This window comes from Leptosomus discolor, chromosome 1 (genome assembly GCF_034619465.1).
Source record: "Leptosomus discolor isolate bLepDis1 chromosome 1, bLepDis1.hap2, whole genome shotgun sequence".
NCBI classification, from domain to species: domain Eukaryota; kingdom Metazoa; phylum Chordata; class Aves; order Leptosomiformes; family Leptosomidae; genus Leptosomus; species Leptosomus discolor.
In genome coordinates, this window is record NC_141391.1 from 117,504,956 (window position 1) to 117,639,272 (window position 134,317).

Below are 134,317 nucleotides of genomic sequence, written 5' to 3' on the forward strand. Positions count from 1 at the left end.
TTTTGTTGTTTCCATACAGGATTCTAGGACAGAATTTCATGGCTTTTCAGACGCTCTGATTTTTTTAAAAAATTTTTATTTTTATTTTCTATGTCATGATCCTAATTTCCTTCAGGATTTCTTCTTCCTCTCCTGGGAAATTTGTCTCTATTTCTGGCATCTGTCCTTCCTAACCCTTCCCACTTTTTTCCCCTTCCAAAGACAGGGGAAAAGAATCCATTTAATATTTTTCTGTAGTAACGTCTACCTCATCTGTCAATAAATTACCCTTTGCCATCTCTGCGAGACCCCTTTGTCTCCCTTCACTGACCTTATTCTGTACCTTGCCTGTTTTTTTTTAAGGGAGGATGCAATATCCCTGGGCTGTCATTCCATGAAGAACAGCTGTCATTCCTCCCATAGTGTATGCGTATATGTTTGAGGAGGGAGGGGAAAGGGAGGGGGGAATTAGGGGAAGACAGGGAGCTGCCATTGGAAAATACGATGGTCCTATTCACAGTGGTGAATATTTTTTCATTCATGATATTCAGCTGCAATTCTGTCTTTTTCTTTCAGTGGGTTTAGACATTAATTTGCTGATTAACAGAAATCTAACACTCATATATCTGAAATAGAACTACAAGAATATTTATTAAACACATCTTTAAAGTCATTATGTATGCATTTCATACATTTATAATTTCTAGACCGTCTGCAAGTGTGAATGCTATCTCACTGTCAGAGCTGCAGTCTGATACTACAGAGTAGGATTCAGGAAGCCCATCTGTGACTAAAAAAAAATAAGACTTTCCCACATATTTTCAGCATTACAAACTGAAATGCTCAGAGAGGGTTAAAGAGCATGCTATAGTCCTGCATGCAACTAGCTAGCTGTGCAGACCTGCATGAGGAAGAGGCAGACCCATGAATCCCCCGATTCCTGCACTGTCCCTACTCCTCCTTGCGCTGTTTGAAGCACTGCAGACTCCCAGGGAAGGCATCAAGGAGCATTCCCTGTGTATCTTGTGGTCCAAAGGCTGCTTTGTCCTGGTCATATGTAGCACAGCTGCAAGTTCCCTTCTTCCTGCTCCTTCCTCCCACACACAACCTAAACATAAATTGGTACAGTTTAGAAAAGCAAATTTTGGCTTTGATAAATTTTACCGATATATTTAAAGAAACAAAAGGACTAAAAGAAATCCACTGAAGATACCCTCACCTCTGTAATTACACTTCTTAGTGCATTTATTCTCACAATATGGGCGTGAAATAAGGAAACACAGTTATTATCCATGATGCAGGTGTGTATTAGAGACACACCAAAGTGTCCTGAAGGTACAAGACACAGCACATGCTGGACCCCTCATTCTCCAAGTATCTGAGTCAAAAACCTGGTGGAACACACCATGACTCTTGTTTGATCTGCTCTTGGGGTTTCCTTTGTTTGGAAACCAGTGACAGGTACCATGTGTGTGCCACAGGCCAAATCCAGGCAGGGACGAAATCAGGACATCTCTCTGGACCTGTGAGCTTGGAGGTGTTCCAGGGCCCCAGATCAGCCAACACTAGAGCGAGTGTTTGGCTCATGCTGTTGCAAATCTGCACTGGTAAGAAAAACTTACCTACACATAGTTAGATAAGTAGGGACGTCCTTTATTAATGATGTGCACTGGGGACATGGGATCCTTCCCAAAGATGTCTGCCTGCACGTTGCAATCAACAAATATTTATATATTAAATTCATACATATTCAGTCTATACAATGCATATTCATTATCATTATCTCGATGATTGGTTCTTCTTTTCTCGCTTCTGATGCAAATTAGTGTGCAGCCTCTGTCATTGTCTTCTATTGTTCCCTTTTGAGTAGGTGGTATAATTTGAGTAAATGTGTCAGAGGTCTCAACCACTCCTTGAATTGATCATGTATGGTCAAGGAACATGTCCTTGGCTCGTAGGCTCTTGGCTTGTATCTACTTTGGTCACGATTCAAAGATTATACACAATGAGTACCATAATAAATCCTATCTAGCAGACATTTTGGACAATAACACATTATCCTTGTTTCTACCACTAATAGATTATTGGTTAATAAATACCTTAGGTCTGGGACTTTACAGGGATATCCTAGCAGCATTGGCAATACAAATTTTATTTTACATTTGATCATTTATTCCATTTGAGACTTATCTTCCCAAAATAATAATTATTCTCTCCTACTAATATCCACTAATTAGAATTCTTGATATTCAAATCAAGATGGGAAGCGTAAGGGGACTTCCAAGCAGCATCACTGGTGCATAGCAGGTTTCGAGTTTCTCTAGTTTTCTAAACTGTAACCACCTGGTGAGGTTTCTATGGTTACGAGTCTCAAAACACACAGACACACAGACACACAGACATACGCTTTAACATCCTAAATCTGGTGATTTGTGCAACAATGCCAAATCAAAAAGGATGTCTAGGTGTGACGTATGTATCAAACTCATCACTTCCTGTCCTGTGCTAAGTAGTACACCAGCAGGACATCTATTGTCTTAAAAGCCCTACACTACTTATTTTACAACTGCTTTGTGACTGATGTCTGCTCTGGCCCTTTCTCATCTGATGGCTCTGACTCACAGTCTCTGTTGGATTTATCTGCCCTAACTGAAAAGGTAACCCATCTCCACAGCCAAAGGTAATAAATTCTTCAGCAACCATAGCAAAATACACTGATAGGATCTTGAATTTAATCACTCCTCTCTGCAGTCCTTAGTCCACAATATCAGAGTAAATTGGTATCAGCTGAAATCAGATATAAATTAGTGCATCAAGCTACGAGCATAAACAGCAGGGAACATACCATTCATTCAACCACCTCTTCTTTGAGTTAACTACCTCCAGCACCTTAGTAATGCCAGCAGCTGAAAACAGTAGTATCTCAAGCTTCACCAGGGTGAATCACTAGGGCTTGGGATGTAAGATCATGGTGTTGGAAACAGTCTTGTGCCTTCAAGGATTAAAGCTCTATCTCCATATGGAAAGAGGGTTTTCAAATGTGTCCTTCTACTGGTAACACCAACCCTGCTCCAGCACCAGTAGCAATGCTGGGAATCTACTGAAGAAGGGCTCCTGGCTACTGCCACCTTCAGGACTATCCCATGTTAATTATTCAGGTCTTTTGTAAAAAGGCACCAGCGGCAATTGGCAGAGTATCTGCACAAACACTACCTTGAGGCTGAGAAACTGCTAAATAGCCTTAGTAATAGAATATTAAAACCTTGATGATGAATGAGTGTGGGTGGAATAATTGTCTGCTCAGAAAGAGGCACCATTTTCTCATTCTATTCCTGCAGTTAAATCCTTATCTCCTGGATAAACAAAAACAAACCTCCCCGTTATTATTGTTCTTGTTCACCTTTTGACTCTTGATTAGATTTACCACAGATACATCCCTTTGGCAATGAAAGTGGAATCAACACATTTCTGATGCACTCCAGTGGAATTCTCACACCCTGCTCCACCTCAGACCATAAAGCTCCTGGATGCCTGTTAATTACACACACCCCCCCACACACCCCCACATCCTGTCCTTCTAGCTCATGTCTGAGATACACCTTTCTGAGTGATCACTCGCTCTGATCAACAGACTGTTCCGTACCACTCTGCATCTTTATCTTGCTCTTAATCCTCAGCACTCGGAGCCGCTATCAGCCTGATACCTTTCTGAAGAGAGAAACTCATAGTGATAGCTGCCTCACTCCGGCTGCTTCTTCTTTCTATATTTTTCAGTGTTTTCCCAGATGAGGCCCCAGGATTATTGCAAACCAGTCCCAGGAAGAAATGCTGCTCAATTAGGCGAAAAGAAACTCGAAGGAAAAAAGGAGCAGAGCCAGCAAATTGCTTGAGATAACAATCTCCCCCCACCCGTGTGTCTCTGTAACTAAGAGGATTAGCTGAACTTTCTGTGTCACACCAAAACTGACAATAAGCAACAGTGACTTCCCCCCGCTGGCACTTGTACCTTCACATGTTTCATTTTCTTGCCCACACTACTGCCTTGCCCCTTGCTGATTGTATGACAAACTTGGGGATGAACATGATGGCTCTTTCCTTTCCTTTAAGATTTACAACTCAAAGCCAAACAAAACCCAACTCTAGTTATTACACGCTCTGTTTCCTCCTAACAACTCGCTTTTAACAGTATAAGCTAACCAAGGAAAGATGGAAATACGGTCTACTTGATCTCACCTGATCTATCTGCTGTTTGTCAGAGACATAAACAGCAGCCTCAGGTCTGCTACCAGGGGAGATGGCGTAAAGATGTCCCTTGGGAGCAGGACTGACTCTGCAGAATATATAAAGCAGAAGTCCCATCAAAATTCAAAGTGACTGAGGCTCCATGTAGATATAGCACTGCCAGCAAGGAGCTGGATGGCTATTTCAGGTAAAGACTTATCATTGCGTGGTAGGGTGACTACCCCAGGGTACTTTTGCAGTGAAGGGAAATGAACTACAGTAAAAGACTCTGTTGCTAATTGTGGAATCAGCCCTAAGTTCCTCTGATAATGGTGTACACATGGTGAATAGAGTGTGGCTTGTGGCTGAAGATGATCAAACATCAAAGAATTCCAGTTCCTACAGTAAACCAATTCATTTTTGCTGAGCTGCGTAGAACATCACTTCAAACCAGGTGAGCAACTCCTTTCCACAAGCCTGCCACAGAACTTGTACAAGAAGAGGGAGTTCGTTCTAAAAGAGGAGACAAAGGAGGAGTATTCTCTCATCGAAACATGCTCCCTCCCCTTCTCCACCCAGACTTTCCACAGAAGACCACAGCAGAAGGTAGTGGAAATAAGAAAGGTGAATGTCTCTGATACCTGGAGGGGGTCATGCAGGCACACTGATCAAGAAGGCAGCTCTGCCACAGCAAGGAAGGAAGCAGAAAGCAAGAGGAGGCAGAAGAAGCAGTAATATTTTCACATTGATGTAAAGTAGATACCAACATTTAAATAAGGAATGTTGAGACAAAACAAATTGGGATGTGGGACTCAGGTGATTGCCACCAGGGTAGGGATTGAGGGAAAATGTCGGCAAAGTTTGCCAGAAACATTGGGGTCTGGTCATAAAATGCTCGGGATTTGCCTGTTTTTGTAAAGCATTTTACTGAACCAGGCATCTGTGCCGTGTACCCTCTCATTGTTACGCAACTCCCTGAACCTAAATTAAATCACTATGGCATTTCTGCCACGTTAAATGGGGCGAGCAGGTACTCTCAGGCCACATAAATTCAGCAAAGTAGTGGTTTGGGGGTCGCTGTACAGCTTTATTTGAGATCAAAGGGTATGGTGTTGTGGGGGAGAAATACCTCCAGACAGACTTAGACTTTTACTCCAAAAATCTGTTCAGACTGAGGCATTGTAAAAAACACCCAGCGTATTGCCATGGGGTATGACTGCCTTGTCACTCTACAGCAACCCCAGTCTCGCCTATATGGAGCAGCGGTTTCAGTTCAAAGGGATCTAGTCCATTCTCTTTCCCCATTTACATGAAATGGGACTAGAGTGGAGCGTGGCAGCCTTTTAACAGTGCCCTACAGCACTGCAAGAGTTCTGCCTAGAGAGTGAAGGACACCGTGTCCAATTGAAATTACAGAGGAATTTGGGGTAGGCAGAATGTAATTACACAATTGGAATTGAAACTGTGAAATTAAAAGGAAATATTCAAGGATAAAGGGGCAGAGAGAATCCCTAATCTCCAGCCAGGCTAGGCTGTGTGCCAGGAAAGTCCCTTTCTGAAGAGGGAATAAGCAAAGAGCCTGTCCTGGAAGAAAGTAGATAGAGAATAAAGACAATGTTTTCAAAAGCACCCTAACTCCAGCTGTGTGTTTGTTTCATAGGCTATGTCTATTCTACAGAAAATCTTGCGGTTGCTAAAAGGCATCAGATGGGTCCCTCTTGGCCCCCTCTTCTCTGAGGTCAAAAACAATTTCGTTCCTCATGTAAGCAGCACCAAAGCATTCCCAAGGTCTACAGCAGAAAGCGTGCTGTACAACTGGCCGAAAAAAGGACTTCAGCCCTCTTTTTCATATAGCTACAAAACAGAGTTTGTCCTTCTAGATGGGGTCTATCAGACTGCAGGCACTCTTGCTGTCGTGTCTGAGCTTTTCCCAAGTCTTAGTTAATAATCCTCATAACAAAAAACATTATGTATTTTAAAGCATTCCCTTGTAGTAAGGGGAGGCAGAGAAAACCACTGCAAACAGATCTGTGACAGTTTTGAGTGGCAACTTGAATCAGGCAATTGCAAATCCCACTCCCCAAGAGACCTGAATCAAGTTTGAGGACCCCATTGTTGTCCCTCTTGGAGTAGAGAGACAGGTAAAGATGGAGCCAGCCTTGTGGAACTCTGGGAGAGGAACGATGACAAGCTGAACAGGGTCTTTCAAATGGGGCACAATAGAGAGAATTGATGGCTCCTCTTCTTGGGCTGCCCAGCCACACATGCAACTGAAGACAAGTTATCTAATTTCTCTGCCTTAGTTTACCATTGCTAAAAAACCACAGTGATAATTTCCTGAATCTTCTAAGTTGGTGATTTGTAAGATGTAATTGATTAAAATTGAAGGCACTCAGATGCTGCATTGAAACGCATACCAAAAAACTGAGCTAGAAAAAGTGCAGCCAAAGCATCAGAGAGTGAGAAATAGACTGAAATACCCACCTGAAAAGATAAGTGTTCTCTTAGTGATTACTTCTCCCTTTCCTGAGAAGTTCTGAATTACTTTTTTTTTTAAAAAAATATGAAAATGAAAAACATATATCTTTTTGTCTGTGCTCCGTTTCTTATCTCCAGAAAAGCAGTTAGCTGCACCTGGGAGGGGCAGAGTATTATGAGATGGTACAACATTCCTGCTACAATTTCATTAGCTGGGAGATTCAGAGGATCGGCGACAGCTCTCAGAAATAAGAGATTGGGGTCATCCTTTCTCCAATCCAGAGACGAGAGGTACAGCAAGAGCTAGAAAGCAATCTGGTCAAAGGCAGCCAGAGGAGTGTGCAGGGGAAAATAACAGGCTACATATGCAATGGGCAGTCTCCATTCCTCTTCTGCTGTGCATGCTCAGCAGTCACAAGGCACTAGGAAGGAGCTCTGAGGAGGGGGCAGAGCGTTACACTGGAAAGAGGCGGTACTGGTAGGTCCCAAGGCTCGGGGGTGAGGGTGGACTGTCCGCCCCACACTCGGGAACAGCAGGAGGGTGGGGAGCAACACGGGAGAGAAAGGAAAAATGGCTTTGTGGTTAAAGTACTGAACTTTAAAGCACCGGCTCAGAGCGCCTAGGCCCAGGTCTGAGTCCCACTGATGTCTGCTGTGACACCGGGGGAACTATGCATGGTCTTTAGATTGCTTTTCTTCAATTCTCCTCCTCAATCAAGCAGCTACTAATCCTATTTTTTCCTTGTTCTTTGCCTGCCATCTCTCCGAATTGCAAGTTTTCTCAGACAAGGACTGTCTTTTGCTGTTCATACCGATGGCGCGTTCAAAAAATGAGACCGTAACCTCTATAACTATTACAGAGACTGTAAGAGAGGCTGTTGGTCTCTCTGCAAGCGTGTGTATTATAAAAATGGTAAGCAGACAGAGACATAAAGGTAAGTTTAATTAAAGGTGAGACAACCTGAGCAGTCTGAAAGTGAAAGGAATGGAAAGGTTTTAGGGAGATGTGTGGAAGCTAAGGAGCAGAGAACAACTGTTTTGAGGCAGAAGCCTCCGTTGCAGTTATCTGGAGGACCAAAGGGAAAGCTGAAGCAAACATGACTCTAGAAAGAGGGCCTCCTTGAGGAGAGAAATCTGATGTGAAAAAAACACGATCAAGAGAAGGGACATTGTGCGAGAAAAGGGGCATCTGGGATTCACATCTGAGCGGCACAGCAGAATTGGGACAGAGCAGATCAGTTTGCTCTTAATTTCTCTATACACTAGGGCTGTGTGGGGGAAAGGGTAATTTCCTTCCCAATGTGCTTTTTGCTTAAATACTGTGATTTGTGTTTCTTCTGCTCCCTGCCTTCCCACTTTGCATTTCTTTTGTCCCCTGCCTCCCCACCTTGAAAAAAAAAAAAGTCTCTGACACACTACTGAATTAATTCTAGCAGGAGACAGAAAATTCCGAAGGTAATCCAGCCATCATAGAAAATTTGGGGTTATAGGCACAAGCAGAGCAGGCCAGGGAGGAATAGGAATCAGGAGGTATCTGGATCAAAATCAAAACAACTGACACAGATATACTGCAGAGCTTTAAAAGATCCTGAAATACTATTTCTTCCCTTTACAGGTGTGTTTTGAATACTGTATTGTTTTTCACTGCCAGAAAATATTTTAAAAGCAAAATCCCTGCAAGAGGTGATTCCATGAGGCTGACAAGTCTGGTCAGAGAACAGAAACACGGAGTCCCACAAAGTGTTTGCTGCTTTGAGCTCTGTTTCAGCAGAGGACGTTAGTGGGTTCTTAACCACCAGCACGAGCCCAGCCTCGCTCGCTGACTGCAGCCGAACAGCTCCATTTCACACTTAAGTCTTTTTGTGAAATGAATCTAGAGTGCTCAGCTTCATGTAGGACTAAGCTTTGTATCATCTTTGTGTCAAATTATCTCAAATTTCAAGTATTTCCAGCAAGTTGCTCATTAGTAAGACACCAGTCGGGCAAGTAACATCAAATAGTAAGTTTGCAGAAATCACAAGCTGTTTGCAGACAACTCACAATTGAAATAGAGGTAAAATTTATCTGATAAATTATTCATCACTAATGATTTGGCCAGCTTTCCTGGATATATAGCCACAGGGATGTATGACACCTTGGGGAAGGCATCAGATAGAGATGCATCCAAAGTAAACTAGAGAAGAGGATGTGGACATAGGTCCAGAGCAATCTTTAAAGAGAGACGGAGAGCAGCTATGCGGCCGAACAGAATGAAGTTCTTTTTATAGCTGGTCAATTAAAGCAGGTTTGTAACTACCAGAAAAAAAAACCCTAGTAACTATATGTTTTCAGCCAGCCTTTCTTCAGCAGCTGTGGGTTCCAGCTAACTGTGCAGAAGCTGAGCAAGAGCAAAGGCTAAACCAGGTGTGTTAATGGGAGCAAATTCTCCCCAGCGAGAAGCTGCTACTATCAGGGAGGAGGTTACTAGGAAGTAGCATGCTGGACTGAGAGGAGTCTGCGGGGTGAGATGGGAAGACACAGGAGAGACTATTCAGCGTAGGCAGGATTAGAGCTGTGCAGAGTCTTAATCTAGGCAGCCCTTTCTCTACACCTTTATCTGTCATGGTGCAGCCACTGTGTGCTGCAGTGTTGGTGTAACCTGGCCATAAAACTGGATTAACTGGCCTGCAAGGATCATGGCTGAACGGAAGAGGAGCACGACAATATGCCTTTGTTGACATGTTCACTTTTGTGAGTGAAACACAGACCTTTGTGGGACAAAGTGCTTAATTACTGGTATGGAGCATCATCAAATAAATGTGCAAGAGCAGAACTAGTATTAGGGGAAGGTTTTTGCTCTTTCACAGTGCAGTCCTTTTCCGTTAATATTTTCTGCAGTATCAGGAGGTTGTTTTACAGTATGGGAAAAAAATCCCATTATCAGAGGAACTTATTTTTACATAAAAATGTCAAAAGCACCTTCCTGATTCAGCTCTTGGAGAGGAACCCTGCTGCCTCCCTCCTTCAGCCTTTCCTTCTTGTCTCTTCCCTACCAATTCAAAAATATCTAGTGACTGCCTCTGATAGGACTCCTAATTTCTTCAGCAACAGCATGCAAGAATGCATCCTTGCCAGTTTCTCTTATTCCACGAGGTTTTGAGCCCCAGACAATCCAGCTTGGACTCTGACTCATTAGAATCTTGGAAAACGTTAAGACCGAGTCCTTAGTGAATGCCACTCTATACCACTGTCCGCTTCTTCTTTTCATGGATGTACAACAAAGCTCAGGGATAATGTGTATTTATGCAATATTAAGGTGAAGAATGTAAGCAAGTTTTATTTTTACTCTGACAAATCTGAAAAGAATCAGCAAAGTTTTGACACTCTGCCAGTCCCAATTTGGAAGTTTTGGATCTAAAGGTGATTTGATTTGTTGGTCCCTCTTGTCTTTTATTGTTTACTACACTCCTTTTTAGTGACGGAGGCATGAAGCCCGACTCCCTTTCAGGTTAGTCAAATTTGATGAGGAAGTGGAAGAGAGTAAAAATACTTGAGAAAGACCCCCAAGTGCATTGTCCTGCCCAGAACGAGGAGCACGTTACAGTGGATTTCTTAACAGACAATTGCTTTCTTGCAATTGCTCTTTTCTGAAGGAAAACCAGACCACCACTCACGTGCCCTCCTCCAAGGGCAGCTGCAGGTTCTGTCATTTCATTTTCTCTGTATGCATTTCCCTCTCATTGGTAAGGGACTAGTTCTGCCCTGAGCTCGGGCAGTACCTGTTACGATGGGTACACTGGCACAGCCCCGGGTAGACACAGTTCTGCTCGAAACGCCCTTTCCGTGCAACGGCCGCATCTGCAGGTGTGGCCATCTAGTTGCCTCCGGTTTACTGCCCCGGTTAACTATTTGCGCTCCTACTCCCCCCGGGCCCGGCGGCTGAACGGTTAACGCCGGCTGTGCTCGGCAGGGCTGGCAGTGCCCCCTCGCCTGAGAGCGGCTCCTCCCCGCCGCTTGTGCCGGCCCCGCCGCCGCCTTCGCTCCGCCGAGATGCCCCCGGCGCCGAGGGGACTCCCCCCCCAAGCCCGCTCAGCCGGCGGCGGGCAGCCTGGCTCCGCGGGGGGAGGTGGGTGGGGGGTGGCCGGGGCGCCCCGTCCCCCCGCCATCCCCCACAGTCCCCCGGGGGGCGCAGCCCACCCCGCTCCCCCCGGGAGCCCCAGTGCGCAAGCGCCCGCACCCCCTCCCCCCAGCACAGCGGCGCGCGGGCCCGCAGCGAGGGGGCGGGGGGGCAACTAAAACGCTAGCGCGCGCGGAGCGACGGTTTACACGTTAACGAGCCCTCGGCCAGAGGTGAGGGGAGGGCCGCCGCGCGCCTGCGCAGTGCCGCGCGACAGCTGTCCGGGGAGGGGGCGAGCGAGCGAGCCCCCTCACTCGGCGCATGCGCGGCGGCGCACCTCACGCTCGACGGGAAAAGCGTCCGGGGAGGGCGGGGGAGGAGGGGAGAGACGAGGGACGCTTGCGCAGGCGCAGAGCGAGGCCGCGGCGCAGTCGGTTGGCGGCTGCGCAGTAGGGCAGCGGGGGGAGGGCGGCGCGCGGCGGGGGGAGGGGAGGAGGGAGGGGGGCCGGGAGCGAGGGAGGGTTTATCGGGCGGCCGATTTTGGTTAAAATATTCAAAATGGCGGACGGAGGAGCAGCGAGTCAAGATGAGAGTTCGGCGGCGGCGGTGGCGGCAGCGGCAGGTAATCATTACTGCATTTTACATATTCATATTCATACTCGCACACGCGGCCCCCCCGCCGCTCGCCCGCCCCGCTTAGCATAATTTATTAGTACTCAGGATTATTATAATTAACGGCACAGGAGGGAGCGGGGGGGGGGGGGGGGGGAAGACGGAAAGCAGCCTCCCCGTGCGGGGAGACACACACACGCACACACACACAGACACACACAGACACACACGCTCCCTCCCTCGCCCGCCCGCCTGCTCGCTCCCTCACACGGAGCCGCACTCGTACCCGCCTGCACGCCGGGGCACCGGCGCCGGGGCAGGCAGCGGGGCGATGGGGGGCGGCGGCGCGGGCGGCGGCGGCGCAACGGAGAGGCGGTGGGGTCGGGGTGGGGAGTCGGTGGCGCGGGGGGGGGGGGGGGGGGGGGGGAGCCGGGAGTGTGGGGAGACATCCCCGCACCCAAAAGCGGTCGGAGGTGGTTAGCCGCCACCTGGCCGGGCTTCCTCCCCCCCCCCGGGCCCGCACGCCCACAATAAAAGCTGCTTTACATATTCATGGAGGGGGGGAATTGCTGCTGGAGCGGTCCCGGTGGGGGCCGCGGGAGCGGGCACGGCCTGCCGGGCTGCGGGGGAGGCGGGCGGCCCCCCGAGTGGGGCAGGGTCCCCCCGCCGTCACGGTGGCGGCAGGACGGAGGGGGTCGGGGGTGCTGGCCCCTCCGTGGGGCCGGGTGAGGGAGAAAGACTTGGTTTCCTCATTACCCCCCCCCCCCCCCCCCGCCCTTCATCCCCCCCGGCCAGGGTTATTTCCCCAGAGCCCGGGGCCTGCAGGCATGGGGTGGATGGGTGCGGATGGCCTCGGGGAGGGGTAGGACGAGAGCGTGGTTTGGCTTTTTATTTAAAGCTTCCCCCCAATAAAGGCCAGGTTCAATGTGGGGTGACTTGAGGGGTGTGCGGGCAGAGTTTCTCCGTGCCCCTCTCCGATGGGAGAGGCCGCGTGTTTGCACCCCCGAAAGCTGGATTTGCCCCGGCAGCGTTTGCCCTTCTCCCCCTTTGCCCTCTTGTTTCTGCAGCCCCGAGGCCTTGGAGGAGCAGGGTGCTGCGGCCCCGGGGCAGGCCCCCTGGGTGCTGGGCACCGAACCCACGTCCCCTCGCCCTGGGTGCTGGGGCAGGGGCGGCTGGTGGTGCTGGCAGCCCCGGTGGGCTGGCACTGGGGGTGCGGGTCCCGTCCCTCTCCGTCGCGCGCGCGCTCTCTCTCTCTCTCCCTCTCTCCTTCTCATTTGAATAATGTCTAATTCGGGGAGGTTTATATTATTGAAATGGCCGCCTGGCTTTCCCCGCCTCTCATGTTTAGTAATTCAAACCTTTAATAACAGCCACTCAGAGCCCAACGCCGTGTTTATATTTTACATTCGCCCCATGTGCTTTTGTGGTTCAATATGATTCTTCTTTCTCGCTCTCTTGCTTTTTTTAAATTTTCTTGGCAACCCACAGGGCCCCGAGATCAAACCCAGGCTGTGTGAGGAGAGGAGGGGGGAGAGCTAGGCCCTGGCTTCTCTGGCAGGCGTCTAGGCCTCACTCTCTGCTGCTTGATTTATTTACTAATAACCAAAATGACCCCCCCCCCCCCTCCATCTCCACTCCACCCCTGCCAGCAAAAACAAAACCCTCCTGGGGCTTGAACAGCATCAGATCTGCTCATAGATTCTCAAACACTCATGTCTTTTAAAAAAGGAGCTTATTTTTAATTTATAGCAACTCAAGACTGTAAAACTGTTCCTTTCATATCTGCTTTTCAGAGGCTTGGGCATTTTTGGTCTCTTTGTCCTTGATTTTTTTCCTTAAAGGAGAGTTGCTTCTAATTTACGTTTCCTGGCACTGAGAAAGCTATAGAAGACACACTCAAAATCTGAACAGCTTTCCTTCTCCCTCTGAACACAAACAGAATTGAATACATTGAAGATAATCTTATGCACCTTCTTTTTGCTTAATGTGGATACAGTTTAACAGTGCAGTGTGTCAGGTGCTTTTTGTTGCTGCTTGTATCTTTGACTGTTCTGCGTTGTTTGTGTGGTTTTTTGTGTTTTTTTTTTTCTTTCATTTAGCCTTGCTTTCAAGACAGAAGATACTGCTAGGCAGTACAGCATCTAGAAAGGAAGATAAGTTTTCTGTGATTGTGTTATAAGAACACCAAGTGAAAATTGAAATTAATCATCTTGAATTATCTGGAGTCGATCAGTTTTAAACCAGATATTAGTCCACTTAGAAAACAAGTGGACTACTTTATTAGAAAGAGGCAGTAATTTAAAAAAGAAAATATTTATGCAAGGATGAGTTTCAGATAAAACTGTAGGTTTTCATTAGTGACCATTGTTTCACCCTGTGGAGAAAAAGGACCTAACAGCAGTGCCAGATTAGCATGTAAACATTGTTGAAACATGACTAGGAAGAGAGTTCACATACAAATGCAGACGGCCTATTTTGTAGTTTGGTTCTAAATTTAATTTGTCACAAAATACTACGCTGCAGCTAATGAAAGCATTCTGATTTAAAAAATAATGACTCAGACTGTTTATCCTTTTTCTTCACCCTTGGTGAAGATAGGCCTTGAATACTAGAAGAAAAAAATCTGTAGAAGCAGTAATGAGACTGTTCAGGTGACTGACTGTTTCACAGACCAACAGCACAAGGCTGGCTGGACAAAAAGCAGTAATATGATTTCATGCCTTAAATAGCATATGTTTTTGCACTCGCTTCACAAGATGTGGTCAAGCCGATGATGTCATTGGCCAGAGGACAAGGTGCAGTTAATTTGATTTATTGACCTGGGGTGAGGTGTAGCACTGAAACCTTCTCATAGGGAAACCATTTATCTGAGGACAATTTCCTTTATAGCAGCAATTTAACCACTGCTGAGACTGTAGATATTTTATCCAGCATGATAAAAATGTACATCTCATCTTGCAAACAAAATTTCTTTGTCACTGATGTTTTAGTAATTTTTATAGAATGCAATACTGGACAGTGGCCTTATGCAGTCTTGTGACTGAGCGAGGGTTTATAACTCTGAGTTAGGTATTTACATGCCAAAATACAGATGTATTTCTCTCAAACATATATTCACGTGCCTGTGTTGTAGCTTAAAATTTTAGTGGAACGTGATGTGGATAGAAATGAGTCTTCATCAGCAAAGCCCATAGGCAACATGTTAGTGGGAAGCCCTTTTTCCCAAACCCTGGCATCATCTTCACTTGTCGGAGGGTGCTGAGACTAGTGCGTGGGTATTGCTCTTCAGTCTTGAGTAAGGACTTTTTATATTAGTTTCACTGGTGGGTGTCAGATTTTAAGCTGCTTCTTGGACCTTCCTTGTCGGTGGTGGGTGGGAGAGTAAAAGAAACCTTTTTTTTTTTTTCTGCCCTGTGGATTGCCTGGCTGTGGTGAGAGTGAAGGCTTGTGCTACTGCTGCAGTGCTTCCTAATTATTACCAGGGGAATATGTTCTCCTATTTTGGCTGTCCTTTCAGCTTTTATTTTATTAGGGACAGAAGGAGGAAGGCTTGTCCTCCCTATGAAATAGTTCCACTGCGTGATTACCTCTGCTCAGTTATCAAGGTGGCTCTGCCTTTTTGTCTCTTCTATTATTTTTTTTTTCTTTTTCAAAACTGACCGAAACTTACCGGTCTAACAGCTGGTTGGAAAATAGGCTAAGCTGTCAGTAGCCATGCTGCTGCACGTGGTGCAGAATTGGGAAGGTGTGTCTCAGTAGGGTGATTTCACAATTAGAGGAGCTAAAGCTTACTCCTCACTTCCTAGAAGGAAGGGGGAAGAATCTGAGCTTCCCACTCTTGTCATTTTAAGAGGAGGAAAAAATCTCAGGTTTGCTGTCACTAACAATTTCTCAAAGATTAGCCTGCAGTAGTAATTCAAGTAGTAAGTGTTAATACTGACTTCCTGATGCTGAACGTGGATAGCTTCTGAATGCTTGTCTTAGCAAGTAATGGTGATGATGTCTGGAGTTGCCTCACTTGATGGAATCAGTGAGGTAGCCTTCAACTTGGTCTGTCCCTTAAACCTAGGAGACACTGACGTATTTTGTGTTAAAAGTCTCTTATGAGCTGTGAAAAAGTGTTATTCCTACTTCTGCTCAACCTTAATAATGTATTGCCCAGATAAATGAAATTTTGAATGCCATTGTCACTTAAATAATCTTTTTCAGATTTCAAGTGGTAAATTCCACATTTAGAGTAGCACATTTTTGCTCTTTATGTTCAGATGTTCAGGGATGCAAAGAGTTTTGGGGTAAATGTTCTGTCCATGCTGTCCAGAATGTTTGTGTTTGGTTGATGTGTCATCCAGCTTCTTTCTGTTAAATAGTGTTCATCTGCTCCATAGACATGTTGATTTTCTCTCCTGGTTCTCTGGCAAATTTGCAGCAGTTTTTTGTAGCATGCAGTAAGTTTTCATTTGCTTTCCTCAATGTTGGCTCCTCTGGAGTTCAAGCCTTCAAAACTAATTACAGATTTTTAATGTACAAATCTAGTCAGTTATCTTTCTTACTTTTTCTCCAGCATTATTTTTGATTCTCCTCAAACTGTTGTTGCCTGTAGGACAGTAATCTTGATACTGGTATTTTACACAGCTGACAATTAGGCAGCCTCTGCTACTTGCACTTACAGCTTTATTATTTTTATCTTGAGAGAATCAGTGACAGTCCTGGCAAATGACTGTCTTTTATGACGTACGTATTTTCAGTCTCTGTGACAAAGCTGTTGTCAAAAGAAGGTGTTGAAGAAAGTTGAGTTCAGTGTCCCAAATGTGATATGCTTGGTTTGAGTGCTTAAACTAGTATGTGAATGAAAAGACTGTCTCGTCTTGCTGGATACGCTTACAGCTTCGTCTGTTTACTACTGTAGAGATTTGCTTCTGTGTGAACAAATTTTCCCACCCCTTTCGCTAATGTACTGCATTGTAATACAGTTAAGCGTGGGATTTGTTGGACTGAGCGGGGGAGATAAATTTAAGGGAAGATCCCGGTCTTGGTTACTGCATATTAAGTAATTGCTTGTATTTCACTCAAAACAGTTTGACAATTGCTAATCTGAGAAAAAACCCATGTATGTAGATGTATTTTCCTTTCTATAGTTCTTCACATTATATTTCTTGAATTGTGTGAATAGGCCCTCATGCTGTTTCATGTGCACTTATTTTTCTCTGTAGAAAAGGAAATAATTATTTAAGATCTCAGTATTATTCCTTTCCCTAGTTTCTTATTTCACAGCCAGCTAGGAAATATCCACATTTGTTAACGTAACTGTGTTATAAATTAAGAGCTGTATAGTGCATTACAAAGTCTTTGCACAAGGAGGTTTTTTATAGACTGCTACTGGCTAATTGAATTATTTTAGGGTTAATAAACAACACAGTTGAGTGATGAAGTGTTGGTTTGGTATAGAGGATTTACTGGGTTCCAATCCTGAGTTGGTCACTAGTTTTGCTTGCTTTGCTGTTCTGGGCTAAATTTGTGGAATGGGAATTATAGGGCACATTTTTGCAGGGGAATAATTAGCTAATGTTTTGTAATATTTCTGAAGGTAAGAGTACTATGATTCTTCTGCTTTTACATGTAATCATCCAAGCTTGTGCCCACATTAAACTTTGCTTAGGATGTTTGTGCTGGTGCTCTTGGTGTACTCTCATCAGCAATGGAGGCCTCCTGTTGTAAAGGCACAGATTACTGTCAGTTCTAACTACAGTGTGATGTAGATCTGCTGTAGGGTATGCAGTTCAATGACAGTTTAAATCAGCCCGAGCCTGTCCTCATCTCCTTGTGTGTTCCCACCCCCTTCTATGCACTGGTGCAGATGCTTGCCTGGTTCCTTTGCTGAGCTAGTTCAGGGAATTAAATTGGCAGAAAACAAGCCTTGCCAAAAATAATGAATAGTTTTTTTGTTGGTTTAGCTCTCTGAACTGGCTTACAATGAGATTAGACAAATAGCAGTACCAATCAAGGAAGGGAACAAGAAGCACATGTGTTGATCCAAGTCCTCTCATAATTTTGTTCTCTCTGATGGCTTTCCTGTTGGCGTAAAGGGGGAGTCATACTCTGAGCCATGTGATCCTGCCACTTACTTGGCACCTGTCCTACAACTTACTGGTTTCCAGGATGCTCTAGCTTAACTTGCTAACCTGGTGGAAAACTAGCCCGTAATCATTTTAGATCTTGGGTTTGTGAGTTGAAATTGGTTCAACAAAGACCTCTGAGTGCAAGAGAAGAGGGTAGAACCGTGTGAGGGAAAGTGGAGAAGGGGGAAGGATGGAAAAGTAATGAAGCTTCCTTTTCTCAAAAGCAGCAGCAGGCATTCTTCTTAGCTTAGTTGTGTTGTATAGCTTTGCTTTTAGATTGACATAAGCCACTGTGAAACCATGGTTGATTGGGCTGGTGAACTCAAGTTGATCTAAAATGGTACTGGCCCAAGGGAAGCAATGGGTATGTATAGCCATGGGCACTATGCTGGACCTCCTGTTCTAGCAGCAGGCTGTACATGGATCACTGAAGCTGGTGATGAAACTGCATATAAGTAAGAGAGTGGCTTAGAAACCATAGATGCTGACATAGTTTGTGCTGTCGTAGGTGTGGTTTCACTAATGGTAGCCACGGCAGAAACTCTTAAATAAAAATTGTGGATGAGACCTTTTAAGTAGCTCCCATTTTAGTGCTGCTTGCAGCAAGATACCTCTCTAAAAAGGACTGTGGCTGGAAAGGACATTGGCAAAATTACTTGGGAAATTACAGATGCTCTTACTTCAGCTAAATTTTGGACTGATATCCCTGTAAAGCAATTTTAAAAAACCACACCACAATCGTGATATTGTGACAAGAAACCTTTTGCTCATAGTTCCCGTTATTTGCGCCCTCCCCTCCAGCAATCGGTTTTGGCTGCATAGAAATGAAGTAACGTATATACATGTTTGACACTGTATGACAGGGCATGAAGTTTTTGAAAAGGAAGATATGAACAGCTAAGTTACTAAAACAGTAAATATGGTTGAAGACTTATTTTTAAGCGTAGAAAAAAAATGTTGAATCAGGCTGGAGGTGCAGCTAGCTTGCTTTTTTCCCCTCCTTTTCTTTAAGGGCTAGTAGGAAGTCACCGTCCTTTTTGCGGTGAGCTCCTTTGCTATTTGTTCTCTTTGTCCTTTGGATGATCCAGTTTTATTTGAAAAATACCATGTGACTTAGTAATTTGTGCCTGACCATACCAGAGTGAAGTTGTAGCTTTATACTACTTGGATATAGCTGAGGGGGAGTAGTATGCAGTGAATACAGGTAGAAATGACTCAGATGTTTGATGAATCACAATTCTACATTATTAGTTAATGCAGTCTACTGAATGAGAAATGAGATTCAAGTTTCTTCCAGGAATCTTGTTGCAAAGATACCTTTCTAATTGTTCATAATTTTGTTTTTTAGCTGCTGATCTTTAGTAGGTTATTGCTTTTATTTGAATTTTCAAATATAGGTTTAAATAGATATTTCAACTTGCTTATTTCTAAGACTGCAAAGATATGGATATGCCAGCAAAAGCTACCTCCCCTCCCTACCAGCTCCTCTGGGAATGTTTCCTACCCCATCCTCCAATGCATGTACGCACACCTGCACCTGCATGCGTACATGCTTTAGAAAAAGGACTAGAAAGATTGGGCTGGGGACACTTTTAGATCTGATTGTAGCAGTAGAAGACATTACTGCTTCTGACTGTTGGAGTTTCCTGTTCCCCTGCACCTATTGGTGGGTCTTCCCATTCAGGTACTGTCTAATCCATTTCAGTTAAAATTAGCTGGGTTAGTAAAGACTGTGATCTAAGCTGCCTAAAGTGGCCCAGATAATTCTGATTGAAATCTGTGAGTGAGGGATTGTCTGAGTTGCTTTGTCATCATACCTGAGGATACAGTTCATGTTACACTTAATCCAATTTAAGGGTGGGCTGCTGCCAAAAAGAAGTGGCAACATAAGCAGGAAGAGTATTGGGCCATCACTTTCTGGACTATTGTCTGTTTTGACAGAGTCTGTATAAAACTGTCCCCTAGCTTCTGGCAGAAATGGGTTGGGGTTGTGTGGAGAAACCGGAGGTGGGAGGGCAAAGGGAGCAGTAACTTGCCACTTGTAATGTTTGTTTCTGAGTGAGGGTGTCTGTTCTCAGTGTTAGGAAGACATGGTCCTTTCCAGGTTTTATTGAACTTTCCAGTGTTACTTTTCTGTTTTTATTGAATTTATGCTGATCCGAACTACACAATGTAAATTGTTATAAGTATTTCCAGTATCTCAAGTGAAGCATGCGATTTACAAGTCATTTCCCGTAAATGGACTTTATCATAAGATTATCTTTACTTGCTGTTCCATTTCAGTCAGAATAGAGTTACTTCAGACAGCTTATGGCAACAACGCTAGCTAAACTTGGGAACTTAAGAGTATCTTTCAGAACAGTTGAGAACTTGCTCTTCTGCGTATTTATTTAGTCCAAGGTCTGGTAGCTTCTGACTTCAAATCAGTCACACTGTCTCACACAGCAAGTTGTTTGAATCACATCATTGCTAACCTTTATCCAACTCTTACGTTACTGCCAGCATAGCTTCTCTTTGGTTAGGATGGGTGTGCCAAAGTAAGGAAGAAGCTGTCAGCTGCCAGGCTGTGCTTCTGCCTGTCAAATTTTGTCAACCACTGCTCTGGAAAAACATGTTGAAGTAGCAGTAGTTGTAGGACAGACTTTTAGTCCAGGCTCTCAAATGAGGACACATCAGGTGGAAAAGTGTAAACTAGAAAGTCGGGTCGTTTTCCAAAGTTGATTTTACTCAGTTTTGCAAAGAAACAAATCTTCTAAAGTTGCAGAAATTTTTCATGTATCTGGTTTTAAACTGACCTTTGCTGCTTACCCTTTTTCATTTTCAGTGCGTGTAAGGTTGTACAAAGAAAGGCTAAGCAATCTTAAGTTGCATGTTGCTCTTCACCTCTGGCTCAGGCAAGTGCTGAGCTGCAAATTCTTGGCATTTGGGAATGTAATCAAAGGTGCTATCCCTGTGCTTACCCTGTTTTTACATTCTTTCCTAGGTGTCTGCTGTTTGAGGAGGGTCAGGTAGATCTTTGGTCAGAGCCAGTATGGTGATTTTGGTATTCTCTTTCAGACAAAGAGAAAACACCTTCCCACCTATTTCTCAGTCCATCTTGTTTTGTACGTGGTTCTTTTCCAATCCTGAAGTGCTGAGGACCACCATAAAAGAGTTCAGGAAAGATGATGTTCCTTGTCTGCTCTGCACATTTCCAGCTCTGGGAAACAACTGGGGAGTTGCTCCAAGGGCTTTCCTACTAATTTCTCATTCCCTACCAGGCAACTAGAGAACTGGAAGCTCCTTTTGCTCTCTTACTTTGTGAAGACAAGGGGAAGATTAGAGGGTGGGTGTTAAAAATCCAGTCTCTGTTACTACTTCATGGAAAAGATCCACAACTGAGTGGATTCTTAACTCCTTAAGACCCACTGAGGGTCTTGAGCATGTTTGAGAACTATCCTACAGACAGGGACTGCAGAAATCTGTATAATTTTTGAGTTCATTTTATTTCAAGACTATTGCTTTTCTCGTTACAGTGGGAAACAATGGCATTGTAAAGAATATCTCCTCTCAGTTCTGAGAGATAAAAGTGTTGTGTTTTATGGTACTGTGATTTAATTTGGTTTGGAACCTAGTTGCAACATGGTTACACCTTATATGGTTCAGTTCAGTGGTGCAGAAGGGACTTGTTCCAAATATACTAAGGACTGACTAAAGCCTAGTGCCCTAAAATCTTCTGAGAACACACTTCAGGCATGCCCGTGTTGGGAAAAACTATTTCATTAATATTGTTCTCAATGTAGTTAAGATTGAAAGTAGATCCAGGCACGTCGTGTGACACATTTAAATAATATCCATAATACACACAACTATTTCTAAACTGACAGCTGAATTGCTTATACACTTAAGTTTTCTGTAGTTGTAGATTACAAACTCTGCAACAGTGGAAAGGATTTGCTATGAGGAAGTCTGAATAAAGGCATAACGGGTTAGAATAGTTGTTTGGCATCTTAAATCCCCTAGCCTTTCTCAGCTTGGTTTGCTGGGGGAGAAAGCAGGGACAGGTAGTGTTTCTTTGTGTTGTGGTGTCTCTAGTCGGGTTTGCAAGTGTTGTGGGCACCTCTAAAGACCCTAGCAGAAAATTTTCCGCTGTTGCTTCCGTTATAATATTGATAAATGAATAATACAAGAAAAAATACCATGTACAAACATGCGCCAGCACTTCTATCTTCTCATTCTCCTATCTAGTGTTAACATAAACAAAAGTTAGACTTAACAGTCGAACAGAAGGACTGTTAGGGAAAACCTAATTCAACAAGTTCATTTAAAAGTTTTGTAAAAAGACCTCTAATGTCTTGAGACAATCCATAGTTTCCCATATGCACTCGGAGAAGACACATTAGTTGCTTAAGGGATCAGTTAACCTGTCAGTCTTTCAAAAAGCAAAATTAACTGCAGGCACAGAGGTCTTTTTTCATTACTTATTAAGTAGTGATTTCATGTTGTGTGGGTTAGAGCTAGAAATGCTGTGTTTACTAATGAGGAAGGGAATGTCATTGACATTTGTCCTGTATTTACATCACAAATAGGTCTACGAATTGTGTAATACAGACACTTCAAGAAATTTATACTCTGAATTGCAGAGAAGTTGAGAACTCTGCATTTCTGACATAACTTGCTTGAGGTTTTATCAGCTTGCTTCTTTCAGTTTTCTGAGTTTGTGGCAGCTATTAACTGTATTTGGTGTATTAGCATATATGCTTGCATACACAAGTTGTTATCACCAAAGGCAGCACCTGTTCCTAAGCTTTTTAAAAACATGGAAGATTGTTCATTTCTTTACTTTTCAGTGGCAGGGAGTAGATTGAGGTGCTCAACAATTTTCTTAGAATGTGTTGTCAACTACAGTCATTTCCCAACTACACTTCATACTGTGGAAGGTTAGTTAAACTGGGCATTTTCATGGCATCATCATTCTTGGTTGTGTGAAATGATATTAGGAGAACATTGAAGACAGAAACACGTGGGATACAGCTGTCTACTAATCATCTGTATCCAAAACTCCCAGTTTTATTGTTTGTTTCTATTCTCTACTTTGTATAGTACTCATTTGTTGAGACAGTCTTCACAAAGAGAACAGGGTCTGGGGAGGCAGGTTACTTCAGTACTTCTGTCCTTTGGTTTTGGTGTAATCAGTGTACTTGAGAGCAATAAAGTGTCCAACAAAGGCATGAAGCCAATATAGAAATGTGGTGCTGTTGTTTAATTGGTAACTAGGATGTAGTTTGTTTTCTTAAAAGCTGAAAAAAACCCATCAATGATGCTGAAACTGTTTACACACATTGACTAATTACACATGGTGGTGTGGAAATGTTCTCTGGTCTAGCAATAATTTATAGATTGCTTGTTAAGAACCATTCAGGTAGTAAATAAATGTAATTTATACTTTACTATGTAGTGTGGTCTGTTTGTTAAAACTTGTTTTGAAACAATTTACTTGGTGCTAATCAACTCTAAGGTTGAACTGTGAAACACTATCTGGTATTATGGACCTACAGCTCTGACTTTTTTTATTTAGCAAGTTAATACAAAGAAGTTAATTTTCAGGTGTGTTTTCCTTCGTGTGCCTTTGTAATAGTGATTTATTTCAACAAATATTTGAGATTGCAACATCAAATGAGGCGTTTGTGCATTTGATATTTAACGGTTAGTCACAAACCAAATTGTGACCCAATAAATTGTCAACTGCTTAGTTGGGTTTTTTTAAACATATAATTTCTGAAGCTTTTATATTTGTGAATTGTGAGGAGCTGGGAATAGCAGGTATTCCTCACGTAAAAGAGGACTGTTTAGATGAAAAGGGATGGCATTTTTATTTACAAGAAAGCTACTCTTGGGCTGTTCTCAGAGCCCTGCAGATTTGAAGCATTACATTTAGTGAGTGCATGCAAAATGCACGACTGGTGTTTGAAGGCCCTGCTGGGGCAGCCCTTAAACAAAAGGGGTTATGGGCTCTAAATGTGGAATATGTTCTTTATCAATTAGTTCTGCTGCTGTGTGACAGTTCCAGTTTAACTATCTGTCTGGCTTGTTGAAATAAGAACTGGAAAACGTTTTTTTCTCCTTTGGAGTTTTTGCCCTCTGTTTTGTGCATGAACAGAGGTTTGTTGTGTATGACTGCCGTCATATGCACAGGAGAGGAAAGCACAAAGAGAATTACTACTCTGTACTGGAAACATTGAGGAACGCTGGGGAAGAAAACCATCATTTTTTCAATTAGACTCTTTTTATCACATGTCTACTTTATCAGACCTCGTTATGTGTGCCTGAGTGTTTAAAAAAATCTCTCACCAGGTGGACAAAATAAGAGGTATTGAAAAGGCAATTTACTTACAGTAATATCTTATTTCCTGTGTTGTTGACTAGATTTGTGTTTGAATAAGAACATTTCTTTTGTGGCGGCACAGGTGCTCCTTGATTCTGCAGTGAAGGCAGTATTCTGTGCTTGGTACTAGCTAGTTGCCATGGCAACAATTATGATGTCATGAATTCAGTACAGTGACTTCACTGCAGTGTATTTTATCTTTATTCTCAGTTTTCTTCAGATCTTGCTAGCAAACCAAAAAGCATCTAAGCGTGATACGGTGACTTGTTTATTATGTGATAATGGTGACTAATATGATCCAGATCTCTCTCTCAAAGTAAACCTAATTACTGCTTACTTTTAAATTTACCCCTAAAGTCTGGGAAACGGAGACCTTGCATTTTTATTTATCTGGACCTGTTTCAGCTGCCCCAAAAAGTTTACTGATAGGAATGAAGAGGGAAATAAATAGTTGGTTTTTTTTTTTTAATCGCTTGGATGTGATTCTTTTCAGCTGAGAGAAATGTGTGTGCTTTTAAAACTGAAAATGTGAGAGTAGCAGTGTCCTGTTACGTCTTTTCTCCCAGAATAATTTTTTCAAATTCTGGCTTGCCTTTCGTAGTCCTGTTCTCTTCCAAAGCAGGTGAAATGTTTTCTTAATCTCTTTTCAAGGGTTTGTTGACCTGCAAATTGTACCAGGAAACTTCCTGCCCATCAGCCTTCGGAAATGGTCAGCTGTTTTCTGCTCTCTGAGCACTTCCATTCATCACCGGGTTGTGCACCTCCATTTCACAGGTAGCAGAGCTGACTGTTCAGTGCGTACTCTTACCCTGTCCTCCATTACCTTCTGTTAGTCAAAGAGAAATGTTTAGCATTTTTCCTGTATTTTTAAAGTGATATAACTTCCAAATTTAGCCCCAGTAAAAATGCCAATAAAAACATTGAGTTTAACTAGACTGCATTTCTTCTGTTGACATAACTGTGTGTCTGTTTAGAGCTGGCTTATTGGCTTAACTCAAAGGTTGCTTGAGACTTCTGGGCCATCTGACTACATTATCAGTGAATAGCGCAGAGTGTGTTAAAGTGGTATGCCAGGTATTTTTGTAAGTCTCTTTTTGGCCTCAGCAAGTAAAAGGTTCTTCACCTTTGGCTTACTCTGACAAAGATAGTTTCTATGTATAGGTGGGGTCTAAGTCTGTTGTTTTAAGTGTGCTGAAAGCCTTTCTAATAACAGGAGAAAACATAGGATGTGCTGATTTCTTCCTGTGACTTACTGCTGCAGTGATCATTTGCATTAAATTGTCTTGAGCGTATATCCATTTAGGTGAGGTTAGAGTTAAATGACCTCTTTGCATTTTTCTTCCTCTGAAGAAAGATGGAGACTTGAAAAGCACCCACTAGCAAGTGAGAGGATGTCATGGGCAGCGTGTAAGGAAGATGAAAAATGTAACAGGAAAAATCAAAGGTGCAGTTGTCTTTCTGCAGAAAAGAACAAATATCCCGTGTAGCCTGTCGTTTATGATAAACTTATAATGGAAGTTGAATTCTGGCATGCTGCAACTGGAGTTAAGAATATGTGATAGATGTTTTTGTTAATGAGCTACTAACAGGGAACAAACTGCAAAATATTTTTGCAGGTACTGTTCCCATTACCTAAGTGCAGACAGCTCCTGTGCTTGAAGATTTGCTGGTTTTTGTTGGTAACAGCTGTACTTAAAGTTAGTAGTTTTTTTCTTTAATCAGCGTAAATGTGCTCTTGATGGGGTACCTTGTGTTAAATTCTCTAAATGCTTTTTCAAAATTGTAAATGTTTATCTTACTATAATGCCCGTGCACGTGGAATGTTTTACTAATTTAAGAGTATGGTAAGATTTGATTGCGAAATACTTTGGTCTTTAGACTAGGTTTAATGTGATCCTTAGAGTAGCCTTTTGTAATTTAGGTGGGTTTTTTGTTTCTGTTCTTTTTGAAATATAAAGGTTTTTCTAAACTTATAGGTTTTTGATTGGACAGGGTGCTAGAGAACCTCATGTAGGCTCTCTTTCCCAGAAAATATTGGACCAGGTGATCTTTCAAAGTCTGTTCCAGCCTGGGCTAGTCCAGGATTCTAGGATTAAGCTGTTAGAAGGAGTAACAGCTTGCTTAATGACAAACTGACCTAACTGCACGAAAAATTGCTAAATCAAAACTCTTAACTTTTTAGTCACATGGAGATTAGATCATTCAGTTCCCAGCAGTGTTTGTATGAATGAGTGTTGCGTTTAGGAATAGTATTATGGCAGTTAATACCAGACTGAATATATATGGAATTTAAAGCTCTGGACTGCAGGTGTCTTGGCAATGCAAATTCTTCTGAAGTTAAAGGGGAGTGTAGAATTTTTTTAGAATGCTTAGGAAAAGTGATCACCACTACAAAACTTCAGTGTGTGAAAACAAAAGGAAACTTGGAATGGGAAAATAAAAAATAAGTTTTACTGTGCAAGTCCCTTATTCTCTTTTATGAGTGAATGGGCATATGGCCTGTTTGCAGTATACAGATCAGAAAGGAACCTGCTGTAGTTTCTTCAACCTTAGCATCATTCCATTCTCTTACATGTTGCAGGGGGGAAGCAACAACAAAAAACCCACTACCCCCCCAACCATTTTTTTTTTAGAATTATTAAATGAAACACCCTAAACTTTCAGTGCTCTTACTCCACTCCAAATTCTTCTATGAGAACCAGTTATGTTCTTGCCCACTGGGACTTGGAAGATAAACAAGCTAATTGGAATTGTCTCAATTAGCGCTGTTTCTTCTATTTAAAAACAAGGTAGACGTTAGTGCCTAGTTCACATTACAGGCTTCTACATGGTTTGTTTATACTGAGAGACTAGAACCTGTCTTTATAAGTTATTACCAGTACTGGTGGTGCATGAAAGAATGGCAATATTGGTGGAAGTATGGCGAAGTAATTAGATTACATTTCAGGATATAGTGGCAGATGTGGCTTGAGTTTGTGTCTGTTCAGGGGCTAGGACTAATGGTGGTGGTTTTGGTACTTTTTTCTTTGGCCACAGCTTGGAGGGCTTTTTTCTTCAGGTCAGCAGCTTCAACAGGATTTCACTGAAAAGTTAAAATGCTTGGATGGCTCACTTTGCAGCGCCTACTTCACAGACCAGAACCAAATTTGGTTCAGAATTGAAAATTAAGTTAACAGAAGAAGGTGGAGGCCTGAAGGGCTGCTTGGTACTGTGGAAAAGTTAGGAGGCTGGAAATGCCAGAAAGGTGTTTTGGGAACAGTACCTGGTGAAAAGCTGAGCTTCTAAACTTGGTCTGGCCCAGGGGTCCCTTCTGACCTATTAGCCTATCATCTGTCATCATTCTGAATATCAGGTGACCTAATCCAGCAGCCCTTTGCTGCTTCCAGCCTGCTGGGGAAGGCTATGAACAGCATCACAGACAGAGGGACGCCTTTTTAGATGTGTCCTGTCCTCTAACAAAAATGACTAACAAAGGATGTGTCCTCTCCTCTTGCAAAGACCTATATAGAAAATTCTATGTATCACTTTTCAAAACAGTAAGGGTTTGAAATTCAATGTTTTGAAAGCAATCAGGAGAATCTTCATCAGTACAGGGGGGCTGGCCTTAACAACCATATAGTAAAATTGTTGTAGATGGGCTTTGGAGAAAACATACTGCATGTGAAAACCTCCATGACAAATTTGTAAATGGAGATGGGTGACCTCCCCCACACACCTGGGTCCGCGATTGGGAATACTGTGGGACGCCGGGATGACATGGTTATCTTGGCCTCAGCAGGCTGCCTGGCTGCCTTTTGCTGCAGCTCAGATTCAGATTACCCAGCAGTCCTTGTGCTTTGCTATGATCAAACGATACAGCTCTCACGGAAAAATGTGCTACTCAAAGCTCTGTGTGGCTCCTGTAGCCAACTTGATCTATACAATGGGAAATAGGAAAGCCGCCTTTATCTGATTAAACAGCCGACTTTGGCATGAAATCTCCTTTTTAATATCAACTTGCTGGAAGTGCTATGACAATAAAAATGCCTTTTTTTTTTCCCCTCTTGTTGGGAAAGCAAAAAAATCAACACTTCCTAATTTCACGTATTACTGCCAGAGCGTTCTCTGACATTCTTTGAGTTCAATCATCAGACACTATACCCTGGTTGTACTTAAGCATGTAACTTTTCAGCTTGCTATTAACTGCCAGCATCCATGCTACATGAAGGTTTTTTCATGGTGACCTCAACTATTGTTTCTTCTTGCTTGCTATATTGGTGTTAAATGAATTGATGATAAAATAAATTGATGATAGAATGAATCATGTTTCAACAGTAATCATTAAATTACAGACATGGAATCATCAGTTTGGGAAATTACTGTGCCTGATTTAATAGTGAAACATTACCTTCCACACAGAATTCTAGAAATACAGTATATTTTCTTTAAAAAACTGAGGATTCTTTTTCAGCAGTTTCTGGATAAAAATCTTCCCTGTCCTTCTTTTGGCACTAAGTTGTGAGCAGAAACATACCATTACTGGCTGAAGTACTGTGTTACCATGCATATTATTTTGTCTCAAAGTGCAGTAGAAGGTACTGTACTTAAGGCATGAACTTGAAGAAACAAACTGTCCTAATATCCCACTTGAATAGAAAGAAAAGGTGAAGGTTTGTTATAGCCCTTTTGAAATTTTCAAGGCTTTTATGTAAGTGATGTTAGGATAAACACCTTTCTCAGTCCTGAATTTCTCTTGAAAAACAAATGTAAAATTTGGGAAATAACTTTCCCGTTAACACACACGAATGATATTTTAAAAGTAAAATGTATAGAGAAAAATTTGATGAAGTTGTCTGTATAAATAAAATAATAAATAAAAGCAGGTTAACTGTGTCTGTTCTTTGGGCTGAAAACCCCCCACCAAACCAATAACTTTATGAATGTATCCCTAACTAACTGAGACTTACCTACTGAGGGTCCCTGCTACAGTCAGTGTAGGTGATGACTCAGGTGGCCAAGCCTGACTTCTGTTCCGAATAGTAGGCACAAAGCAGTGTTCCTTGTATCCAAATTGCCGTGCATAATAAGCATGTCTTAATGAACTTTTGAAGATCAGTCTGTATTCTGTATTATTGTAAATGAAAACCACTGCTGATAGCTTTGCATAAGATGGCCCCATTTAATGATGTTAGGTGATCCGATTTTTTTAACGCATTGCATTTGCAGCAGAGTGTGCGCTGCCTCATAGTAAATGGAGAGGAGGAAAGGTTAATTTCAGTAACCTAACAACAGCTTCTATGATTAGACTTGTTGTTTCTGGTGTTGCTTTCTCTAGATAATTTTGGTTTTGGGGGGCTTGGGAAAGGAGATATTTTTATGCCCTTTGTTTTTTGGTAAGCAAGGAGAGAATCTTAAGCAAGATGCCAAACACACTCATGCTTACCTCTGTTGCAGTGCTGTGATGGAGAAAAGATTTGGGGGAAAGGGAGAGGAAGCACAAAGGCAGGGGAGTAAGCCATCAAAAAGTGTTTGGAGGAAGACATAGCAGGAAAAGAACAGCTCTGTAGGAAAGGAATACTCTGCGTATTCTTTATAAATAGTGCGTGATGTGGGTGAACTTCACATCTATGTCTATGGTGTAGTAGATATAGAGAGATACTTGCCTGTAATTGCAACGTGTTGTTGGACTAAATGCTTCTTGAGAGAAGTCACAAACTGTGAAGAAGAAATCTTAGGATCAGTGAATTTGCTCTTTTGTCAGTTACCTATTAATGCATGTAATTAATAAAGAGCAGTTGGAGTAAGTGCAGCATTCAGTCACGAAACCTCAAGATTTTAGGCAGAGGTTGGCATTTCATCTGGTTTCTCAAATTTGTGGTGTTTGCATTGGTTTCTGCTTCTCAGATAGCTTTGACTAGAAATAAAAGATGTTGATTACAATAAACACGCTTTCATATGTAGACAGCAACAATCATTATAGGATTGGGATGATAAACATAGAAGGTTGATATCTAGCCAGACTAGAGAAAAGTATCCTTGAAATGTTCTCTTTAAAACAGTTGTCCACAGCCCTTATGGCAGAGATAAACAGCATTTATTGGGCTCTGAGAGGATCAGAAGGGTCCATATGTGATTTTTAGGGATGATTTCAGTTCTGAGAGCGTGCAGAGCATTGTGCATGTGACACATCTTTGTCCAGATAAAGGAATTCCATTTACCATCATGTTTTACTAAACACACATACATTAGTTTTGTTCTTTGATCCAGAATGAAATTAAAATTTAGAGACTGTATGACTCAACTGGTTGAGCTCAGTTGGTGCGTTTTTATTTTGATTTGTGCAGCATCTACAACAGGGAAACGACATACAGATTTTGTAGGAAGAACATGAATGTCTGATATTTTCTGTTCCAGAACCTTTGCTTGGGAAGCTGTATTGGATTTACTTCCTTTTTATATTTAAAAAGATACCCTGAACACTTGGCTGTTTAAATACTAGTCTGATGTGCCACTGCAGAGGCATTTTCCTTTCATATTGCTTTCATTCAATAAGATGCGCATTTTTTCTGTATAAATGAACTCATATTCAGTAGTGCAATTGATGAATTCTCCTCTTTTCTTCCTGCTGTAACACTGGCAAGCAGTTCAGTTCATCCAGGTGTCAGTGCTTTTAGTTGTGTGACCAGAATTTTCTAATGAGGGGAAGAAACTGTAAGAACTGGTTTGAAATCACTTTTCAAGTTCCAAAAGGAAAAAAAGAAAGCAAAGCCATCTTAAAATTAACAGCTGGACTATTTTATTCTTTATCGCCTTTCAGAAGGGAAAGAATAGAGATGGGGTTTTTTTTTGGCTTGTATGAGTGAAACCTTACACAGCTTTCCTCTCATTTTTTCTCTCATGTTCACCCCTCATCTTTGTTATAGACATGTAATTCCTCTTTTGATGACTTTCCTCTGAGGCTTGTCCTCTGCAATGCAAACTTAGTTTGGTTGACACAATCTTTGTTCTGATTCTGTTCAGTTTTGCTTTTTTCCCCCATTGTCTCACCTTATTTTTTGTTAATTAATTTTAATGATATTTTTAGAGGGATTCTTTCTCTCTCTTTTTTTTTTCTTTTTTTTTTTCCCCGAAGCCCAAGTAAATTGAATGCAAAAATAAAGCCATGCCAAGTGGTTGCAGGGTGCTTAGGACAGAGTAGTGTCTGCGCAAGGGCACTCCAGCCCACCCTGTGAATGACAAGCTTGAGTGAGATATGTATTGCTAGGCTTCAATTGTTGTTTTCTTTTGGCAGCTGTGGGTGGGGTTGATCACACTGAAATAATAGTTTTGGTGGGGTTCTTTCTTTCTGTGAAAATGTTCCTACCAGGAATTTCAGTACTTTTTTTTTTTTTCCCATCTTTCTCCAAACCCCCAAGACAGAAATGAGAAACTCCTTAACCATCCAGGCTTGCAGGCTCGTAGTCACTTCACGTACAAAGTTTTTCATCTGACTTCTGACCTTGCTCATTGATCATAAGAGTCATTGACTCTTTTGCCTGTGATCTTGAAGAGAGTGGAACAGTGCTAGATCAGAATACCTGGATAAATTCTTTGTTTGAAATACGTTGCTTTCTCTAAAAAGTACCAGGAGAGCTTGTTTCTGGCTACGGGATACTTGTATCCCCTTTCAAGTGACTTGACTTTGTTGGCTTTAATGGGATCCACTTGGACAACAGTGGGATATAGCACTTCTGCTAGGCAACTCTGACTTTTTTAATGTAGTGAGTCATTGTATGGTTAAGGCAGATGATGGCCTTTGTGTATGTAGTTTCTTTTCCTAAAACCAGTGTTTTTGATGAGTTAGAATCAATGCTGCTGCTCAAATTATAACAGAGTAAAAAGTGTTTTGAAATGGGAATTGGGACAGGAAGCTGCATAATACCTTGTCTCACTTCTAGATACACAAAAGTTCTCCAAATGCAGGTTGGTCAGATAGGATAGATCGTTACAGAGACTCAGGCACAGAAGAAATCTGTGCTAGCCAGACTGTTTGTAGCATTTATGCTTCCAGTAAGCAGAAACAAATGTTTGGCATACAAAGCCTTATGACACTCTCACTTGAAAAGGTAGTCCAAGTTTACAGTAATAAAAACCTATTTTGTATGTATAGTGTTCTAGCAAGGATGTTTTTTGCCCTTAGAAAGTCTCTGTAGGAGTAGAGAGTCTGGAAATGTGTTAAAAGTTGGGATTGTAAACTGACGGCACAGTGTAAAGCTGCATTTGAGTGGCAGAGCTTAGGTTTGTAGTAGAAACATTTTCATAGGCCTTTGCTGCAAAATGGGACATTCTGGTATTTAAAAGAGTAATTTTGAAACACCCTTCCCTGGGTTTTCGGATGGTGGTAGTTAGTTCACCTTTCAATTGAGTAGCAATTCAAAGGTACTCACTACCTTCCTGAAGTCTTGAATGTGAAGCTAACACTGCGAAAATGCACTCTGCTTGTTAGAGTCGTCTTATCAGTATGACATGCTTTAATTCAAGGTAGAACTGAATGGACAAATATTGAGAAATTATATGGTACTTCTGGCTTGCTTTCTGAGAACCCAGCTCTTGGTGCCTGCTGTTCTGTCTCAAGGCTACCATAATCAATAATCCTCGGTGCAAAGGAGAAGAAATGAGTACTTTTTCTGAAATCTTCTTCCATTTGATGGAGTGTCAGCTGTTCTGTGGAAAGACTGCTTGCCCTTATACAACAAGTATCTTAGTTGCTGTTAAACAGCACGTTAAGTGAGGGGAAATTATATTGCAAGGTAAAGAATTGTCCTTTTATGAAGTAGCTGTAGTTCCAGTTACTTTTTAATTTCAGAATGGGGAACTTGTCATTATAAAATTTAGACAGCTTTGGCTTCCTTCAGCACTATGAAAAGAACAAGTCTAATCCAGCAACAATATTAAGTACACAGTTGCTCCTCATCTGAAAGGAGAATGTATTTTTAGCTGTAGTGTCTCAAATTAATTTAATGATATTGTGACAGTAACAGAGGGTTCTATTATAATTCATAGTTAAAAACTTATTTTTGCATGTAGATCTTGAAACAGCATGTCTGTTCATCAGGATTCTGGTAAATCTGGAAAATCTATATGAATAAAAAAATAAAAGCTGATACGGGGACGAATGGGGATAGTTAAAGGTTCCGTTGTGTCACTGTACAACAGTACTAGCCATGAAAAGAGGCTGGATGTTGTCTTTTCCAAATCAGAACTTTGGTGTGCTTGTGGAAATTTGCTGAAAGCTGAAAAATTCAGTCTTTCAGAGGGACATAATAAACCAAAGCTCTTTCTGCTTGCCAAATCAGAGGCTCCCAGGTCTCTGAGCTTTGATCTTGGAGCCAGTAACGAAGAGGCACTACCTCTTGCAGGAGCATTGCAGCTCTTGGCATCTAGCCATCATCACCAAATTTTAATTTTATTGTTGTTTGGGGATTCTTTTGTCTCAACTGAAATTCCTTGAGGGGCTTTGTTTCATAAGTATTAGCAGATTTCCCCCTTTTCCCTCGAACAAAATTCTGCCCTGAGGTGCTCCTGTTTCTTCCCTACCTTAAGGTTGCACACATTTTCTTTGCACATATTCAGCTAAAGGTATTTCATGTGCATAATGTACTTGCTATTTAAGGTTTTGGATATTGTGAGATAGGAAATAAGAAAACCAGTTCAACGGGATAAATACCACACTCTTAACTGAGTGAAGAAATAAGATACAGAATATGTATTAAAAGAAATGGTTTGCATTATTGTTTTGGCATCAAACTTGTGTCTTGGCAGAGCAAGGGAAACTCTGGGATACTGGGTTCTATAGCAAAGCAAAATATAAAATGAAATAAAATCCTTAAAGTGAGGGTTGATTACACAGTAAGATATCCATATGCTGCTTGTAAGTATGTTAATGTGAGTAAATTCAGAGAACTGACTTAGGACTTCAGAGATTTTACTGGTTTATACTGCCTCCAAATGGTATTTTAAGCAAGTTTCCTAGTTCCTCAGTTTCTCCAGTTATAGGGTTTTGATTTGCTTTCACTTTCAAGGTTTTAAAAAAAAAAAAAAAGACAAAACCCAAATACAAAAACCACCCCCAAAACAAAACCCCGAATAATCAAAAACTTCCCTGCCTTGAGTGCTTGAGGTTTTAATGTTTGGCATCTATTTTGTGATCGTTAGATAAAATATACTGAATAAATGTACTGTACTAGATAAATTATTTTTTCCCTTCTTCCCCTAATATTTCAACTAAGTATTGCCTGAGTAAGTGATCCCTAGTGCTGTCCCACTGATAAAAGGTACTTGGGACTGGATATGGCTCAGTACACAAAGGTATGTTGTTTTACTTTTCCTGCCCAAGAAATAGCAAATGTCCTGAATTTAATTTTAGATTCAGACTTTTTTTTCCCCTCTGAATCCCCAGTCTGCTTGATATTATTCAATATTCAATTTGTAGTTTTCACAGAGCGTTATTCAAGCTACAATAACCCTTTGCAGCATTTGGCTTTTATTGCACTGTCTGTTCAGGCTTTGGTCTTCTGATTGCTGTCAGATATCTGCATTGTGCTATTCAGTGAGCTTTTGGATAGTTCTCTTAGATGTTTTGGAGCTCACTAGCAGTTAAAGATCACAGATGTAGTAATCCAGCACTGATGACAGGAATCTTTTTGTTTTGAATTCTCAAAAATAAGAATTAGTAAGAATAGACAAGCATGGCTACCAAGAAAGCTTTGACTCTGTTATGCCAGATTCCTGAGAAAGAAATGCTATACAGATAGAAAAGCTATTGTAGCAGCCTGCTTTTCTGACTGAATTAATAGTGAATGCTCTTAAAATCATCCTTCATTATTAGCCCAAATCGGTTACAAATACATGGGGACAGCTAAGTGAGGAGTCACCAACAGTGCCTTGCAAAAGGTAAGCAATTGTCAGAAGGACTTAAGGAATGCTCTTCCTAGGTGGTATTTGTAAACTGCCTGTTATGAGCTGCTGCTTTTGTGAAGCAGTAATTGTGTGTCTGTGATATCTTAATTGTTTGCTGTTAAAATGAAGGTGATATCAAATGTTTGCTGTTGCCATTTCAGTATAGTAAAATAAGATTGAATAAATTGAGAGGAAATGGATCAGTCTTTGTTTAAACATCCATTTGTGCACCATGCACAAAGCCTTGCCATGAGGGAAGTTGTTCCTTCTACTGTAGTTTCCTTTATGAGTCTCCCGGCTTCTCTAAAATAAGCATGAAGGGTGTTTTTAGTTGCCATGGAAGTTGTCATGCCAAGACTCTTCTGGTAGAGTATTTTTAAAGGAGGTATTAAGGAGATAATGTTCTTCTGGTACAAAAAATAGAATGTGTTGTTATCAAGACGTGTTAAAACAATACATATTTTTTTATAGCTCCATTTAACTGAAACTTTTGGATTATACTGAAGCCATAGGTCTCAAGGCTACTGTTTTCATATGCTTCATTTGACTGTTTAGGATAAGGACGTGCTTCCTTATTTTTCTGCCTTACCAGATTTGGGAAGCTTATGTAAACTCCTCAGCAGAGTTTAAGACTACTCGACAAGTTGTACTCTATATGGACCAAACCTTACCTTATTTGGAGTACAGAAGTGCTATCTAGTCCTATATTTGTGCAAAAGGTAGTGTATCTCTGTCATTCAAACAATAGCTTCTCTTTTTCCAACAGCCGCAGCTGCTGTGAGAGAAGGATGGGGAGGCCAAAAAAAAAAGGGAGGGCTTACAGCTCACAAAGCTGGAGGTGAGTGGCACTGTTGGCTTAGGGAGAACTGATATAGCAACTGCCCTGTGAACTTCTGCTTTCTTAGTGTCAGTAGCAAGTCTATCTCTGGAAAAGAATATGCATATCTGAAAAGCTGAGCTGCCTGGGCAGCGTTTCCTTCTTTAAGAGACATCCATACCTTATGGAAAAAGTTGCAAAGGTGAGAATAGCGATTGACCGACCACCTGTTTGACCGCACTGGTTTTATATTGACTTTTGAACTGACAGATTTTGGGAGAAAAAATAACTAAACTGGCTCAATGTCGCTGCAGAATCTCATGATCGTTCAGGAGTTGCTAATTAACAAAGTTCCAGAAAATGGAAGCAGGTAGAGCAAGTGTAAGTATGCTTCTGCTCAACTGCAAAAAAGGGCATATGCCCCAAATCTGCTTCCTTGGAACATACTGTTTTATAGATGTATAGTGAGGGTGAGTGGAAAAGACGTGCATATATGCCATCTATCAGGTAAACTCAGTTTGACACAGGCATGTGTATAAATATCTAGGGGTATTAAAGGTAAGCAGTGATAGAATTTGTCATGTTACAGGGTCTTGTACAAGCCAAGTTGGGGGTTTTGTATTTTGGAATGTAATGAAAAGGTCCTTTTTTCTTTTTTTTTTTTTTTTTCCTTCCTCCTGATTGTCTCTATTTGAGAACGGATTTTATCTGTACTATGATTCCTGTAAGCACCCTGGCTCCTAAATCCTGCAGAAGTGTTACCTCTCGTGCAGTTTCACGTTACAGTTTATCTGATATCTGGCCCCTGCTGAAGAAGATCCTCTTGCCTTTGGCTGTTAGTTTTTATACCTTTTCTTCCCATGTGTTTTGTTTTGTGATTGAGGAATTAAAATATAGCTGGTTTAATTTACTGATTGAGTGGAAATCTATCCCTCTTTTCAGGATTGGTTTTCCTCTGCATCAGCTTGGGGAACCAATTCCCCTGATGCCACATAGTAAGTATCTAACAGAGGGAAGCAGTGGGAGCATTTGCTCTTTGGGGAAATATTGTACCTTCACATCACCTTTGTGCGGCTAACTTACAGCCTCGCTTCTCTGTTTTGGTGAACTGTGGCACCAGCACGATGCCCTTAGTTCTGTGGTGATTTTTTTTTTTTCCCAAACTGACCCAAGTGTGGGTTATTGCCGAACAGGGCAGATCTCATGTTTCCATGCCCATCCAGTATTCCTTTTATTTGCACTGCCACCCACCCACCACCAAACTCCTGCTAGATTGTTTCTTGCTGCCACTTGCTAGGGAAGTGCAGTGGTAAGGTCAAGTGTACAGATGGTGGGAGAGAATGGAAAGTCAAGAACTTTGCGTCAGAACCCGTGTTTACTTCAGTTTAGGATGGTGCTGTTTCTGGTCTACTTGAGGTTCTCTCTAAAGAAGCAGTCCGATATTAGTAAAGCGTCTTTGGAATGAAGAAATGTTTCGCCTGATTGCTTCCAGTTCTGGTTTGATTTTGTAGTTTTACTTTTTCTACAGACGCCAGTAGGAAGCCTAGAGTTCATATTAGTTCATCTTTTTGGTGCTGTGGTTTGATTGGGAAAGAATATCGGAACAGTAAACAGGATGAGAATGTGGAGGGTTTTTTTTATGGTTTGGTTTTTGGGGTTTTTTTGTGGTTTTTTTTTGTTTGTTTGTTTGTTTTTGGGTTTTTTTTTTGTTGGTTTTTTAATTCTTACCATGGGTCTAGTATAGCCCTGAAATCTGAAATATCTTAAAACAACTTTTAAAAAATGTAGCAATTACCTGGTTTTGGTAGCGTGGCAACATTTCTGGAGGCATTCTCTGAAGTATTCCCAGTGGACATGCACAATTAAGGGAAGAAAGTAGTTTAAAATAGAATATGTAACATACATAGTCACTTCAAGAACAGAAAGCCTCTAAGTAGACAGGTGATTGCTGTGCACATCACAGGAGAAGGAAGACTGTATGAAAGCTAGTTATACAATATACATACTCCCTGTCTGAAAGCTAAGTGAGCCTATGCCTGGAAGCTGCACTAACAAAATAAACAGATGAGATTTCTTTTTAAGTTTAAAATATTACAACTGCTGCATCCAGTCAGTGTCATGATGAATGACTTCTCTTTTGTGATCTGTATGCTGGATTAATGCAGTATATTTTATTTATTTATAAACTGTTTCTCGATGGCTGGTTCAAGTGTGGTATATGACTATACTCTGTTGTCCCAAATATGAAGTGATAGCTGCACTTTAGAAATGTGTTTTCTTCAGCAGCTGTACTCGACACCTTGTTCTCCAGCGTACATGTGATAAAATGATTCAGTATGAGTCTGTTGAAGGAGGGGTTTGACTCTTCTGTCAGTCAATACTGTCATGACAGGTATTAGTTGTCTAGTATTTGGTGTTTTCCATCCATATACTTGAAATGCTCTGCTGCATGAAGCTGGTGTTTCATCTTTCTTTTGGCTGAGAATTATCAGAATCTGGTTGTTGGGACTGTTAGGCTTAAGCCAGAAGAAAGGTTTTCTACAAACTGAGTCTCTTGTTGCAGGAAAGAGTTAATTTTTAGCTTTGTTTTATATGTAGTGGTGTGTCTTTGTTTCCAGTTCCCTGATTACTTTCTCATGTTTTTGTTGATTTCAACCAATTTGATAGAAAGGCAGATGTATTTAGCAACTTTTCTGCAAGTTCCATGAAACTGAGTCAGGGGATCAGACAGATCCAAGGAATGCTCTGAGAAGACAGTAAGATGGTCTCATGTTACAGGCATTGAAGAGTTAACATAAATAAATTATCCTCAAAACCCTCCAAAACATAAGAGGAGCTTTGCTCAAACGTAATATATGACAACTTAGCAGACAAGCCAGTGATCACGGAATGGCATGTTTATAATGGTCAAAACTCTGGATTTTGGCAGAGTAACAGAAATTTTAACATGTTTGTGTATGTTTGGTTTTGGTGTTGAAATATATGAGAATTCTCAGAGCCAGAATTCTCTGTGGTCGTTAAAATATTTGCTTTGCCAGCTGTAGGAGCTTAAATGCTGTCCAGCATCACCAGATACTTGTGACCATGGCTCTCCTCAGAGATGTGTGAGATTTTGAGTGGCAAAGGTAAACTTCCTCTTGCAAAGAAACAAGTGTGGGACCAAGCAGGTTCCAGGAGAAGGCAGCAGAGTCCTTGGGTAAGAGTAGAGGAGTTGAATCCAAAGCTATGTTAGTAATGGTCTCAAATATTTTACATTTCTAGAATTAGTACATCGGAAGTATTTCCAGTGGTGCCTGCTTTATATGGCTGTAGTACTGTCACTATTCAAAGTGTTTTATAAATTTAACTAATACTCAAAGGCACTCCTGGTGCATAAAACAGATCGAATTTTTATCTTCAATTACTTAAATTACTCTGTAAGCTCCCATATTTTTTGTTTCTTCTCTGAATCTATAGTCTGAAATACATTTGGTCTAGCTTGTAAAGCTGATGTAATAGGTACAGGTTCTGTAAATTTCTGTAGTGGAATTCCCCCAAATTTAAAAAAAAAACACCCAAACCCAGAATTGCTTCAGAAAACACAGGTCTAATTGTAGAAAACAAGCTTGTGATAAAGAAACATTTTACCAATTTTATTTCATGGTGTTTCCCAGGTTACCTTACAGGTAGCATAATAGGTTATAAATATGCTGCCGACGTGAGACAGAAACCTCTTTATAAGGCATAATGACAGCTAAGCTCTGCTGTGTCAGTGGCTGCGCTGGCAACTGCTGGAGGCTAATTTGCTTGTCAGTTTATAAGCGTGCGTTTTTGTATCATTTGCATAGTCTAATTGTGCCTTTGGACTTTTAAATAAAAATAACCTTGTTCAGTCTCATTAAAATATATATCCTTAAAAGTGGATGTACTTCATAGTCCTGTTTGAAAAAGGAAGAAAAGTTAAGTTACAGAGTGAACTTAAAAATTTTAATTGGGGTACCTTTTTTGTTCAGATGAAGAGAAGATCTGTCCTCAAATGAGAATAGTCAAGTAATGAAAAGAGTGCTATCAAGTAGGAGAGTTACGTTGTGGATTTACTGCTACTTTCCGCACTCCAGGAATAGTGTGCAATAGGCAGGTGCGTCTGTGGTCAGAGCATGTAAATCGGGAAGGAGACGGGTTAATTGTCGGTGAGGGACAACTTCATCCTTATGCATTAACGATATGTTATTGAATTAACTTAAAGCAATTATTAATAATTTATTGTGATATCGGCACATAAATCTCTGTATTTTGCAGTCTCATGTTTTATTACAAATGCTGTTGGCAAACATTTCCAGTGTATACGTCACGGGCAGAAATCCACCGAGGGATGTGTGGCTGATGTGTGAGTGGTTGGTGCTCAGGACTGAGGGGAGGGGGCGTTCTGCCGGGCGGGAAGAGGTGCTTGAGAAAAGGGCAGACTGCGGTTACGCGTTACTGCACGCCAATACTGCCTACGGCACGGACAGCGGCGGGCCGAGGGGCGAACCTGTTCGGGGGCTCACGGCGCTGCCCGTGGCGAGCTGCGGGAGCGGGCCCGAGCGGGTGGGCACGGCCCGTGGGAGCCCGCCTCGGACGCACCCGGAGATTTTGTCCTTCGGTAACGAAGTCCGAGCCATTTCGTCCTTTGGAGAAGTAACATGTGATGACTCGTGCTGTAAGGAACGCCGAGGAATTTTTCGGAGGACAGGGCCGCGGGCCGGTCCGCCGAGAGCGGCCCCCGCCCGGGCCGGAGCGGGGCGGCGGCGACCAACGGTGTGCGGGCCCGCCCCCAGGGGGCGCCAGCGCCGCGCCGCCCGGGTGTTCCGCGGGAAGGCGGGACCGGTGCTCTCGGGCCGGGGGCGTTCTCGGGCCGGGGGCGCTCACAAAAGGCAGCGGGGCGGGGCGGGAACGCCGGTCTGTTCATACTCCCCAGCTCGGGCGGGTTTAGTTCTGTTAAATTTGTGTGCTGTTCCGTTCTTCCAGCTGTCCTGGTGGGAGCGTTGGAACAACTTACCCCCGTGATGAAATTATATGGAATGTTTTCGGCCCTTTTTTTGAATCTAAAACCTTCAGCAATGCATACAGCACAACTGAATTTTCAAAGGAAAACTCTTTGAAGTCCTTCTTTCTTTTTTCTTTCTTTGTGTCTCTGTCTCCCCCTTTCTCCATCTCTCCCCCCTCCTCCTCTCTGTCTGTCAAGTTCAAGAGCAGCTCAGATGCCATGAATTAAGTGAAGCACAAAAGGGGAAAAGGAGACCCTTTTGAAGAACAAAGGCCTCCCATTAGGCTGCCGTGTTCTTTCTCTGACCAAAATTGCTCCCTACATGGTTTTTATTGCTGTCCACATGCTTGGCACATAAGGTAAATACAGTAGGACCCTCGTTACCTCACACTCTCTCTTCCTCTTCCCTCTTCAATAAATGTTTTGTCTCTTTGATGTCCCTAGTAATTCTTACGCTGATTGTTCCCACCCTCATAAAAGCCCCAGGGGTAGTCATGGTGGTGGATAGCATTAGATACTGTGTAAATGCTTCCAGAAAAGAAGACAAACTGCAGCCAAAGAATTTATTTCAGGTGAAGAGAATGGGAAGGAAACACACATGTTTTCTTCTCTACATGTTGCCTCTGTGCCCCAGCTACACTTATGTATCTCAAGGAAGTTCATAATTTCTTCCTGTTTGTTTCAAAAACAAAAAAGGAAATAGGGCTAAATAAGACTTACGAGGAAATGTACACTGTAAGACTTTAAAGCTATAGAAATTGTCTCTTAAGCCTTCTTGATGATTTATTTTTCTTTCTGTTTTGGACAGCTATCTGTTCCAGAGTTCTGGTGAAAACTACCAGCTAAGGTTCAGACCTAGATAGGTTTAAAATGTGTAGTGTGTGCCTTTTTAAAAGAAATAAGTCAGGTGGTTCTTGCTGAAGAGAAGTTTAAAAATAGCACTGAAATGTATGCATGCATATAAAAAACCAAAACCAGTGTAAAACACTGTCTTAATCCTAAAATTGCATCTAAACTTTTTAGTATTTAAATGACAAAAGTTGCTGATAGTTCAACGGACATCTTTTGGGGATTTTTATTGCAGTCTTGAAAGATTAAAATAATTGATGTGGGATAGCATAATTAATGCCTGACTTGCCTGGAGACTGTAAAGCATACAAGTATTTCTTGAAATTTGAAATTTATGTTCTCCAAACTTCTTTTTTCCAAATAAATTCTTTTCAGGGATATCTGTTGGCTTTGGTATTTGTACTTGCTTTCATTTCCTAGTTCTGCATTTTCACTGACATGAAGTGTGTGGGTTTTTTTAGCTTGTGTAACATAGTTAAATATGTAACAATTAACAGAAAATGCCCCACTATTTTTATTTTTGGCACTGCTTCTTAATGCTCCCTACCACCTCACCTCCTGGAGTGTTTGCTGTTATGAGCGTATACTGTTATGAACATAGTAATTCCAGAGAAAATGTCAACAAGGCTATGTAAAGAAATAACAATGACTCTTACCAGTCTATTTTGTAGATTACAAGGCAAGGAAAATCTGCCTTGAAATCTGACTTTTCATGACAAGTTTGATTTCCCCCCCCCCCCATTGATCATGTTGCATAAGAAATTTTACAATAAATGTTATTGATTGTAATCAGTCAAATTTTTCTTCACTCTATGTGAGCAAGGTTTTACACATCCCCTTTCCCTGCAAAGGAATTCTTCGCCATCCACTTGTAATTAGCCTATTTAGCTTCCTGCTGTGTGGGGAGGGAGGTGATGCTGGCATTTAATGAACTTTCAGTATATAATTGGCTTATTTTGATCCATATTTTATGCAAGAATGGATTGTCTAAAATGGAATCTGGAACATCAGGTGTTCTGGTGGAATACTGTGTAGGTAGCAGTAGTACATCTACTTGTGGTAGATGTGGATGCTGTGATTAATGGCAGTGGTTATGGCTGCCCGAGTATGGAAGATGAACCTTTGTTCTGTCTTCCCCTCCCCCTTACCATGCACCATTTGTCATGTAGCCTCTCCTGTTGTCATTTAACCTATGTCCTCTTACTCCATCATGAAGCTGTACCCGTAGTCATCTTCCCCAGCCTCACAAATCTGAGCCGAACCCTGTCTGCCTGTGGGGATGGTGCTGTTCACCTGTCAGTGATCTTTGGCTGACACTGGGAGCAGATCTTCCCCCTGGTCCTGAGCAGGAAATGCAGGTCTCAGCTGTGCCAGGATGGTCTCAGCAGCTGCTGGAATTAGAACAGTGGGTGAGGAGGTGCAGCTGCCATATCCACTGTTTAGCTAGAGCAACTGTCAATTAGTGCTAACTACCAATCACTACATAGAGATGCTTTTGTTGGGAGTTGTGCTGTGTACTGGGTGTAATGCACATACCACCACTGAGAAGTCTTCAAACCACTGGACTAAAAGGTTCTATGTTGGGTAGAGTAGGAGGAAGAGTTTCTGAGGTAGGTGGGGCTGTATCATGCAGTTTAATAATACAATTTTAATACTATTTGGAATGTCTATAAACATGAAAAGGAACTTTATATAAATACATTTTACCAATGTGATAAACAGTGAGTGGCAGCTTCTGAGCATTCCTTCCAACATGAATAGGAGAATAATTTTCTCAGGAACAGCTTGTAGATAACTTGTGGGGGTTTTGTGTGTTTTTTGTTTGTTTGGGTTTTTTTGGTTTGTTTTTTTTTTTTTTTGAAATTCCATCAGATTATATTCTTCCTCATCTTTTTTTTCATTAAGAACGTGTAATGTACACCCAGAAGAGACCACTGTGAATTTTCAATCATATGTCTGCACAAAACAGACTTAGGGCCTGAATTTTGAGTTTTATTTGGTAATTTTTGTATAAAGACCAGTGACATAGTAGAAGTAAAGACTTGGCGGTGGCTTCCATTGAAGACTTTCTGAAGTAATGGAAGAATGTGTTAGGAAGAGGCTTAGTTTTAATTACTCAAAACTGTCTTCCATACATAGGAACTGCAAATTTTCAACAATAGTACCTAGTGCCTTGAGGTGGAGCTCCACAGTGGAAAACTCTACTTGTATTGCTACTCTTGAAATAAGCTGAATGTTTTTAAGAAGTGATGATGTCTTCCGAATGATTTTGCACCACCATGTTCACAGAATCACAGAATGTTAGGAATTGGAAGGGACCTTGAAAGATCATCTAGTCCAACCCCAGTGCCAGAGCAGGACCACCTAGAGTAGGTCACACAGGGAACATGTCCAGGCAGGTTTTGAATGTCTCCAGAGAAGGAGACTCCACAACCTCTTTGGGCAGCCTGTTCCTGTGCTCTGCCACCCTCACAGTGAAAAAGTTTTCCTTATGTTGATGTGGAACCTCCTGTGCTCTGGCTTGCACCTGTTGCCCCTTGTCCTATTGTTGGCCATCACCAAGAAGAGCTCAGCTCCATCCTCCTGACACTCGCCCTTTACATATTTACAAACATTAATGAGGTCACTCCTCAGTCTCCTCTTCTCCAAGCTAAAGAGACCCAGCTCCCTCAGCCTGTTGTCATAAGGGAGATGTTCCACCCCCTTAACCAAGGAAAATCAAGGAAGACTCTTCCCATTAACAAGGATGCAGTAATCCTGTTAAGAGTGTAGTTGAATAAGCGACCACTAGAACTTTGCATAGTATTCAAAGGTACAGACGTCACTTACTTACAACATTGACACTTGCAAAACCAGATTTCAGTTGAGGTCCATGCCGTAGCTGCAAAAAAGCTCTGAATGTGACATGCACAGATACAAATCTTTAAACCAGCTGAAATACACCTAGATTGGGTCTTGTGAAGGGTTGTAGGCATGGGACTGTTGGAACTGCAGGTTTCTGGATAAATTTGCCTCTGAGCTGGCATAGCTGAAACGTATCGTAGAATCATTAGGTTGGAATAGACCTCTAAGATCATCAAGTCCAACCTACAAGAAAAGAAGACGACGATTCAGTGAGAGCATCAAGATGATGTTGCCCTCCTCATGACAACACAGTTCCTCAAGTTGAGGAATGTAGAGATAGAGGAGGGAAAGGGTCAAGCGTTCAAATGGCAGCCACTGTTCCTGAGCCATTGGTGAGGTCACAGGGTGTGTCAGCCGGTGGCTATGCTATCACCAAATGCCTCTCTAGCCTCCATGCCAGTTTTCTGGCCTAGACTCCTGTGACTTCCTGGAAGAGACTTTTAGAAGAGGGTTTTGGCTTTCAGATTTTTTTAACTTGAGCACAGCTCTTGTGAAGATTGTCACTTCACCACTGCATTTTCAAGATCTCAGCATTCTTGTATGTCTGATGTCATGAATGCTCCTTAGTATGAGTGCCAAGCCACCATATGTGACTGAGCCCTACAGATGGAATATTTGCTACTTTGATTAAAAGGGTTTTCTGTATCTAAAACTTTTGCCTGTAGTGTGAAAATGGAATTTATTTCTTTTACACTGATGTTGCCAGAAGTTTCTCAGGTTTGTCTGTATTTTGAACTCTTAGTCATTCAGGAAAGAGTTGCTTATCAGAGCTCTGAAATGCTGGGTTGCTTGTTCTAGTTATTGAGGTTCTCACGAGGGTCAGTCCAGGATAAGCAGTCCATTACATCGTCTGCTCATTCCCAAAGGGCTAATATTTCTTATTAGATTCCTAGTAGAGCTTTGAAGCTGTATAACTACTCTTATCCTCATCACACAAAATGTAAAATTTATTAAGTTAAAACAAATAGAATTTTCTGCCTTTTTTTTGTTCTTTGCTTTGCAGACAACAATAAGCAAGACTTCATGCACTTTGAACTGTAGCTAGCATTCAGAGTTCTCTGCCACTAGAATGGGCTCTTTTTCACTAGGTTGCTTTAGGTTGTGATGTGGAGACTATTCTTTTTATGTTTCCTGTATTTAGCATTTCTTGCATAAAACAGAAACTTTTGCAAAAAGATTTGTTGCATGTTGGATTTTGAATGCTAAGTAAAACTTTCAAAGTTTATTATCATTCTGTTGTGTGTGAAATCAATCCCTTATCAGGCTTGTTAAGAGGAGGTTTTGTGTACTGACGTGATGTTTTCCTTTCTCAGGGCAAAGCAAAATGTTAAATTAGTTACAAATTGGTGTAGCAAAATCCGTTCAACCACATTCAGTAAAGAGTCCTCTTTGGTGAGTGAATTTTTCAGGCTATAGTGGTTTAGGAAAGGACTATGTGTCTGTTTTGCCCTGACAGTGGGGTCTGTTCAAACTGGGCATTAGAAAAGAGAAGAGAGGACTTAACATACAAACAAGTTACTTTATGTTAACCACTTACTCTGAAGGGCGTACAGTAACTGTCCATAAGGACAGTCATCACCTTTTTGACTGTAATCTGCATTTATTAAGGACAAAGCTACTATGAATTGTTTTGTGCAGCTGCAAGCGCACAGCTATTTAACGCAGGTTATTGACACACTATAACTTGTAGTGCTGGAGACTTGGCTCTTTTTTTTTGTATACCATCCCCTGGATTAGAACGAAAGAGTCATTGTGTTTTCTATGTGTTTATTTCCATCAGGATTAAAGACAGGTTCATCACCTTGACTAGGCATAGGAGTGCTGGCTTCTGCCCCCAGCTCTGTTGTGGGGGTTTGGCTGGTGTTTTTTTGTTGGTGGGGTTTTTTGTTGTTGTTGTTTGTTTGTTGTTTGTTTGTTTGTTTGTTTGTTTGTTTGTTTTCCCCCCCCTGTGTGACCTTGGTCGAGCTATGTTTCATTATAGCATCCCTTCCTTCTTTTCCTTTGCCACACATTTTTATTGTTAGAGAGGCAGTGGCAACCAGTTCTGGAGCTTTTGGACATAATTATTAAAATTAGTCTTGTTTTATTCTTGTCAGTTTGAGTTCTTTTGTCTCTAGTCGCTTGACTATCTGATTTCAATAGTACTTGGCCATGTTTTTCAGGTCTGAGTGGTCTCTAAAAATGACAGCAATGCGCAATCAACCATCCCAGTTCAGATTAGTGGCATTAAATCCAGGGACCTGTTCTAAACGTTGCCTACTTTGTTTTAAAGGGAAATATATAGTTTTTCTTAAAAAAAAAAAAACACCCCACCCCAACCTAATCCACAAAAAAACCCCAACCAATCCTTAGACAACAACAGAAACAAAAACCCGTGCTATACCAAAAAACCTCCACCAACTCTAGTTCTTCATATTTGATGTTTGTTTTCCTTAGTAATTCTTGCTGACACAGTTGAGGTTATTCTTACTTATGATAACCTGCTTGGTTTCACCACCCTTCCAGTGTTTGTGTGCTGCACATCTGAATGCAGAAATTTTTAAAGACTTGTCTTGCACTCAGAACTGTTTCTAGCTGACCTTCTCCGTTCTGGGACTGGAATCAAGCCACATGTCTCTGGTTTAGATTGTTGTCACTGCAGCTGCAGCATCTGAGAGCCTCGTGATCTTTCCTCATGATATCCTGTGAGGTAGGAAGGATTTTTACAGGTAATAAACTGAGGCACTAAGGGTAAGTCTATAAAGATATTTAGATATGGTACTTCTCCCTTGTAGTGCAGGTACCATCAGGGTCAAATTGGTGCCTAATTGTCTCTTGTGGATTTTCTCATAACTTGCCTGCTTTCCCTATGAAAGTGTGGAAGTCTGAAACCAGGCTTCCTATGCCCAAAGTTAATATAGTGAACACTGTAGATTATTTTTTCTTTTCTTCTTTCTTGATAGATCAGGATTTCCATTTTCTAGGAATATTAACCCTTCCATTAGAATTTCTTGCTAGAAGCAACAATAGTAGCAAAGAAAGCCGTGAAGCCTGTATTCTGATTAGATCTCTTCCTTTTTCTGCTTACCACGACGCAATAATCTTTCCAGATAGGATGGGACTACTGCCATATTCTGAACTCCTTTAAGTTGGATCCTTCCTTCTGTATCCCTGCCTATACTTCATTTCCAGACCAGGAATCTATTGCATGGATTTTGGGATGTGTGTGTAGTGTTAGCACTCAGGAAGATCTGTTCTCAGGAGACTGTTTTAGATGTGGAGCACTGCTTAAAATGTAGCCCTAAGCTGTTACCTAGAGAGATGTAAGGTGTCTACACTTATCTGTTCCCCATGGTTTACATTTAGGTAACATTTCCCTCCCAAACTTTTTCTGAATTACATAGTTGTATGAACATATATTTAATGTTGTGCTGAAGTAACTATTGGTATTGGTGAGGTCTAGAGAGTTGTATAGATGACTTTTGCACTTTGGAGCTGCTGCGTGGAATTCACTGTTGGGATTCAGCACTGTGATCTCGAATTCTGTTTCTGGGCATAGTACCCACATTGGAAGAGAGCAGTCCTGCAGTATACAATTTTACATTAAAGCCTCATGGATATTTTCCATGTCCATACTTGGAGAGCTTAATTAACAGAACTAGTTGTTGTTCCAGATAGATCTGCATTTTCTGATGTGCGTTAACACACGGTCTAAGAAAGTAGAAAGGAAATGAAGCTGTCATGTTTGTGGCTGCTTATCAGCTGTTAAATCTGAATGCTCAGCACTCCATGGGAGTTATGGGCATAGCCCAAACAGTTCTTCAATCCCCAGAAGGCATAATTTTCTCAACTGAGAGAACACAGGTTTCCTCAACAGAATCACTGCTGACAATCCCCTTAAAAAAAATTACAGTTAGTGAGCAAAACCCCGTCTTCTGGCTTACCAGCATACACTGAACACTGGCGTGATCCTAGGCAACTGAAAAGTAGCATTCACGGTTGTAGTTGCCGTTAGAAACATGTATGCTTTCTTGCAGCCCTTCTGAGAGGCCAGTCTGGTTTTTCTTTCCCTTTTCTCGTGGCCAGAGTATGGCTTGCTTTGTCTTCCTTCGGAAAATTGCTGCCGCTGTTGGCTGCACGGGTTTGTTCTGTGAACACAGGCTGGGAGTCTTGGGAGGAGAGAGAGACTTGCAGTTCTAATCTCGCCTTGCCTTGCCTCTGGTCAGGCAGACGATTGTTTTTCTGGTTTTGTTCCTCCGGGTGGCATCTGTCTTCAGGAAAGATTTCCTTACAGCAAAGCGTAGACTGCTGAACTGTGGCTGTCTCAGTATTGCTGTTTCTGATGACTACACTGAATTAATTATGTGAGCAGCTATGATGTGGGGGCTTGAAATGTTTGTGGCTGTTCAAAATGGAAGGGTTGCTCTTAAATGGATTTCTTTCTCTTCCTCTGCAGCCTTTTTTGTTTGTCTTTACTTTGTTCTCTTTTACCTTTTCCTGAATAATAAGATTTAATATTTCAAATGTAGAAAAATTTGTTTTGTGCCACTTGGAATGCCTTTCATATTTGTTAATGTCTTTTGTGATCTTATTGTCAATAATAGAAGTGGTTCACATGCCTACGCAGCATCTCACTCCCATCTTTTAAGCTTTACCTCACCTTGACTTTCTGGGTGTATATTCTTGTTTAATAAACCGTTTCTTTGTTGTTCAACATGTTATATTTTAACTCTGTATAAATGACTCAGTATTACTTGAAGGTTTCTCTTATACTCCTGTTTTAAAGGACTGGAAAATAGTGTTCTTTAAAAGATTGGGTTAAAATTACTTGATGTACAAAATTAAAAATATGTGAACGTTGTGGCTGTACACAGACAGATGTTGCAAGATCAGCATGAACCTGACAGAGCCTAGAAGGGATTCTGCTCTTGCTAGGTAAAGACTTGAACAAATACATGGCACTTGCAGTGTTCCCCCAAAGGCCAAAATAAATGAATTCTCTCAAATCAGAATGTGATTTCTGTGGAGAAGTTTGCCCCACTGAGAACACCTTCTCAGCATCTCCAGGGTCTTTGGTTCAAAGCCAGCTGGAGTTTGCACAGGGCAAAGGTAGAGAAATAATTAATCTAGTGAAGACTGCAGAGCTCGGTTATCTTGTTTCATGGAGAAAATGTGCATGTGGTTGTATTCTGAGCTAGCTGAGTTATCTTACTGTTTTCTGTTGAAATATTCTGGTGTTAATAAAGTGAGAGCTTTAAATGTTCACTCCTTTTTTCTTTTATTTTTAAGAAATTAAGGTTTTCTGGGCTGGGATAGTGATTTACACCATTCATACCTGTAAAACTGAGGTTCTCCATAATATAAAAATCAACTTACGTAGTGGCAAACAATTTTCCAAATACAAAATGAATGTGTTAATGGTTGGACTTGATGATCTTAAAGGTCTTTTCCAACCTAAACGATTCTATGATTCTATTTCTCTGCCTGCAGTAAGCTTCTGAGATGCCTCTACTGCTCAACAGTTTTACTAGTCAGTGGCAGTGTAAAGTTAATAGGACTTGCAGGTACTCAGAACCTATTTAGATATTAAACAAGGAACTAGCGTCACTTCTATGCTCCCTTTTTGTTCATAGGGAAACCGCTAAAAACACAAGTTAAAAGTATGCTGTATACAAACGGGCAAAATGCTATTAAAATAACAAACATTTCTTAACGTTTACTGGTGTGTAAAATACACAGCGTAATGCATTGTAGTCTGCCTTCACAGGTAACAACTGTATTTTTTCAGGTGAAAATTGAACAAAACTGAACTGTTGTGCAGCAGATACTTAAAGTATTACTGGGACAGCTTTGCCTACTGCACTCCTGCTAAATTTATGTAAACTGTACCAAAATCTAGATTTTGTGGAAATATGTGTGCTTAGGTTTCCAATATTCTTTCTTCTGATGTGTGTAGAAGTTCCAAGTGCCGGTGCTGCTTTAAAACAAAAATGAATTTTGTTTGCATTTTAGTGTGTGCTATTTAAAAAAGGAAGGGGACTGTCTTATTCTATTTCAGAGAATTTTTTGAGGAGGAACCTGTAAAAATGCTGCTTGTGTGCATTTCCTCCTCTTCATGGGCAGGGTGGGGAAGTAGGGAGGAATGGAAGTTGAAAATGGCTATTTACGTATAACTAATAAAATGACTCTTCAGGTCAGCAGGGCTGCAGAGTCAGCTGTTGTGTCCAGTGGATTTTGATTAAATTGGAGCGCAATATTTTCTTTTCCCCTTTGTGTGAATCTGGTTCTTTGAGGCATGCCCTCCTAGAACATGTACTGTTTCAGCTCTTATTTCAAGCATTTCCACTCTTTGTACCTGCTTTGAGCCCTAGGAATTTTTTCCTTATACCTTGACCTTGGTCTACTATTCATTTGTGAAGCTAATAAGGTAGATTTAAGAGAATGGCCTGTCCCTCAAGTTGAGGGTGAGAAGCTATGAAGTAAAAATACAGTGATTGGGAGAACAGAAAGAGATAGTTAAGAGGAGGGTAAATATGCCTTTACATAGTTTGTGGGTGGCAGGGAAAAAGACGATGTACTGACAAAAGGTCATATTTTCTTTCTTTGGGAGTATATTTTTACAATCTCTAGTTTAGATGTTATACTAAAAGCCTATGAGCTTTATTAAACTTCATAGGTTGGCAGGATTTTTTGGGCAGAGGGATGTTTAAGCCTGGTTTCCAAACAGTGTTGAGATTATTTGATTATGATGATTGTTAATCCCATCCATAATTTCTTTCCATCTGCTCTCCAGTTAGTCACATTTGTCAGGGGCATGGAAGTCTCAAGTAGAGTAGGTGCTTATGCATTCCTCAGTAGATGGTCAAGTAGAAGAAAGTCTGCTATCACTCTCATGAAAGGAAAGAATTCAGTAGAATATCATCGATTATTGGAACACTAATGTAGAGAAGAGACCTTTATAAACACACTTATTGGAGAAGTTCAATAAATCAGAAACATCCTTAATCTATCGTGTGTGTATATATAATATATGTATAAAATACACCCTTAAGGTAGGCAAGTCTTTTGTATGGTTAGCTGTACTGTTACTTTTAACCTCTGTTAATTCTTTAATCCTGTTCCTGGGAGACTGAACAAATGATCATACTGGTAAACTGAGGGAATAGAGCAGGGGTGGAAAGAAGTGCAGGGGTACAGAATTTGATTCAGAACACGTTTGCCAAAATAAATGCTTGCCAAAAAGATGGCTTCTCTGCCACATGGATTCTTGTTCTAAGTTGAGGCAGGTTTTAGCTTTTCTGGAAATTAGTACATGCAGAACAGCTTTCTTGTACGTGGAGCCTCTGATATATCAAAAGGGGCAAACTCTTGCTTTAATCATCCTCTAGTCAAAAAAACCCAAAATAAAACAACTGCAAGACACAAATACTTTGGAAAAGAAACTTTGCAAGTTTCACTGCCCAATGAATTACACTGCCACTGCATGTGGTTTGATAACGTTTCTATCTTGTGTTGTTTCAAGGGGAAAAAAGTTTTGGACGACTTTTTACTAAATGTGAAAATAGTATTTATCCACCATATTTTCTTGGAAGCTTTGATTCTGAGAAAGTAGACAGTATGTAAATAGATTGAGAGCTAAAGGAAAACTCTGAAGTTGAGCAGTGCTGCACCAGCTTTTTTGCTGTCAACTTCCTCACAATTAAAGTATTTTACATATCAAATTCTAGTTCAGCCCAAAATAAATGTGTTTATAGTATGGTGGGCTCTATCTTGTTCTTCACTACCGTGGTTGGTAGTAGAACCATCTTAGGAAAAATGAAAAGTTTATGGATGTCTCTTCATTATCCGTTGCTGGTAAGAGAGTTGATAGAACTCAGCCTTGTGTTATTTTGCAGTCAGAGCAAAATCTCAGTCAGATAGCAAAATATCAACTAATTTTTAACATGCTTACGTATCACCTTTTAATCAATAAAGTCTAACTAGTATTTCTAAGAGATAAGTATTGCTTCAGCTGTTTTGAGTCAGTATTGACAAAACATGTCTTGATACTGTGGCAGTGTCTTTTTGTGGCTTTCTCTTGACGTTGTTTGACACATTGAATTTTGCACATTGTCTTGTATTTGAAGGAAGCTGAAAACATAAGAGTGCAAGTGTGTTTTGCAGTGCAAGTCTTCTGGATGGTCACAGTTCAATGCTTTATTTAAGAGGAAAGTTAATGTTATAGTGTACAATCACTAATGTAGTGGAGAAGGTAGCAATTGGCTACCAATAGCTGTGACGGTGACTCAAGTGACTCCTATATATATATGTATATCTGATCACAGCATTATTTTTTAGGCACTTTAACAGTGTAACTATACACATTCTGAAAAAGAAGTATATATACTTAAGTTATGGTTCCAAGCATAGCTAAGCCAACGTAACAGCTCTCTGAAGCTGAAATGGGACTACCCTTATTCCTTACCTTCAGCCTTTACTCCTCTTCCCTTGTAAAGTCTTCTGCCATTCTGGCAAGTTATGTACCCTGCTGGAAGGGGCTCATTAATGACAAAGCCAGCACAACATAGCCAGTAGTGCTGGGAGATCCCAAGTGGGGGAGCGTAGCCTCTTGTTAACAGTGGTAAGCCATCACATTGCTGCACCCTGTCTCTTCACCCTCATGCTGAAGTTCTAATACGAACCTTAAGTTTCATGCCACTGGAAGGACAGACCATTTCCCCTTTCTCACGCACTCCTTCATGATTTGGCCTCTGTCCTTGTGTCTGTTTTTCAGTCTTTTGACTTCTACATGTAGCTGATTGAACTTGAAAGAAAAATATTTTTCTGTTAGCTTTTTATCAAGTTAATTGTCTTCTGGATTGCCAAGTCAAATTGTCTCTCCCTGTGGTTAAGCAAGCACCAGGGCCAGTGTGAGGGAAGAGGTAGAGCCATCTTCTTTTGACGGGGGGAAGGAAAGAAAATGAGGCCTTTCCATTTCAGTGGTGAACACTCATTAGGTTGGATTGGTTATAAAATCTAAATGTATCGTGAGGCTGTGGTTTAAACAATTTAAACCAAACTAGATTGATTCTGTTCAGTCCCACCCTCACTGGCATTTGCCCCATTGTGCTTGTCTTGACTCTGTAGTCATCTAAGTTGGGGAGCTCAGCTGCCAACATTGTTTTTCAGGAGGGTTAATTTTCTGCCACCCAGTTCTCTGAGCTTGTTGGTCTCGCCAACTGTGGGGTCGGTTGAGTGTTGATATGACCCCATGGGAGGTATGGCCAGGGAGAAAGGGGGTTGGCCTGCAAGTTTATCAACTTTGGTTGTTTTCACTATCACATTAATAAAATGTTTCAACTACGTTCCTATAAATTATGTAGATGAGATAATTGAACATACATAATGCTAACAAGGGGGAGGTGTTACAAGAGTTAGACAATGTTTCTTCAGTCCTGAGGAAGATTGAGTTACAGTGAGAAAAATCAGGAGTTTGTGAAAAATATGAATCAACAAAGGAGATAAAGGAGGTTCTAATGGGTAGAAGATACTTGACTGGGGCTTCTGAGAGTCAATGTGAGATGTCGTTCTTGGTATGTTCCTGGCAATCACGTTCCCATGGTGATAGGAAAGCACTCAGTTATCTGCCTCTTGTGCTGGACGTGTATTGGACAGATGGAAATCAAAATACAGATCCTATACTTCTTGCATAATTAACATTTGCATCTCACTGCTGTGAGATGTAACTGAGGCCAAAAGATTAACAGGATCAGGAAAGAAAAGGGATTATTCATTTACAGTACATTATGTTAGGTTAAATGAAAGCTTTGTAAAGCCTTTGTAAAGAATTGAAAAACCATTATATAACAGGGAACAAATAAAGTGCTAACCAAAGGGGATTAGGAAGAAACTTCTCTGGTAAGTAGGCTATTCCATGGGTGTCCACTGTGAGGTTTCTTGTACCTAGTATTAATCATAGTCAGGCAAGATTTAGATTAGATAATTCATCTCTTTGCAACAATTCTTACGACCACTTAAACAAATGCTATCTGTTGATTTGAATAGAAATGTGTAGCTGGAAAGACTGCTTAGGGAAGCAAAGTTTAAATTTAGTTATGCACGAGATCTCTTCCCAGAAGAAACAGCCTTTGGAGAAAGGATAGGGTCTACCATAATCAGTGTAACCAGAAACCTGACAGGAATGGCAAGGACTGCTATTTGTAGTGGGGTTATATGGTGAAAATTGTAAGTGAGGAGGAGCATTTGCAAAGTCAAATCTGTGCTGGGGAGGTCAGTGGTATTAATATTACCTATTAAAATTTTAACAGCTAAAATAGAGGGTGCGTGATTTAAAACCAAACATATCTCTGATTTCAAGTGTGATAATATAATAAAAATCTATTAGTGAAAATTGGTATTAAAAACAAATAAGTTGAGCTCAGCAGCAATAAAAAGGGCCCTTAATATGATATGTGTGTTTCTGTAATTAGGGAGGACAAAAACTTAAGCAATTAATTATTAATTTGACTGTTAATTTAGTCGTCAAACTGATGATTCATTACACAGGTAGGATAGATTAGCTGTAAACTGAAGTGATGCTGTGAGATTTCTAGCTTGCAGAGTGAAGTAAAATTTGAAAGAGGAATTGCGAGGAACGCTGTTTGGAGGGGTTTCCCGATCTTATAGTCTACCTGTTGACTATTGCGGCCAAATAATCGCTGAGGGAACAGATCTCGGTGAAATGCACAAATACTGATGGCTGATATTTTAAAAATAATATAAAAATGAAAGAAAACAAAGAATAAACTCAGTAATGAGGACTCATTTAAATTGTACCTCAGCTACCTTGTATCTACTTTCCATCAACAAAAGCTGCTTGATAGACAAGTAACTGCCCATATTCTGCTATTTAAAAGGATGCTGTAGGGTTTTTTTTTTTTTTAAAAAAAAAAAAAGTTTATTGAAAAAACAAACGTAGTAAATACTTTACATGGCTTCTCCCCTCCTGATGAGGCAAAGAGGCATCCAAGTGGGGGTCTGGTCTTCAGTATCTTTCTGCTGGCTTGGGGGACTGGGAGTTCCAGCCACAGCTTCATCAGTTTGCTTGCTGTACTCTCTTCCTGAAATAATGGTCTGTATTTTCTCTCCAAAATGGTTATGTTCTGGTTAGCAAATAACGAGGACAGCTAGTAGCATGGTTTGGAAAGCATTGTCTGATGCAGTCGTGTGGAATTACAAGTATCCACCTTTCTCAAGCTATTGGAATACAAGTGCACAAGGAATTCTTTGGAACAATACCTTAATCTATTTTTCCTGGTGATATTTAGCAAGCTGGTAAAGTTCAAGCAATGCCAATAAATGCTTCCATTGCAAAATTTACATATAACACTTGTTACGTGATTATGATTGAAAGATGAAGGATGAATATTTCTGCAGATAGGATTTCATGAGGCAAAGTGAACCACCATAACAGCTTGCTGTCGAAAGAAGCAGCACCTCTCCCCCTGCTCCCCAGCCACCCCCTGCTTCTCTATTAGCAACTTCCTATGCTAATTAAACACCTCTGTGGCCTGATAAAGCAGTGTCAAAAAACCCACACCAACTCCCAAAAAGAGAAAGCAATGAGATTTTCCCTCTTTGGTGGGAGCCAGTTGTTAGGCTGACTGACCAGCTCGTGGAGCTGTAGTCCACAGGCCGTTTTTGAAACTGCAAGTGTGAGAGCCTACATTCTGACACTGATCGCTATCACGTTTGCACACTCCTTAACCTGTTTTAAGGGATTCTCACACCCCACCAAGCTTACTGAGTTGAGCTGGCATGACTGAAAACTGCCTTGTTTGCTCATCAGGAAAGGGTCATACTTGTTCTTCACTGTGTAACATGAGGGTCACAAGTGAGAATGCAGTCTTTGAACTTGGTTGGATACTTACCTGCTTTTGAGTGGCCTTAAGTTTTTCCTAAAAATGGAGAGAAAATGCCATTCTCAAAATAAACGGGAATGGGGAGGAAGAGGAATGCTTGAGATTGTATGAGCTGGATTTCTAAAATCTGCAGGATGAGGCAGCTTGCATTTAGTAATTTACAATGACTGGAAAAGAATCTCTCTAATTTGTTGTTGTCAGTAAACCTTAAGCAGCCGAAGAAGCTGCAGAGATGGGTTGGAAAAATGAGCGAGTCAATAATGTGAAAAAAATGGGGCAGGTTTATTTCAAAAGCTAGAGGCCAGTTGCACTTGAGTGACTGATAATTTTATTTGCTGATAGACAATTTTTGGTCAATAAAAATAATATAATGTCAATTTATACAATTTTCAGGGGTAGGAGAGAAAGTCTTTTCAGATGAATTTGCTATAAGCTTTTTCAGTTCTTGTTAAGATTAAAGCTTTGTTTTGTAATTGTATTGATAAAATGCTTACTTTTATAATGTATCTGATTTAGAATGGCTTACTTCATTGATTACCAAATTCAAGTGATAGAAAATCAATAGCAACACATACTAAAAGGATTAAGGACAGGATAACTGAAAACTCTCAATATAGTTGTTAATGGAAAGTTGACATCTACTAGCTGTGTCTTTTTCTTCAGCAAGTACTCTTCTGTATCTGTCAGTGATCAGGAAGAAATATGGAAACTTCGTTGGTAAAGTTTTCAGAGGGTGCAAAGATTGGTGGAGTTGCAACTGTCAGATAGTTATTACAGTATTACAAAGGGATCTAAGATTCACTATTTTTTTTCTGGCATAATGAACCATGTATTTTAATTTAGCCAAATACAGTGTCTTCTAAACATCTAGCAAAAGAGATGTAGATTCCACTTTTGGAAGAGGGGCCTGTGCTCTGAAACACATGGACTCCAAAAATGAATTGAGTTGTGATGAATTACAATGGCTTTTGGAGTGAGACTGTACCTATAAAAATAATTACAGTACTGGAATTATAAATACAGTTGAGACTAACCTTATGGTGCTAGTAGGAAATCTGTAACATCAGTAGAGTTGCTAACAAAGCCAAAGATGTTTCTGAGAAGAGTCATGATGGATTCAGAGTGTGAAAAGGCTGTCAAACTGAATTTAAAATTTGGAATCTTTGGTTAAACCAAGTTAGACTGAGTGAACAGTGTCTCACTCACAGTACATAAGGGAACTTCTGTTTAAGGAAGCCTCTTCAAGCAGCCAAAGGTGCGTAACAAGATCTAGTTGCTGGAAACTGATCCTAGGAAGCCGATTCAGTCTTAAAATATGCCTTATACTTATAAAAAAGGGACTTCAAGTTAACAACTAAAGCTAAGAAAATTATATAGCTCCATCTCTTGGACTGCGTTAATCAGAATACAGTGATTTTAATCTAATACATCACCTGAAAGTTGAGGCCTGAGTTACACATGAGAGCTTAATGGCCTCCTTTTATTACAAAAATACTATGCTTGTCTCCAAGTCTCTTCAGAAGTCAAAAACTTCACTCTTCCTTGGTACCTTCTCTCTCTCCATCCCCCATTTAAGTTGTTTATGAGCAAGTACCATGTGCAGGGTTAGTGCTGATGTGGCCAAATGACATTCCAATCACACATGAGCAATTTCATTGCAAGTTTTGTCCTCAACATGCATCAACTGTCATGAACAGAGACCGCAGCAGAGGTAAAAGCTGTAGAGGAGAGAATCAATATGTGCTTAAATCTTCTGTATTTTTGAGATGTACAAAACCTGCCTCTTGGTTGATATAAAAGATACATATGAGTGAGTGTATGTGTGTGTGTGCGTGCACGCGCACGCGTGCATATGTGCATTTGGAACATCTCCTCCTTAACACCTATGTTAAATATTTATTTGTTATACCAGTATTAGCTGGTACTACACTTAAAATTCTTTCAAAATGACATATTTGCTTCCAATCTAAAATCTCTTCATTTTTCAGCTTCTCAGTTTCCTGACTGCCACCTGTGTGTCCATTTAATTTCTTCTTGTAAATTCTGTAAACCTATTGCAATACAGACCAGGAGCCTTTGGTTTTTCATTCTTTGGCTTTTATTAACAGACAGTGGACTGTTAATATGATGTGGTTCTTAAAGTGTGAATTATGCCAGGCCTATACAGGAATAGTAATTTTTTTTTCTTTTAATGAATTGTGATTTTATTTATTTTTTTCTTTTTTCAGTTGAGTGGGCTTACCATCGTAATTTTTAACACTAAATGTCATGTTTCACTTGCTCAGTGGTTGTACCCTGTTAAAGCTTTCTGTGTTTCCCTGGTCATTTTAATGCCACCACCAGCTCAGCTGTTTCTTTGAAGTGCTGCTGATTAGTCTGAAAAGAAATTTGGAAGGGAATGCAGAAAGGGTAGACAAGAAAACGAAAACTAAAGCTACTTAAGCAAATGAGCAGCTTTCAAGTTAGTGGTGGATTAAGGCTAGTTCCCACAGGTGGGGTAATGGATAAAGCTCACCAGGTGTACAATGTCTTATATGTGTTGATGGATGAATAAAATTTATAGGTAACTTCCAATACGCACATTAAACTGCTCCTGTTTGTTTGTTTCCCCTTTCATACATAAATGTATATTCTCATGAGACAGCTAGGATAATGGTGGCCTCTGGCATAGTTAGAAGCTGAATGTTTCTGGGTAAGCTTGCCTTGCCCTCCTTGAAAAACAGGGATTGCTTGCAGCAAGATGGTTAAGCCAGGTACAGGGACAGGCATTTTGTAAAGTCAGCACAAACAGAATTGGCTGATACTAAGCCTATTTCTTATCAACCGGTTGCTCATTTGGAAACAGATAAGTGTCGTATTGTTATTTGTATGTTAGCCAGATTTCATAAGGAGAGAGAGGTATGTGTTGTTTCTGACTTTTCTGCTCTCCCTCATAAAGAGTTGGCCAATTGTAACCAAACTGAACAAATGATATTTTAATGATACTAAGCTGCTGTAGTTTTCCGGAAACTGGTGAGTAAGTTAAGAGAGAAGATCCTGACTTTTTGTGCAGTAGTATAGGCACTCTTAATGCTCCAGATATGAGATCTTTCATGTTATGATTTTTCATGGGAATATCTACTGTGTTTTCATGCTCAACAAGTAGTCAAAAAGCAAATCAAATGCTAGGAACTTACCAGGAAAAGAACAGAGTGCAAAGCACTGTAAGAAAAAAATAGCATTGTGCCACAATCCATTACTGCTTCTTTCTCCTGGGTACTGTACTGTGCAACTCTTCTTCCCCTACATGAAAAAGATGTAGAAAAGCAGCATTAGGAATCATTGTGCAGAAGCCATTCACACTCTTCATGAGCAACTGTGTAGGCTAGAGATTATCATCCTAGAAAAGATAGAACTAAGGGGGGTATGGCAGAAGTCAGAGAAGTGCCATGGAGGGGTGAATAGAGGCTTACAGTTCACGGTCTTTTTTTGTGTAAGCAGCAGGGAAAATTGAAGTAGGGCTACAGAGGAACATAGATTCAAAACAAAATAAAAAAGAATGTTCTTCAATGTATACTTAGCTGTGTGACTCCTTGCTGCAGACCGGCACCTGAAAGATTACAGGGGTTCAATGGGATGTTGATGTGGATTCATGGGAGAGAAAGATCTGTTGAGGGTTACTTAGTGTTTATCAACATCCCCTGCCCCAAAAAGTCTTTGAGTTGTAATTGGGGGGTGGCGTGGGGGTGTGGTGGTGGTGTTGCTGGGGGTGGTGGGGGCAGCAGTGTCTTAGGTACCTTCTGTGTTCTTGCACTCTTGCCTAAGCATCAACTTTTGGTTCCTGCTTCTTGGCTACCCATAGGATATTGGCTGGGATACCCAGGCCCTTTTCCCTAAGCCTGTAGGGCTGTTCTTACTTGAAACCACAGTCTGAGCAGAGGAGAGATGCCCTGTTTGTGGCCATGCTAAGGGAAAAGCAGAGAAAGTGTAGTCGTTATCTGTGTTGCTTATCTGGTCAGCTGACCAACAAGCACATACCTATGGCCAGTCAGTACACTCACGGTTCCAAATTAGCCCCGGTACCTTCTTACTGTTGTTTAGCCAGCAGATATGGAAGGGGACACAGTGAGAAGGCTGGGGTGAAGGGGTGAGGCGTAAAGGAGAAGAGTTTCAGGCTTGGATGTGGGCGAAAGCAGTGAGCTCTATGTGCAGGATGTAGAAGGGAGTAGAATAAATAGAAGGTGGGGTACATGCTTGTAGGTAAGAAACAAAGGATAGGATTTGTACATGATGAACAATTGTTTGTCAGTTACAGGGTAACTTTAGATTTTTAGAATGAGACTTAGAAAGCCGGTACAGAAAGAGTACAATTAAAATTGGAAATACTACAAAGCACTTATCAGAGAGGTCCTGTCATGTGCAAGTCTTACAACTTGACCAGAGGAATTTGTATTTGGGTTTTTGGCTTTCAGCTGTGTGTTCTTGATTGCAATTTATAGAATGACAGGTATTTTCTAAATGATGTAGTGTTTCTTAAACTTCAGTAGCTTGCAGCAGAAGAGAGAAGCCATTTCCTTCGCAGGCATCACCTCCTGTAAATAACAGATACTCGCTGTACATGCTGAGCAGTTGGTGAACTAGGAGCGTATCCAGAGTTTTATTTTCCTGTATTAATCAAGGAGAAATGGATGTGCTTTTTAGTAGATGTTTCCTTTACAAGATGCCGTAATTGGTGTTTTCACTCGCTGAGTGTTTAAACTCTGTAGCCAGTATGAAGCAGATACAACCTCTTTCTCAGGGCCAGCTGTGCAAGTTGCTATGGGAACTCGGTGGGGACTATCTGCAGATTACTGCTCTGGGGACCACACCTGGCTTATTTGCATTCAATTTAAGTTGGGGGAAATTCAAAAGAAGAAAAGAGGAGTGTAGACTAGCCGGTAGGCAGGCAAAAACAGGCTTGTCATTTTGAGACTATCACATTGGATGGAAAAGCTGCTTGTATTCATGGTTCTTGCAGACTCATGCAGGGTTCTGAATTTTGTAGCCTTTTTCATGCATTTTGCCAGTGTTGTGAGACTTGTTGGAAATGTAATGTCACAGAGGATTTTTTTGGTATTATTGCCTCTAACTTCTTTAAATCCCAGAGAATTTGTTAACTTTCTCTGCATTTTTAATGAGGAAGCTCTCTGTGATGGTGAGGGATTGTGAAGGCAGTATGGAATACAGGTCATTCTTTTAAAATGGTGTGTTAGTTCAACTCAGTGCAATATTAAAATGTCAGTGCAGTATTGACTGTTGCTGGAGAGCTTAGCTTGATTTTTTTTTTTTGTGAATACTGAATTGCTGCTCTTTTAGTGGCAACTGTGACTTCCTAAGAAGGCTGTGGAACAGTTTTCTTTCAAGTCAGCAGCAGTGGTCAGCTGGCAGCTCTCAGGCTGTTTGTAGCTGGATTTTTGGGGATGATGGTGTCCTGACACTTAAGTGCTTTACTTCTTTCTTGCTTGTTCATTCTCACTGCAACAACTTGCCTTTTGACCAACACTGGACAAAATTGGTGAAACCAGCACTGTATGTCAGCTTGCTCTTTATGCTGTTTCTTCCACTGGATTGACAAACTGCCTTGGTACCTTTCTGCAGGAATGTCTTACAGGAACATGTAAACTGTTTTCAGAATAGTAGGCTTAGAACCTTTGAGAAATCTGAGGTCACCACCTCAGTACTTTAAAAAATTATATATATATATACACACACACATATATTATATATAATATATATAATATGGTGTATATGTTTTTATATAAAACATATAAATTATTTGTAAATATAGATGTTTATGTATAAAACATACATGCTTACATATATATATAAATAAAAATATTTCTGAGGGTTAATGAGTGGTTGTCTACCTGTAAACATTTTCAGTTCTGATCTCTTGTAATGTCACCAGAGCCTTGGTCTTCCCTCCCTTGAAGATTAACATTTTGAGCCTACTGTGATGCTGTAGGCCAACATATGGGCTTTTTATACAGATGTGTCAGACATTTGTGATGTGTACTTTTTTGTCTATTTGGTATAGTTTGGTCTGCTATGATATTATAGGGTTATTAGTAGTTATTTTTAAATTCTTCTGTGAACAATTCCTTCATTTTGGGGTTTAGCACTCTGAGCCAGATCTGTGCTAAACTACTTATTGGCATAATTGTAGCTATTACTCTGCTGCTGCTTCTGTTAGTTTCTTGTCCTCATTTTCTCTGCTTTCAAAACCTTGTAGTTCTAATGCCTTCTTCAACACATCTGATGAAAATAAGTGATTATGTAGTTAAGCCTGACAGTGTAGGAATCACATTTCCATTTTTGAGCTTGGAAATGGTGTGTGTGAGGAGACCAGAAATCAAAAAGAGTATTCTCAAGAGTGGCATTGGAGGGGTATGTGCATATGTAAGTATACTAATTGATACAAGTTGTCAATGTTAGGGCTGAGAGTCACTGTCCCAAAGAGGAAATAGAGTTGTTGTGAGATTTTAATTTCTTCTATTTGTCACGTAAGTTGTGTGATGGAGTTCATAAAATGAGTATGTAACATACGAGTGGATTTAAGCTGTAGACATTAAAGGTTTTAAGGTAACACTGCTGCTGAAACAGTCTTGCCCAGTTTGTTCCTGCCTCCTTGCTGCTGTTGTGCTTCAACAGGGTAAACATTTCTCCCCTTGGATTAAAAAATAGATTTGGGTTAGTATTTTCTCCTTGTGGTTGGAGTAGTTGTAACACAGATCAATTCTCTTGCGTAGTTCTGTGTGTGGCAGCACAGGAGAGGAGGCAGCATAGCAGTGGGCATGAGCTGGGCTGCAGTCACTGGCACTCCTGCTGGCTTTTTGCTGACTCAGCATTTGTGGCCCATGGCCATGGTACTGACAGGTGTTCACCTAGCATCCTCAGTTAAGTGTGCTGGTTTTAATGTTTGGTTTATCTGTGAAACGCATTGAGATATGCGGATATGAAACTTGTGTTTTATTGAGGAATTGGCAACTAAGAATTAAAGTATTCTGGGTATCACTTTTTGGTTTTATTTTGTTGTTAGGCCTTTTGACCTAATTTTTTCAGTTGTCGTCTTTTACCCTGTAATTTGTGACTAGGTCATGAATTTCTTTTGAGAGGATTCTGTATCTGTCAACCTAATACTTCCAATCAAAATAAGTTACAGAAAGTGGGACAGTGCAGAGGAGTTTACCTCTGCTTCCGGTTGTTGGAGAAATAAACAAGACGTTCCTGTCTTCAGTGGTGTGTGTCCATGGGCCTGCAAATAAACGTGTCTTCCCAGCAAATCCTCTGCAAACCGCAGTCCACTGCCATGGGTGGTAGCCATACTGCATGCACTATAGCACTGCTGCTATAGTTCTTGTGGTTGTTCCATGGAGAAGCTAATCAATGCCTTTCCTGCTTTAGCACAGCGTAGCTGCTAAAATGGGCAAAACTGCTTGTGAACATTTCCTGGAAAAGCTCATGTGGGTAATACTTTATATCTGTAGTTACACTGTGGTTTTCACTTTCTACTGTTCCTAAATTATCGTGAATTAAAGACGCAGGTGCCCAGGAACTTTGTATTTTTATTTTTTTCTGACTGATAGCAAAGAGTCTTGTGTTGCCTCTGACCATCCAAAGTGATAGGTACTGATGGATGGAATCAGTGTCTGCAATGTGAATAACTGTTTCTTTCTTCAGATCTTGCATCTGGCAATTTTTTGTTCAATTTGTAACATACAAAGCAGCTTGTCTGGAATTTGGCCTTTTCCTCTTTGAGATCAAATAATTTAAGCTTCAGAAAGAAGCATTCTCATGACATGTCTTGTGGTTCCTACAGGTGTTAATAGCGTCTGGATCAGTGTGCTGAGGGCATTAAAGCAATATCTTCCTTCAGATTTGAGATAGTTATTAAGGGAGAGAGAGAAAAAGCAGTTTCTGCAAAGGATGGTGATATCAGCAGTGCAACCTCGATTCATGTAGTGAACCATAGAGGTTTTGCATGTGCTTTTTTCTGTTAATTTGTTTGTCAAACACTCTTAATACTAACTACAGCTAAATACTATTTCTACCTTTGATCCTGATGTATCCAGTTGGCTCCAGCAGAAATCATAATAAACTTAAACCTGTGACTTTGATTTATGCATTTTGAGAGTGACCTGTAGTGTATTTAATGACAAGTGGCGTGGAGGCTGGGATTTGAATTTAACTGAATTGTATGGTTAAGTTATATACTGAATTAATCTATTCTTTGTAGAGCCCCTATTCATCAGGCTAGACTAGTAATTACTACTTTGGCAAAGCGGAGACAGAGAAACAGCGTGTTTGCATAAGGCATTATGTTTTATTTACAGATGAGTTTAAAACTAATGTTTTTAAGCTCTGAGGTCCTGTCCCTGTTGTGTGAGTGGACATGGGAGGACAAATCTAATGCTTTTGGAATGCACATACGGTGATGTTTTGAAAATGTAATAGGCCATACAACTGCTAAAACAAATACTGCCATCAGTATTTGAGCTGGGCATAAGTAGCCTCATACGTTGTCATAAGCTCAATTGTGTATGATTTACATATTGGAGAAGATTTATTTTACTCAAATGCTTGGTATTTTTAATGTGTATTGCAATAGCAATTGGAAACTAGCAGTATTTATGCTATCTTTGTTGCTTGGTGTTTTGGTAGTATGAACTGCATTTACATTTTCATTCAAATGTGTGCACAATTTCAATAGCCATTGCATGTGAGGAATATGTTCCCATAAATGTCATCCCAGCACATGACTAGTAGGACATAACCATGTTAGGGCTGGGGGATACATGAGCATGGGCTGGTATTCCCTGCCAGGGAGAAGTTTGGGGTCATCCCACACCTCATGGTGGCTGGCATCTGGTGGTGCTCCAGGTTCTCCAACTGCCCCAAGCAGCAGTGTGCCATAAAACCTTGCAAGCTTTCAAGGTGGTGGGGTTTTTTTGTTTGTTTCAGTACTGCTGTTACATAGACTTGTGCCCTTAGATTGCTGCTTTTTTCCTTATTCTGATGAAGTTTTACTGATTGTGTTCTTCAGCACTCCCTTTTGTTTTGTTCGTGTAATTTCACGTCAGTCTTCATTTCAGTCTTTCTCTACTTTGTGTCCTGCAGTACTTTTTTGAAAAACAGTGCAAGACATGCAAATCTTGTAAAACTAATAAAATACAAGATATTTACTAATAAACGATACACGTCTGCTCCAAGTGTTCAATACTTGTCAATGTGAAGTATTTCAGATTCAACAAACCAGAATTTTAAGGGAAGACGAGACCCGCATATATGTTGATTAAAAACTCAAATAGGTGTCTCCCTTAAAATACTTACATTTAAAAAAATGTTCAAGTGTGTTTTTTTAAAAAATCCTGCTTAACTTTGGATATTACATTTCACTTGCAGTTTTACTAGAGCAGTGAATATGTAATGGTATAGAACCATACCTCAAGTGTGGAGGAATCGAAACATGATTTGTTAATTTTCTATGCTAACTTCTAGTTAAATCGAAAGGAGGTGAGTACCCTCCTGCAAATACTTAAAAAGTGCCACTGTGCAACAGCTCTATGGGAGGTGCAACACACTAGTTAAATAACACAAATTTCTTTTCAAATGTGTGACACTTTGAGTTGGGTTTTTGTTTTGTTTTGTTTTGTTTTTAAATTAAGTTCCTGGAGTCAGTACTTATGATGTAGTGTTTGATGCATGTAAATAAATAAATAAAATAAATGTCTCAAGCCGTTATGAGATAGTGATGAAAACCTAATATAGGTGAAACGTGAGTGCTTAAATCAGGAGATGTAAAAACCTAACGTTTGCTCCTCTTCAAAATATTCCATGATTTCTAAGTAAATGTTATGACTGTTCCATGGAGCAGAGTTGTAGTTTTGAACAACAAGGGCTGACTGCACTGAATTAGTATCCTTTGCTTTTGAAAAGAAAATACTCAACAGAATGAAGGAAAAACTTATATGTAAATATAATATGGATCCTTTCTTATGTGCCACGGCTTGTAGGCAGTAAGGGGAAGGCAAAACTGTTCAGATGATGCACCAGAATGATAGAATTAGCATTGAATTTCAAGTAAGGCTCAGTTTGTTTGTGAAAGCTATAATGCTGTAATTTTTGAATAAGGTTATTTATTTTCTTTTCTCTCCTCCCCCGCCCCCTGCTGCTTCCACACCCCCCCCTTTTTTTTTCCCCTTATATGGTGGTGGCACTGTGCTATGAGTTTGTCATGACCACAGTTTTCTTACTGTAAAAAAGTGACTTAAACCACGATAGGTGCTACCTTCTGTGAAGAAAAATAAGTGAGACTTAAAAAAACAAACCCACAAACAAACCCCTTTATGTTAATATGTCAAGTGCTTATGAGTATCTGCTGTCCTGTGCTGATAAGATGAATTAGCATTCCTGCTTAGCTGTCTGCATACTTGATTTTCTTCAAAAAAGGTACACAAAAGGATTTTGAAAGACATTTTGTGTGGTGGAAGGTTTGAAAGGATAGTTATGATATGAGTTTGTGAGAGAGAAGTAAAATTAGATGTAGACTAAAATTCCAATTCATGGCAATTGCATAATGACAGGTAATTCTAAACCAGGCCAATTTTATTTGATTTTTCCAGACAACTGCTGTTTGGCTTTCAGAGCAAACTTAGCAATTTTCAGATAAAATCAGTTTTGTTAGCCAAAGTCAAAGGTGGTGGCTAAAATTAGAGCTTAGTTTGCAGCCCTAACTATGAACAGGCTGCTGTCTGTCTGTTCTTAATTATTCTAAGAGGATTGTGCCAACTTTAATAAGTTTATTTTGTTGAAGTATGTGATTTTTATAAATTTTTCTTATAACACATTTGTGTTCTGTTTGAGATTTTTATTAAATTCTATTTAGCTTGTGGAATGGAGACTTCAAAATGTCTTGAGTTAAAACATAGTAGCTCTGTGTAATGTCAGTTTATGGCTAGCTGCATCTATGGTCTCGGTTGGCGTGGCATACAGAAAGCCGCCTTACTCTGAGTGTTGCCAGTATTCATTGACGTTGTGCTTAGTCATGTGCTATTTTCAAAGCTTTAGTGACTAGTTGTCTTCAGTGATTCTTCAAGATAAAATACACTAGACTCAGATATACTAATGAATGCAGTATGCTAATAGGTTACAGCTGATACCTTATTTCTTTTCCTTGTATCATTCCAAGTACACTGTACAAAAGGGAAATAATGGATTTTTGGCTTATTGGGTAATCTTGCCATGTTGTATCAGAAAGCATGCCTGCAAAATTTACAAAGGTCACGCTTATTACGGAGTTGGTTAGTGGCAGAAATTTCCTAGCTGTCATTAAGGGTATGTAGTAAATGACATTTTACTTATATATGGAAGCATAGCTATATAAAAATGAAGATTCTTTTCCCCCATAAAGGTGTTAAATAAGATAATATTGATAATAACTTTGCCAATTATCCCTTTAATTCTGCCTCATTTGTATTAAAAAAAAAACCCAACAAACCCACACTACTGCAACTGTTTATCTCGTGGGCTTCCAAAAGAAGAAAAAGAGGCTGATCAACCATCTGAAGATAAGAGTTTAAACGTCCTTTCCCCCTAGTTTGTAACAACTTTCACTGTCTGTAACACTTATTTACAATAGATGACAATGGGGAATAATTTTGTGGAGTTTACAGTCAGTCAATTGGCATAATAAGTGGAAGAAAAACAGGAGGAGAAATAGAAGATGCAAAAGGAGGTCTAACTGAGAGTTTGATAACCTGCAGGGGAAAGTGAGGTTCCCTTTCCAAAAAGTAAGGTATTAAAGTATCAAGTGTAATCGTTAGAACTGAATAAATAAAGTGACATATTGTTTGGGACAAACAGCAAAACAAAAGCATTCATTTGAAATGAGAACTTATGGTAGATGTGTGAAGAGAATGGGGTAGAAAGAGCCTTCCAAAGCCTTATCTACAGACTCTGAAGTGTTTGGCTGAAGAACATCTGCCTTTGTCATACCTGGCTCCATGTTAGTGACTTAGTTCCTTTGGTTTTAAGGAAAAGTGTGAATAGAATTATGTGGGGAAAAAATTGCCAGTGTAAGAACTGTAGAATTGGGTGAAGAAGAGGAGAGAAGTAATTGTTGGGATGTCTGTAGTTGTGTGGGATGTGGAGAGTGTTATGCACTGATGATCCCAAGTTGCGCCACCTTCTCTTCTTAGAGGTGCCTTTGGAGGAAAAGCAAAACTTGTGTGCAAAGCCCAGAGTGGTATTTTGCTTAAATGTGAGTACCAGAATTATGACTTTAGTTCAGGGTGTTAAGTAACTTTTAACGTAAGAATCCAGAAAGAAAACCGGCATGATGTGATGTGGCAGAACCTAAACAGAAAGTTAAACTAGCATAATCCACCACTTGTTTTGAAGCAGCATGGTATGCACTGGTTCTCCCCAAACCTTTTCCTAGTTATGTCTTCAGGCCTCATTTGGAAGCCCACGAGATAAATAGTTGCAGTAGTGTGGCCTAAATGAAACAGTAGGGTTTTTTTTGGCCAAAACCAAATAACTTCCATAAAAAGGAAGATAATAAAATTGTCAGAGAATGAAGTGGTCACTGGAAGAACAGTTCTGTGTTTTGGTTTGTTTGGGTTTTTTTCCCAAGTGTTAGTTTGAAAAGTCAGTGTATAGGGTTTTATTTCAATTAGCAGGTTAATGGAAGTTATAGTTCAAACAAATGTTTGTGTGTGGGTTGGTGATTGTAAGACAGATTAGTTGGCCTGGTTGGGAATAGGAAGAAAATTTCTGCCTGGTACTCATTAGCTGTCAATGCAATGTGGATAGTGGACAGTGGATAGCACTGTGGTACCACCAGCACACTTGCTAACACTGCTTCAGGCATGTCCTTCCCTGGCCTTTATTTGCTGTTTGCTTGTCCTGTTTGATACAAGTCATCCATCACTACACATGTGCCTGCTTTTAACGGTCACTTCCTGGGGTCGTGTGCTTTTGATGCTGCACCTGTGTTGCACCTGTGTTCAACCAGCTCAACAGAGACTCTTATTTGAGAAGGATCCCAAAGGTAACACCGCTGTCCTCTTGCTGTGCTACTGGCTGCCTCAGCTCAGCCACTACTTAAACTGGCACTTACTTTGTGGAGTGTTTGGCTTGTTATACCATTTGTGTCTAGACTCTTCTAATGAAGCAAACAGATTATCTCCCAGTGCGCTCCAAAAGCATGTATAGAAGTTTTCTGAAGGTCTGCAAACTGTGGAGGTACGCCTCAGAGTTCTCAATGGGACATGTGAAGGAGTAGAAAACAGAGTTGGAAACAAGGTATTAGGAAAACCTATTCAGTACATGCAGTTGTTTCCCTGCAGTTGAGAGTACCTTCCCTTTTTTGAGTGTAGATCACTCACGTATAAATATATAGCAGGGAACATCTTGTGTTAAGTAGAGATATGAACCTGAACAGAAGAAGAGGTCAAGCGTGGAAATAAATTTCAGTCAGTACTGGATGATTGAAAAGTCCCTTTTCTCTCTCTCCCTCTTGTTTGGAGAGGCAGTGCTTGAACTCACTTCGGAAATGAGGAGAAGAAAAGTACAGCTAGCTTTTTTTTAAAAAAAGAAAAAAAAAAAGAAAGAAAACTCCAACTTACTCTTTAAATTCGCATTAACATCTGGAAGTTGGTGGCTCAACCCTGTAGTCACCTGCATCATCACATTATCTTTTCCTGATCAGAATATCGAATATTAAATGTTGTGATGACCACATTACACTTGAATTTTTATATAAATGTTCTTGACGTTTATTATTTTAGTGGTAAACAAACTATTTGAAATGGTTTAATCTAACGTCATATACTTTGTCAGTACACTTAGTTCTGTGGGCCACTTTCGGAGAAGAAGATTGGTTCTTGGACAGACCAAAGCCTGTTCCCAGTTTTCTGGTCCTTCAGGTTACTTTATGGTGACAGCAGCAAGTGTTATTGCTGAGTGGTTCAAAGGTGCAACCCAGGTGTAAAGTGCCCCTTTCAAAACCCATAGCTCTGTAGTAAGCTTTGTTTAGCTATACTGTGAACATTTGTGGAAGGGATTAGTAATAGATTTTTTTTTTCATGGAAGTCATTGGAAAACAAAAGACTAAATCTATTTTGATTTCACTTGGGATAGATTAGTGGGTGTCAAATGTTACACAATACTTGACATATCCACTGCTGTTAGGTTGGCCGTGGCAAAGGGATTACCTGATAATGAATCACCAAGCTGTTTAGCCATTTAAAGGGAATTGTGCTGCTTCCTTGCCCTGGTGGTACTCTTCCCTGCCCAGGACCTTCTTGTGACAGTTCATGTTCAGATGTGGAACACTCCACGCAGATGTGCAAGCACTGGTTTGACAGCTTTGTGTTCAGCTTCTACCTTGCTAATTGTTTTCGTGGGATTATTTGGATTGTGTAGAAGGCTTTTTCCAAATCCCCTTTATTACTGAAGTTATTGTTGCCAGCAGGAATAAGATTAAAGGTGCTTAAGCCTGTAGAGTTGTTTCTAATTTGTACGTGTCATTTCAGTGGCATTTGAACAGAACTGTCTCTTCCCCTCCCTGCTCCCCTGTGGTACTGTGCTTGAGTTAGGGCTGAGAAGCCAAAGTATTGGAAGAAAATTCATTTTGTTCCCTAATTATTATGCTGGCACTCGGGAGATAATTTTTCCCTTCATGCACTGCCAATTAATATGCAAATGAGCTGATAAATATTTATACCATGATTTAAATTATGCAGGGAGTGCTTTCAGTGTACTCTGCAAATGAATTGTTCATGGACTTCAAAGTGCTGGCTGCTGTGCTAACGAGAGGAGATTTGCATAAGGCCCTAATCAGGCGCATACTGATTAAGCTTCATTATGGAAACTGCCAGCTGCAATCTTTGTTTCTATTTTATTACAAAAAGGGGAACTTTTCACGCTTCAGTCGCCTTGACAATGTCAGACACAGCTAGTAGGAGAGACTAAAACTCCACAGAGCAACTGAAGTTTCCCTGTTCAGTTGAAGATTGCTATGGTGTAACTGAAGTTGTATTTCTTCCCCCACCTCCCCACTCCCTTTCGTGTTCGGTCGAGAGCAGTAGTGTAGATTTGATAGAAATTGCCATTCTCCCTTTCCTTGGACTGTCTGAACCTGTAGAGGATACCACAGCAATGCTGGACTGCAGCGACTACGTTCTAGGTGGGTACCAGCTCAGCTCTTTCTTATGAGCGTTTAATATGGAAATAGAGGCTGTGAGGTTGACTATGCATAGAGGCTTAATCACATATGCAGAGGCTAGAGAAAGTATTTGTAAGGTTGAAACTCACTGGTTAATCGGCAGCAAGTAGCTGCCTGGTAGATAGATAGATCTGTACCAGGGAAATACATGGTTTGTTTTTTGTTTTTTCTTCTTCTCTCCCTTGCTCCAGGAGAATTTCCTCTGCACTGGAGAGATTTACTCCTAGGCTTGGATGATATGAATGCAGACCTTTTGCTTTTAGGGTTTCAATCTGAGAAGCATCTGAGTTCTAACAAACACTGGACTTGGCTTGCATATCTGTGTGTTATGAATTTTAAAGCATTAAAATGAATGAGAGAAAGTACCAGTCTCACAGAATTTAGTAGCTCTATTGAGCCGTTCCCCAACAGAATGTGTATTATGTCTCTGTATTTTTAATGTAATAGCAAGGTTCTTCATGCGTAATAGAAAATAAGGTGGAGTGCACAGTGGTTGCCATTGATACCGTTGCAAGCTGTGCCTAAGGTTACCGGGATAATGTATTTCCTGCACTGAGATTCCATCAGGACAGCAGAAACAGACATGCCATAATTTCTTCTTCATGTCTTTTAAAGTTATTTATAATAACGGGTCATCCCAATTTTAGAATAGGTTTTATTTATTTTCAAGGATCTTCCTCCAAAGCTTAATGTATAGATTTTTTTTTCTTATTCTTCTTTTGATTCCATTATGCAAGTTCATATAAGAACTTATATGTCAAAGTAAGAATCTATTTTTCGATGGTAAATTTTAAAGCAGACGTCTGAATACGAAGTGTTTTTTTGAAAATTAACTTCTAAAGAATTCTTGGTATGTTTTCACTCACATTGAACTTTATTTTTTTCATATGCAGCAATGAATCATTTTTGCTCGTGCTGATGGAATATTAGGCAGTTTCACTTTAATGGGTGAAAGGAAATAGTTAATGATATATTCCATGTTAAGAGCTTCTGTATTCTACTAGATAGGTGCAGTCCCTAACACTCCGGCTTGGTCCAGCGTCGGCTGCTTCTTTCTTCTGAATACCTTTTGAAATGTTACTGGAGGGGGTGAGAGAGCCTGGCACAGCACTGCCTTGTGACACCCTCAGCCCTGCTAGCCGAGTAGCAGTACTGAATGTATTCACTCCTGAGAGTCTGATTTCAATCATGCACCTGCTGCTTTCGATCCTTCCTTCTGTGGAGTTTGTTTTTAGATAATGTTGGCAGAAGTTGTAGCCCAGGGCCTTTATTTAAAACCTAAATAAGATCTAAAGCAAAAAGAAAAGGTGAGGGCATTATGGTTTGGGTTTTTTAGCCCACTTCATTTGTTTATTCTTTTAACTTTAAAGTAGATAGAGTATGTAAACCAAATAATCTTTTAATTTGACCTCTAATGAATCCGTAGGTTTAGTATCCTCTGGATATGTGTCTGTGTTGCTGGTAGCAGTTTTGTGCTTCAGATGTATGTCGTACAATTTGCAATGGAAATAGCAGCATTGTTCTTGATGCTTTATATGCAGAAGGCCTGCAGACTGAGCAAGAAATAATGAAATAATGGATGCTATCCTTCATTTGAACCTGAGCAGTGCCAGAAAGATGTTTCTTCATCCAGCTTGCTGCTTTTTCGCAATAGCAGTGTTTGAGGTCTTTGTTAGGGATGAATCTTTACAATAAAATATTCATTAGTCAAATACCAAAAGCATGTCTAAAACTTCTCTGTGTGTCTAGTACTAGGAAACACTGAAAGCCTTTTTTAGAAGGATTTATTTTGCAGCATAGCTTGACAGAAAAACATGTCTTGGTTGCTTTGTGAAAAGAGGTCTATACAGTTACAACTTTGTCCTGAGCAAACTTACTGGTTGTGCAGGAAGGTTTGTTGTATGAGCCTTCTCATATGGAGGGAACAGTCACTATGTTGCTTGGAGTTCTGTGCACAAGACAGTCGTGTCCCCGCTCTGGGTTTAGTTTGTTTGTTCTACCATTAGTATCCTGCACAGTGGCTCTAATACTTCAGTTTCTGCGACAAACTAGCACAGGAGGCCCTGTGTTGTTTTTCTTGCAAGAGCTCTCTGAAGTGGTTCAGTGAATGGTTTCCATGCTATTGAGACCATATTCTCAGCCTGTGCTCTTCAGTACTGTGATCAGTGCTGTCATGAGTTAAGGCTATCCTTGTACGCTGGGCTTAAAAACTACATCCTGTGTTCAATAGTCCCATGAGTTAGCCTAGTTTCCACAACCAAGTGTATTTGACTTCTAAGCCCTCTTGGCTCATTTTCCTGTTGGATGAGAACTGTTTGTGTCCAAAGCGAAGTCTCCCATTTATTGTTCTCTGAACCTAAATTTCAGTAGCCAGCTGTGTCAAGGAATGAACTAATGCTGTTTATCAAATGAACGTTGCCTATAATCACTTTAAATAAGTGTGCTGTTGCCACAACAATAAACTTAATTTAAGGCACATATGACTTTGAGACAGAAACATACCTTGTATTTCTTTTACACACAGATCTATCAGCAGAGAGGGGCCCGTCAACAACAAACATTTCTGTGCAGTCATTGGTACCCATGTTTTGTTTCTAGAGTGTGGATCATACCATCCAAATGTGGAAAATGACAAAATAAGGAGCCAGGAAGCAATAGGTTCTGGATCTGCAACCTTAGCAGAGCTCTGACAAGACTATGCATTCATAGCTTGAATCTGCTAAGCAGAGGTAGTGAAAAATGGGGCAAAACTTGCAGCCTTTTGCAGAGGTGTGGGCCAGCAGCACTCAGCTGGAAAGTTTCTCCTCACTCCCCCTTTCAAAAAGCAGTTTAACACGTCTGCCTTTATAATAAAAGTAACATTGATAGTTCAGTTCTCTTACATGCGGCTGACATTTGAAAGATTTAAGCATAGGCATAGGAACTTTCTGAGAAGAGTTGAGGCTATGGAGAGGTTGAGTTAACTTGGGGGAAGATTCCGGTTTGTTACAGTCTTCTGGGTTTTCCAGACCCTACTGCGTTCAACTGTGGCCGTTGTTTATGTGGAGAGTTACATCGTATTTCCTGACTGCTTGTTGGAGTCTTTATGAGGTTAATGTCTCTTATCTTTTCTCTCACACATGCTGCATTTCTGACTAGTTCCCTCCTCTTCCCACCCTGCGCTCCCAGCCAGGCTTCACTTTGATTTTCATTCGGGCCCTGTCCACGGTCCTCCTGCCTTGTGCTTGTGTTCCTCTGCTGGTGTCCTCCTTGATTCCGATAGCCTGAGGGTGGCACTGGTCTCTGGGCAGTAGCAGGTGATAGTACATGGCAATAGTCTGTCTTCTCATTTCCAACTCTTATAGACTGCCAAGCAGTGAAGCATCTGGGCATTCTCAGAAATATCTGGGGGAAAGATGCAGCAGTTAATACTGTTACTGAATTCTTCTTCAGCCCGTTGGTATTTTGGAAATCACTGCTTTGATGAAAGTACATGACAGAGGTAACCTTTTAAGCACCTAGCAAGAGAATATTCCGGAGTAAAGGGTTTATTTTGAGCTCATTGAACTTGCATTTAACCGATTATGGGAATAGAAGAATGTGCTTAAGGATTTGCTTATGCTTCGTTTTATGAACTGGTCTGTCTTGAGATTCTTTTTGTAATTTTGGTTTGTGACTATGTGGAACACTAAGGTCAGTAGCAAGGAATGAGGAGGTAATAAGCTGGAGAGCTGATGCTGTACAGAGAACATCTGTATAGATTCCTATATAAGGAAACTATTCTCTGTCTGCCATCTGGAGAGGCCCTCTGTGTTGCACTATATTCAGGTGACAAGCTTTGAAACCAAGAGCAGACTTTTCAATAGATTGATCTAGAGGGATAAGGAAGAGGAATTATTTTCTATTTGTATGGTTTTACATGAATATATAAGAAATACAAAGTAACCTAGTATCAGTGACATTCCCGTAAAATAAAAAAGCAGTATTAGAAAAATGGCATCAGTTTAATTATAATTTTTTTGGGGGGGGGGGGTGGAACAACACAAGAATAGTGTAGGCCATGGTGGTCATACTTAATGTTTTTGAATCTTGATGTAGTCGTCGTTCCCCCCTGCTTTTTGCTTCTATGACTTTCATTGTACTGAAAATTAAGTTCCTACCTATCTTTGCCCTCCAGCATGCTGTCTTTTATTCCCTTAACACCATGTTTCCACACATGGGAATAATGGCATACAAAATTTTGAAACAATGTTTATCTGGAAGATACAGTATTGTGTTCTGCTTCTGATCGTTCTTTTTGTGTTACAATCTGAATTAGGGCAAAGCACCTATCAAATTTCTGACATTCTGTATTTCCCCTGGACAAGAAGGTATGAATAATTTGTTTGGGTTTTTTTCTGTGTTAGTTTATCTTTATTTCTATTTTAATGCAGACTCAAGAATGAACAATCCGTCAGAAACCAGTAAACCATCAATGGAGAGTGGGGATGGGAACACAGGTAAGAAATGATGAATTGGTGCACAGATATTTTCTAGTGGAATCAAGCGGATATTAAAAGCAAAATTTCTTTACCAGTTTACAGGAATTAAACAAACAAACCAGCAAAACAAAACAACCCCCGACACCTACTGTTTTTTAGACTTGGGTACACTTTTGTCATGGCATTAACCCTACTGTATGAACGGCATTATTCACACCTACTGTATCAGAGCACTACCCACACTTTGTATATAAGATTCCCCTTCCCCACTTCCTCTATCTGAAATGTTTCTGATATTATGGACGAACTGGTGGCACTAGCTCTCCATAAACAGTCTCATTTTTTCCTGGCAGAACATACCTTCTGCACCTCTAACTTTGTCATTTATTTTTGGGTTGAAATTTTCCCTGGCAGATGTGGGCAACTGTCTGATCTTGTTTCCATTTTAGATTTCATTCAAACTCTCACAACAGTTCTCAAGAACAAGGCAAAGGAAGAAAGCATAATTTCTCAACATAAAAAAAAAAAGTTTGCTGACTTTTCTGTAATTTCTTCATGTGTTAGAACAGAACCTTGAAATTTGGCTGGGGAGGAATAGCCTTTGTGTGAGGGCCATCCTTAAGATGTGGTCAAGTTCTAAGCCATTGAAGAAGCTTATTAAGCCACTATAACTCAATCATGCTATCTCATCCATTAATTCCTTTTTGGAGGTAATTTAATGCTAATTTTGGAAACAAGAGAAATGACAGTTCTGAATTGAAAGTAAATAGTTTAACCTAACTCAGAATCTTCTCTGAGCTCACAATAGCGTTTGGAAAGAGAAAATCTTAATGAGAAAGAGCTTGTTGCTTTGAGAGAAGTCTAGGTAGCTTGTGTGAGGAAAATTAGTTTTCCTCCTCTTGGTTCAATAGTAAGAGTTTCATTTTAAACTCTGGAGTTGTGATAAAATGAACAATTTATTTCATTTTATGCTGCTGTCTCCTCATTCTTTGTGCAAGACTTTGAGTCACCTAACAGTGACTGAATGTTCCCAGTACTGATCCAAGAGGCTGGATGTTTTCTGCTAATGCGTGGGGTCAGTCAAAAGGAATTCTGGTCATCCATTGATGTGTGTTTTGTTATGGGCATCTCAGTTTTTGTAATGTCCATTGTATTTGTAATAGGAGAGGTATCAATTCTTTTTATGTACAGAAATAATTTATTATGTATTTAATACTGGTTTAGGATGATATAAAACATTATTTCAAAAAACATATGGGCTGTAAATATTTCATAATCATAGATAGCATTAAGAGAACAATGGTTTTAAATATCCCTATAGAATCCTTGTAGCTGGAGGGTGTGTGTAAACTTCTGAGAAAATTCAGACTTCCTGCTCTGTATGACCACAGTTCCCTGTGTATGCTTTCTCTAAAGAGTGCATTCATAATGCGCTTCCTAAGTGCAGCTTTAACTAGCAGTTCCACCTAAGCTGAACTTTTAAGAGAGGAGGAGTTGGTTTATTCAAAGGTAGTCCATTATCACAGAAGTATTGCATCTGCTTCAGCAGAACCCTGGTTCTGCTCTCCTAGGCAAGTACTTCATCAGTGTGAAGGTGGTGATCATGGTATAAAGAAATTGATGCTGTGTGCAGGTGCTTTCATCACAAAAGGGGATACAATGTCTGTATTTTTTTTATACTCTAATACTAAGGTTAGTTATTACAAAAGTTTGACTCTTACTGGTGTTTGGACTTTTTGCAAACATTGCTTCTGTAATTCAAATGTTTGAAGTCATTTCTTTCAGTTTTGTTTCCTGACTTCTTAAATTATGCAAGCTAAATCTAGAGTTGTTGAGGACGCTTTGTTGTGCAATCATGGTTTTGTTTTTAAATATAGTGCTCATAAACCACTGGAGGTGGTGATTAATGGCATTTGTGACCTTCTTTGGGGGCTCAGGCATCAGTCGTATTAGTCAACTGGCAGATGTTAAACCCCGAAAGGAAGACTCACAGAATGTAATTTTAGTCTTCTGATTGGGGTGCTTAGATTATGGTTCTGGGCTCCGTGCATACTTAGTGAAAAGCAGTCGGCTTTCAGCTTGGATGCTAAGGAACGGGAAGTGCTGTTGGTTGTCTGGGGAGCATAGGCTCTGAAGCAAAACACATGAAGATGATTTTTCTAAACAGATTTCTTATTTTTGTAACTTTCTGTAACTGTTTTCCAGTGACATTTGTAAATCTCTTGAGTCTGCGGTATAAGCAGTACTAGTCTACCTTTTAAAACCTCAGTGGATGTTTGTTTGTGTCATTCCTGTTTTAAACTGTAGTAAGCTGATGCAACTTGAAAATTTGAAGAGAAATTACTGTCGGGCATGGAATTTACATTTGGCAGAGCTGGTGCTCTCAGGAAAAAAAATACGGTTGCCACTGGTAAAAGTGACTTAACATAAGTAGTTCTCTGAACTAACAGCTAAGTTTCATGGAAGCTAACAAATTAGGGGTTTGTATTTGTAACTGACTATTTAGGGAACATAGTAAAGTCCCCTGAATACATTGGTCACAATAAAGTGCCTGAAACAGCTTTTTAACTTTAAAATTTTTGTGTGCTGACTGGACCTCCCCTGTTAAGCACCTGAAAAAGCAACCCCCATTTCAGAAAAACTAAAAACAACAACGAAAGTCTTTATAAGTGCAAGAGCTGTTGGATGGCTGTTTTCACAAGAACATGAATTGATCAACTGGTTGTCAGTATTGCAGAATTACACAAATCTTTTCCAATCTTCAATTGTGGGTGGACAGTCTACTTAGTAACTACTGGAAAGAAGAGAGAGCAGTAAGAAGAGTGTCTTATAGTAAATGGGATAGCTCTTTTGGTTTCCTTTTTATAGGTTGCAGCATAAAATTTTCCAAAACAACTCAGCCTTTTTTGTTTGTTTGTGTAATGCATATTCTTTTTTAAAAGCTGTGTGCATGCAGTACTATGAAAGGTTATAATGTCCGTGGAAGCTGTAGTATTACGACATGCATTGACACAGCAGCAAAATAATAATTTTTATAAGTGTGGTACTTGGAAGGATTCTAACGATTCTTGTTTGCGTTGCTTCATTTCCAGAGACTGATTTTCCAGTTTCCGTAAGATGAAAGTCTCTAGGAGAGTGGGGAGTTTTTCCAGTTTCCGTAAGGGCAAAGTCTAAAGCAGAGTGGGAGAGGGACCATGAAATAGTCTTTAACTGCTAAAATTTTGGGCAAATATAAATTACTTCTTATTAGTAATGTGGTCAAGGAATCAACAATTTCTGAGTATTGGGGATATCTGTCTCTCTTAATGCACACACGCAGAGGGAGAGAGATGAGAAAATGTACTGCTGGTGCTGGAAGATGTCTGCTGGAGCACAGTGCAGATACCCACTCAAGTTAGTTTTGAAATCTTCCTTCTCCTTGTTTGCCTTCCCTTCCCAAGGCCTTTCTCGCACCTTGCTCCACATCTCCCTAGACCTGTAGTTCCTCACTCCTCCTCTGTTCTTATGCAGATTGTAAGCTGCAGTCTGATTATGATCTTGGATTTTGAGAGTATGTTCTTCTCCTGACTGCAGGTGCAGTGTTACCTTTTCTGCTCCATTTTATTATGCCTCTACCCTCTGCAGGTACAATCCCAAGACAACATAAGCTAATCCATGTTCAGGGTGTCCTGGTACTTAGTGTTCTGTTCCTTTCCCTGGAGTGGCACTGAGTGAGATGGTTCAAAGATTTGATTTGACTGAAAATTGAACTTAGTACCACATGGCTGAATTTATGCCAGAATCTAAATGTGCTAAAGTTGCATTGGACTTGGGCTATAAGGGTGAAATTTCATCCTACAGCTTGATTCTGTCTTAACAACTTGCTGGGGCTGGGGGAGGCTCATTTCCCTACTGCCACGTCTCTGACCTCCCCTTCTTTGCATTATCTGCTGCTTGCTGGGCCCCGAGGTAAATTAATTCATCTCACATAACCAGCAGAAAACTAACTTGGCCGAAAGAAAAAGGGAACAGTTCACATGAGTAGTTTTCTACTCAGAAAGGTGAATTGGCTTACTGCTGTGTTCATGAACTACCAGAAGGGGTAGGACAGGGAGAAGTTGGAACCAAGAAGAAAGGGGAGATGGAGAGTTCCCACTCCTGGTTTTTTGGTGTTGGTGAGCTGTTAGATCATCTCTAGCAGTTATGGGAGCTGGGATGGAGGTGGAAAAGACATAAATACTTGGGATTGTTAAAATTGCAATCTGTGATTGCATCTGTCATGTCTATTAATCACCATGGGGTTTTGCATTCAACTCTAACCTTGAGCAAAAGCGGTGTTCTGGTTATTTCGTGTCCTTACAATGTGCGGACCCTCTGCTTGTGACAGCTCCATATTCCAGTCTCATCAGATTTCTTGGATTCCACAGGAGTGGTGTCACATCATTATGAGCATCTTAAGAGCAGGGCCTTTCATATGGTAGACTCAAAAGTTCATTTTCCCTGCTGTTCTTCAAAAGACATGGGCATCCTGTGATACATGCAAGCAATCTGGGTAGCATTCCTTCCAAAACTAAAGCTGCATCCAAAGGGGAAGGGACACTGTACTTCCAAATACAAAAGAAAGCTTAAGATGCAAGTAGAATGGAGAGTGAACAGGTGTGGTTTGGGTTTTTTTGCTCCCAGTTTGGTTTTGGGAGGCGTGGGGTGAGGCAGTTGGAGTCCTTCAAGGCTGAACTTAAAGAAAATGTTGTTTTCTCTCAGTATCTGTTTAAACTGGTTTTTTGGGACCCATTGAGATTTTAAGCTTGGTCTTGGAACTTGCTTTGTTCAAAACTATTAACCCTAGAGGGCTTGTTTCAAATTTCCATGTTAAGAGTCAGCAGAAGCGCTAACTGGAGCATTTCTTCTGCACACATGTACAGCAGTGCTCTTTTAATATGGTGTTGTGATTTGAGGCTCTTTTTGCTAGAACAGTTTCATCTATTTAAGGTGAGGCTTCCAGCTAGTCCTCTCAGAAATGGATAATTTTAATTTTTTTGACCCCTGCGAGTTACCAGTTGGGATGAGGAATATAGTAGGTTTTCTTGTCTGTGTTTTTTTTCTTACTTGGTGGTCCCTGAGTACAGGTTGAAAACTGATTCAAAGCATCTGCTTAAATGAGGAGGTGGTAGATTGTTTCCTCTGAATTACAGTAGCTGTTTGTCAGGAATTATTTTTATGTATTTACCCAATCATCTTCCCACTCCCTTTGGCTTTTTGCATTGAGAGAATTCTCCAGTTTACTGGAAAGAATGAAAATAGATGAGATTCTTCTAGCTCTTTTCAGCAGACCTTCTTATCTACCTTTCTTTGGAGAAATGCAATCAAGTTGCATTCATTCAAGATCAAATCAGAATAGTGATAGTCCTTCCATTTGCTTTGGATTGGAATTTTAGACTCATTAAGCAAAACAATTTTACGTAATTTAAAATTTGAATATTTTTAATATGTCTGCGGATCTTTGGTTGCATATATGTATCTTAAGTCTGTGGCCCAAAGCATAGAATTAAAAACTTGAAGTGTAGGCCAACTCTTCCCCCACAGCACCTCCACCAAAGATGCATCAAAGGGCCACCTTAAGTATATGTTACATGGGTGCTAGAAAGCTTGACTATCTACATTGTATCTGTATTTAATTGAACAGGGACTCCATCTTTGGAAATTTTATCCGTGTAAGCTGTTTGTAGGTCAAAATAGCAATGTAAAATATTGGATAGTGTGTTTTACTAATAAAATTTTACACCTGCTTGCTTTTGCAGATGTTTCTAAGGAATAGCCAACCCCTGTTGTTGTTTAACAACTGTGACTTTCTTTTATTCAGTAGATAGCCGAGATTTTTCTGGTGAAAAATGTAGATGATGGAAGGAGTTTTGAAGTAGGAGTTAATTGAATATCTGGTTACCATGAAGAGTAAACATGCAAGTTTAAAGCTGATTTTACTTCATTTCAGTCACCCAATTTTAAAAATTGCATCATGTGTTCTAGAAATTCCACGCAGCCTGATACACTCAGAGTCTCCTCGTCTTCTGAGCTGTTTAGGAAGAAGACAACAAAAATGTACGAAAATAATCAGGTTTTAGTTATATGAGGTGAGAACAAAAGCAAGTGCAGGCAGTTATTATATAAGAGCTTTGCACAAATATTAATGGAAATGTGGAGGTATCTTTTGTCAAAGGAGTAAAACTGTGGCCTGTAACTGCTGTGGCATCTGCAGTGCTTCTGTTTGCATCAAGTATTATTTTACCTGTCGTTAATGAAAGGTGACTTTATATGAACCTTGTTCTTGCCACTTTCTGAACTTGAAGATAGTCTTCAGCTGATGGATAGAGAGTGCACGGAGAATGGAAACACAGTTTAACCTTAGCAGCATATACCCGTTTGTTTCTCAAACCATGGTACAGAATGCTGGGCTAACAGTATACACAGAATAGGTAAGATGATAGACGCTAAAGAAAATAGGATGTTGATTTTGTTCAGCTGACAAATGCTGTATTACACAAGTCTGGAAGTGACACTGCTTCCCCTCCCTCCCTTCAGTAAAAACTTAAATTCTTGTTATTCTCAGAGTTATTTTTCTACTACATAGTATTGAGAGGATGGCAGGAGACTTAGGTGTACTGATTCTTATTCCATCTCATAAAAGTAATAACTAATAGTTCTTAATATCTGTCTTTCTCTAGGCACGCAAACAAATGGCCTGGACTTTCAAAAGCAGCCTGTGCCTGTCGGAGGAGCAATCTCTACAGCCCAGGCCCAGGCCTTCTTTGGGCACCTTCATCAGGTAAGAGAAGACCCATTTCAAAGCAGGGGAGACTCAGGCAGGTACGAACAGAGCTGCTCTTGTACGTTCTATGTTGTCTTTTTCTGTGAATGATGGGTAGTCATGTAATGGAACATAAGGGTAGACCACATGCTTAAACAGCCTGGATGGGAAAAAGTTCTTGTTGTGGCACTCACTTCCTTGCAGTAGGCTGCAGAATACATCAAGATAGGGTGAGACCTATTTGGGGGAATTAAAGTCCCTTTTTAGAGATTTAAGAGTGCCTAAAGGTATTTTTTTAAACCTCAATGGAGAAACTAAATTGAAAGGCAAGGTAAAATCTAATCTTTTTGTTAAAGGTTTGTATTGGCCCAACAGCTGCCAAGGTTCTGAAACTGTCACTACCTAGTTAAGAAACAAGTGGTGTTGAATGGTAGTCAGCACTATGCTTCAGTCTTTCAAGCTCTTACACATTAACTAGAAATACAAAGTGATTATACTTACTAAGCTTATATGGTTTGTGAGGTGTTTTTTTTTAAAAAGTTATTTCAAGGACCTGTTTTTCAGATGTTCAGGCTTCTACTGCTGTCCCTCTGTTCTGCCACTGCTGTGTTTAGGGAATCAAAGCTGAACTTCAGATGTAGGCTGAAGCAGAATGGGGCATCCCTAGGTGAAGAGAAGTATAAGGGGCATTTTTTGTGGTTTTTTATCTGTTCGCACTTGGTGTACGAAAACAAATGTCCTAATTTCTTTGCTTCCTCAGCACAGAGTTTAAACTTTAAAATACTGTACCTAATTGGCTGACCTTGAATGTTTGAGGTCTGCGGTTGCACGATTATGGTGGTATAATTGACATGTTGAAGCTTTTGTGCCCTCTTTTAAGAGCTCTGAACTGCCGTTTTATTGTATGGAACATTCTACATGTCTTGTCACATAATTACAACTTTCCTAGTAGATTGCGTTATATAGGACCTAGGGAGTGTCAGTGTTTGAATTTGCTGAACCAATAGGCTGTTGTAGGTTGCCTTTATGCAGAGAGAAGCTGACTGGTTTTCATGGGTTGTCAGTATGTGTTTAACATGGAGGCAGATACAGCTGTTCTACAGAATTTTGTGTGTTTATTTTAGTCTTCGTTTTGTTATCTAGATTGATCCAGGACAGTAATTGTATTTAGTACAGCACTTTATCTTGCTTTGGAAATGTATTTATTTAAACAGTTGTCAGGATCTGTATAGCTTCATGTTTGATAAAGTGTGATTCACTTCTTGAAACTGTAGCTCAAAAGGAAAATCTCAGGTATTCTGTTATGCACCTGCAGGTGTGTAGGAATCTATTGTCAAACTGTCCTCTTCTAGTGTGACTGCTGTTAGTGGGATGTTATTCAGCCTTAATACATGGTGCTTTCCTCCAGACTAATACAAAATTTTTGACTGTAGGCAACATTCAGGAACAGTTTAATTTCTAATTAGAAATGGTTTGTTGTGTGGTGGAGGTGGTGTCCAGATTGTATTCAAAGAGTTTTTCCGGAACATGCTGGCTGTACCTGAGTGAGATACATTGGTAGTCTTTTATGTGGGTCTTTTAAATTAGTATGTAATTTTTAAAGTATTATTTCAGAGTATATTTTTTGGATGGTAGGCTGTTATCATTTAGATTATTCTCTGCTGTTAATTCACGTTAAAAGCTCAGATTACATCAGCTCTGTCAAACTGTATTTTGCTTGTGATGAGGAAGAGCTTTTCTGAGAGTGTTTGCTTAGATGTAGAACGTGCTTAGTAAGTCTAGTACCTTCTAGAGTGGTAGGAAATATTTCCAAGGTGACTCTTAAGGGTTGTCTGTTCGAATATTCAGTTTTTAATTTCATGTGCTGCAATTTAAATTAAAACTTTCCTTCCTGTGCTTGCAGATATGTGGGCTCTCTTTTACGATGTATATTATATGGGGACAACTTTATACAGAGGCAAGAGTGCTACCTTTTGCTTTGCTTTATCGTATCCTTATGTGTTGCCTGGTTTTCAAATGAGCAGTGGTTTTCAAACATGGCCAGAGATAGAATTCACTGCAGGCTGTAACTCTGACCTTTGAAAGTGTTGGTAATTAATTACATAGCATTCCTTCTTCGTAGTAGGAGTGGTGGTAGAAACAAGGTGAGACTGATTAAAACTGTCTTCAATAAATGAAAATTCAGCATTTGTTGTACAGAGAAGATCCTTATTAGAGAGAAAATAACAGTCTTTAAAAATCTCACTTTCTGAAGCATCAGTTTTTCTTCATTGCTAACCCACAAGAACTTCTTTGGACTTGTTAATCACAAACATTGAATTCAAGTTTTGAGCATACCTGAATCAATACAGCTGTTGTAAAGTATCTCAGGTCCTCTCTATAGAGATCTTTTCGGTGGCTGAGGACTGCAAATACTTGAATGGGTTGATTTGAGGAAGAGTGTTTATACTGTGAGTTTTGTGCTATGCAGGTGATTGCTCCTGTGTTGTATAAGGAAGTGGGTGAATGCAGTGTACATATTTGGGGTTAAGACCCATTCTGAAATATTAAAGGATGATGATGAATAGAGCTTAACGGCCTCCCTTGAAGCCTGGATTTTTTCTAACAGGAATAGGAACAGTGAGCCTGTATACCCAAAAATACTCTGCTTCAACTCAATTTCATGATAATATGTAGATCCCTAGGCAGGAATATGTTCAGTGAGAGATAGACAAATAACACTGTGGAAGAGTCTTGCAGATTTTTTTCAGCCTGAAGCACAACCCCTGTTTTACTGTTTCAGGTGTTAGTGGGACATGCATTGTTCTTGGGGGAGTTTTTGTTGGGGTGCAGGTGGGGAGGTGGTTCTTTTTACGTTGTTGAAGTTTTCTGTGGGTTCTGTATTATTTCATTTCAATTTTTGCACTGTGTTGTAGGTCCAGCTCGCTGGAACAAGTTTACAGGCTGCTGCTCAGTCCTTAAATGTACAGGTAAAGACAGTTTCCTTCTGCTGCTTGTCCTTCTCTCATTCCAAACAGTGTTATGGTCCCATTAGAGATGGTTTTTAACCTATGATGTGTTACTCTGCTTTGCCATTCTGACTGGTCTTGCAAGTGATAGCTATGAAGGAATAACAGTTTTACAGCTGTAAATAAGGTTCAGAACTGTAAGCATTCAGAAACTGGAGTTGTTTAAAACATGCAGTGATTGTAACTTTATACTGAATTTCAGTCAGGTGTTGTATCGTGAAAACTATAAAACCCTAGGAATATTTCATGCTCTTCCATTTACTCACTTATTTTAAACATAGCAAGTATCACTTTGCAATTTGTCCTTACTTCTGGTAGCTGAGTATAGGAGCATAATGTAATGTGAACTATGTAATGCGGCTAGTGTAGATTGCTTCTGTAAGGTAACACATAATGATTTCAAAATAAGTCAGTAATTGTTGTTTAATAATGTGCATGAGACAACAAAGCTTTCAAACTTTTTTATGATGCTGAACACTTCAGTATATCAGTTAACGTGCCACTTCCCTCTCAGTACTATATTAAGGGGCAAGGGATGCAGTTTTATTGAAAACGGGTTTCACTATTGCTTGTTATTAAAGAATGTAGGTAGTGCATTACATGAAATGCAATAGAATGTGGACCCACTTATACATAATAACAATTTGGAAAGAAGAGAAGGTATGGTGACCTTCCTTTCTAAGAAGAAGGAGGCAGAAAATTGTCTTGGTTGCCATGGTAAACTTCCATCCCTGAGAGAGATGTTGGCAAACAGGCTGTATCTCCAGTGCAGAATGTTTACAGTCCTGCACTGTAATTATCGCTCAATGACTGGCAGAATTAATCAGAGCCTTTATGTTAATTAGCCTGCTCTGCAGTCCCCAAAACAGGTGGTGGAAAATATGCAAATCTATGCAGAATTTTAATGTTCTGCATAACTAGTTTTAATTATCATAAAACTCTCACCCCCTATTCATGCACTTGCATTTCCTCCCTCATGTCTTCACTATTTCTTCTGTTTAAAACAAAAACAACAACAATCCCGAATCTTTAAAATAAAGCAGCATTCAATCAAATAAATGCTAAACTTGATTATTTAAAAGCAGCGTATATATTATGTATTTTGCTGTAGGTAGATAAACCTGTAAGGATTTCTCAAACCAGTTCCATATAAGCCAACAGTGTGATGACTTAAGAGGTGCAGGATGCAGATATAGAAAATGGAAACACAATCTGCTTTCCCTTGTTCCATTGTTCAGGATTTTAGGCAATGAATAAGTTTAACAACGTTTTCTTTCTTTATGGCGAAAGATAGTGTCAGCTTCAGTTGCGTTGTGTAAAATGAAATGAGACCTGAAAACAATGTCAAAGAGTTACCAGAGACCTGACAGTCTTTTTGTTTTGTTTAAACTGCATTACCTACAGACATGTTTGAGCAATCATAGCTGAGATGGTGGGCACATACAGCCATTGCTTAAACACACTCTTAAAGTAAACCCAAGGGCTTTTTGTATGCAGATGAAATATTTTTATTGTGCAGTGTTGAGATAGCAGTGTTATACATTAACATCTGTTTTACACTATAAAGAGTTGGTGTTTTTTTTTCTGACTAGTCTAAATCTAATGAAGAATCTGGGGACTCTCAGCAGCCAAGCCAGCCTTCCCAGCAGCCTTCAGTGCAGGCGGCCATACCCCAGACCCAGCTCATGCTGGCCGGAGGACAGATCACTGGGGTAAGATTTACCCAAGTATACTGCAGTAAGCCTCCTGTCCAGCAAATGATGGCAGTATCTATGTCAGTCCCCGTAGAACTGTCAGTGAAGGTTATTGTCATTTCCTCTAATATAGGAAGAAACTTGAGTGAAAATGGGGACAGAAAATATCTTCCTATAAAAAAAGCAGACTTTAATCTTTGGGTTTTGTTGCAAAATATTTGCTTCAAAAAAAAATTCATTCTCTCTGTTCTCGGTATTCATCTTGACACTGCAATGAAATTAAAACCTGGTGTGTGTACAAATAAGAAAGTCACCGATGTTGTAAGAAGGAATTTTTATTTTTTTGCAAGACTAAAATGAGGCATGGGAGCATGAGACTAAAGATAGTCTTATCAGATAGCTGGGTGAAGAACAAAAATATGGGAACTGCTGACACTAATTCTTCCTCTTCTCAAACACATTTCTGTTTTAGTAACTATATTAAAGCTTGCCTTAAGTCTTATTCAGGCCTTCTGTTTTAATCTACCAATTTTGAGTTTTTTAATTGCAAGGCTTTGGGAGCAGTTACGGAATAACTGTTGGTTTAGGATTACTGGTGTTTCTGAATTGCTGTAAATGCTTTCAGTCATTTTAAAAAAAGAGCAAGCTTTGTGAATGGGCTGGTTTGGTTCAAGAGTTTGCTTTCACGTAATGAGCTTTGCAGTTTTAAGAGTTTACATGTTAATAAGGAATTTAGGGCAGTTGCTCCAACAACACATTTATGATTTGAAGTGTTAGGTGAGATCATCTCTGCACTTGGATGAAACTCTGTCTTAATTTCATGTTCAATTGTTAAATCTTCTTGTATGCTAGCGTGTAAACATACGTCCTATTTAGTCTTTGGTTGATTACATTTGAAAGTTTTAAAAGTGAGACTGTTTTTAATATGTTATTAAAACGCAGCATATTTTATTATTTTGCTCATTCTCAAAAAATACTGGTTTGTTTTAATTTGTCTGCAGTAGTGAAACATTCACAACTCCAGGCCTATGCAGATATGGATAGTCGTAAATATGGCCATCAAGATTCATTTACATGTAAAGGAGAGACTGCTGCCACCTGTTTCACAGAGATAATGTGTATTTGGAAAAGGGAAGGGATGTAAACTTGCCAACTCTATTCTATTTTAAAAAAAAAGCAGATGGGGAGACTTGGAGAGAAACAAATGGAGCTCATGTTCTTTACTTATATCTTAGGGCATAATGGAAATGATGGAATATGGCAGGGATTCATGCTAATGTGAAGCAGCTGGGGTGTTATCAGTTTGTTCAGTAGCCATAGCCAGCATTCCTGCTTCTCATTCATCTGGCTAATCACTTGCTGTTCTGCTGGATCCTTTCAAATCCTGGCAATACTGATTCTTTTCTTTTGCTTGCTACTTAATTACCTTTTTCATGAACGTCCTGGTAGAGCTGTGAAGAAAACTTAGGAGTAAAGTTAGGTTCTGTAGGTTCCAGTCAGTGCAAATGTTTGCGTTCGTGCGGTTTGGTTTACGTCAGGTCTGTGGTAGGTTGGTTCCTACACTCTGTTGAGTAGCCAGCTGCCCTTACTTAAGGCCAGAGTTATTGGCTAGTTAATGGCTGAACTGTAGTAATAGTTCTAGGAATGTCTGGTTAATATGACTAGTAATGAGCTAGCTAATGACTTTGTAGCTGAAGTGGCTCTTTCCATTATTAATGGCTGTGTTTTCTAATTATTTATAGCTCACGTTGACGCCAGCCCAGCAACAGTTATTGCTACAACAGGCGCAGGCACAGTTGCTGGCGGCTGCAGTGCAGCATTCAGCCAGTCAGCAGCACAGCGCTGCTGGTGCCACCATCTCGGCCTCTGCTGCAACACCGATGACGCAGATCCCTCTATCTCAGCCAATACAGATTGCACAGGTGAGCCTTGAGGCTTGAGAGGGTGGAAAGTAACGAGGTTTGACTAATTACATTAAAATAATATTTCTATTCCTTATTCAGTGAGTTTCTAGAGTCTGTTAGTCTTTCCTCATGCATCCTTAGCTGATGAGGTTGAAGTTGATAGTTTTAGCAAAGAATGTGTACCAGCTGCTCATCAGGCTTCTGAGTTTGTTCCAAAATCTGACCAGATGCTCTATTTTCTGAATTTTCCTCCTTGTAGTTAGCTTGAAAAAGGAGAAGAAAGGGGGTATAGGAAGATGCCTGTAGAAATGACACTTGCCGAGAGCTGTATGGATGAGAAGGGATACCTGTGTGTCACAAAGGATGCTTGTTAGATCCAAACAGCAAAATGATAGAGCCGAAGAAAGGCAGTTTGACTTGACACATTTGTGTGCTGTTTTGGCTTGGTGCTTAATGCTCAGAGTTCAGTGACAAAGAATGGACACTTCTGTGTGTCCAGAGAAAAACTTGTCAGTGTGAATCTAGTGTCGGAATCTGTCCAGTTTTATTGTCTGCTGCTAAAGACCCATTAATCCTTAATTCTGAAGAACTGCTGGCCAAGGAAGTTCTGCTTACTAGGGGCAGCAAAGATCTTCCTAGGTCTTCCAGGACTGGCTTAATTCGGTGTGGAGAATGTAGCGCTACTGACTCTACGCTTAGCATATGTAGTGTGGAAACTCCTTAGACTTCTGGACAAGGAGAACTGAATATACAAAGTAGGCATCGTGAGTACTACTAGTAGGTGCTTGCATTGTAGATGCTGAGATCCATCTTTCCATAGATCAAAGGTTTTAGTGCATTTCAGTTTGATTAGTCTAGCTGTGCAAAGCATGTTGGGTATGTAATCTCCAAAGTTGCTGCTTCTTACAGTGAGCAGGTTCTTGAAGATTGTCTGACACTTTCTTTTCAGACTATTTTCACTGGCATTGAACTGAGATGAAGTGCCTAAAAAGTAAAGATGAGGGCTGATAAAGAAATGTCGCAATTATCTGTGAAGTCTGTTGGTGAAATGTGCTGTTCCTTTGTTGTGCTAGTCCACTAGCTGAGCAACAGCCTGGTTGTGCTATCATTTTTTTATTAGCTGAAGTGGCAAACTTTTGTGGTGTTGGCCTAGAAGTTCTGACCTCAGTGGCTGTCCTTGCAGGGGCCAGAGTGATGCCATCCACATTTAAATGGCTGGTACTGATGTTGCCCACAAATACCTCACCCTGAGCCTCTTGGTGCAGTGTGATGATGGTCATGTGATGAGTCACGTGACCAGATATTAATAGTTCTTTTAGCAAAGGATCCCATTTCATTGTCATGATCTAGAGATGACTCAATGATGTAGCATTCAAGGAAACTCGTAACTCCCAGGACCATCTCTTAATTTTAAGTCTTTGTCTGTAGCAAATAATACAGATGGATTTCAAGAAAAGAATGGGAAATGCCCTTGTCAAGAAGGCTGATGGTTAGCTTCTAACTTCTTTCCATGTATCTGTCACAGAGTTCCCAGTTGATATTGTGCAAGTCTCTTAACTGAAATGTAAGTGATCTATAGGTGTGTGCCTCTAGTCTTCCAGGTGTGCAGCGAGGTCTGCTTTACTGAAGTGCAGAGCATTAAAAATTCATATTAATAAAATCTCTACCTTGAACTTGCTGGCTTCACGTTTGTCAAATATGCCACCAAAATAGTGGATACTTCTGAAGGCATTGTTGTGCATGAGTGAGATGTTGCTAATACCGCTCTTCCACTTCAGTGGGAAGCTATGAAAATGTGTGAAGGATTTACAATTGTTACTTTAGCACTGGGTTTTTCTCCGGAACTTATAAAATCTTGAGAGAAGTGTTTGAGGAGAATTGAAAAGATCAGGCATGTGCCGTCAAATAGGAGCTTCTGAAGTGAGCATTGTCTGGTTTGTGCGCGTGAATGGGCAAAAGGCTCTATGAGAAATAGCATATGATCGTGTAGTTGCCACCATATAATGTGTATTCGTAGCACAAGGGGAACAAATTACAGTCTCACTTGTTTTCTGGCATTCCTAATTACTTAAAAGTTTGACTTTACAATTTGGATATCCTTTTAGGATAGGTTTATTGATACATAAATGTAGCTTGGTTGAATCTTATTAGCTGCTGCTTATGATGAAAGTGCATGGCATAATTTGTGCAGGTGTTGGATATAACTGAGATGCTTTATGGAAAACTTCTACTGTCTGGGTTTGTAGATGGATAACATGCCTTTTGAGCCATCTTGACAGCAATTTATGAACAGTGCTCAGCTTTGTTTGCATTGCTATTGTAAACATATAGCTGATTACACAAATAGTTGAATGTTTGTTTTAATTGATGATTTTTGAATAATTGATTAACTGGCAGGTCTCTGCAGCAGGGGGATTACCATATTTATTTTAATTAACTAATGGCACAAGCATGACTTCTTTAATGTGCACTGCAGTTAATGTAAGGTATCTGCTGCAGCAGTCTGGTCAGATGTTAGGGCTGCTGCTGGGCTGATGCTAAATTGTCACTAAACAGTTATACCAAGTTTTGGAGTTCTTTGTAAACTTCACTTGTTTTTAGGATCCATGATCAGTGTTTGTATGATGTAAACCTCAAAATGACAGGGATGCTTAAGTTTGTACAACAGAAGTTGTAACTAGAGATAATGACATTGAATTTAGAACTCTAGATTATTTTTTGTTTGAAAAGCAAAAAACTTCCTTATGTCAAGGTGCGGCACTTGGCAGATTATTCTGCTGAGGTAGGAGTTGGATTGTTTTGATCTTTCTAAATTGTTAGGCAGCACCAGAAGACGTGCCTGTTTCCCCAAAAGTCTTTCCATCTCTTTGTATGTGCTTGTGCTAATATACAGATTGTACCATTGAGGAAAAGAAAAGATCGGTATAGGAAAACAGTGTCAGGGCTGTTCACATTGTTGCTGTTGGGAGATTTATGTAATGATACAATTAACTACATAATAAAACTTTCCCAAAGTAGAAATAAAGTTGGATTTCAAATGAATTTGAGGGCCTGGTAGGGCTATTTAAGAATGATTAGCCTTGGAGGTGTCGTTTCCCTCCTGCATTACAGAATTATATTTCTGTATTTAAACAAGGCTCAGCCAAGATACCATTTACCAAGGCAGATGCACAGAATAAGATTGCTTATACCAGTTATCCCTGAGGCCTCAATTTAAAACCGGTTTTCTCATATTAAAGTGTAAGAGCCTGATGATAAGAACTGTCATGTCTTAGCTGGGTAGCCTGTGTTATGAATACTATAGCCCTAAACAAAAAAGCTCACCTCCTTTAGTCTTACAAATACTCTGTTTCTTTGTATTCTTTCTTGTGTGTAACTCCATTTCATGTGGTGCATCTTCAGATCATCTGAGATCTAATTGGTCATCTGCAGGGGGGTGTGTGTGTGTGTTTCGTTTGTTTGCTTTTGGTGGTGGAGGTCCTCAACCTATCTGTTTTTCTGTCCATGCTTTTTTTTTCCCAACTGTTCCTTTTGTGTTTCTGCTTCTTCTTTTATCCACCTCTATGTTCATCCTTCAGCTTCTCTTAATTTCTTTTTTCTAGACCCAGCATTCACAGCCTTAGTCAGTTTGCCCTGCTCTTTCTATTTCTTTATTTCCTATCTAGTCCTCACATCCAATTCAGTATGAGCCCCTCTGTTCTGGGAGGGTCTGCTCAATCTGCAAAGGTAACCAGTAGAGCATGGAAAATAAATGAGTGGAGGTCCATGTCATGTTGAGCTCAAGAAGTAAGTGTTTTTAGTAGCAGTTCTGACCAATGTAACTTTATGATATGAAGTCAGAAGAAACATGGAGTTCCTGGGAAGAACTGGAGCAGTTAACATCACTCTTCTTTAGGAATGAAATTATCTTTCGATTTCGTAGGAATGGTTCAGTACTTCTCAAATTTTCTGAAAGCAAACAGTGATATCAACTTTAAAAACACTCTGTTGCACTGGGGGACACTTTTTAAAATTTTACATTCTCTTACAAAATGGAAGTTTACGTATCTTAAAGAGCATTGCTTGGTTAATCTATCTGGTGTCTGTCTACCGTATTATTACACTGCACGCTTTGGACTTAACATGACCAAGTTGCCTACGTGATTGATGTCCAGTGTCTTTGTAGTGCAGGTTAAGTAGTTGTTTCCTTATAATGCATGTCTATGGTCTCATAAATCAACGGACTCTTTTTTTTTTTTTTCCCCCTCCCTAGTCTGTCTTTCCACCCACTGACACTCCCTACCCCTCTTCCCCAGAAGGAGATTGTTGCAATTTTTAAGTCTTAGTTTAACAGTTTTAAAATATTATAAGGTCATAGACAGATAACTATATTTTGCAAATGGTTGTATTGTGTAAATGAAAAGTTACCCTTTTCAATCTGTCTTGACTTTCCATCACCATCTCCATTGCTGGCAGTTAATGACCTTTCACATCTGCTGGCTGAGCAGCTTATGTGAATGCTCACTAACCTGGATCAGTCAAAATGCATGGGGGCTACTTTACAGGCCTTAAGAAGTAGGTGTTTGTTAATCTGGCTTATTTTAACTCAAGTGTGTTAGGAAGTATCTTAAAACAAGCAGCTCCATTCCAACAGCCAGATTGAGCACTGTTTAGGAGCTAAGTGGCATTATTAACATCTGACACATTTGGGGCTAGAAGAAGGGTATCTGTCTGCAAATGAGTACCCTGGTAACTGAGTAACTTACCTGAAATAGTTTGGGAGTTTTTTTGTTTGGTTGATTTGGCTTGTTTAATGGGAAGTTTCAAGTGTGGGAAATATTTCAGGCTTTTATCCACCTGGTTGGCAGGTATTTTGAAACACTTTCTCAGAAAGATGGAAAAAATCTACACGTGTGTAGAGACGGTACCTCTGTTATGTTGGCTGGCTTCACATTGTTCTTCAGTTTTCAAATTTTGGTTACTCTTGTTATTGTCCTGTTTGGAGAAAATTAAAAGAAAAAGGCTAGTTTCAGGGGAATATTTTTAAGCAGTTCTCTATGTTTTCGTTCTCCAGCTAAACAGCAAGTTGAAGCATTTTTCCTGATTCAGTTTCTCAGAGATTGGCACTTAGGTTGAGACCAGTCATTTTACTTACAGAAAACTAATAGATCTGAATGGTTTAAATACATAGAAATAGGATTCTATGATAGTACAGTGTTTTGAGTTATTCCTTTTAACTTTTAATTATAGCCATGTCTATTAAGCTTATTGTAATTTGTTTCAGAACTAATAAAATATATTTATTTACTATTTGAGTTAGCTACTTCCCAAAATGTGACTTGAACAACCGGAGTGTGAACTAGGAATCTGTAACTTTTTGCTTTCCTGTTGCTGATGAGAATGGTAATCGCAGATTGTTGTTGTTATGAACAAAAATAGCTCCCAGCTAATATTCTTGATTTGTCAACAATGAATTTTGTAACAGAGTTACATCCTCAAGAAATAAGTCTGAGAAATCTGGATGCTGATAAATCTAAAGTATTTGAAAACTTCTGCATTTGGAGCAGAGGGAGATTGATTTTTGGTTTGGGGTTTTTTTTTCTTTTTTTTTTTTTAAGCAGAACAGTGCTGGAAATATTTTTAATCTTTCATGTTATTTTATTGTTATTTGGAACAATTTTTGTTTGGTTTTATGAAGGACAGTGAAATTCAGATTGCCCGCCTAAAGAATGTTCAGTTAGTAGGACTGCTGTTTGACATCCAGTTTTATCTCTAAATGTTAGAATGTGACTCGTTGATAGGAAATCTGGTTACATTGGGAGTCATGGCTGACTGAAATGTCTAACACACAGCTCTTTCTTTTCCTTTTTTCTTTTTCTTCTTTCTTTCTTTTTTTTTTTTTTTCCCCTTCCCCTGTTTCCTTAAGGATTTGCAGCACTTGCAGCAGCTTCAGCAGCAGAATCTCAACCTGCAACAGTTTGTGTTGGTGCATCCAACAACCAACTTGCAGCCAGCACAGTTCATCATCTCACAAACGCCGCAGGGACAGCAGGGTAAGTGCTTCCTTGCCAGAAAAGAAAATCATACGTAGCTTTTTAGAGGAAAAGGTGAAGCTACGGTGGTTCATACAGCTTCACTAACTGTTGCTATTCGTAGGAGAAATAACAGTATTGCGATTAGGAGACTCTTAGCAGGTTGTCCCTTTCTGGGTATTAAACCTCAGCCTTGTCAAAGTTTGTGTAGCTCACTTCTCAAGGAGGACCAATCCAGAGATCATGTCATGGGAACATTTGTTAACAGTAAGGCCTCTTGGGAAATACTGCAGCATCTGGATTTCTGGGTTAGGCTCTCAAGAAGGAAGCCTGCTGGGAAGAGAATTTGGAGAAGATGATTCTCCAGAACTCGAAGGCAGAATCCTAGGAGGTGGAGGCCTGGAGGGTGTGTGGGCTGTCTGGGTTAGATCAATGCTAAAAGGGCTACAGAATTCTAAGACTGGAAAAAGATTACAAAATCACAAGTCCTTGTGGGAGACTAGAAAAGTCCTTAAGCCTAAAGAGGGTACAGTGAATTTTGTCATAAACTGGAATAATAATTGCACCTTGGGAAAAGAGCTAGAATGTTGATTTTGTATAGCAGCTCTTGGAAATAATACTTTGGCAATACACTGGCTATGGCTTACACCCTAAAGGCAAACCAAGGCGGTGGTAGGGGGTAGTGTGCCAGACTAGTTAAGATGATGTACAGGAACTTTGCTCTAAGAACTAATGCATTCAAAGTTGCAATACATCACACTGGTGATTGCACCTCATTTGTTGATGCCCACAGAAAACTGCATTTAGCCATGGCCTCTTTTCTGTTCTACGTGAACTTTGCTCAGTTGTTCAGGTCTGGTAATCCAAAGATTCTTGCTCAGAAGGCAAATCCTGTTATGCTTGAAGAGTCCTCCAGAGCCTGGCTGTCCAATAAAGCAGCTCTTTGCACCTCATTTTCTTCTGTTGCTTTCAATTTTTTCATGTATCATTCCTTCTTATATACTGTAACTTGGATAGAATTGGCTTACTATTATGCTGAAGCTCTCTTACTGTCTGAATGCTCTCACATTTGAATAAAGGGTTAGTCAAAATAAACTTTATTTTAGTAGGACTTGATTTAGGAGAGCTTTTATACCAGCCCTGGTAGAAAATGGCTAAAAGACTATCCATGGAGGCATTTAGTGATGTACTAGTTTCTTAAAATGAAGCAGAGCTTACAAGCTTAACATGTTCTTCTAGAAGAATTCAAACTTCACCAAAATTTAGGTCAAAGATTCTTTAAAATAGGCTTGCTTTTTTTTTTAATAAATTCTTTTAAGGAAATGGCAAGCATAGAAGCATTGTTTTGAAAAACTCACTGGTATTAATTCTGTCTAGATTTTTTTTTAGCTAACTTCTGCTGGTTTTCTGAAATATCTTTGAAGATGCTTCACAAAAGAGGAAACTTAACAGAAGCAAATTATATTCATATCCCAAACTGAATTGTTTGCATTATAGAAAGGAAGGAAGGGTTTTTGTTGTTTTGTTTTAAATCTTCTGAAGTAGCATAACTACCAGAAGAGGTTTTCATGGTACCTTTTCCAGGGACCATCTCTGAAAATGATTTCTTCACTGCAGTTTAAGACCTACATATTGCTGTCGTCAGTGATGCGGTGTGTTAGAAACACCATGTTTTACTGGTAATGTGCAGCCTGGACAACTGAATAGCTCAAAAATGTAGGAAGATTTATATTCTGTGTTCTGACCATAGGCTGTTAGTGTGTGACAACCTTCCAAACTGAAATGCTTGAATGGATCTAATTTTCTTCATGAGCACTCAATGATAAAGCAACATGTATGTCATAATACCTCTTATCTCACTTTTTGGTATGGCTTTTTGCAGTATTTCGTGGTTATTGTTAGAAGTTCTCAAACAGTATGTTATTATTTATGAGAAAGATTGAGAAAGTGTGTATTTTTATTTCGTTGTTTGCTGTTGCAGCTGACTTCATGTTGTTCTTGTCCTATTGCTCCATTAGTCAACTTCATAAAGGAATAAATATTCTGAAGAAACTAGCATAGAGCTTTCTTTAAAAACAGCAACATTCAGATTTTTTTGGATGCCTCATTGGTACTGCATGCATTTTTTTATATATGTACGCATTTAATAACTAAAATGAAAATTTGGATTTATTTATAGATTATTCTGGAAGAAACCTATTGCTTTACAGACTACACTGTGTATTTTATACATGCCATATGGCCATGTAAATGAGAATGGAATGGGACAACTCTGTGCCACCGACTCTGCACGGGGACAACTCTACGTGGATCGGCAGATTCCACTGATCCTCCCCGCCACGTGATGAGCTCAGCAAAGCCCTTGAACATCAGCAGGGGCTGTCTGTGGTGCCACAGGGAGCTGTGAGCACCTGTCAGCAAGCGGTCTGTCACAGGAGGCAGGGGGGGCACTGCCCACGAGCTCGTTCCTGCTATGCCTGCTGTGTGCATTGCATTAGAGGGAGCAGAAGGAGGTACGCAGGCAGGGGGGTGAGTGGCAGGGGGGTAGCAGCTCTGGGAGCAGGGTGGAAGCCAGCTATCTCAGCATTGCCAAGCTGAGCTGTCCTAGACCCATTTCTGTTCATGCATATGTGGTGCTGGTACTGCTGTGCACCTTGGGCAGATGGGAAGAAGCACTGCTGTGATGGGGACTGCTGGCTCCTCGTGTTCCTGGTTGCCCAGGGCTGAGGGGGATGCTGGGGTGGTGGGACACCATGCCCATAAGTCCCTCAACTTAAAAAAACAACACCCCACAGTAAAAAAAAAAAAAAAAAAAAGGAAAAAAAAAACAACCCAAAAAAACAAACCCCAAAACCCGCAAGCTGAGGCCAACAAAACAGCAGGGTCTCCCACCAGGCAGTGCTTAGGTGGCCCTGCGCCTGGAGCTGCTGCCCCCACCCCCACCTACCCCACCGCTTGCCTCCCTGCCTGCAGACTGCCTCCTCCTGTAACGCATACTGTGGGCACAGCAGGAATGAGCTTGTGGGCAGTCACCCCTCTGCCTCCCATGACAAGACCACTCAGGGCTCCCTGCAGCACCACACAGTGCTCCTGCCAATGTTCAAGGGCTTTGTGGAGCTTGCCATGCAGCGAGGAAGACCAGTGGAATCCGCCGATCCACGTAGAGTTGTCCCTGTGCAGTCGGCCATACAGAGTTGTCATAGAAACTTTGGTGTAGAGAAAAGCTGCTTTTACCTGAAGAGGTGATGAGTTGCGAAGTAATGCAATCATCAGCACTCATATTTAGATTCTTGGAAGGGGCTGAATATCATGGCTTAGATCCAGCTTCTGAAAGATTTTAAAAAACTCAATACCTAAAGTATTAATCAACTATCAGGATGTTATTCTGCTTTCTTCAACACACATTATAGTTTATTACAGCAGCAGATGTGAAAATCTCCCTATAAATCCACTGCCATATATCTAATGTAGTCATCTTCCTTTTCCACGTGACTTCTGGTTGTTCAGTGGCTCACATGAAACAAACAGTGAAGTTCCTGGTTTTCATGGCTTGTAATAGGTAACATCAGAACTGAAGGAGTTGTTTCAAGTCACAGCAGGTATGCAGAAGATTGTATGGAAATAAAAATTTGGAAGAATTTCTTGTTCGGAGCAATTATTGTCCCCGTATTATTGTTAAAGTCATGGGCAGGAAAGTAACACCTTGTACAGTCTTTATATCTCAGGTATCTGTTCTTGTATCTAATAGATCTGTCTCTAGGATAATCAATTCGACATCCTTTACTACAATTATAGTTGCTTCTTAAAAATACTACCCTCATCAGATGACCACTTGCCTTTCTGCTTGGAAGATATTGCCAATAAAAATCGTATCAGTAAAAATCTGAATCGAGAGGGGTAATGGTGCTTCATTTCATTTAAATTAATCTTGCAAACAGAAGTTGTTAAGATCTGAGGAAAGACTGCATCATTGTCAAGGAGGTTTAGAAACAGTACTTCTAAAGAAAGTATCCAGAAAGGCCAATGTGGAAGACAAGCCTACTAATTAGCTTTAAAGATTGAAACTGGGCCTACCTATTCTGAAGTTGTTGCTATTTATTATTGAAGACCTTGTTTATGATTTAATTTCTTTATTGTAAAAATACCTGGGATGATGATAGCTGGCCAAATCCGGTCCTGTTCTCTTCTTGTGTACTTGTCCTGCAGACTTTGAGACTTTACTTATATCACTAAAAAAAACCCCAAAAAACAAAAAAACACAACCAAACAAAAAACCAAACAAACAAACACATTTTTGAAACAGAATGATGAATGTTAAGCATTGGTACTTACCCTGCTGGCCTCTGGTCAGAGTGTAGCTCTCTCACCCAGTGTGAGACTGGAGCAAGATGCCTGAAGTTGCCTGTGTTTCTTCTCAGATGCATCAAATTTGTAATGGACGAGGGTTCAACTCATTTGAGATTGTGCACCTGCACTCCCATTATGGGACTCCTCATTTTGTTAATAATATGCTATGTGAACCTGGTGAAGTGCTTTGGTCCCCTCAGTATGCAAATAAGGAGACCTAGCTCTTCATTGTCAAGAGACTCTTAATGACAGCATATTTGCTGACACAGCAGTTGAATGAAATGTAGCTGACTCGAACTCATTCCCCAAGTAAGAAGGGAGGGCTTGAAGTGGAAAGAGGAAGAACTTGGAAGAAGTGATTTAAAGTGACTTTTTCCCCTGTGCTGCAAATACCCATTACAAAGATAGGAATTAAATGCTTAATATTTACGGTCCTCTTTGAAATCAAGTCTTTGCTTCTAAGCATCTGAAAGCATCAATGGGCAAAAATGTTGACTTTCATTGAAGTAGCGTGGTAGCATCTTTGCATGGATCACTAAATCAATACTCTTCAAAGCCATAGTTCACCAACTTCAGCACACTTGCATCCTGTTCTTGATCTGATCTTAAAGGGTACCTGGGTACTACAAAAGGTGCAGCAGCTTAGCATCTCAGTGGAAGAGATTTGGAGGAATGCATAGGTTAGTACTTTCTCTTCTGTGTTGGATCTCAATATAATTCCAGCTACGAGTCCCCATTTTGGAAGATCTGTATTTGATAAAATGAGGTACACCGAAGTGTCCAGAAGTTTCTTTGCATCAACAGTGATCAACAAAGTTCACCAAATGGCGTTGTATGTAATATGTGGTAGGACACCCTTCCTTCTTCCCTTTCAGTTGTTTCCAGTTAATCAAGTTATGACATTGTAATGGCTTTGTCTTGCAAGCTGACTTCCAGGATATGTCTGTGAGAAGATGAACAGCTTTGGCAGTGAAAAAGCAGTCAACTTCTTTTTAAGGTGAAAAATTTCGCTGTTTTTAGGAGATCAGTTAGGGGTGAATTATGTCTTATGCTTTTGGGCCAACTTTTTAAAAAATTATGCTGAAAAAATCTGTACTCGAATGTTTGTTTTATCTTTTGTTTAATTTTAGATGCTAAGAACTGAACCCCACATCAGTCCTTGGGGACTGTTGGCTGTCAGGAAGAGTCTTTTGGCTTGGGCTTTTATTTGTGCTACTTGTAGACAATACAGGAAAAGTCCTGGATGGTGGTAGATGCATTTACTTTATTATAAAAAAAATGAAACACCTATAAGTATCATACTTTTGCACAAATCCTTATCTACTTCCATGTAATCATTCTTTTGGACTGTCACGTAGGTGATTTGTATGCCATCTTTAATGGAATATTACCACTGGGCTCTTAGAACCCAAAGGAGAGGGTTAGAAATCCTACCTCTGTGAAGTTCAGAATACAAGTAACGTATTAGTTTTTACAGAATAAAAAAAGCATGTAGGTTGGAAGGTCATGTAGTATTGCTCAAAGCACATCCAATTACAGCAGAGTGCTCAGTACCTTTGCCAGTTGGGTTTGGACTTCTCCAAGAATGGAGATTCTGCAATGTCTTCAAGTACCTGCTTCAATAGTTAACTACTCTTACGGTGAAAAAAAAAAAAAAAAAATTTTTTTCCTTATATCTAGTTGGAGTTTTCCATGTTCCAGCTTAATGTCCGTTGCAACTTGTTACTGTGCATCCTCAAGAAGAGTTGATTTCTGTCTTTGAAGGCAGCAATAGGATCTCACCTTGGCTCATAAGGCTAAGCAAACCAGCTCACTTACCCATTCCTCGTATGGCTGTTCCAGCTCGTTAGCTACCCTAGTGGGCCTTGAATGTACAAAATCCAGGTTGACATTGTGTCTTGTACTGCGAAACCCAAGGCTGAACACTGTACTCCAGATGTGGTCTCACAAGTGCCAAATGAAGGGGAAGAATTGTAGCCCTTGACATGCTGGCTGCACCGTTTGGAATACAGCCCAGGATGTGGTTTGCTGTCTTTATTCTAAGGGCACGGTGCTGTTTCATGTTTATCTTCCTGTCCTCCAGGACCCCCATATCTTTTTTCAGCAACACTGCTTTCTAGCCAGCCAGTGCCCACCCTCTGTTGCTGCATGGGGCTATTCCAGCCCCCATGTAGGACATTGCATTTTCCTGCATTGGTCTCCATGAGATTCCATTTGTCCAGCCTGTCTAGACCCTGACTTCTGGCCTATTGACCACTCTCCATGTGTTTGGTATTGTCCACAAACTTGCTGAGAATATACTTTGTCCCATCAGTCTTAATGGTAATAACGATGTTACAGTATTGATGCCAGTATGAGTCCCGAGGGAAACGGAGAAGTTTGAAACACCAGTATCTCAGCAGTTGCCTAAAAGGCGCAGTGCTGGACTCACACTGTATTTAAAAGGCTGTGATATGTGCACCTTGTAAGTTAAGTCACTAAAGTTATGCTGAGCCAAAGTGGAGACCAGTAGTTTCTTCTTCGAAAAAAAACCCTGAAGGTTAAGCTGAGACTAGTACAGTCACCTCTGAAAAGAGCAAAACTGCAGCTGCCCACCCATGGAAGCCAACAAAGAGTCCAAAGCGTGTGCACAGCAAGTGTCTGAAAAGATAGTAAGTCAGTGGAAGAGATGCATTCTCTGCCAAAACAGTTCAGCTGCTTTACCCATCCCTTGATCATTACTTCACTCAGCTGCAGGTTGAACTAACTTGTTCTTTCTTCAATTTCTGCCCGAGACGCATTGTATCAGTATTCCTTAAATAGGATAAAATGATGTAAAAACTGAGCAGATTAAACGTGTTCAGAATATTTTATACTGTGCTTTGTGATAATTACTTCAGAACGTATGAGTGAGAATAAAATGAAGAAGAGTGTAGTCATCTTGTGCTCTTCAGCAGAAGTGTTATTGCCAGAAAAATATCCTCTGGGATTTGAGGACAAAAAAAAATTACAAAAGGACAGTGCTAATTACTCTGATTACAGTCATAAGATGAGTCAGTAACTTGTGATCAATGGTGTTACCAGTGGACTGCAGGTCAAATGTGGTCAGTGTCAGCTGCCTATTTTTTGTTTCATTGTTCATCATCCGCTCTATACTGTTGGTGTGATGGCTTGCCCCTTTCTATTTCAAGTTGTCAGTTAAAATTCACTGACCTAAATGAAGGTCAAAACCTCTTCACTTAGAGGTGACTGTTCACTAACTGGTATTTAGATTTGGGCAGCTGAAATAATCTTTCAAGCGAACAAATATTTGCGTTGTAAAAAGCACTGTGTATCTATAGTCGGTAGCTGTCTTGGAAGTTCGTTAAGCAGATCCGTTCCCTCACTGCGGCTTTTCAGAACCAGGGAACATGTTGATTGTGTGGTGCAAAGCAAATTTATGTTGTTGTCTATACTGTGCTATTATGTTGCACAAGCAGCTGGCTTTATTCTGTAGGTCTTGAGCATTTTGATAGCAACATACTCTATTTAAGATATGTATTCAGTACTTTGTCAAAAAGATCACTGTCAGAAGACGATTCTTCTGTAGTTATGTATCCTGCATCGAGGATACGTTTTCTCCTTCTTGCCTATGGTAGTCCCTCTTTTCATATCTCCTATGGCCTTAACCTCACATAAAACATCCAGTTTCTTACTCAGTATTTATCAAGTCCTAAATTCCTGTGTCCGCTACCTGTATTCTGCTAAGAGGTAGCGGGTCATGAGTGGTGTGCTCTGACAGATAGGCCAGCTGGTGAGCCAGAACAGACCATGTCGAACTCCAATTACAGAATTTAACTGGTACTTACTTGGTGTTCTGTCCTCTGAGTGGCCACAGTGTCCAACTGTTGTTGCTGTGCCATTGTTCCCCTCTGGTTTTGGGAACTTGGTATATTGAAGATGCCTATTAAGTGTAGGTTTAATCAGTCAAGTTCTTAAGTTATTATAGAGGAAGGTGATAGCTGTGGCCAGGAGTTACCTAAAGATTAACAGTAATATTTTTCACAATAAAATTGAGGAAGTTGACTACCTGTAGGTATGTTTTTGTCAAGATTCTTACCCCTTAAAAATGTATAAATTTTAGTGTTAGAAATGAAAAAAAAAAAAAACAACCCAACAAAACAGACTGCTTGTAGTTAAAATGTATAGCTGCAAGCATATATCTCAATTTCCTGAGAGATTTAATAAACCATACAAATAGTGGACAGTAAGAGAATTTATTTTTAGAATGACAGCATTTTGTGTATATTGGTTGCGTCAGTCCAAACTGTTTTTTAATGTTTATTATCTTTTCATAATAGCAGGGTTTTTCATATATTCAGTGTAATGTTTATTCCATTTGTGCAATTTACACAGTGTTCAGTATCTTACCTAAGCTTTAAGTTCTGATTACTTTTCCAAAAGTTTTTTTCTTTATTTCATCCAGGAGGAGATTATCTGGGCTTGTTTTGTCTTCTGGTGTGGTCTAAATTTGCCAGAGAAAGTTCCTTCTTGTTAGGCAGCTGGAATGGTGTGATATGGAGAGGAAGAAGGGTGATCAAGCAACCACATTTGTCATTTTGATTAGTATTCAGTTGTTGGATTTGTTCTGATTAGTGTTCAGTTGTTTATTTTTTATATAGCTCCCTAATTCTTGGTCAGCTGTTGGTTACAGGAAGAGGTTTAACCAAAATCTGCAAGCTGAAAGAGGCAATTAATGTTTCCTGCCCGCGGAACTGGGATAACCTAGATCATTACAAACTCTTTCTGCAGAGAAGACTAGTACAGACTTCTCTCTTTTATCCTTCTGTCACCACATACATATCAGGAAAATACAAAAGGATTTTGGAACGAAAAGTCCAAAGTCAGAAGGTATCTATGCAGGGATGAATTGAAGACTTGCATCTCAAATTTTTTATAACTTTCATTATTTGGCAAGAGCCCTGTTTCACCTCATTTCATGTTTTAGTCTTTTTAAATGACAATCCAAACCCACCCTTTTCTCTCTCCAGGTCTCCTGCAAGCGCAGAATCTCTTAACGCAACTACCTCAGCAAAGCCAAGCCAACCTCCTGCAGTCTCAGCCAAGCATCACCCTTGCCTCGCAGGTGAGGCTTATTTCAACTATTCATGAGTTGCTTTGAGTGGATTTAAACTGTTGCAAGTGAATGGACCCTTTGTGTTAGTTACTAGAGTAGATACTGTAGCTATAATAGTGGGTTTGTTTTTCTAGATCGAGTCACTGTAGCGCTGAAGTATCAGTAACTTCAGTTTTGTGGTTTCCACCGTAATATGCCTCTTCTCCTGGATTTAACATTCTAATTTTTTTTTTTTTAGCTGAAAATTTCAATGGTTGATATCTTGAGTTAATGGCACTAAAGCATCGTTTGATTTCATGTAAGGCTTTCTTGGACAATCTACAGATCTGTGAGATTCAGAGGAATAAGGTGTGGGCTACCTAAAAAGCTAAAAAAGAGGATTACTGAGAAGTATCTTTTTCTAAAGACTGGAGTGATGATCTATCTTTCTTGTAGCCTAATTGTTTTGCTGCTGTTGCTAAGTCATTGCTAGTCTTATTAGTTACCTTCTGTGAAAGTGAAGAGATTGATAGAAAAGCATTGAAATAATTCTGTTAGATATAAGTTAAAATAGTAAAGCTCTATGATTAAACTTTCAGACTGTAAGAAAAGCAATTTTAAGGTTGCGCGTGCCTGCAAATTTAGTTTTGCTTCACTGAGTGTTACTGTGCAGTTTAGTTACATGACTGCATGCTATTTCTTAAATACCAAGTAATATCATCCAATATCTTCCTGCCAACTTGGTTACATATAAGAATTTTTTAATCTGTAATAAGATGCCCAAGTCTATCAGAGTCTTAGAAGACTACATTTTCTGTTATACCACCTATATAGTATTTTTCATGCACCATGTGGAAAATGGAATTTGTCTCACCTCTGTAGTTCATACCTCAGTTAGCAGCATGACTCCTTGCTAAAGATTATACTTGGATTAAAAAAAAGTATCAAAACTACAAAGAGAAAATAAATTATACAAAGGGGGTGAAGTCAATAAAGACATATTGCAGTAATTACCTGCTATGTTTAATGTAAATTTAAAATTATTAAAAACCTTCATAGTGTGACACATATATCTGCAATCCTAGAAAGATCATATGTGGTCACATTATTTCTCAAGTAATGAAATTACAGATCCTGACCACACTCTACCATCTGCTGTGCACTGCAAAATACTACGCTAACCGGGAGAAAAACAACAGAGGGAGCTACATAAAGTCTCAGCTGTATGTAGGCCATTTCTTTTAGAGCAGCCATTTCTGGACCTTTGCATAGACTTTGCATGGTCCTGTGGTGTTGCATAGACTTGAGGCTGTTCTTATTTGCCCTGAAGGAGTCCGTAGTTTCAGAGCTGGGCATAGGACATGAAAGCATTAAGTCACCTTTGCTTAAGAGCCTTGGCTGAATTGAATGGAATTTAACTGGAGTAAATGATTTGTGTCTGCATCTGAGATAATCTATGGCATATAAGAAGGTAGACTTATGCACTCAAAACATGTTTCCAGTGTTCCTGTTGCACATAAAGCCTGAACTGTGCAATACCAGGTCTTAATGTATTTTGTTCGCCCATGAATATTTTCCACGATGATCAGTGTTAGCCAGATTCTTATTATTGGTGCTTAGCAAAATGCTCTAGTATGCCAGTGTTCAGGGAGAGTGAGCCTAGTGTGGACTTCGGAAAATTAGCCTTTTATCTAGAAGAAATGTGTGACCTAAAAGGAATTCTTTTCTGTAGGTTGCCTTTACTTAATTTCTCGTATGACCAGTACATTCATACTTACTGTTGCAAGTATCAACAGAAGGGTTAGAGATAGATCTCGGTTTTTCTGACTGGGAGAGCTGAGTCAGTTATAGGAGATGGCATTAGAGGAAACTTGCCATGTTGCTGCACCTGTAAGTGCTTGCTGTTCGAAGATTAAATAGGAGGCTTGAATCTTTTGTGCTGATGACAATCTGCCACGTCACACAAGCAGTAAATTCAATTTTAAAATGGTTAAAAGGGGATGAATGCCAAGCTGTCTATAAATGATAGAACTATATCAAGTAAGAGTGTTCAGCCTTTCTTTGAGCAGCTTCTGTAGCAAGCAAAAATTGATGGTTATCTGCTGCATTGAACATCTCTTATTTTTCTTTAATTGGTTCTGACAGAGCCTTTAAAAGGCTGTCATACTAATACAGTTTTCTGGATTGTGATTACTTGTTCTTGAGAGGAATGTAAATAAATTAGAGAAACGTTCAGATTGCTGGAAATGTCAAATTCGTTGATCTTTCTCACAGAAACCCCACTCGCATACCTTTCTTGAATTTAATTTTTGCTGATTATTCTTTTAAGTCTGATTTTCATTTTTTCCTTGCTCTCTGTCTCAATAGCCAGCAACCCCAACACGCACAATAGCAGCGACCCCCATTCAGCCACTTCCACAGAGCCAGTCAACACCAAAGCGAATTGACACTCCCAGCTTGGAGGAGCCCAGTGACCTTGAGGAGCTTGAGCAGTTTGCCAAGACTTTCAAACAAAGACGGATCAAACTTGGATTCACTCAGGTGAGACTGCGTACCTTAGTGCCTGCCAGTGTGGAATCTGAGGTCTCATCTTTCAAGTCTGGAGGGAGACTACAATTCCACCTTTTCCTGGGAGAACCTTCTTAAATAGGGTTATGCTCTGGCCTTTATGTAGGGGATTTCTAAGAAATAACAGAAAAAGCCATACATCCATCTCACTTCCCTGTTGGTTTTAAAGCACAGCCATTTTCCCAGCAGGTACACGCATTTACCAGCTCCAGATGTCATTGCATGTGCGCTATTCATTCTATAGGATGTAAAATGAATGGGGCAAAGCACTTTAAAGCTGCCTTCAGAAGTACAAAGTCCCGAAACCCATACGGCACAATTAACTGCTCTGTGTGTTTAAAAAGTGTATCACAATGGTGGATTTGCTTTGGATGTCAAAGGGCTTTTATCTCTCAAGTGTATTTTCCTGTTAAACATCAATGATTTCTGTATTTAATGGTTTTGCTAAGGTTCCTAAACAAAACCTGAAAGGACTGTTACCTTTGAAGTTCTCTCCTTACAGAAGTGAACTGGAGTTGTGGTTTGTTTTTGGTTTGCTTAAAAGCTCAGAAATACCCGTAGAGCAGAAGAAAAGTAATCTTGAACACAGTGAAAATAGTTGAATGAGGAGTACAATTAAAAGTACAAAGTGCATTTATACGTTCTGTTATTTTGTTGAAGGGAAATGCTGCATGAATCCAAGAGTCCTTTCTTATTAATATCAAAATGGATTTTTTTTCCTGCAAAATTAAAATATCTGTCCAGGTAAACAATTAATTTTGGCAGGAGTCTGTGGTAAGCATAGGTGTGGTTTTGCTAGAAGAAATAGCATGCAAAAGTCGAAGTAGGTATTTAAAAGTCTGAGCTTAGAGCAGTCAGTCCAACGTATGCAATTTGTTCCCACCCCTGGAATAAGTAAATCTACTCTAGCTGGAAGTATGTGCTGAAGTCAGATTTATTTTTCTGGCAAAGTCCTAAATGTTTGAAAAATCAGGGTTCGTAATGAAAGTTCCTGGCAGCAGCTTAATTATAACTCAAGAACAGAATGTTCTTAGTAAAGTGAAGTAAAATGCTGGCATGTGTGCCTCCTTCCCTCCCTTCTTCCACTAGAGGGAGGCACAGAAATACAAGTGGTGCACGTGCACAAAAGCTAGAATAGAGCAGAACAGAACAGAGAAAATACAATCGCTTCCCTATAGCCTGACTGAGGAGGTTCGTGGAGATCTTTAGTTATTATGTTTAATCTGCCCTGCTGTGAGATGATTATAGAGGCTCAACTAGACTTTTTAAGTCATGGGTTAACCCTTCTTATTGACCCTGTTGTGAATTTTCATGGTGAGGAAAAATGAACACAATTGCTCAGGCTTACATGTCGGTATTTGCTTTCCAGTTTAAAACAGGGGAATCTTGAGAAAGTGGTAAACTTGCATTTGATAACTACTATCCTACTCTGAGTTTGTATGTGTATAATTAGGCAGTTCTAATAGCTTCTATCTAATTGCATAATTGGATGATAATTAGAGACCCTTGTTACTTTGGTTTCCTATAGTTGGATAAATAGACTGCCTTTCAGAGGAAAGCAGAAATTTATTTCCAGTGGTACTGTAAGCTTTTTCAGACTCACGCCACCCCTACCTTTCAAAAATAATTGTAAGATTTAGTTTGCATTGCAGACTAAACACTTGCTGCATTCTGTCTTATGAACAATGTAATGGGCTTTGAATTTCAGCAGTTCTGTCTCTTCTCCCACTCTTGAAAAGTGGGTGATGGATTTAAATCCTGTTGCTTAATTGTTTTCCTTAAAAATATCTCCATGTTTGACATACAGAGACACAATGAGCATACTGCATCTTAGCATTATGGCAGGTATGTGACTAATTGGTCAGAATAGATTCAAGCTATGTGAGCAAACATTTTAGCTGATGTTATTTTTATTCTGTAAAATGTATCACCTCTGCTAGTCCTTCTGAGCTTCTTAGCAGACCAGTACACACAACAATGATGTACCTTATAATCAGTTTCAGTTCAGTACTGGAGCTTCGTTCAACCTGGAGAGTAGATCAGATGTGTATACAGTGCCTTTATCCTCTATTCCATCCATCCTTTGTGGCCCATCCCAATATATAAAATTCTCATCCCAATATGTAAATTCCTTTGCCTACAGCTGAAATGCTGCCACTGTTTGGCATTAAAAATGATTGACAAAGAAATGGTTAACTGTTCTTTTTAAATCAGATGGCAAATGTTAGTAAGAACAACGTAAATACCAGAATTAAATTTAGTTGGAGGACTGGAGCAAATTTCATAACTCTCTGCTGCCAAGACATAAATCAGCTTCTCTCTAAAATGGTTTATATGGCCAGGTTTTCTTCTTCAGAAACCCAGGAAAGCATCCACATTGCTTCTCTTGGAATGATTTATGAATTTTAAAATGCACGGAATCCTGGCATATGGGTAGAGGCATAAATGTTGAGTTCCCACGTGTTTCCTCTGATTGAAGGGCATACAAACCGATTGTTCTGGTCCTCTTCTAAGAAGGAAATTGTTTTCGTTATGCAACCTGCACAATCTACTAAGCTTACCAAAGGTTGTTTTCTTCCTCGCTTGTATGTGGCCACTCTGCGTGCTATTAGTATGCTTGTATCAAGCTGTGGTTGTGGATCTCAAGGGAAGGAAAGCAAGCTTTGCGCAACCCGACTAACCCACTTGCAATTAAACTCCACTAACTATGCTCAAGCTTTTCAGTCTCTTCTTCTAGACTCTTTGTACTTTATCGTGTTAAAAAATAAAAATCTAAATTAAACTACTTTAGACCAAGTAGCATACTTAAAAAATAATTACGTTTTTTCAAAGAGCAGGACCTTCCAGCTTTAAAACAAGCAAGAAAACATTATTGTGTTATTAATGGCCACAATCAAGAATGGATTGATTTTTTTTTTTTGAAACAAGACTTTCCAAGTGTAAACAACATAGATGTGCATATATACACATATATATATATCTATGTTAGGATAAGCAGAATGTCTGATAGCTAGCTAAAACTAAGTTTTGAAAAGCAATAACAGATGTAAAGAGATGATCATCTGTCTGTAAATCTCCTCGATAGGTTTTTGGCAGATGGGTAATGGTAGTGAAGACTGCAGTTAATCATTATTTGAAATGGTTCAGCTTCTTGTCCACTTTGAAATGTGTATCTATGGGGAGAAGTTTGGTTTGAACCTCAGAAGATAGTAAAAGTTCAGATAAGAATATTTTTGCATCTACTTGAATCTGATGTATGTTTCCAGACATCTTTTCAAGAGTGTTTTCTACTAATTTGAGAACATGAATTCACTGCATTTCTGCTTATTTGAACTTTCCTTCTTTGGTGTGAAATATGCAGATACTTAAATCTGCTCCTAAAGAGAGCTTGACCTTATTTTAAAGAGCTAAGAAAAAAATTACAAGTTAATATTCAGCGGAATGTTCTGCTCAGTGATAATGCTAAGAAGACAAAGCATCAGGGATTTCCTGAAAAGAGTTATATGGTTAAACTGACTGAGGTTTGATATTTCTTTATGATTATTTGCTGTAACATGAATCTTGGTAGCACTGAGCAAGTTTCTGCGAAACTGAAATCCCACACAGCAGTGGTGTCACTAAGAGAACACTAGAATGTGACAGGATTCCTTGCTTTGGAAGTGCCTATGTTAGTGAATCCGTTTTTTCTCTCTCTTTGTCCAGGGTGATGTTGGGCTCGCTATGGGCAAACTCTATGGAAATGACTTCAGCCAAACTACCATCTCTCGCTTTGAAGCCTTGAACCTCAGCTTTAAGAACATGTGCAAGTTAAAGCCACTTCTGGAAAAGTGGCTCAATGATGCAGGTGAATGAGTCTGTGCATTTCTTCACCAGCCTAGCAAAATCAGTTAGATTCTGAAAAACCGCTTCGTTTGTGCCCTTATGGTTTTATGAAGCCATCAATCTTTGTAACTGTCCAGAGGACAAATAGGGGTGTAGGAAAAGGTAGTTCCCTTTTCATGTGCCTACATGCATCCGAAATTGTTCCAATATGAACTTTCAGAATTGTGTTCTGCATCCAGCTGAATAATTGCATGGGTTGAGGTATAGTATGTGTCATGATTTTCCTCCTTCGTGTATGTTAATGCATATAACTTCTAATCCTCTTCTAGCTTTCTTTTTCAGATGTGTAGTAGAGAGAGGGTTGCATGGTTTATTGTTTCAGTAGGCAGAGCTTATTGCATTCATCTCCTCCCACACCCCTATGTGCATTCTTTTCATCTCTCTGCAAGGGTCTATATAAACACTCTCTTTCTCACAATAGGAAGAAATTTTTGTGGGTTAGGTTTTGCTTTTTCCTTTTAGAATTATTTTTTTCCTGGGATATAAGTTATTCATGATGCCAATGTTGATAGTGTTCTTTTTTGGTTGTGGGTTTGGTTTTTTTTTCCCACCAGCAAATGGAGCTTGGATGGTGATGTTAGGATAGAAAGTGTTTTAAGAGTGCTGTCAGCCAGTTTTTTCTTCCAAGTATGTGACTGTACATAGTATAAAACTGATGGATCTGCTAAACAGATGGCAGGGACGCTATATGCCTTTTTATTTTTACCAAAATGAAGAGAGCTTTATGCTGGTGCCTACAGTATCCTCTGAAAATTTGAAAGTAATTGGATGCAGTGTTGAAAACTTGTCCTGCATTGGAACAAGAAAGTGTCATTCTATTGTGCTGACAGGGGTTATCTTTAGGTAATCTAGATCTGTTACAGAAAACATAAAGATCTTCACACTGAGTGCTCTAGTCCACTGACCAGTGGTCCCCATACCTTCCAGCAATACTGGATGAGTCCAGTGCTGCAAGGAATGTCTGTTTTTCCTGCTAGCCTGAGGAAATACTTGGATCTGTCAAGTTAAGTTAAGGGCTGTAAGCGTCAGGGTCCTTCACAGCCTGGAAGTTAGGAACTATTGTCTTTGGCTGTGATTCAGTTTCATGAAAATCTTTGGAAGAAAGATTCAGATTACTTTAAAGGCTACTTTTAGGTAAAAACAGGCAGGAGAAGCATACTGATGGTCCCTTCCATCACATTACACTGGAGTGTTGGAGAATTTATTCTTACAGAGCTCAACTTGTTCTGTGGGGTTTTCAGGGCGGAGAGGGGTTTCAGCACGTTTATGGGTGCCATTACTGGGGAAAACCAAATAATTTAGAAAATGACAAACTGAATGTACTTGCCCATTCGAGCCTACCAGAATGATCTTGGGCATTGTGAACTTTGACACCTGCTTGTTACCCACACACTCTAGTGCAGTGAGGGATCTCCAGCCATAATTGATTATTTTGTTTAAATTCCCTGCTGGAAACATGCCTGTTGGTTATTTTGTACTTTCCACTGCAAAGTGGGGTCGAGTGTGTTCTCTCTTCATTCTTCTGTGGAGCCAAAAAGACAGGATTAGGGGTTTACAACAAGAGACCTAGTGAAGCTAAGGAGAGGGAGCTGCTAGCTGTGTGGTCTGTTTGGTAGAACTGCATAGCACTGAGTATCTGCTAAGATCTCCAGAGAGGAGTGTTTGAACACTGGAAGCTGGCTATAAACTTCCTGTAGTGGATTGCAAAGTGGGTAAAAGAAATTTCAGGCTGCTCAGATTTTTTCATAGTTGCCTCTGACTTACAGCTGTGGCTCGTGGATATCAGTTACTGCTTTTTTTCTTTAAACTGTGCCTTGCAGTGAATGAGTGTGGGGTGGAATGAGGTACGGGAGACAAACTTTGTATAGGTGTTATAAAAGGCATGTTGTGGTAGCATACAGGAGCAGAGTGTGCCCTCTGGGCTTAGTTGCAGCTTTTAATTTTCAAGTATATGTTGTAATTTACAGGTACAATGATTAATGCATGTGGTCTTCAGAAATCTCTGTATATCTGGAATAGATACAGGGTGGATTTTAACATGCCTTGCACAGGTGAGGAACACTTGCATTAGACTTCACTGCATTCAAATAAAATCTCCTGATTTATGTTACTTTCTTTTTTCAGAAAACCTCTCATCTGATTCAACTCTCTCCAGCCCAAGTGCCCTGAATTCTGCAGGGCTGGGGACCGAAGGCTTGAACCGTAGGAGGAAGAAACGCACCAGCATAGAGACCAACATACGTGTGGCCTTAGAGAAGAGTTTCCTGGAGGTCAGTGATCCTATTGATCTGCTCTAGTGCTATGAAAAAATGAAGAAACTTTGCTTTACAGTCATATCTGTTAGATTGAACCCATTACTGTGCTATTTAGGAAAGTGCTTGTAGTGAACAAGGTGAATACAAAGGCTTTGCCAAGAAGCACACATCAATGCCTACGTTACTTCAAAACAAAACAAAAAACAAAAAACCTCAACAAAAAACCCCACACAAAACCCCTCAAAAAACCTCATTGGTTCTTGCAGTTTGCTGATTTCGCATTCCAAGATACTGAGCCATAGATCTAAGCTTGATATTCAGCACATCAAAAAGAAAACAGATTACCCTTTCTGAGGATGGATAAATGGGGTGACAGTCTAAACATACATAATACAAGGGGTTTTAGATGGCCTTATGTTACTCTTGTTAGGCACTTTGTGCAGTTGTATGGGCAGATAGCCCCTGTAAGTAGCCCAGCCATTATAGGTCTAGACAACCTGGGATTCGTTTGGCTATTGCTATAGTTAATCTCTCCTATTCCTTTTCAAGAGATGCTGAAAGATTTCTTTATCAAGGTCTAGAATTCCTTGAAGGATTAACTCACAAGTCAGATCCCTTCTCTCAAAAAGAAGCACGTGAGCTTAGTCTTCATCACCTGTCTCTGAGGAACACAGCTTACAATTGGTAGAAATGTTCCTGGTTACAGGAACATGGAAGGCAGAAGCATCTATTATAGTCTGTCTCTACCATTGACCAGATTCTGGATATAAATGACCCACCCAGATTCCTGCCTAGTGAAGAAGCAGCTATAATGTAAAACTTCAGAGGTAGTTTCACAGCTTTTCAAGTACTGTTTCCTTTTCTCAGAACCAAAAGCCTACCTCGGATGAGATCACCATGATAGCTGACCAGCTAAACATGGAGAAGGAGGTGATCCGCGTTTGGTTCTGTAACCGGCGCCAGAAGGAGAAAAGGATCAACCCACCCAGCAGTGGTGGAACCAGCAGCTCGCCCATCAAAGCAATTTTCCCTTGTCCAACCTCACTGGTAAGAATCAAGAAACTGTGTTGAAAGGTCCCTGGAAGAGATAGTTCCACTGTGCTCACTGAGGGAGTTGCACGTGCTACGCCGCCTTTGTACAGCAGGCTTATACTTGCAAATTTATATATTACTGGCATTTAAATTATCCTACTTGTGAGCTATCTAAGAGAGATAATGCTTACAAATCAGGCAGTAGTTGGCCCTTCAGTTTTGATGTTTAGTCAGCTCATGCGTAAATATTCTCACTAGCGAATTTGCTGTTGGGGTTATTGGTTTGAACATATTCCAGTTAGTAACTCCAGTTTATATCTGGACTCTCTTTCTTGCTCAAACTTTTTTGGTAAAATAGTAGTAATTAAAAAATGCTTAACAGCTCTACCCCTCCCCTCTTATTTTGGCTGCTCTGATAAGTAGATGAGCAGCAGCAAAACGTATCATTTGGAGGCTTAAGTCACACAAATCCAATGACACCGTTGTCACTTTTAGTCAGGGATGAGTTATATTTAAAAAAAAGACATGGAACAAAGGAACAATTTAGCTAATACTCATGTAATTAATTTCCCACACTTGTATTTGCCTCAGGTAAACACAAACTTCATGAAAATAAGAGTAACAAAACACATGCATCAAGGTTCCTTCAGCTCCTTTGCTACCAATGTCCATGGAGGTCTGTTTTCATAAATAGCAACAGTAGCTATTAGATTTCATAGTAGCTATGCTAATAGGAATGTGGTGGAATTTACATAGCCTGTAGTTGTACTTTTGTAGTATTTATTCCACCCTCATCACTGTAGTAGCTAATACCTTTCAGTACTTCATTAAACCATTAATTTTGGTGGTGTGTCATTCTTTCCCCTCATCTGTGTCTCAGGATGCGTGCATGCAGCCTTGTGTTTCAGGGGAAGGGATGTGTTAAATGTACTTTTTTTTTTCCTAATTGGAAAGCAAGGTTGCATGCCTTGCTACCAAAGCAGAACACAATGAGATTTATGATAGTGTGTTATAGTACCCATGCAAGTTCACTGAGACTGCAACTTAAGAAAGCTTTTCTGCATAAATTTCCCTTTTATTAGAAACTGCCATTGTATGTAAGCAACTGAGATGTTAACCACAGTCTCCATTTATTCAGTGATGTTTCAGTGAGCATTTTCACTCATTGTAAGCTTCAGTAAGACAGTGCTACCACTGAAATGGGTGTTCCAGCCCTGCTGCCCCCAGCCTTCACTGGCTGTGTGCTTTGTTGATTCCTTGTGTCAGCTCTGGAGATTATGTGTCCATAGAATGACTGGGCTTAGTTTACTAGTTTGACTGCAGATTGACTGTGTGAAGAACAATGATGAATTTTCAAGTACAGCTAGATAACCAATCTGACTTGTAGCCTGGCTGCACAAGTGCTAAGGCTCTGAAGCAGGATTGGAGGGGAATGCTCCTTTTGATGGCAGCCGCCTTTTGCATTGGCTGCAGTCAGTCATTGTAACCGTCGGGTTAGCTGTATTAATTCTAGGTCATTCGCTGCCCTGAAATATGGATTGTGACCTTGGCCGTAATTGTTTGGTGGACAGATGACAGATATGATGTCTAGGCTGCATTAGTGGGCAGTGTACTATGTATCTAGCTCTTCTTTATTTCATACACTATTTGAGATAAGCAGAAAGCTTTTAGACCTGTCCCAGTTGCCCCAGTCTTGTTTAAAATGCACGAAGCATTTCACTTTCTAGATATGCAGCATGAGAGAGGTTTCTCTGATAATAAACGAGGTAAGAGGGGAAAGGAGGACGGTCTTAGCCTATATCCTTGGGTATGTTCTCTTGGGCAATTCTAAAGGATTCATTTCTCTCATTGATGTATAACAGCCTTCAAATATTATTGTCATTTGACACCATTTCTTGTCCATATAAAGTTCTTTCTGTCCTTATATTTCATTTTTCTTCATAAGCTAGTTCCTCCAGCCTTATCTTTGGTGGTTTTTATCTGCAATGTCTTCAGTTTATTGTAGTAAGCTGTCAACAAGTAAAATTAGCTGATGTCATTTGAATGTTTCAAAATTCAGAGTTCCTTCCTCTGGCACAAGGAAACTTACTGAAGTAGAGCTTACAGTTTTTTGAGTAAAAGTGAAATGTTATTCTCTTTATCTGTGTAAACACATTACCCAAAATACCTTTAGTAATGCTGGGGAATTTAAAGAATTTTATAAGAGAAAGAGATTTGGAGCTGAAGATGTTTAAACAAGAAGAAAATCCGTTCAGAAAAAATGTATTTTGTAGCTCTTTCTATAAGAGTGACTCTGTTAAAACAAGGTGCCATCTTTGGAGGGAGGCAGAGAGGGACGGCTAACTTGCAGTCCTGAGGCAGTATGGGTGTAATGGATGCATCTCCCTTCAAATACTGAATGATTAAGAATAAAGATATTGCTGGTAATTAGAGAAGGTACTATAGTTGGTCCACTGAATGATAAGTAATGGAATTACAAAGAAGTTAGTTTATATGTAGTGTTTTCCGTGATAACTTCCTCAGCTGAGGATGGGAAGAAAGAAATCCAAGTCTAGTAGCTAACTGTTTTTGTCTTTTAACGGTTGAGCAGTTGTATTCTTTTTTGACCTCCAGGTGGCAACCACGCCAAGCCTTGTGACGAGCAGTGCAGCTACAACCCTGACTGTCAATCCTGTGCTCCCTCTGACCAGTTCTGCTGTAACTAGTCTGTCAGTCACAGGTAAGCTCTGATTTCTCTTGCCCTCACATTAACCTCTACCATTTTCCCCTCTTAAACTCTTCAAAAGGTCGTTCAATATTCGTCACTGGTATCCCAGGACATTCTTGTCATTGTTCTTGTTACTCCAGTAGGAAACTTCAGTCCCTGTGACCGCTCAGTTGACTTTTCTGGGGATAAAATCACAGGTGATGTGTAAATGAAATATGCCATATTCCATTGCTAGTTTCTAGAGCTCCTCAGCCTCCTGTTGGGAAGTGTCATTTCACTGTAGTCTGAGCTTCTCATTTGGACTCCTGGTGCTTCTTGGTCCTACAGAAATGTGTGTTTGTATCCCTATCAGTTGGATGTGCAGTTCAGGTGGGTAGTGGTTTCTGTTCAGTCATATCTGTGTTTTGCACTGATCTAACCAGACTCAATCTTCTAGGCACAACAGAAACCACCTCCAACAACACAGCAACAGTGATTTCAACAGCACCTCCAGCTTCTTCAGCAGTGACATCACCCTCCCTGAGTCCTTCCCCTTCTGCCTCAGCCTCCGCTTCAGAGGCATCCAGTGCCAGTGAGACCAGCACAACACAGACAACCTCCACTCCCTTGTCCTCCCCTCTTGGGACCAGCCAGGTGATGGTAACGGCATCAGGGTTGCAAACAGCGGCAGCAGCCGCGTTACAAGGAGCTGCACAGTTGCCTGCAAATGCAAGTCTTGCTGCCATGGCTGCTGCAGCAGGACTAAACCCAGGCTTGATGGCATCCTCGCAGTTTGCAGCTGGGTAAGGATGATTTTTTCACATCTTTTTAGGTGAGATGACAGAAGAGGGAAGGAGAGTTCTTGGGATAATTTACTTTTATGTACCACTATTTTCTGGTAGCTCACTTGGTGATTCTGGTGTCATTTATCTCAAATTCTGAAGGTTTACTTATATGTGGTAATTGGCCATTCCCATCAATGTACACAAATATTGTTTTCATTTTACAGATGAAAAAGCTGTGTTGCAGCAATGTTGTTGTTTGATAAGTCATCCATCCTACTGCAGAGCTTGACTTAAGAGCTGCAACTTACCAGTGAATCATAGAATCTGTTCTACTGATTGTAAAATGGAGAGCTAGCCTAGACCCTCTTCACACTTCTGCATTCATTGCTCATCATGAGCAAGACGCTGTAAAAGACGCATGATGATGTATTGTTAAAGTTTTTGTTTTAAAAATGTTGCTCTGAGAGATTACTCTTTGTTTCTTCGATTCCTCTTGATTTACATCTTTGTCATCTGAATTTGGGAGATGATAGCTCTCTAACGAGTGGCAGTTTCCCCAAAATACTTTACAAGAATATTTTAAAGCAACAGTCAATACAAGTTATGTATTTACATGCCTGTACTTCATGCATGTCGCTAACCATGCAGCTGAAAGGCAACACCTACTCAAGGCATCATGAAGGAAAAACTAAAATAAACTAAAATTAGCGCTTGATCTCTGGTCTTTCCTCCCTACCCCCCCGCCTCCCCTTCTCCACTCCACACACACCCCCTTTTTTTTTTTATATAAATATGATGGTGTACTTCTGAGCAGTGACAACCTTTTCTTAAAAGTAACACTTCTTCACTTTGTCTTTGTTTCTTCTTCCATGATCTTGCTTTCTGCAGAGGTGCCTTACTCAGTCTCAATCCAGGGACATTAGGTGGTGCTCTCAGCCCAGCCCTGATGAGCAACAGTACACTGGCAACTATTCAAGGTCAGTAGTGTTCCTTTTAATGCATCTCTGTCGTACAACTTCAGTTTACTTACTTCGTTTTTCTCTGCCAAAAAAGAACAGACTCCACAGCAGCAGACATAAATGTTGTAGGACTAAAGGTTTTACAGAATTTACATGCACAAATACATTTTATGTGTCACAGAGATAAAAGCAGGTACAACTTCAGAAAGGGTATTAGAGAACTGTGTATGATCTTGTAGTGATTTACAGGAGGCATTTAAGATATTGGATGCGATCTGGAATTTATTTTGTTATCCTTCCCCCATTGGCATGCATCTCCAGCAGGTTAGAGATGTGGTTTTTATAGCTCTTCTAGCATCAACTTCAGCAGAGTTGTGCTATTTTGAGGTCTGTTAGGAGGGCAGTTCCAAGCAAAACTTGATCCTGAATTCTTGTCCTCATACGTATTTAAAAAGAACCCACAACAACCAACCTACCTTGTAAAGTCCTTATGTAGACCTTTAAATCCATCAATCCTTATTCAGAGGAGTAAAGATTTATTTTGGAAGCGCCACACAACCAGAAGATTTTGCTGTTTTTAGCAAAGAGTTGTTCTCAGTTTGTGGTTTGTCATCTGTAAAAACTGGATAGTGCAAGTGCCTAAAGAGCTATCTAACCCATGTATTCAAATATCCTCTAGACTAGCTTAACAAGTCTTGTTTCCAGGGTACAAGAAAGAATAATTTCATTAAGTGTCACAGATAAATTTAGGAGATTGTAATCTAAGGCAGACTGAACCCTGTAGACCGGTGAGAGTAAGTTGTAACAGTGGTTATATGTCAACGTTTAAAGTGTTACTCTGAAGGTTACACGACCTTCTTCATCTTGTGATAGCTGTCATTTCATGTGAACACTCATCTCAACCGTTTCCAGTACAGATTGCCTGAATGTACAGGTTTTCCGTGGCAGGAAACGTAGACCAGTATTGCACTTAAAGATCTGAGGAAAAGCATGATGGAGTTAGTTCAGGAACAGACAACAGAGGCATTTTAGTATCTGCAAGGTCTTGTCCACTCTTTATAAAGAGTTGGTTTTTATAAAAAACAGCATGTGATGAGATGACTGTTGTTAGCGGTGTAGAGAGCACGGCTGTCAGGGAAAGGAAAACGCAGAGACCGGTTGCTTTTAGGCACATTTTCATTATGGCTTACTGCTAATGTTATCTCCTCCCTGCTCAATTTTCCCTTTTTTAGCTCTTGCATCTGGTGGCTCTCTTCCAATAACATCACTGGATGCAACTGGAAACTTGGTGTTTGCCAATGCTGGAGGTACTCCTAACATCGTAACTGCCCCTCTGTTCCTGAATCCTCAGAACCTTTCTCTGCTCACCAGCAACCCAGTTAGCTTGGTCTCTGCAGCTGCAGCCTCCGCAGGGGCCTCTGGACCAGTCGCCAGCCTTCACGCCACCTCCACCTCAGCCGAGTCCATCCAGAACTCTCTCCTCACGGTGGCCTCTGCAAGCGGGGCCACGTCCACCACCACTACTGCCTCCAAGGCACAGTGAGCCGGGCAGAGCTGTGCTGCCAGCAGCCTGTTTTCACTGTGCGGTGGGATTGGCTGCCAGCGGGGTTTATAAACTGAAAATGTGATGGGCATCCTCTCACCGTGTTGCTGGGGACAAGGGAGAGAAGGAAAAATATAAAAAACAAAAGCAAAACAGGAAGGATTTAAAGCTGGGACAGACATTTGCCTAATTTTATAATAAACACTGTCTTTTCAGGATCGCTTCATGGATCGGAGAACTTTCTAACCAAAAATGTAAAAAAAACAAAAAACAAAAAACAACAAAAAAAAACACAAACAAAAAAAAAAACCACAAAAAAGTGAAAGGACTACTTATCATTTCCAGCAGTCACAATGACAAGTTAAGGTGGGTTATCAACTCAAACAGAGGAAGGGGATTTCTTCTTTCTTTTTGGTCTAAATATCTTTCTTTTTTTAATTATCATTTTATAGGTCTGTTGTACAGGCCATTATGTCATACAAGGTGTTTATAATCGTATCAATCGTGTTGGGGGTTCCTTTCTTAACTGGTACAATTTAGGCAGGCCTGTATTACTGGTGTATCTCTATTATTATTATTATGATTATTATTATTATTATTTTTATATATATAGTTTGGACGCGTTTGTCTTTTGCTCCTGGATTATTTTCAGCGAGCTCCCACACCATGGGGGGAGGGCGGGGGAGGGTGGAGAAGAAGAATGGAGCACAAATAGACTTTCTGTCCTAATCTTCTGGGAACGTTCTGAACAGTTTCCTCATCCTTGAATTTGTCTGATGATTACTTGTAGGGGTCAGAAGAATTTATGTTCATCCTTTGTGCAGGAAGCTCAGCGTAGCAGTAGAGATCATTGTGTGCAAACTTCCAGGCTGGTTATGGTTTTTAAGCAGAGGTAGGAATTAGTTCCGAACTGCAGTTCTCCTTCTCTCAATAATTTAGACAAAATGGCCAAATTCTGCTCTTACCTTTGTGTGCATGGTTCCTTTTTACTTCACAGAGTGGGATTTGACCTCCCGAGTCTAGATTGTGTGACATACCAATGGCTCTTCTGTTCTATTGATTTGATTTTGTTAAGAGCGTACACAAATATTTTAAAAAAGTCAAGTTACCCAAGCTAATTGGCAGCATATAAAGCAGCAGTTACAGTCCTAGATTCCCGCCAGGTGAATTGGTGCAGGATTTCAAAAGGTCAGATTCTCCCTTTTCATAGCAATATTCCTTTTCCATTAATTCTGATGCTTCCAACATTGTAGTTAGAAAAACTTTTTAGTAAAAAAAAAGTGCTTCTGGCTGCAAAACACAGAAGCTAACAATATGAGAACAGAAGTTACCATCATTTATGCCAACAATATAGAGCTGACTCTGGGGCTTTGCACATACCTGGGTGATCTCATGTAGTCTCTGAGCTGTGACGCTGCTAGCTGTGTAAAAACAGCAATAAGCAGCTCTGACCAGGGCGTGAAGGCTTGCCTGCCACCATAACTAGCTTTTTGAGGTGGATTCTGCTCCATGTAGCAAAGGGTGTTTACGTGGATGAGGAAAAGTAACGAACCGTACAGAAGTTAGATCTGTATATTCTTAAATATACAACCTAGTATCTGAACCAAAAAAAAAAAGATTTTTAAAAGAGAAGACTGGATCACTGCAATGCAGTTCACTTTGAACTTTCCATTCCTGATGGATTTAAAGGTTTCTGCCATGTGTATAAAACTAAATTACTTTTAGCTAGTGAGGGTATTAGAAGAGTCCCTTTCCCTCCCGCCCCCTTTTCTTGTCACCAGAGTGTCCTAAAATAGTGAGCTGATGCAGCTATGTTCATTTTGTTGATGATTCAGGGGGATCCTGGAGCTTCTCATCCAGGATCCGGAAGGCAGCAACTTTAAACTCTACATATGCTTCGGTTTGTGACCTGAGCATGTGGGATTTGCGTTTGCACTCAAGTGGCAGAACCCCTTATCTCTCCCCCCCCCACCACCATGTTTTTGCTCTGTTCATCTCTAAGTCTCCACCTTCCTGTTTTACTGAATATTTAAACCAGTTATCCCTAAAACTTCAAAACTAGTGAACTGCAAGCAGGGAAACTAACAAATGTCCGTCCACCTTTTCTAATGTGTTTTTGATTTTTTTATGTTTTATTTTTTTAAAACTAAGCTTGAACCAAAGTCAATTTCTAGCAAGCTGCTGTACTAATGGACTAGTTTGTATAAGTGCAGTTCAGATGCAGAGAGGCGATAGATGCTACTGACAATTTCTTTTTCATTTGTCTTGTTTTTATTAATTTTATATAAAAGTTGCTGCTTGTTTTTAATCTTTTTTTTTTTTTGGTTGGTAATTTGTGTTATCCTTGGGGCAGACTCTTAACTTGATTTTAATTTGTTTTCTTTTATTTGATGTGTAAATAGAATGGCAATGTCAGGGGATTGTTAATCCAACAGGTCCCACTCTCATCCCCACCAGTATGGATAAATCAAAGTATTTTTGAGGTCTCTGTTACTTCAGGCTGTGCAGGAGACTTTTAGGGCTATGAATAATAATACTGCAGAAATGGAAATGGCCCACAGTAATAGCTTCAGAGCAGTAGAAGGTATAGCTGGGTGAGCTTCAGGGAGGTAGGGAAGAAGTGGAAGAAGTGCTGGTACCCACTATGTTGGTCTGGAGGCCATAGCACAGATCTACGGTTTCTACCAAAGGAATGCAAGTCCCTGGAACTGATGTTCCATGAAGTAAGAGGATGGGGGAAACTGCAGCTGTAACATTCATTCCTGACTCTGAAAGTTCCCGCTTACTTTCATGCCTGTGCAAAAGTACGATTTATCAGGAAACTTTTTTTGTTAAAGGGGCAGGGGAGATACTACTGGCCTTTTTTCCGGTGTATCCTCTACTCCCTGAAGGTTTTGTGGCAGGGTGGGGGGGGCATGGTCCTTGCATATATCTAGGAAACACAAAGAAAGGTGGGCCTTAAATCAGCAGAAAATCCTCTCTCTACAGTTCAAAGAGACTGTGCCATTAGCTGTCTGAATGAGTTTTCATGTCCCATTCTTGCTGGTTTGTGGTTGGGAGAGGGTCTTGTTGAGTACATATCTGGAACACTAATGCAGCTTGGATGGTTTATTTATTATAAAAATCTGCTTTTTTTCCTGACTACCTTTGCATTGGTCACATGGCTTTGGTGTGAGCACCTTATACCCTGTTACCCTGCTCCTCTCTACCCCGTCACCCTCTCTGGGGCCCAGATTCCAGGGAATTTCTTAGCAAGTCTTTTTCTGAGAGAAACTGGAAACTCAAGAGTAGCCACATATCCAGAAAGGGCTTGGTTTTGCTTGCAGAAGCTGACATAATACCCAAACAGCACATACTCCATGGTGTGCATCACCAGTGTGCTCTGATTCGTTGTCCTAAAACATCCCAATGACTTGACTGTCGCTCCCGGAGCTGGCTTTTCATCCCTAGCAGTTGTTTTTCTCATGGATGCTGGCTACCTCCAGTGTTTAGGGGAAAGACAGAAAGTGTGCCTAGTTAGGGCGCATGCGCTCCTTCGGAACGTGAAAGGAGTATGAGATCATGTACTCGAATTTAGCAGAAGCTTCTTTTTTAAATCATGATCATGCTGACAGCAGAAAATGATGCATCTGAAAAGAGGCAGTAACAATTCTATTCAGACCTAGTAAATATGATCAGAAGGAATTTCATAGTGTCTTAGAAGAGGATAATAGCATCTCTTATTCAGAGCTCCATGTCTGTCTATTTAAAGAGGCGTGGGTTGCTTTTCAAGCGTGCCGTGGTACATATGCAGGAGAAGAGAAGGTGAAAAACTCTCTCATTATAGCCCAGAACAGTTTGCTCAAAAAGCGAGAGATTTACAGAGACACAAATGCAGATATGCCGTGAAGGTCAAGAACAATTTAGGAAACAGCTTCAGGATGAGGTGGTGTAGGCTGGCGATGAAATTTTTTCTGATGTTAAGAAAACGTATTCCACTTTGGCTATAGCACACGTGCTCTCCTCAGAGCACACTCTCTGTAGTCCCTGTAGAACGATCCATGAAGAGCTCATAAAAAGTATACACAGATACGGCTGCTCACGAGAGTCACATCTGTCTATTTAAATCTCTGTAAGAGGATTGATCCTGTTTCTGATTTACTGGGCAGTATGTCTTAGTCTAAGTACATTTTTATCATGTCGCTCTGAGATGGTATGTATGTACACGCACTCAGAAAGTTGTTGGCAAGATACCGTGCTTGTTACGTGCACAAGTACCTGATTTTTAAGAGATTTTTTTCCCAGCCCGTAGGTTTGTATCACTTCAGCTCACTTCTTTGTTTTTCTTTGGATAACTTGTAATGACACATCATTGCTCCCCTACTTCTTAAGATCCTCTGCTTCAATAGTTGTCAAAACACAAGTTAAATTGGATTGAAAAAGTCACTCTACCATGACTGGGAAATCTGTGCTCAGCTGAACCAGCAAGGAGCACACGCTTGAAAGTTAGTTGGATCTTTGTGTAGGAACATGCTGCTGCTGTTGCTCAGCAGTTTTGTTTGGGTGCTAGTGAGGTTATCTTGTAAGAGAAAACTGAAATGCCAGAACATTAAGAGGAAGGCTTACATTCTGATGGCACAAATTACAGACCTTTTAGGACGTCAGAAGCTTCAAGTTTGAATTTTATCTTCAAATGAACAGGCTGACAAAGAAATTTTCAGTGGAAACAGTATAGCCTCTGATGTATTTGGAGTTACAGCTGGTGATTTTTACACCTTTTAGGTTATTCAGGGGGATGCCAACACTGAGAGAAGAAGCTATCTGCTGATCTTGACACATGAGAACAAATGTTCTTTCATAGTATGATAGCTTTTCATTTGAGCAAGAGCAATCCACTGCCTCTGCTTATTTAGCCCGTCTTTTATTTTTACATACATTACAGTGAGCATTAAATTAGACAAAAATTTTATACTTCTGATCTTTTGGTATCTTGTCAAAATCTTTTAGGATACTTAATTCCTTAAAAAAAAAAAAAAGTATGGAAAGAACCAGTTTTGCTCAGAGGGCAGAGAATGGCTGTTACCAAAAAATGTTAGAGAAAATTCTCCATGTACGTTCATGCCAACAATTGTGTGAGTAGTAGAAAACTTTTTTTTTTAATTCTCTTGGAACTATAACCTCGTGTTTTGGTTCCTGCTAATGTTTAAGTGTCACCTCTATAAGCCTCGCAGTGTGCTTTGGCTCAGCACACGTTTCTGCAGTTGAGTTACTGAAGGAGGCAGCAGTGTTAGTTCCTTGACTCTGCACATCCCTGCAGAGCCACGTTCTTTAAACCAGAAATTTCCTCTGTCACAAATGGAGCAGAATACCCGTTACAGCTGGAACGGTACCACAGATACTAAAACAAAGCAACATCTAATTTACCTTAAATATCAATTGATACTTTCTTAGATAAAAATTTACTTTACAAAATCCTTTTAGAGAGACAAGTAGCTTCTCATGGTCATTAGAGTGTTTTGGGACAGATAAAACAGTACATCTGGTCCAAACTTTCAATGATATTTGGTTTTAAACCAGAAGTTTATAATGTAGATCTATTTATTGCCACGCTGACTTTATTAAGAGCCACTATTCCCTATACCTGTTCTGCCTGAAATGGTTAAGTGATGTTTATCCACAGGGCCCGGGTATGCCTGTTGGATGTCCAACTGACTGTTGCCCAAGGTGGAGTGGTACCAAAGGAGTAAGCTAGCCTGCTGCCCGCCGCTGGGTTTATCGCTGTCAGTCCTCACCACATAGCTGACTCAAATTCCTTTATGCTTTTGCATCAAATACCTCTTACTTCTCCCTCCCTTTCCAAAATAGCAGTGCAGAATTCAGGATACATACTTTCAGAGATTCTACCCTTTTCAGTCATTAAATCTCATTCCTATTGCTGCTCGTGAGTCTTTCTCTTCTTTCCAGCAGGGAGACCCCAACAATACTTTAAAGATTTCTGACAGAGGAGGCTTTGTCTTAAAGATACCGACTCATGGTTTGAAATTTCTTTAAATGTTCATATCTTTGTCTCCATGATCTGGATGGTACCTGGTTCCCTGTATGTCAGCACGCGTAGTTTCAGTGCTTTTAGAATGATGAAAAGAAGCAATTCCTTGTGTATCTTCACAGACAGACACACAGAATAACGCCTGAAAAAGAACTTGATATTTTTTGGCTTATCTGTCTTCATTAGATCTGTCTGTCCCTTCTCCCAGGACACTCGTGGTGGGTACGTGCTCTGAGCTTTTACCCCTGTGGGATGCATGTTAGAAGGGTGTTGGGAGGATTGCACTGGAATTACAAATAGTTTAGCTGTGGGAGAAGAATAAACCACCTTTTAGTTGAGTAGACAAGTAAGGTCAGCATGTGGAATGTATCTGGTACTTCTTTTCTGACCAAATTCATAAAACCGAAGTAACTACTGGGCTTTGTCTTGGGGCTGCTTTTGGCTCCATCTGCCATACCCTGCTAAGAACCGTCCATAACTGGAATAATCTGGGCCCCCTCCCTCCTCCCCTCTCCCTCCTTGTTCCTTCCCCCGTCTTCCCTCAGCAAAAGGTAGCACCATACAGCTCTGAGAACAATACTTGTGGGTAGCAGCTGGCTTCTGGCACCTTCATAAAATACCTCAGCATAGCTTAGCATTGTCGCAGAACTGGTTTTAAACTGAAAAAATCAGAAGAGAAAAGCAAACTTTATAAATAGTGGAGATAATTCTAGCTGTAGAGTTTAGTTGAACTGATGTTTATTATGATTGATAAACATGATTATGCTGTATGTATTTGAGATCCTGTTTATAGGTTACAACTTTATAGGGTCGGGTGGGGGTGGGTGGATGTTGGGGGCAGAGAAGGGGGTTGACTGTGTTAGAAGGAAAATGTTTGCTCATGAATTTTTTTCCTTGTATCTGTCTTGCCAAAGGAAACATTTTGTCGCTCCTGGGTTTGGGATTGTTGTTTGGTTGGTTTATCTGTGGTCTAATCTGCAGCACAGCACGTGGTGGCATGCAGGTTACTGATTGGGTTGCTGTTCAGGGTCCTTTCGAGTGTGCGCACATTTCCCTCCCTCTTGGCCTTTCCTTGCCCTTCACTGGGATCTAAAGATGAGGCAACGCATATCCGGGAGGCTCGGGGGAAAGAAGGTGGCTGTACTGGGTTAGTATCAACCTAGGTGGTGTAAATCCATTTCAGTTAGTCGAGTTGCTCCAGAGCTGAACTGGGTCCGTTGTGTTTAACTTTGGGGAGGGAGAAGAATGGTTGTCGCATCTTAATCTATCTGGGAGAGCAAAAGTGAAACAGGTTCCTTTTATCCCCCTTGTCTTGTTACTGAATGTAGGGCTTGTAGTGCTTGATAATAGATGGAAAACTTTTTAAACACTTCCTTTTCTAATAGCAATGCTAATCCTGTCTAGACCAAAAACTATGAAAGAAAAAACCAAACTGAGAAGTGAAAGCTAACCTACTCCTAACACCTGGCTGGTATGCCTGAGAGGGTTGAAATACTGTGAGACAGTCATGGGAGAGGAGCTTTGAGGGGTTGTTGGCGAGGGAGTGGGTCGTTCTCCTGGCATATGTCTTGGTGTTGCGGTGGGAGTAGCAGAAGAGCGAGTGGTTACTGCCTTGGGAGTGTGTGGCAGCCCCCTCCGTCTGGACCCCAAGGCTCCCTTCTCATTTCCCTTCAAGGCCAAGGGAGTGGGGGGAGAGGGGAGGGGTGTGCGTGGGTGTGTGTGCAAGTGCATGTGTGCGCAAGCGTGTGCGCCTGGCTGCGTGTGGTGATTGAGAGAGGTGGGTTTCTAAAGGAGCTCGACTCCACTGGGGTGGGAGAATTCCCAGTGGCCTCGTAGGGAACCAAAGGCACTGATACGTTGTCAGCTCTGCTGTTCTCAGAGCGGGTAAGAGGAGAAACTGGGTGGGGTTTTGTTGAGCTTTGGGTCAGTGTCCCTTTCTATAAGGACCTTACCTCTTGCGGGCAATCCCAGCTTTTCTGCATGGAGTTGTGTTGGCTCTGTGAAGACAAACGGGGTGTGGGGCTTGCCCGGTGCTGCGGGTCTTAGGCTGATGTTGGGATACAGTCAGGGAAAACTGTTTCTTTCCTTCGAATGTGGAAGCAGTGTAGTCCAAGGTCAGAGTCTGTTCAACAGCTTTTGCGTGTGGTCTTTCTCTTGAGGGAGGGGCCAGGAAGACTCCTTTCTTTGCTCCCCAAGGTAGCCTTGTACATGTTCATGTATTGTGCTATTGGGCTGAGTTGTTTTATCAGTGAACTTGGTGAGCTCTTCTGAAGAAAGGGAGGGAGGAAGGGGGAGAGGTGGGTTGTCCAGCTACTCTTCCTCCAGACACCAATCGGGTTGCAGAACTTCACTGAAAGCTTTACTAATAGAATTGTTGTTCTGACATTATGTAAAAGTGGTATTAATATTGTGTGACTTTTCAAAGAGCTAGTTAGATTTATAGGTAGGTAATAGGGATATTGAAGAAATGACTTCTCAAAGAAAAGAGCACTTGGAACAAAAGAAGTGGAAAACAAGGTGTGCTTTAAGGAAAACAAATCTGAGGAAGGAAATGAAACAGCTTGTGGGAGGCGAGGGAAGGTGATACCCTTTGGCGTTCCTTAGTGCTGCTGAGGCTCAGCCCCAGAACTGGAACATACCCCCTCTGCCTTATTTCATCTCTCTACCAAACAGGACATTGTCAAGTAGCTCAGACCAAAATGCTGATCTGTCTTAAAACTGTGTTGGTCTGCTGGTGAATTTTCCCTGGCAGAGCTTTACATAAAACCATAAGATACTTAATTTATCACGTTAGCTTCCCCTTTCCTCCCAAAATTCTCTTATCTGTTGTAGGCCCCACTTCAGGATTCATACTGCCTTTGCTGAATTTTGTAGCAGCAGCTACTTAAGCCCTATTCCCCAAACGTGGTAATGTTGTGTGCAGACTAGCTGGCATGTTGTGGTGCTATAGAAATCTGAAATTCTTAAGCAGAAGGGATCCTAAGGCATTGGAAACGTCATGCCGAGGGGCACGTCGTGGAGATCGCGCAACCCCCTTGAGAACCGATTTAGGAACAAGAGCACCCGTGACAGTGTCCTGAGAACAAGGCAGTTGAGACAAACCCTTTAGTTCTTCCCCCATTCACTCTCTGTGTGTCGGCCTCTGTGACCCTGGTGCTCCCTGCACCCGAGCGAGTCCGAGGGGAAAACGCGATGCAAAAGACTTGGAGATCAGCGCCGCTCCCCGCGAGTTCCCGGGGGGCCGGACTGGGCCTCCCTGCGAGACAGGGAAGGGAAGGGATGGGATGGCCGCGGAGCCGCCTGCGGGTGGTTTGGCAAGGCCTGGAGCGGCGCTGGTCCCCGTGGGGCGCTTCGCGTGCCAGCGGTCTGTGGGAAGGACCCGGGCAGTAGCTTCTTCGTCCCCGCCAGTGCTGTTGTTCCATTTCCTTCCTCTGTGGTAGTATCTAAGGCTAGGTGTGAGTAGGTGTGGGGTGTTTATCCGCCACAGGTACAGGAGCTGTCGTATACCTCATTTCTAACTCGTAACTGAGTAACTTGCTTTAACTTTCTCCAAACCCTACAGAGTTGCCAAGTCTGCCCTCCCTCCTTTGATTAACACTGAACTCTGGCCTATAGCGCCCCGTGACCTGCAACCCGGGGAATGACCCCCTAACGCCTCTGAATGTCGCTGCTTAAAAGCTACTGCAAAGTGAGGGCAAATTGCAATCTTATCTTATTTCCTTTGGTTACAAGGGGTCCTCTTGATTAGTCTGTGAATATCCACCCCCTCCCCTCCGCTCCCCGAGGAAAAGGGCCGCCCGTGCTGCCTTCCCCCACCTGGGGCAGCTGCCCCAGGGCCGCTACTCACTTTTTAACATGACCAAAAAAAAAAAAAAAGGAAAAAAAAAAAAAAAGAAAAGGAATCTCCAAATATTTAATTTTCTTCTTTATTATTTGACAATCCTGTATACCTTCCCCACTCCCCAACGTGGCCAGAAGCTGCATCCTTAACCCGGTCCATCTTTATTTGAATGTAGTTCCCCTACCCCCATGGGAAAGAGCTTTGTCAGGTCACGGTGGCTGCTATAAGTCGGGAGGGGGCGGTTTCTTTGTTTTGTTTTGTTTTGTTCTTTTAAAATTTCCAGCCAAAACCAAAGATTTCCTAATGATTGTATAAACTCAAAACAAACAAACAAACCAAAGACAAAGGGCGTCTTCAGCACCAAGCCCATCTGTGAGGCCGGCCTGGAGGGTCTTCCCCAGCTGCCAGCCCAGGGGCTGCCCCAGGCGAGGGGCCACTGCCCGGGGCGGCCTCTGAAACACCCCGGAAAGGATCTCACCGCCCCGGGGCGAAATACTGGGCGAGGGGTAGGCCGGGGGTGGGGGGTGGGGGGGCGGGGGGGGGGCTTCGCAGGTGGGTTGAGGAGCTGAAGACTTGGGTGCAGGATTGGCTGCTCTGCTGGGTGCTTTAACCCTCTGGGGGCTGGGTGATGTTGATTAATACACGCTGAGGTGCACTTCTGAGCTTCCCCCTCCCCCCGTCACTGCTTGGAAGAGGCTGTCCTGTTGTGAGAAATCCCTGAAAGAAGAAGAAGCAGCTTTTCATTTCTCCTCTAGTTCCTTTTTTCTAGATTTCTTTTGTTTTTGCAGCACCACTGTGCAACTATGCATTGTATTTCTCAACCTTTTATGCTAGGTAGATGCCTGTGACTTTTTAACTTTTGGGGGGGGGTTGCAAATGGAGGAACTTTTTACATGGATCTTTTTAATCTCAGTTGATTGGGGGGTGTTTGGTTCTAGGGTCATACAAGCTCTATCCCAAAGCAAAATCCAAATGTTAATATTATTAGCCTGATGCAGATACCAAAGATAATTTCTTTCCTGCAGAACCTTAGACTTGTGTATTAAGTACGATTACCCAGCACTTGCATTAGTCTAACCTCAGTAATTCCAAAGCTTAGATGTATATTTTGGTATATTTCTGGGATATTAAAAAATTGTCGTTTAAATTCTTGTTTGTTTCAGTGTAATGCTCTTAAAGTCATAGCATGGAGATAACTGAACTTGTCCTATTCTTAGTAGTTTGAAATAATAGTATTTTTGTATGTTTTGGGTGTGTCTATGTATGTATTAACATAACAGTTTTCACTGCCTAGGTGTTCATAAATAAATTAAAAAAAAAAAAACAACTAAGGGTTTTTAAACTGTACATAATATTCCATGAGGAATTTCCACCAGACCGCCAATTTGGATTGCATTTTCACTGACGGCCGCTCCCGACTGGGATTCTTTCTTTCTTTTTAAAGAGACAGCATGTTCTTTTTTTTTTTTTCCCATAGACCTGAGGCTCTTTCTCAGCGTAAAGGGGTTTTCACTGTTTTTAAGGGATGGGCCAAAGAGGAAGTAGCTTAAATTTTGTTTTAAGAAAATCTTTTAACACGTTAGTTTGAAAACTAATCCTTTGTACGAAGACTCGGGAGTTGAAAAACAAGCCCTTTCTTCTGAATCTGGCAATAGTTTTCAAAGAGACAAGGAGTTGTGAAAGTCTGTAGCGTCTGGGCAGTCCCTTTTGCTTCGTTTCTAAATAAGACCAATTTTCGGTCTTAATGGTTTCACTACTCTGTGCAACCGCCTGCTTACACTGGCTGGGAGGGTTTTTTCGCTTGCCCTTCCTCATATACTGCATTTATACGCTTCAGGTCAGAGAACACTTGAAATCAAGGGCCATATGGGAGTACCTGTACCGAAACACAACCCAAGCTTTTCTTGAGACTGAAATAGACTGAAATGTGAGAGTCCCACACATTTCAAAACCTTGCTGATCACACTAGGGGTGAGGAGGAAGGCGAAATGCTGTCTCTTTAAAGATGTCCTTTATTATTATTATTATTATTATTATTATTATTTTCCCAGTGGTTGCCTACAGATAGCTGTAGGCATTGAGAGATTGTGTAGATTACAGTAAATCAGAATGAAAAGGTAGATTTTGTGTAGATGCATTTGTCTGCTGTAATTTTTTTATATATATTAAACTTACTGTAATTGTACAGTTCATTTCTGTTGTAAACATCATTAAACCATTTTCCAAGTGTTTTAACATGTATGCGCTTGTTCGTAGTTTTTTAAATGTGTCGGGGGAAGGCCGATTCCCCTTCCCTCCGGTGCACCAAACTGGGCCAGAAGATTGTTCTTTCACGCTCTTTGTCTTGACAAAATGGAGGGGAGCCCAGGGATTTTTTGCACCCTGCTTGAAGCTTTTGTTCTACTTCTGTGTTACCATCTCCTCTCCTAAAGAAAAAACAGCTTCAGTTGCTTCCTGAAGGCAAAGAGAAGACTCGGCTCACACCTACGGTGAGTGTCCCCGAAACAAGCGTCGGATGCTTTTTGAAATCAAGATCCATTTATAGATAAAGACCATGAAAATGATTTTTTTTTTTTCCCCCCCGAAGAATTTCTTTCCCATTGTTTAGGGGTTGGCATTTTATGACTGCTGAGACTTTTGACTTCTACATCTTGCAAATATGGTTATCATGAAAAAGAAAGCTATTCAGTACTCTTTGTTCTTGCATCAAGAACAAGAGTGCTCAGCAGTAGCCACTCTGGGTTTTGGCTCAGCTGTTTGAGGTATCACACTATTCTCAGATTTTTCTTATCATTGCAGAAGAACAGTAAGGGGTCTAAGAAATTCTTTGCAAGAGCCTTTCATTGCCATGCATGGGATGTCTCAGTTTACTTTTTTTGCCCTAATTTAGCGTCTTGGAAATATTCTTCAAAACCTACAGGCACCTACTGCAGGTGCAGTTTCACTGCTCAAGAAGTTAGGCCCAGCCTTGTGATTTGCAGAGCAGCAATTGCAGCAAGTTTTTCTGCTGCTCACCCAGCCCCCTAAGAAACAAACCTGTACCCTCACCTGGGCAGCGCCCACAGCGGCGGTTGTGTTCCCCCGGTGTTGCTTCAGCTCCGCTCCCTCCATCGGGACTGGCAGAATGAACTGCTCGGCTCCTGACTCCAGTTCAAACACCTTTTGTTTTGCTGCTGAGTTGCTTACAGGCTTCGTTGTGTGGTCGTGTAAGTCACTGGCAAAGCCAAGGACACGGCAGGAGGCGAGGGTCTCTTTCAGACTCGGCCTTACGGCATTTTTCCAACACCCCACCCCACCTCCCAGGACGTGTTTAGAAGCGCCTGTTGCAACGCCGACCTCCTCGGCTTACCCAGGAGACGATGCTGCTGGGTGGACATTGGTCCAGGCACCCTGACCACATCAGCTCATGGGCTTGCACCATTCCCACCGCCGTTCACGGCGCACGGGCACACAGAGGTCTTTGGCACTCGCTTTATTGGTTCACCAGAAATGTGTTACATTATTGAACAAGTAGCTCTTCGCAATGATACCTGCATCATCTTTAAAGGTCACCTAATAATGCAGTTTCCAAACTGGTCTCTTTACATTGGCTTTTGTGCAGTTTCTGTTGCCCGGAAGTGATAGTTTGGGTCTGTTTGTGACACCAGAATTACTGTACAACAGGGGAGCCTGTTCTGCAGTGGTAGTTGTAGATGTGGCTAATGTGAGGGGGCAGATGTTTCAGCCAAACCCTTTGGGCAAATGGGATTCTCCAGGGTGAGTTTTCCTGGCTTTTCCAGTATCACTCTCCGTCAGAGTCCATTCTCCTTGTTTTCATTGCAATGAGGTATCTGCTGCCTTCTGAGAAGTCTCTTACACAGGTTACCTGGCTCTTGTCTAGCTCCAGGTGCTGGATGAGAGGCAATGCCATTGCCTGGTTCTGTTGGAGCTTAGTGCTCATTTTCATCCTACTGAACAGCAGCTGTTCAGCCCTTGTCC

At 40.5% G+C, this 134,317-nt stretch overlaps 1 protein-coding gene across 2 annotated transcripts; it reads left to right on the forward strand.

Moving 5' to 3' along the window:
- The first annotated feature begins 11,360 nt into the window (after positions 1–11,360).
- Positions 11,361–120,473, forward strand: POU2F1 (POU class 2 homeobox 1). 2 transcript variants are annotated; one of them, XM_086463171.1, is made up of 16 exons: positions 11,361–11,396; positions 75,897–75,962; positions 82,643–82,743; positions 85,641–85,694; positions 87,326–87,445; positions 89,170–89,349; positions 95,237–95,363; positions 104,699–104,793; positions 107,131–107,304; positions 111,034–111,175; positions 113,338–113,483; positions 114,336–114,515; positions 117,114–117,219; positions 117,644–117,989; positions 118,860–118,948; positions 120,163–120,473. In XM_086463171.1, exons 2-16 carry the CDS (start codon positions 75,905–75,907, stop codon positions 120,471–120,473), a joined length of 2,229 nt encoding a protein of 742 aa, XP_086319297.1. In that variant the 5' UTR covers positions 11,361–11,396; positions 75,897–75,904. The 2 variants fall into 2 exon arrangements, with proteins under 2 accessions (XP_086319297.1, XP_009960404.1); XM_009962102.2 differs by lacking the exon at positions 11,361–11,396 and adding an exon at positions 71,418–71,445.
- Positions 120,474–134,317: the final 13,844 nt, after the last annotated feature.

What these genes read in the sequence shown, in the direction of transcription:
- POU2F1 (XM_009962102.2), top strand. Translation starts at nt 71,418, where the DNA reads ATGCTGGACTGCAGCGACTACGTTCTAG. An exon ending in AACTAGTCTGTCAGTCACAG is followed by an intron (nt 117,220 to 117,643) that starts GTAAGCTCTGAT and finishes TCAATCTTCTAG; the next exon opens with GCACAACAGAAACCACCTCC. An exon ending in TCCTCGCAGTTTGCAGCTGG is followed by an intron (nt 117,990 to 118,859) that starts GTAAGGATGATT and finishes TGCTTTCTGCAG; the next exon opens with AGGTGCCTTACTCAGTCTCA.